This window comes from Pinus tabuliformis, chromosome 3_1 (assembly GCF_031772625.1).
Source record: "Pinus tabuliformis cultivar Carrire ecotype Pingquan chromosome 3_1, CPIR1, whole genome shotgun sequence".
Lineage (NCBI taxonomy): Eukaryota > Viridiplantae > Streptophyta > Pinopsida > Pinales > Pinaceae > Pinus > Pinus tabuliformis.
The window spans coordinates 594,744,440-594,888,618 of record NC_142301.1 but is presented as its reverse complement, the minus strand read 5'-3'; positions in this window follow the sequence as shown (position 1 = coordinate 594,888,618).

Here is a 144,179-nt window from a genome sequence, read left to right as displayed (position 1 = left end):
TATGTGGTCACTAGTCTTAGGGTTCCCAAACTCTACTCACAAGAAAATGGTCCATCATTTCAAAACATGCTCTGAAAAGATATTCATTGTATTGATATGGGTCAAGTTGAAAGGATTGCCACTTATCTTTTCTTATTTGTATGTTTTCATGGAAGTAGGAAATATGTTGGGTAATTTTAATGGAACTAACCTCGCATTTCTGCACACTAGCTATATGGGGATGACTTGAATATTGATGGATTTAAATTTTAAATTTGGACTTTCAAACTCAATCTCTATCAACTCAAGAGACCTGATCCATCGATAAAGCCTAGACTATGAAGGGATCCCCTTCCAATGTGGTCATACAACCACTTAAGCTAGGATTTCCCTATGGGAAAATCACAACAAAAAAAATGGGTTTTGAATGAAGATCTCTTCTCATTTTTCCGCCCCACTACTCCCAATAGATTTAGGATTCATGCCACCCCTCTTTAAACACTTATACGGAAAACCCAAAAATCACTATGGTTAGCAACCCTAAAGTTCCCCCTTCGAAGGTTCTTGCATCTTCTCTATCTGCTCCTCGGGAGAATGTACCTACTCTACAGTGATCCACTTTTAGTTATGTGAAACCCTCTGCTTTTCCCTTTTTTGTGTCCTTTTTTTAATGTATTCATCTCTCTACTTCTATTGTTTCATCCCCTCATCTCCCCTCTCATTTTTCTCCCTCCCCTTCAAATTTTCTCTCGTCTCTTACAACCCTTTCTTTTCCTAATGCCCCCCCCCCCTTTTCTATTAGGTCTCCTGCTCACCCACTTCTCTCCTCCTTCCCGATTGTGGATGTTTCCTTACACTCCAAGACACTTATCAAACATGCTTCTTAGTTGCTCCACCCTGCCATACAATATTTGTTCCCTCTCTAAAACGTCGGCTCTTTCAAACTCTAGTTCTCTTGAAGATTTCATTTTGGATATGTGTTCTCTTTTTGGTTTTTTGGACATGGGGAAACATAATCCTTCCTCCTAATGTCAAAAATATCACATTTCTCACGTTCAGTTGTAGGCTAGTTCATAAATTAGATCAAGGAAACAATGTACTATTATTGGGCCCCTTAGAGAGACAACCCCCCATCTCATCTTCAAATCATAGTTCTCTCTCTAAACTGTAGGGGGTTGGACAATCCCTCTAAGAAGTTGGCTTTCAAAATTATATTTCATGTACACCATCCCTAAGTAATATTTCTATAGGAATCAATGATGGATGGAGAAAAAGTGGAATCCCTCCTTAAGAATCTCCTCCCTCTTTGGGATTTCATCATTAAAGATGTTTTTTGTCAATCAAGGGGCCTCATCATAGGATGGAACTCTTTGCGTCTGGTTCCTCTCAGTCTAGTCATTTCAATCAGGGATTGTTCTAGAATTATACTACATTAACCTAACAAATATTTCCTAATTTATAACATCTATGGCCCCTATCTTGATAGGAAGCCTTTTGTGAGAACTTCTTTAATATGCTCTAGGTCACCCAACCTAACATTATATAGGGAGGCAATTTGAATTTCACATTGGGAGAATTAGAAGTTTTGGGACCCTCGACTGCTTTGGACCCCCTCTCATTGTTTCTTGTAGAACATCTAGATTGTGTGGGACTAATTGAACTAATTCTTCCTAAATTTCACCCTACATGGACCAACAACCGAGTATCTTGGATTGATTCATGTTTGCAAAAAAACTTGAAATCTAAATATGTGCAAATTTGTATCAGTTGGAGTTGATTCATACCACAACTTAATCCTTATGGAGTTACCTCCCTCTTCCCCAAAACCTCCTAGCCATTTCAAGCTTAATTCCCACTCATTAGAGGATCCCTCCCTGCATGACTCTTTAAAATGAGTCTAAAGACCTTTTGCCCCTAACTTTGAACCTTAAATCATCCAAAATTGTTATCCTAAAGTGGGATAAAAAAAATGGCCATAAACTCCTAAGCATCAAATGACATAGAAAAATCATTTTCCTTTGCCTCTGATAACACCCCTACTGAGCTGTGGACACAAGAAAAATAGGTCCATTCAAAAGCCTTGGAAGCTCAAAGGAAACATATCCTCCTCAATAGAGAAAAAGAGTGGTGTATGAAGACAAGAGCACTTTGGCTCCAAAAAAGGGATGAGAACCAAATTTATTTCATAATATTTCATACCATAGGAATTCTATAAATACCATATGGGAAATTAGGAGAACATATGGATCAAAAATCACCTCATTCCACGACTTACCTCAAGAGGAATATAGACACTTCAACGAAATTTTCCATCCAGAATAAAGGGCCGCTATATATTGAAAGTTGCGAGCCTTTTCCCTCAATTCATAAACCAGGAGTAAAATGATAATATGATGGTAGAAATAACTAAACTATAGTTGGAACAAGTTCTAGATAGCTTCCAAAAAGGGAAGATCCCATATCTAGATGGTCTCCCCATTGAATTATATTTGGAGTTTTATGATATATTATGAGATGATCTATGGAGAAACGTGGAATAATATCTCACAACAAGGCAAATTATATCCCCTTTCAACACTACTTTTATAGCTCTAGTTACTAAATCATACCATTCATATGCTTTTGATCAATTTCAGCCTATATCGTTATGCAATTCCATCTATAAAACCACCTCAAAGCTCATAGAAAACAGGCTAAAAGATATCTTATCAAATTTCATCTCCCAATAGCAATTTGGGTTTCTAGCTAGAAGAAAGATACATGAAGCTATTGATCTTTCCTAGGAACAACTCCACTCAATACATACAAGAATATGAAAATTTGTCTTGTTTAAAGTAGACTTGTCCAAAGCATTTGACTGGGTAAGTTGGCTTTATATCAAACTCCTCCTCATACACCTAGGGTTTTTCCACTCTTTTTTCAACTAGATTTTAAATTGTGCCATCAGCTCCTCATTTTCTCTTTTGATCAATGGAGCAACCTCCCCTTTCTTCAATATTGAGTAAGGCTTCCTAGGGATGTCCCTTATCCTGCTTGCTCTTCCTTTTAGTGGCATAAGGCCTAAGAAAACTAACTATAGAAACTAAAAACAAATATATTTTCAAAAAAAGAGATATATCCAAACATTATTCTTTGACCTATGTTTTGTTTATGGATGATGTCCCTATTTTTTCTGATGGAAAACTAGAGCATCTTTAGAATTTAAAGAATCTACTAGACACTGTTGCACTAGAAACAAGCATGTTGATAAGCATGTAAAGTCCACTTTATACTATTGGGGTGTGAGAATGAACATTAAACAACATATTGGAACTGTATTTGCTACCCAAGTGTAGGAAATCTCATATGGTTTAAAACATATGGGCTTCAAGCTCAAGCCTAACAATTGTCAAGAATCAGACTACAATTGGCTCCTACAAAAGATTGAGAAGAGAACTAGAATCTAGTTCAACAAGTGGATCTCTAGGTTAGGAATACTCAATTTATGAAAATTTGTCTTAGAGGCAATCCCACTATACTAGGCATCTGTGACATACATTCCAACTGGAATCTTGAATAAAATCAAATAGAAAACTTATTGTTTCCTATGGGTAGGTCAAAAGGGGAAAAAGGTATTTGTGCTCATAGCTTGGAAGAACATTTTCATTCTCAAATATTGGGGGATTGGGGTCTAAAAAACCTCCTTTTGTTCTCCAAAGAACTTACAACAAAATGGGTTTGGAAGCTCATCCAAGGTGTAGGTCTATAGACACTAGTTGTTGAGTTTTATAGTGTCTTCTAAATGGGTAATTACATCAAATGATTTATAACATGTTTCACATTATTATCCATTATTCCATCATTAATAAATTACACAGAAGACATCAACAACATAATATTTATGATGGTAGGATCATGAAGAAACAACCACACAAAGAACACAAGAGTTTACCCTGGGAAAACCCACATGGGAGAAAAACCCAGCAACCTTTTCCTTAGAGAAATCATCAAATTCAATAGAGATACATCAATCTAATACATGGTAAAAAAAACAAACAATATAGCTAGGTCAAAGTTGGTCCATCATCCTCCTAGTCAAGTCAACTGGATGCCCAATAACTTTGATATGATCTACTCCTGCTAAGGTATAATTTTGGCCTCATACTTTACCCTACAAAGGTTCGGTCCTGCTACCTTTCACATGGATTGCTTCTTTAGAAATTCGCTTGTTTCAGATAAAACCTTTTGCTAGCCTTAGAAAAATATCCTCGCTAACCATAGATATAACTTATTTGTTGCCTTTAGATAGACGTCCATGTTGGCTTTAGATTTGTCCTCTTTACTAGACTCGACTTCTTCTTTTCTTGCCTCGAACTCCTTTTTTACCTTGGATAGATCGATTTCTTGCCTCAGATAGATCCAAATTTCCTGGCTTAGACAAGGATGAAAGTATGTCTATATATAGTGTTTTCAGAGACCGAATAGGTACCTCTAATAGTTGGGCCAACTTGACTAGGAGGAGGCCAACGTGACTTATTTTGGAGCCAAAAAATATTTTTCAAAAATTCAATTTTTTTGTCTTGTTCACAAAGGACATGAAGAATGTGTCTTTAATAATTTTATTTTGACCATATCATGAATAACATGTTTTACAAACTACATCAATGACCAAAAATCATAAATATGAAGATCGGCCATAGCTACAGAAATTCAACACTCCCTATTAGCTAGGGAGGTATTCATAATGATTATCCAGATGTTCTCATGTTGACAGATTTCTCTAAGAAAAGGTTATAACAAATCCAAGTACCATAATTGGGTCAACAATTATGACATGTGGCAAAACAAGTTACCATAATCTGATTAACAACTGTGACACATGGTACATCGATAACATCAACCATTTACCATAATTCAAGTCAGTACTTTAGACCTATTGTATATCTTCACCATAATTTGGGTCAGTGCCTCAAACACATGCTAAATCAATTGCATCAATTGATCCCATCATTTGAGCAAGTACTTCAGACCTATGGTTTATGCTCACTATAATTTGGGTCAATACTTCAGATACATGGGATATCATTTAGCATGCAATTAGTCACTATAATTTCAATCGATACCTGACACATGGCATCCCGACTAGTCTTGATTCACCATCATTCGAGTCAATGACACATGGTGAATTGAAAAAGGCCAAAGTCTAGCTACATAATCCATGGCATGTTGTTAAATTTGTTCATCTAGATTGTCATTAATGTCAATATGGCAATATTCTAGGATACTAAGTGATGATATGAAGCCAAGGAGAAGCATAGCAGATCCGTGAAGAAACAGGAGCAAGAAGCCAAGGAGCAAAGCCACCAGAGAATCCATTGGAAAGACATTGGGAGCCATTGGAATTCAAGAACAGGAGCAGTCAAAGAAGATCTATCAGAAGAGTTCATTAGAAGCAGTTTATCGGAAGCCATCATGAAGCCAAAGCGTAAGAGGAAGAGATCATTGGAAGCCACGAGAAGCAAAGAGGAACACATCGGCGGAGGTGCATAACAGTGTTAACAGAGGAGTTAATAGTAATATCAAAGAAATAAGCGGAGGGAGTATTAAACAATGGAGTCAAGAAATGAACGGCGGAGATCAAACCCAAGTTCTTGCAAAAGAAGAATGGCGAAGGAATAGATATGGATCATCAGATCGACAAATCTGTTAGATCGATGGTGATTAGCAACTACAGGGGTAGGAAAGTATGGATTTCCCTGATCGTGGCTGAAGTCCCGCACTCAATCCTAACTGTTGATCTCATATTCAACTCTTAGATCACAATCAATTGCAAGGGTTAAGGTCGCTTTAATCTGTGTGCCAGTCGAAGTCCCGCAAACCATATATTGTGATATGTATTGCAGACCCGAAAACAGGTTATGGTAACCGCCCTATTATAATATCGCATCCGTCGTATCAGAACTTTCATATCGCAAGACTTAAAGGGATGTTACGTTAAAACCCCCGATTGCGATATGTAACACGGACCCGATAGCCCATTACAATACGTCTTAATATGACATCGCATCCGCTACATCGCAAGCCTCTTTAAAGTCTTGCCACATTGAAAATCTGCCGATTACAATATGTATTGCAGACCCAACCATTTTATGGTAACAACTCTATTGAAATATCACATTCAGTGCATTGCAAGCTTTAAAGCCTTATCACGTCGAAACCTCGATTGTGATAGTATGTGGACCCGCTGCACCATTATAATATGTCCTAAAGAAATATCGCATCCGTCGCATTTTGCAAGTCTTAAAGAGATGTAACGATGGTAAAACCTTTGATTGCGATATCATATTGCGACCCACTGCACCACTATAACATGACTCTATACAATTTCACATCCGCAGTATCACTAGTTTCTAAGGGATGTCAAACCGCCGATTGCAATAAGGTTGTGGACCTGATGGGTTTATTAACAACTGCTTAAGATCATATTGCATCTGCTCCGTCAGCCGTAGGGGATCGACTATGTTATGAGAAGACCTCCGGAAGTTGCGATTGCAATTAAAGGTGATGACGTGGCATGTGGGACCTCCATATGGGTAACGTATCTCGGGCGCCTATCACAGAGAAGAGGTAACAGTTCACAACTCGTGAACTTGAAGGAACAGAGGAAGCCGAAGGTCAAGCGAACGAAAGAAGAAGTCGAAAGGTCGAGAAGCCAAAGGTCTAGCAGACGATGAAGGTACAAAAGAAGCCGAAGATCGAGGGAGAAAAAAGAAAGCAGTAGGATAGAAGCAAGTCGTAGGTCTAGCAGGACAAAAGGAAGCCAAAGGTCTAGTAGGACAGAAGGTAGCCGAAGGTCTAGCAGGACAGAAGGAAGCTGAAGGTCCAGCAGGACAGGAGGAGGCCGAAGGATGAAGAAATTCTATTGATTGGGTTAATCTTTGAAAGGCTTAGACCTATGATAAATTAATCTATGGAAGAAGTACAAAACACAATTTGAAGAACAGTTCTATGAAAGGAAATAAAGTTTCATCTGTCATCATTTTGAAGGGAGCAGTAGACAGCACCAACATTGAAGTGTTTGTGAGTTTGTTTCTTGGAAGTAATATATCGCAACAGTAAGAGGTAACTTCGCAGACTTTGTGTGGGCAATATGAAGAGTTGTGAAGACTCCTTCATATGAAGACAGGTTGTCATTAATGATGTAGCATGGAGACTACAGTGAAGCTGTAGATTGACAGAACTCAGTGAAGAAGATTATGGGAGCAGAGAATTACTACCAAACATATCTTGACAAGATAGGGTCAGATCCCTTGGGGTTGGTGCCTCAAAATTGGAAGGATTGGTGTCCTCAGAGTTGGTGTTCCTAAATCCAAGGTTGGTGCCTTGACAAGATAGGGTCAGAGCCCTTAGGGTTGGTGCCTCTGAATTGGAAGGATTGGTGTCCTTGGAGTTGGTGCTCCTAAACACAAGGTTGGTGCCTTGAGAAGATAGGGCTGGTGCCCTAGAGGTTGGAGCCTCACAAAAGACAAAGTTGGTGCTTGGAAACAGGTTGGAGCCCTATATATATTATACCTGATTTATTATAAAGATTATATTAATAAAAGCATTTATTCCTATTGTTAATTTTGTGTTCTAAATATAAATAATTTAACTGGTAAAAATAACAATTGAAAAGGAATACTGATTCCCCCCCCCCCCCAGTATTTCCAACAATTGGTATCAGGGCTAGTACCTTCACTCAAAGCCTAATAGCTTGAAGGTTGATCATTAGAACACAAATGGCAAAGCCAAGGAAGAAAGTCTCCAATCCTCCTAAAGATGTGTCTCCCTCTACCACTAAAATAGAAGTCAATCAATTTTTGAAGGCTCCATGGTTCAATGGAAACTTTGATATATGGGAAGCAAGAATGAGGAATTTCTTAAAGACTCAAGGCATTGAAATTTGGAAATCAATGACTGTTGATAGCATGATGGATGGAGAATCCAAGGAGTACAATGCAAAAGCAATGAAGGCAATCTTGAATGGGCTACCAGATTCTATAAAGAACAATTTAGGAAAATGTTTGCCAGCGAAGGTTATATCGGACAAACTTCATGACCTTCACTCAAAAGGGGCATTGACCATTACCACTAGTCAAGAAGATGATGGAAACCAAGAAGGAAATCCAGAACCCATCATAGAAGCTGAAAAAGAGAATGAAAAAGATTTTGAAGAATATCTCCTCACTAAACTTATGGCTACCATGGAAGAGATTATCAATTTGAAAAAGGAAAACGAGGAACTTAATAAGAGAGCACTAGCTGGTGACCAAGACCAAACAAGGAAGAAATTTGACCTTGTCAAGCTTCAAGTACAAGAAAGGGATGAAGAGCTTGTCAAGCTTCAAGTACAAGAAAGGGATGAAGAGCTTGCCAAGCTTAAGAAGAAATTTCATCAAAGCAAAAGAAAGCATCATGAAGAAGTCATATCCATGACAAATCAATTGGATAAAGCAAAGAAACGGGAAGATAACTTGTCAATCCACCTTGAACAAAGGCACCAGAGCTTGAACAAACTTGAAGCAGAGATTGGTCAATACAAGGAAGAGGTCTCCTCCCTTAGATCACAACTAGAAGAAGCAAGGAAACAAGCACAAGGAGCTAAGAAGACAATGGAAGCATTGGCAATCATAGAAGGACAGGTTGATGAAGCAGAAAAGGAGAGAAACACCATGATATGTCAACCAAAAGCAAAGGATAAAGAAATATTCAAACTAAAATCCGACCTCAACCTTCTCAAGGCCAAAACATGTAAAGCTACAAGGATCATGAAAGAAATGGAGAGAAGTCTAGCTAAGGAAAATGAAGAAATCTTCAGAATGAAATCAGAAATCACCTCCCTTAAAATAGAATCAAATGAAGCAATACGGACCAAGGAAGAGTTTGAGAAAAAACTTGCTAAGAAGAATAATGATTGTGAAATATTGGAAGAAGATATTGTCTCCCTCAGAAAAAAGGTTGAAGGGATGGACAAATTCTTGAAAAGCTCTCAAGCCTTGGATGACACGCTCAGCGATCAAAGATCCTCATTTGATAAATCAGGTCTTGGCTATGAAGGAGAATCCTCAAGCAAGAATGATAATGCTTCAAACAAAAATGATGTGAGGAAGCCAGAAAGAAATGTTGATGCTCCCAGTTCCAGCAAAGGTAAGGATAAGAGCCAAGGCAACAATGAAGGAAATCCTATTCCAAGAAAAAATGCATATGATGTCAAGGATGCAAGAAGCAATGGTTATCATCAAAGGATCTCAAGGCAGAAAGACTTCAGAAGCACATCAAGGAAATCTCCATCTCCCAGGTACGAAAGTTAATTTCTTGGTTATTGTTATGCTAGTACAAACTTTGGACACATGGCAAAAGATTGTAGGGCATATCATAAAGATAGATATTATGGTCCCCAACAATCTCCGAGGAACAATTTTGCAAGAAGAAGTCATGAATTATTATTCATGAACAACATAGAATGCTTCAAGTGTCATAACATTGGTCATATGGCACGTAATTGTAACTTGATTTGGGCACCTACTCAAGCTAGAACTATGCCAGATAAGAAAGCTACACAAGTATGGAGAAGGAAGAAAATACAATTCGAAAGTCCCTTGAACTCTCCAGCCAACAACACATGTTGTTGACCTAATCTTCGACAATCTAATAATTTGATGGGGAGACTCTGCCAAAAGGAAGATCATGCATACAGTTAGGGGGAGCTTATGATGATTGAGAATTCTTGCAGAAGCCATCTATGAATGGGCCTTATATAATCCTTGATCAGCTATATTGACAATAATTCTTTGATGTATCATTTTCTCAGGAACACTCCTTTGAAAGAACATGATCTCTTAACTATCCAATGGACTGTTGTTGAAGATGTTTTTTCACTTGATCACTAAGCAAAAATTGGAGCAGCAGAGAAGGCCATCTAATGTTAATAAGGAAATGAACTATGTTGCTATTATTACAGAAGTTGAATGTCTCGACTCAGGGATATGATGTAAGAACAGGTAAATTATGGACACAAATAGAAGCAACCTTCAAACAAACAGATACGTCTGGGAATGGAGCTTGAAGCAAGAGCAGTTGTCAATCAGTAGAAAGAATTTAAAAGACAATCACAGATTGGATATCAAAATTTGCTAGTGGAGATAACTTGCAAGAACACCAAAAAAGGGCTCATCAAAAGGACTGTAGCAAGGAGAATGTTGTGCAGTCAAATATAACTCAAGTTGATACTGGTCACTTAGAAAAATAGCAACAATGAGGCACAACCTCTCACCATTTCATCCAAATGCAATGATGTTGAAATGTTGGATGGCAGTGACTTAAAGAGAAGCACAGAGACACAAAGGAACTCGGATCTGAAGAGAGATAGCAAGAAAGACAATTTCAGTGGCATTTTCTCTTGATTCGGGCTATGAAGGCCTCTCAATTCTGAATGTGGAGACAACAGAATATGGATTGAAGCATAAAAACTTGGACTTGAACATTTGGTGTGTGGCTATTTGCAATCTGTTTAGAAGCATTGAAGTGGAGCATCTTTAAGCATTATTGAAGCCATGATAAAGTAGTTTTTTGAGACATGAAGAAGGGATAATGTGCTAGTTGATGCTAAGGCATCAATCCTTTTATCTTGAGTAAAAAGAAGAGCACTATGACAGGGAGAGTAACATACCCATGAAGATCTACTATTCATAAAGAATAGAAGTAGTTCGACAGGGGGAGTCCCTGAGCACTCCTTTGCCATTGATGTCAAAGGGGGAGAGAAGAAGAATATTGCCATCAATGACAAAGGGGGAGATTGTTGATCTAGATTGTCATTGATGTCAATATGGCAATATTCTAAGATACTAAATGATGATATGAAGCCAAGGAGAAGCAGAGCAGATCCATGAAGAAACAGGAGCAAGAAGCCAAGGATCAAAGCCATCAGGGAAGCCATTGGAAAGATATTGGAAGCCATTGGAAGTCAAGAATAGGAGCAGTCAAAGAAGAGCTGTCGGAAGAGTTCATCAGAAGAATTTTATCGGAAGCCATCATGAAGCCAAAGCATAAGAGGAAGAGGTCATTGGAAGCCACGAGAAGCAAAGAGGAACACATCGGCGGAGGTGCATAAACAATGTTAATGGAGGAGTTAACAGTAATATCGAAGAAATAAGCGGAGGGAGTATTAAACAATGGAGTCAAGAAATGAACAACAGAGATCAAACCCAAGTGCTTGTGGAAGAAGAATGGCGGAGGAATAGATCTGGATCGTCAAATCGACAGATCTGTTAGATCGACGGTGATTAGCAACTACGGGGGTAGGAAAGTACAGATTTCCCTAATCGTGGCTGAAGTCCCACACTCAATCCTAGCCGTCGATCTCATATTCAACTCTTAGATCACAGTCAACTGCAGGGGTTAAGGCCATTTTAATCTGTGTGCTAGTCAAAGTCCTGCAAACCATAGATTGCGATATGTATTGCGGACCCGAAAACAGGTTATGTTAACCGCCCTATTGTAATATCGCATCCGTCATATCGAAACTTTCATATCGCAAAACTTAAAGGGATGTTACGTTAAAACCCCCAATTGCGATATGTAACACGGACCCGATAGCCCCATTACAATACGTCTTAATATGACATTGCATCCGCTACATCGCAAGCCTCTTTAAATTCTTGCCACATTGAAAATCCGTCGATTGCAATATGCACTGTAGACCCGATCATTTTATGGTAACAACTCTATTGAAATATCACATCCAGTGCATTGAAAGATTTAAAGCCTTATCACGTCGAAACCCCGATTGTGATAGTATGCGGACCCACTGCACCATTATAATATGTCCTAAAGAAATATCGCATCCGTTGCATATCGCAAGTCTTGAAGAGATGTAACGATGGTAAAACCTCCGATTGTGATATCATATTGTGAACCCGCTGCACCACTATAACATGACTTTATACAATTTTGCATCCACATTATCGCTAGTTTCTAAGGGATGTCAAACCGTCAATTGTGATAAGGTTGTAGACTCGACGGGTTTATTAACAACTGCTTAAGATCATATTGCATCCGCTTTGTCGGTCGTAGGGGATTGACTATGTTATGAGAAGACCTCTAGAAGTTGCGATTGCGATTAAAGGTGATGACGTGGCATGTGGGACCTCCATATGGGTAACTTATCTCAGGAATCTTTCACAGAGAAGAGGTAATAGTTCACAACTCGTGAACTTGAAGGAACAGAGGAAGCCAAAGGTCAAGCAAACGAAAGAAGAAGTTGAAAGGTTTAAAAGCCAAAGGTCTAGCAGACGATGAAGGTACAAAAGAAGCCGAAGATCGAGTGAGAAAAAAGAAAGCAGTAGGACAAAAGTAAGTCGTAGGTCCAGTAGGACAGAAGGAAGCCAAAAGTCCGGCAGGACAGAAGGAAGTTGAAGGTCCAATAGGATAGAAGGAAGTCGAAGGTCCAACAGGACAGAAGGAAGCCGAAGGTCCATCAGGACAAGAGGAGGCCGAAGGACAAAGCAATTTTGTTGATTGGGTTAATCTTTGAAAGGCTTGGACCCGTGATAAATTAATCTATGGAAGTACAGAACGCAATTTGAAGAACAGTTCTATGAAAGGAAATAAAGTTTCATCTGTCGTCATTTTGAAGGGAGCAGTAGACAACACTAGCATTGAAGTGTTTGTGAGTTTGTTTCTTGGAAGTAAGATATCGCGGCAGTAAGAGGTAACTTTGCAGAATTTGTGTGGGCAATATGAAGAGTTGTGAAGACTCCTTCATATGAAGACAGATTTTCATTAATGATGTAGCATGGAGACTACAGTGAAGTTGTAGATTGACAGAACTCAATGAAGAATATTCTAGGAGCAGAGAATTACTACCAAACATATCTTGACAAGATAGGGTCAAAGCCCTTTGGTTTGGTGCCTCAAAACTGAAAGGATTGGTGTCCTTGGAGTTGGTGCTCCTAAATCCAAGGTTGGTGCCTTGACAAGATAGGTTCGGAGCCCTTGGGGTTGGTGCCTCAGAATTGGAAGGATTGGTGTCCTTGGAGTTGGTACTCCTAAACACAAGGTTGGTGCCTTGAGAAGATAGGGTTGGTGCCCTAGAGGTTGGAGCCCCACAAAAGACCAAGTTGGTGCTTGGCAACAGGTTGGAGCCTTATATATATTGTACCTAATTTATTGTAAAGACTATATTAATAAAATCATTTATTCCTATTATTCATTTTGTGTTCTAAATATAAATGATTTAACTGGTAAAAATAACAATTGAAAAGGAATACTGATTCACCCCGCCCCAGTATTTCCAACAAAATTAACATGATTTCATTGGATCATTCTTCCTAATTTGAGCCATACATGACATAGAAATAATGTCAGTCCTTTGCTGGACCATTCTCCCTAATTCGAGTCAAAGTACTTGACACTGGGAGAATTTCCCTAATTTGAGTCAATGTACTTGACACAGGGAGAATGTCAGTCCATGATGCCATATCATTAGCACTCCCTCTGAATGAGAGAGGCATTCTTAATAAGTCCAAGTGTGTTCCTAAAGTATACAAACTCCACAGGCTTTGTCAGGAATCTGCTTGAATGTAGAATAATATTGGAGCCATACTGCTTCCTTCTAGTATAATGCCTTGGTACTAGCCAATCCTGCAAGTAGCCTCTGAAGCCATATTGCTTCTAAACTTACCAATCCAACTGTAATATACACTACTTATGCAATATTGAGTGCAACAAATGTTTGCTTCATGTTCATCAAATAAATTATAACAGATCCCAAGCCGAAGCGATATCCTTACAAACTCTTTCTGTCTTCAGCAGTCTTTGCCAAATTTGAAGTTGCAACTATACTTTACCAGTTGAGATATATCTAAAATCATAACTAATTTTTCCATGACCAAATGTGCCATGCTAGTATACCAACCCTTTTACTGGGTCTATTAACACACCTACTTCCTTTCCATCTTGACTAGGTGCTCCATCTCACACTGAGACATATCATGTAATAGTCATTATGTTTGCTCCCTTTTCCATTGTTTCCTTTCAGTTATCTAGCATGAAAAAGTCAATCCATCATCTCAAACTTAGAGTTATACTCCCTCTAAATCTAAATCAAAGGCTCTCTGACTGCTTCCTCTTCCTCTACTGCTCCTTTTGTCACATGAGTCTTTCGCTTTTGTCAGAGGAAGCTCATATAATATCAAAGACTCATCAATCCAAGAATATCAAACCTAACATGACTACTTGTTATTGTACAATGCATTCTTAAATCATGAGACTTCTTCTCATGCACCTCAAAACCGTGAGGTAGCTCTACGTACACTTCTTCCTCTTCAATTACTTTATTGAAGGAAGCAGTCTCTGCATCCACTTGGAGCAATTTCAAAGCCATGGAAATAGTTCCAATAGAACTGTACCTCTTAATCTTGGAGCAAAATGTATTATCACGATCCTCTCCCTCTTTCTGGGAGAACCTTCTATTCAAATCTCACTTTGTATTTGTTTATGCTTCCAATTGTTACACGCATACTTCAAACTTGTTGATTTTACTAGCTCCCTCTGAGCTCGGATCTCATCTTGTACAATTGATTCTCTCAATGCAAATCATGGTTCTAAGAAAATCCTCGTCATACACTTTGCTTCGTTCATCCACTTCTTCCATCTGCTGCCAAAACTTTGGCACCTTCACTATGTACCTGCAATCCTCAATAGGAGGCCATAGAAGAATAATTATAACCAAGCAAATGATATATAGACAAGACACTAACTAATAGTGAAAACAATGATAGTAATAATCAAAGAGAGAGAGAGAGAGAGAGAGATAAAATATCTTATTAATTATTATAGGAGAATGTCAATGCCCTCTTAACCTTTAGAATTCTTTCATCCATGTTGCAAATCAACGTCATATTCATCATCAGTATGATGTGATTCCTTTCTTTCATGTGATAGGGTTTTCTTATTTTAGAGAAAACATCTAATCCTAGGGTTTTGTTCATGAACCCTACGTTTTTCTTATCCAGCCCATTTTTAATTGCTAGGGATTATAAATGGCTAGATAGGGTTTTAACTTCAAACCCTAGGTATTTATAATCTTTGAAAAATAATATAGGGTTTACAAACCCTAGTTTTACAATACTCATTCTTGCACTCTTTGCAAGTCCAATTAAACTTTTCAATACCTAAATGTCCAAAAAATAGAGTGTCCTCATATTTGTTACTCCTTCAGTATTACTTGCAGTAATATTTTTCACGTATATGTATCTTCATCTAAACATCAAGGATATACTAAGTCATGTCAGTGACTCATCTTCCTTGAGAGGACTTCTCTTTCAATCTTGAAGAGGAACTCAGCCTCCTTTCACATATTCTTTATTCTATAAAATCATTTTTCCTTATTCAAAAATGTTCAATACCATAGGATCTTCATGTCGTCTTAATCAAATCAATTAGCTCAATCTCCATCAAATTTTGATCATCAAGTATCAAGGATTTCAAGAGATTTACTTCAGAATATATAATCAGGCTTCTTGTGAAGGATCGTTTTAACTTCCAGAATCTTTGAGATCATATTACCATACCTATTCATAATGCAACCCATCTATTGCGCACTTAGAATGTTTCCACAAGGTGATAAAAGAACCTTTATAAGATGACACTTAGAGATTTCACATATTCAAGACAACTTATGTTTTGAAGTCACATCAATCTTCAAGCATTCAACATATTTTCAGTCTATTTGTTTCATTTTTTATCCAGGTGGATATTGGTGGCCACCCACCTATTCCACCTACACCTCCATTCGGTTTCATTTGTTTCCTTGTGTATTTCAGCATTTACTATTTTTAGCAATTTTTCGGGTCGTGAACTTTCAGAGCAGTTTTGACCCCCTAAACAACTTTTTTTTTAGGCCCGAGCAGGCCCATAGCACTATGGTCCTGTCGCGCTATGAGTTATCCATAAATATTGTAGTACTTGGATAGAAATTTCCAACAAGGTATCGTACAGGCCAAACGGAGATAATATGACCAAGTTACGACCCCAAGAAGTTGGCTACCCAACTAACCTCAACGGGGTCCACAAACTCTTGGTGTTCCATCTCCTGGAGTTAGGATTTTGGTTGTTTTAGCTTTTCCCTTGTTGTTCAATAATAAATAGGCCCTTGAGCCTCATTGTAACACAGTTCAAAGGCATGTAGCTGCCACATCTCTTCTCAGAGATGTGGCTACCATCGCCCGAGCTAGTTTTTTTCCGTTATGTTTGTAAACATATTTCAGTTTTGTGATATTAATGAAATGAAGTGGTATATCTTTTGCATCTTTGTATTTATGGTTATATCTATAATTTGTTATGTTCTTGTTTAAGTTCGGATTAGTGGTATCATAACGGTCTGTTTTTTCTCTGTTTTTATTTGCATGTCCCCAACGAGGTCATGGTATAAGGAGTTAGGGCTCGAACTGGTTGAACCTTTGATCCAAAATTATGCAGGAATGCAATGAAATACAAAAATACCCATATAAACAGAGATGCAACAGAAATAAAACTTTATTTCATTAATATCAAAGAACTGAAATATGCTTACATACATAAATAAAAATAAACTAGCTCGGGCGATGGTAGCTTATCTTTGAGAAGAGATGTGGCCACTACATGACTCTGAAATCTATTACAATGAAGCTCAAAGGCCTATTTATTATTGAGAAACAATGGAAAACCCTAAACATCCAAAAATCTAAACCTAGGAGATGAAGCGCCAAAATTGTTGGCCCCGTTTGGGTAAATTAGTACATCAACTTACAAAAGTTGTAACTTGAGTTTAAGTCGTTTAATCTATACAATTCAAGTGCCCATTTATGCATTCAAAAATCTATTTTAAACAACAAAAAATCACAATCTTGCTTGAAATTGTATCACCACATTCTGGTGAAAAAGGTCATTTCATCTATAAGTTAGACTATGTCATTATAATGTAGTTTCATTTAATAGCAATAATGAGTTAGTATATGTTAACTAATAACAACTAGTAGGACAGGTGGATGACTAAGGTCAGAAGGTTTTCAACTAGAAGGCCATGAGCCCTGCCAACATAGGGAAATCTGGTACTACCTTTGGCAAAAAACAAACCTCCTTCCTCTTGATCTCCTCACACCTACAAAAAATGGAGGTTGACATTGTGGATTACACCCTAGATCCTTTGGAAGGATCCCATATCTAGTTGTCTGGACCACAGGCTCACTCCTCGTAGTCCACCTCCCATCTGTAGGTCTTTCGTGCTCTCACATCTTGTCAACCAGCCTAGAGTTTTTCGACAATGCTTAAATCATGCTTTGCCACTTCACTAGATCTTGCAAGGCTCTGGCACTCCCTAGATAGACAACACACATTCCAATTATATTATTTATGCCCCCCATGATATTTTCCTACATTCACTAGGTTGCACATCCCTAACCAATTATGATCCTTTCTCATGACTTTCACTGTTGGAAGGCCCTGATTTACTAGCACTTACCTTATTCTCTTCACCGACATACCTTCTTGTCACTTTCAAGACAACTACACCTTTGGGTTTCTAACTAGTATTTGACTCCCAAAATGCATAGTGGCTACAGAAATGACCCTCGACACCCCCATCCCCCCAAATGGTTCCAGCTAATGGTGAAACCCTAAAACCTAACAAAAAATGCATCAAACACAAGGTTGAAGAGCTAGTTTAACTCTATGAAAAGATATTCAACTTAGTGACATCACAAAATGCAATCCTATGTTGTTGAAGGTAGATTCACCAACAAGATAATGTTGATGACTTTTCTTCGCAAGTGGACAGAGACCAAATTTGTCCCCTTTCTAGGTTATTCACCCTTTTGTTTGATCTTATAAAAAGGCTAAATGTGGTGGATTGCTAAACCAGTAGAGGATGCAAAAATGATTTTTCATGGTCACTAGCCCTAGGGCTCCCAAGCTCTGCTCACAAGAAAATGGTCCATCACTTCAAAACATGCTCTGAAAATATATCCATTATGTTGATTTTGGTTAGGTTTCCAAGATTCCCACTTATCTTTTGTTCTTTGTATGTTTTGATGGAAATAGGAAATATGTTGCGTTATTTTTATGGAACTAACCTCTCATTTCAACACACTAGCTATATGGGGATGGCTTCAATATTGATGGATTTAAATTTTAAAATTAGACTTTCGAACTCAATCTCTATCAACTCAAGAGACTTGGTGCGTCAAAAAATCCTAGACTATTAAGGGATCACCTTCAAATGTGGCCATTGTCACAAATACAACCACCTAAGCAAGGATTTCCCTATGGGAAAATCATAGAAAAATGGGTTTTTGAATGAAGATCTCTTCTCATTTTTTCGCCCCACTACTCCCCATAGATTTAGGATTCAGACTACCCCTCTTTAAACACTTATGTGACAAACCCAAAAATCACTATGAGTGGTGGCTCTGAAGTTCCCCCTCTGAAGGTTCTTGCACCTTCTCTATCTGCCCCTCAAGAGGATGTCCCTACTCTATGCTCATCCACTTTTAGGGAATTTTCCCCCTAAAGGTATGTAAAACCCCCCGCTCTTCCCTCTTTCATGTCCTTTTTTTAATATATTCATCTCTCTACTTCTATTATTTCATCCCCTCATCTCCCCTTCCAATTTTCTCTCATTTCTTACAACCCTTTATTTTCCTAATGCCCCCCCACTTCATGTTGGGGCTCTTGCTCACTGACTTCTCTCCTCCTTCCCGATTGTAGATATTTTCTTACACTCAAAACCACCTATCAAGCCTACTTCTTAGTTGCTCCACCCCGCCATATAATCTTTATTCCCTCTCTAAAACCTCAGCACTTTCAAACTCTGAGTCTCTTGAATATTTCATTTTCGATATGTGTTCTTTTGGGGGTTTTGGACATGGGGAAACATAATCCTTCCTCTTGAGGTTGAAAATGTCACCTTTCTCATGCTCATTTGTAGGCTAGTTCAGAAATTAGATCAAGGAAAAAATGTACTATTCTCAAGCCCCTTAGAGAGACAAGCCCCCACCTCATCCCCAAATGTCATGCTCTCTCTAAACTGTAGGGGGTTGGCCAATCCCTCTAAGAATTTGTCTCTCAAAATTATATTTGATGTATGCCCATTGTACACCATCCCCAAGTAATATTTCTATAGGAATCAATGATGGATGGAGAAAAAGTTGAATCCCTCCTCCCTCTTTGGGATTTCATCATTGAAGATGTTTTTCTTCCAATCAAGGGGCCTCATCATAGGATGGAACTCACTCTACATCTACTTCCTCTTGGCCTGGTCATTTCAATCATGGATTTCTCTAGAATTCTACTCTACTAACCTAACAAATATTTCCTAATTTATAACATCTATGGCCCCTATCTTGATAGGAAGCCTTTTTGTGAAAACTTTTTTAATCTCCTCTAGGTCACTCGGCCTAACATTATACTGGGAGGTGATTTTAATTTCACATTGGAAGTTTTGGGACCCTCAACTTCTCTAGACCCCCTCTCATAGTTTCTTGTAGAACGTCTAGATTGTGTGGGACTAATTGATCTAATTCCTCCTAAATTTCACCCTACATGGACCAACAACTGAGTGGGATACGCCAAGGTGTATAAATGTTTGGATCACTTCATGTTTGCAAAAAAATTGATTGATCAAAATCTAAATATTTGTCGATGGGTATCAGTTGGAGTTGATTCATACCATAACTCAATCCTTATGGAGTTAGCTCCCTCTTCCCCAAAACCTCCTAGCCATTTAAAGCTTAATCACCACTCGTTGGAGGATCCCTCCCTACATGACTCTTTAAAATGAGTCTGAAGACCTTTTTCCCCTAAATTTGAACCTTAAATCATTTATAAAATTTATCCTAAAAGTGGGATAAACAAAAAAGGGTCATAAACTCCCAACCGCCAGTTGACATAGAAAATTAATTTTCCTCTACCTCTGATAACACCCCTACTGAGTTGTGGACACAAGAAAAATAGTTCCATTCAAAAGCCTTGGAAGCTCAAAGGAAACATATCCTCCGCAATAGAGAAAAAGAGTGGCATATGAAGACAAAAGCACTTTGGCTCCAAAAAGGGGATGAGAACAAATTTCTTTCACTGGATTGCATACCACAAGAAGTCTATAAATACCATATGGGATATTAGGAGAACATATGGATCAAAAATCACCTCATTCCACAACTTATCTAAAGAGGGATTGATCCGAATTGGATCGTTATATTTTTTTCATCCATCTCGATGCATTTGGAGTGGGAAAAGTGGAGGAATCAACTCATGGGACTGTTTTTACTGACGAGACCCAGTTTGGCGAAACAGGGTCTGAGACCTTTTGGGAGCGTTTTGAGGCATCAAATGACGTTTTTTGGGGTAAAACTTTATCGCTTTAGCACAAAACTATTTCATGCTATTCTACACACAGATATCTTTCCAACGGCATAAGAATCGTGTCAATTGGAGTCTGTAAGCAAAAGTTATGCCACTCAAAAGTTGACCTTCCTGTTTTCACACCTATAGTTCAGAAGGTTGTCGCGGCAGCCCCCATTATTATTGAAAAAAGGGCTAGCCACGTGTTTGTGATGTAAAAGACTCTATAAGCATCTATTTTGTAACTCTAATTAAGATTTGATGTAGTCAAAATTAACCACTAGTAGGCTATCGGGCTGTGTTATAATCGAGCAACTAGGAGGTAGAGGCATTCCATTCTTTAGAGAGCATTTTGTTCCATAGTTGAGAAAAGATAGTGAGGAGAGATAGGAGGTAGAGCACACAGAGAGGATCTGTGCATTATAGCAACCCACGGGCCACAGACATTACTTCTTTGTATCTACAACCATTTTTCCAGACAGAGAAAGAGAGCGAAGCAACCTCACCTTCTAGCTGGGTTTTCTCTCGAAAGGTTTTCTCAGAGAGCATATCTTGTGTATTATGTGTGTGTGGGGTTATTTTGTCATTCTCTACTTTTCTGCTTGATTTACTTTTACATGCATAAACTAATTACAATTAATTTTACAGATCTAGAAATTAAATAAAACTATAATAGTGTAGAATCTCACATTTTTTTAATATAATATTATCAGATCTGTTTTGATGAACTGTCCAGTGGAATATCCACGGTGCTTTACAGATCAGGGATGTAGACACTTCAAGGAAATTTTCCATCAAGAACAAAGGACCACTATAGACTATATATTGGAAGTTTCAAGCCTTTTCCCTTGGTTCATAAACTAGGAGTAAAATGATAATATGATGGTAGAAATAACTAAACTATAGTTGGAATAATTTCTAGATAGCTTCCAAAAAGGGAGGATCCCAGATGTAGATGGTCTCCACATCGAAGATCCCCTGCTCCCTCGCCTTCTAACTCTCCTCCCATGCCCTCATCCTCCCCCCTAATTCTCATGGCTCTAACTCGGGGTCCCTCTCCCATTCACAGTGATGACGAACATGCTCCTCCTCCTTCCTCTTTGTGTGCCCGGGTTCCTTCTTCCTCTCTTCCTTGTCCTAGTCCCTATAGTCGCTACATCTTTGAGGGAATTCCAAGTGTAGTGAGCAATTCTCTAGTACAATGTGGCTCTAGTGTGGCTCCAGTTCAAATTTTGAAGGTGGACTCTTCCACAGGTTCGCGTTAACTTCTTAGGTTATGGCTCGGTCTAGGTTGGTTTATCCTAGACTCTCGGCTCACCTGTTTTGGCTTGTCGACAAATGGCCTAGTGCCACTCAAACACAATTTGGAATTTTTTTATTTAGATTACTTACTACAATTTTGTAATCTTAATTTCCACCTTTGGTTTCCCCTTCCAAGGGCAAAGGAAAATTTATGGCTCAATATTTTCTTTCCCTATTTTAGGGTAGAGTTATCCAACGGGTGAAAGGCTCAATAATATATTTATTTAATATATTAATAATATCATTATTTAAATATTATTTTTCAAATACTAGTAATATTTGGTTTTAATAAATTAAATTAAATATTATTAATATAGTCGTTACCTATTAATGTTTTTAATAAATTAATAAACTAATATCATTATTTAAATATTATTTTTCAAAAACTAGCTGTTTAATATAGTCGTTACTTAATAATATTTGTTCTTAATATATTAATAAATTAATATCATAATTTAAATATTATTGTTCAAATATAGTTGTTACTTGCAATTATGTCTCTACATTGCTCTCTATTTAAGCCTTTGGCATGGTCTACCTCTTCATCTGGTCCTGATGATGAACCACACTTGTTGGTTCGAAACACATCGTCCAGAAACACGTCGGCCAAAAATTTCTCTTTTGCGATTTCAATAAATTAAATTAAATATTGTTTTTCAAAAACTAGCCGTTTAATATAGTCGATACCTATTAATATTTTTAATAAAGTAATAAACTAATATCATTATTTAAATATTATCTTTCAAAAACTACCCGTTACTTAATAATATTTGTTTTTAATATATTAATAAATTAATATCATAATTTAAATATTATTGTTCAAATATAGCCGTTACTTGAAATTATGTCTCTATATTGCTCTATGTTTAAGCCTTTGCCATGGTTTGCCTCTTCATCTCATCCTAATCATGATCATGAACCACACTTGTTGGTTCGCGTCCCAAAAATTTCTCTTATGTGATTTGTAGCGAAAGGCTTTGCTTAATTCGTTATGGATCACAGAAACTTGAATAAAACTTATATCAGCAAAGATCCATCTTAGCTTGGGATCTACCAAGCGTCAAGAGGGATCAAATATATTTTCACTTTAAACGAGGTTTGTATTTCAAGAGATTTGATCCCTCTTGGCCCTTAGTAGATCCGGAGTTAGGATGGATTTAGGCTAGTTTTAAAAATAATATAATTTTAGTTTTTATTTCATGTCTCAAATATACTTAACTATTAGTGTTTTATTTGCTAAATATTATTTTTATAAATTATAATATATTAATAGTAATTTATGTTGAAATTTTTGAAAAAAAAAATATAATAAATATTCATTTATTATTTTTATAATTTTTAATTGTTGGTATTTAAACTTGTAAATTAATATAAATTTATTATTTTAAATTTAATTTAGCATAGTCTAACTAAGAGGAAATTTCATTTTAGCAGATAAATGGATATATATTACTTTCATATATATTAGTTACTATAATTATTGTCAAAGTCTCTTTTATATATATATATATATATATATATATATATATAGATAAGGCACATATTTTGTATAATAAATTTATTACTAAGTAAATTTTGATGGCCAAATTTAACTACCATATATTAATATTAGTTTATTTTTATTAATCTTAATTGATTTTGAAAATATTATGAAATTATGATTTTTTAAAATTTCTATTAAATTAAATATCATATATAAATATCACTTGAGTGTATAATTTACAAAACCTATGGTTTAATTGTGTTAAAGAAGCTTTTGAGAAAAGTGTTATAGACCATGGTTTGGTTATAGCCGATGGTTTTGTATTTTATATTTATTTAATCTATTAGATTTTGCCCATGGTTTTGTTAGAGTCCACGGTTTTGTGCTTTATATTTTTCAAATTATTAATTTTAATTTGTTAAATTTTCTTTTATAAATTAACATTAGGTAAAATGGGGATGAATATCAACGATTAAGAATATTTTATTTATATTTAAATTTTAAAATATTATAAAATTAAATTAACATAAAATATCTATAAAATATTTAAATATTTGTATGATTTTTAAGAGATTTGATCCCTCTCGTGCCTGGTAGATCCGAATTAAGATGGATCTAGGTGTTTTAAAAGTAATATAATTTTAGTTTTTATTTTATGTCTCAAATATACTTAAGTATTAGTGTTTTGTTTGTTAAATATTATTTTTATAAATTAATATAAATTATAATATATTAATAGTAACTTATGTTGAAAATTTTGAAAAAAATTATATAATAAATATTTATTTATTATTGTTATAATTATTAATTCTTTATTATTGTAATTTAAACTTGTAAATTAATATAAATTTATTATTCAATTCACATAATCTAATTAATTGAGGAAATAACCTTTTGGCCAGAATATACGGATATAATTTCTAGGAAGATTGTGATTTCTTGTAGTTTAAAATACACTTTTAATGACATAAATAGATATATATTACTTTCAGTTACTATAATTATTGTTAAAGTCACACATATATATAATTTAATGGACAAAGTACATATTTTGTATAATAAATTTATTACTATGTAAATTTTGATGGTCAAATTTAATGACCCTACATTAATATTAGTTATTTTTATTAATAATAATTTATTTTAAAAATATTATGAAAAAAAAAAAAAAATCTATTAAATTAAATATCACTAGAGTGTATAATTGTTTTAATGTAGGATATTCAATAAAATTAACACACATAAAAAATACTAGAAACATAGAAAAAACAGAGATGGCAGAAAAGGCCTCAGCTTAACTGTATTCCTCTCATAATGTAATGCCATCTACAAATAATGATAATAGTACAAATAAATACATGAGGAAGTTTGTCTCAAGATAGTACGTCTATCTTGGACACTATGGTTGAGCAAATTTCTCAATCAACCACTAATCTAGGGGCCTAACTAGTTGGAGAGAATCTCTCAACCAGCTAAGCCTAAACTGACTCCTAACCATGATGAACAAACTCAATCTAGAAAGATAGGATTAAATCCAACTTTCTTTATTTTAATTAATTTAATTGTTTTGGACTTATATTTGTTTTCATCACATGACAGTGAGGCTAACATTCCCCCCCTCAATGATAAGTCCAAAATAAGAACCAGGAACCATCTTCCAAGTTCTCATGCTGAAACTGTTGATCCTCAAAAATGTTGTCTGAAAAACTGCCAAAGTTGGATGCTGAAAAAACTCCAATCAGAAGAGAACATGAATCAGCTGCAAGTCTAATTCATCTCTGAATTTTGCTTAACGACTCCATCACATGCTAAGCTGCAAAAGGATCCATTTGTCCTTTGCTTGCAATCAACATCCTTTTTCCACTGACAAAATATTGAGAACGCCCACTGGCTACTTTGATGTTGATCGCCCACTAGCTGCTTTGATGTTGATGAACGCCCACTGGTTGATTTGACAATGCCCACTAGCCGATTTGTTGATGATTCCTACTGGTTGATTTGTAGATGCCCACTGGTTGATATGAAGATGCCCACTGGCTGCTTTTGATGATGTTGTCGAGACTTTCAGTCTGACAACCACCCTTAATTCCTCCCTTTGTCAGTTGAAAGGAGAGAAAATCATCTGCATTTGATTTCTGAATTCTGAACTCCCCCCCTTAAGGTGTAGGAGAGTTTCACTATTGTACTCCCACTTTCAGGTGCAGATTGAATTCTATTGTAAAACGTATACAATCATTTTACTGTTGACGACCATTCCCAAGGACCAATCCATGCATAATCGATCTTTAATTTGGCAGGTTGGTCTTGTTTGCAGCATTTCTCTGATGAGTGATTCTGCTTGCCACAATGGTAACAAGGATGAAGATCAAAACAGTGATGTTCCATGTGACCTTTTCTTTGACAATGTTTGCATGTGGGTTTGTCTTCAACTTTCTCATTTCTTGTTGATGTTATTTGATCAAGAAATCTTGCACTGATGAACTTGATCAGCTTAGAATAATCAGGGATATGCAAGTTATTTGCATCTTTGTCATATCCTAATCCTCATCGATTTTTGTTACTTTGGAGTTCTTCCCACGGCTTAATGATTGGTTTGGAAGAAGCAAGTTCAAGTTGATCATGGACAACTTTTACACTTGAATTTGTTTGGATCAATGCTTTATCTTCATCTATGTGGTTGAAAGACTTGGAAGCATCACTCTTCTGTTGCAACTCATCTCTTTGTAGTTGCGACTCCAGTTGAAGGAACTCAATTGTTTCATGCGCCTGTTGTAGATTAATTGAAATATTAGCAAGAGTTGCTTTGTTGATTTGCACCATGTCTTCAGCAGTTGAGAGGATCAAATTGTTAAGAATCTTTAATAACTGAATGATTTTCACCATGTGAACTTATTGGCTTGTTTTCTTTTAATACTTGCTGGATTTTTAGAACTCACTCGCTTGATGCTTGCTTCAACCAGTTGCAGGGTTGCTTGATGTTGTGAACTTTGCACTTTCTTGAACTCACACTCTTGATTGATCAAAATAAGGGTGTCGAATACTATCGAAAATGCACCTAAGGGAAATGCTTACAATGATTTGAATGACTCAGTTAAAAAAACAATGGATTCACTTGATTTAATTGATTCCCTATCAATGCAAAGCTTTGGTGTCGAGTTCAACCAAGAATGCACCCTTACAACTTAACTCAATTTGACTTTGATTACAAGTTGAGTTACAAAAAATTTATTTGCAAGTTATACAATGAATAATTGTCATTGAATGTTGATGTAGACTTTTCCTTGGAATGCTTGAGTTTTCAGCTTTATTAACTTGATTTTCCTTAAGTGAATTTGCTTGTTGATGTAGAATGCTGATGTTGCCAACTTTGATTATGTGTTGTAGTTGCACAAATGCATGTGTTTGTTTGTGCTTGATTGAATGCTTGTTGCATCTTATTAATTTCAGGTGCTTTGATTAATGTGCTTGTTTAATTCACTTTCTTTAGATTCCTTTTGTGTGTTAAATAAGATAATTGTAGTGTCAAAACTAGACACAAAACATGCACAATCAATCACTACACAATGTGTACCTAAGATCCCCTTATTCGATTTCGGGCAAATCTAGGACACTTCAACACCACAAAAATATGTCTTTATTAAGTATTGAGTACATCAACCTTTCATCTTTACAACATCTACATTGAAACTTCTCAAGCACAAAGTTTGAGAACTCCTTGGAGGCAAATTTTCTTCAAAAAACTGGATGTTCACTGACTCAATCTTTCTCAAAGTAAAAAATTACTTTGAATTACAACAATGACTTTTTCTTTTTAAAAAATATTCCCTTATCACTCCAAATTTACAAAATATGCACCTTATGACTCCACAAAATCACTTATTACTCCATTACATAAAGAATTACAAATAGTCCTTATCTCTCCAAAATGTACAAAGTCACTTCTTACTTCTCACTCCAAAAACTAACTTATCACTCCAAAAAATTACAAAAATCACAACATTCAACTTATCACTCCAAATACAAAACACTTATAACTCCAAAATTACAAAAAATAATGTCACCTTATCACTCCACAACATCACACCTTATCTCTCCTAAATAAAATTTCACATTCCAATAATGAGCTTTATCTTTCAATATTTTTAAACTCCCATTTAAAATAATTTCATGAAGTCCCTTTTAAAGAAGTGAATTAAAAAGTGAACTTTATGGATTCACTTTAAAAATGAAAGATCTCCTTTAACAAAGTCAAATCACACTTTTAAAAAAATTCATTTGGAGAAGTTACATAGAGCAACATAAAAAATTTCAACGCAGATCATTTTGTTCATTTTTCCTTTGGCGCAGAGAAAAATTACCAATTCGCAATTGCAGGTGAAGATTGCCCTTTAAGCTGGCTCAACGCACTGAAAACCTCCAAGTTGGCTCAACATTTGGATTGAATCCAAGCCCAAAACCAACCATCACAAAAGTTTCAGGTTTCCTGCAGTCTTTTATCAGTCAAATCCACATCCTCTGCACTTGTTCCAAATTTCTCTAGACCTCAGTTGGCTTCTTCCTTACACTGGAATCATTGCATGCTGCATAGGTCACTATCTTGACTTTCGTCGGCTCCTTGCTTTAGCACAAGCAGGTTGGTCCTTTATTTTATGCATAGGTCAGTCTCTTTTTCACACAGACGGGTCACTCAATGCAAGTTTCTCCAAGCACTAGTTGCTCCGTGCCAATGAAGATCTTTCCCTCACAGTTCACACCGACTAAAAGCAGAGCTTCAACAACTGAATAATTTCATAAAAGCGTGCACACCATACTCATCATAAGATGAATTTTTTGTCTCACTTCTAGCAATATGAAACAACTTATAACCAAAATCCACGCTTTTGTTGCGCCAACAAGTCAACAAAAATTCAATTACTTCATTCAAATCAACTGTTGAATGTGAATTAATTCAAAACACATCCAAAATTCAATTACTCCATCCAGTAATCAAACACAACTTCAATGAATTGTTGTTCATGCTAGAGTGCCTCCTTATTATAACCAATAATGCCATGTATAGAACACAACAAAAATAACGAACACTCCCTTAAACAATCTAATTTTAGACCTCACGGATTTGAGAAAGATTGTCCTCAAAATGAGATTTGGCTTCTGCATGATAAATCAAAAAAAGGAACTGGTGCACGATGGGAAATAGAGACTAATAATTACCCAGTAAAATCTAGATCCACGTTGCTCAAAAATTGGATCCACCTAAAGTTAAAAAATAACCATAAGAAAAAACATACCAAATGTTATCCTCTTTACCAAATCTCCACCAAGAAATGTTTTCCGCTTATTCTGCACCTTTAATACATAGGTTTCAACACCCACAGGTTGCGGACTTGTTGCAACTCTTTACTCAGACATGGTGGCCCTTAGCTTTGTGCAGCTCCACACTTCTTCACGTAAGTGTTGGCTCCTTCTCAGGCTTGCAACACAGTCTCAACACCACACGCAGTCTCTACGTAGCTCTTTGTTGCACGCTCTTCGCTGCAAGGTATACACAGCTCTTCCATAATGCTAAACGCAATATTTTTATTACAAAGTCGCTCAACTTGGCTTGGCTCCTTACAAATTTCATGGCAGTGATAACAGAAAAAGGATCGATATTATCTTCTTATCCTCGACAGATATGTGCATTTCTTTTTCCATGCAGCAACTGCAATTCATGACCACAAAATTGGGCACAATTTGCTACCAGCCAGCGAATCATACTCTTTAAATTATACTAGTTGATTTCACAATCTCTCTCTTTAATGTCCAGTGCAGGTCGCCACTTAGCTACAACGCTCAAACGTCACGACAAGCACAGATTTCACAATATCACATTCCCTCTCGCCCAGGGCTATTTGGCTCTGATACCATATGTAGGATATTCAATAAAATTAACACACATAAAAAATACTAGAAACATAGAAAAAACAGAGATGGTGGAAAAGGCCTCAGCCTTAGTGTATTCCTCTCATAATGCAATGCCCTCTACAAATAAATACATGAGGAAATTTGTCTCAAGATAGTACGTCTATCTTGGACACTATGGTTGAGCAAATATCTCAACCAAACACTAATTTAGGAGCCTAACTAGTTGGAGAGAATCTCTCAACCAATTAAGCCTAAACTGACTCCTAACCATGAGGAACAAACTCAATCTACAAAGGTGGAATTAAATCCAACTTTCTTGATTTTAATTAATTTAATTGTTTTGGACTTATAATTGTTTTCATCACATGAGAGTGAGGCTAACAGTTAAAGTAGCTTTTGAGAAAAGTGTTATAGTCCATGGTTTGGTTATAGCATGTGGTTTTGTACTTTATATTTATTTAATCTATTAGATTTTGCCCATGGTTTTGTTAGAGCGCATGGTTTGTACTTTATATTTTTTCAATTTATTAATTTTTGTTTCTTAAATTTTTTGTTATAAATTAAGATCACATAAAATGGGGATGAATATCAATGGTTAAAAATCTTATTATATTGTAAGTTTATCATAAGTATTAAGTTTTTAGAATCTTATTATATTGTAAGTTTATCATAAGTATTAAGTTTTTAGAATCTTATTATATTGTAAGTTTATCGAAGGCCAAGTCGACTTCTTTTGGGGACTACAGACCCATTGCATTGTGCAACTCCCTCTACAAGATTACCTCCAAGATCGTAGCAGAGCGCATGAAGAAAGTACTAAATTCTTTCATCACCAAAGATCAACATGCCTTTCTTAAAGGCAGGCTCATCCTAGATGCTGTGGCCATGGCACAAGAATGTCTTTATTCCATCTTCTCCAAAAATACAGATGCTGCTGCTCTTAAGATTGACTTACAAAAGGCCTTCGACTGTGTGGACTGGGGCTTTCTCAGAGTCCTTCTAGCAAGAATCGGTTTACAATCACAGGGCATCAGTTGGATTATGGCATGCGTCGAGAGCGTCAATTTCTCTGTCATCATCAATGGAGAGCCCACACCTTTTTTCAAAGCTGAGAGGGGGCTCCGCCAGGGATGCCCCCTCTCCCCCCTTCTTTTCATATTGGTTATGAACTGTCTCAGCATCCGCATAAACTCAGCGGTCTCCGACGGAAGATGCAAGCCTGTTAAGATGTGCAAGGAAATCACTCTCTCACATAATTTATTCGTCGATGACATCCTGATCTTCGCCATTCTCTGCAAATCCACGTGGGCATGCCTCTTCGAAATTCTACAGAAGTTCCACTTGGCCACGGGCTTGGCCATCAATAAAACCAAGACCGTCCTATATCACAATGGTACCAATCTTCATATTGCTCAATGGATAGCTGACTGTTTCGGCATCAACCTAGCGCTGCTCAAGGAAGGTTTCACTTATCTAGGCTTCCGGTTAAAACCCAAAGGGTACCGTGTCTGTGACTGGAACTGGATCATCGACCGCTTCTACAACAAAATTTCAAGATGGGAACAACGCTTTCTCTCCCTAGCAGGCAGATTTATATTGGTACAATCTGTGCTCTCACAACTTGCTGTTTTTTGGAGTCATCTCTTCCTTCTGCCTGCAACAGTCACAAACAAAATGAAGTCTCTTGCTGCAAATTATATGTGGGGCGGTCGCTCATTTCATTCTAAGCTCCACCTGGTCAAAATGGACTCCATCACCAGGCCAAGGAAATCTGGCGGTTGGGGCCTCTTACACATAAGGTCCTTTGGAAAGGCGCTTCTCTGCAAATCCCTTCACCGAGGCATATATGGCAGCAATCCTTGGAGCTCCTTCATCAGACAGAAATACCTCAAGGGGCGGAATATCTCTTACTGGCACAGGCGCTCCTCTATTGGTATCAAAAATGGCTCCACAATCTGGTTGAACTTCAGGAAGATACAATCCTTTTTTTTGCAGAATTTAAGATGGTCCATTGTTACAGGTGAGAATGTCCTCATATGTTTTGACCCCACTCAACACAGCCTTGAATCTTTTATTCCCCCAGCTCTCCTTGCCTTCTTTCACACTAATGGCCTTTTCACCTGGAGCAAGCTTATAGATTCATGGCTCTCCAACCAGCCTATCTGGAAAAATCATCATCAACTCGCCTTACCCCCTCCCCTCCATCCCCTCTGGCAATCTGCTATTAACAGCTTCTCACACATAGGGATCACTCAATCGGGTACCAAAGATGAGCTGGTCTGGTCCTTTCTGAAACCTTCCCTTCCTCTCACTGTCAAAAATATCTACTCTCTCATTTCTTCTACCCTCCCGCCTTCTCTCCCTATTTTCCCCACCAAGCTTTGGAAAGCTCCCTGCCCCCTAAAAGCGATCCTCTTCTCTTGGCTCCTTTTCTCCAACAAGAACCTCACCTGGGAGGTTCTCCAAAGAAAAGGTTGGCATGGTCCGAGCAGGTGTTTTCTATGCACAGCACATCATGAATCAAACTTCCACATGTTCTTTGAGTGTGCAGTCTCTTCTTCAATCTGGTATGAGCTCTCACTCTCTCATGGTTTTTCGCATCGGTCCTTTCCTTCTGTACTGGATGCCTTCCTTTGGTGGAGCTCTCAGCGGCCCTCCTGGCGCGCACTCTTCATCTTAACATGCTGGCACATCTGGAATTGGAGAAATCATCGCCTATTCCAGAACTCCAACATGCCTCTGCATTCCATCTTGGTGTCCATTTCGGGATTTATGCCCTCTTCGGCGTAGCTCTTTCTTCTTATCAGGCTGGCACCTTCTACATTTTGCTATACTTACGGCTCATATGTGTTTTCCAAATATGGTTTTCAATTCGGCATATATATCTCTCCTCATTAGATTGATGTTGCTAACTGCAGGCCAAATATATGTTTTTCTCTGTCCAGGATCTTCTCTGTTATGAGGAAAATAGCATACAATCAGTAACATGTCTCCACGGAGACAACTGTAATGACGATCAATTATATCATCTTAATATAATTACATTCTGATTTTTTCTTTTGAAAAAAAAAAAAAGTATTAAGTTTTTAGATTTAAATTTAAAAAATGTTATAAAATAAAATATTTATAAAATATTTAAATTTGTTGACATGCAATCTTTCTTACATTACATCTAACACCTACACATCTCTTCCATATTAGGTTGTAGAGGGCCTCTAGACCCAATTAAGATTAATTTGACTATAGATTACTTTCAAAGTAATTAATTATATGTATCCTATTAAGATTAATTTGCCTATCTATTAATTTCAAAGTAATTAATTTTATCTATCCATATCATAGAGCGACTATTTTCTTGAAAATTGTGTTCTATAGATTAAATTTTTTTAATAATAATAAGAAATAAAATTTTGTATTTACTACATTGGTTAATATTTATATTATTTTCTTTTTTCTTTTTTTTACTAGAGGAATCAACAGTTTGGCCATTTTGTTATAGGAGGGACACTTCAACAAGAGGGATTTGAATCTCAAACCTCCTGGTATATAACACTTCATTTTCATGTCGTCAATTGAACTACCACAAGGGCTTATATATCACCCTATTAATTAAATTATTTTTACACATTTTCTTACTCTTTCTCCCTAAATTTTTATCATTCTATATCTTTATTCTTTATTTATTTTTATCTTCATATTTTTTTACTTTTCACTTCACTATTTTTACTTTCATCTTTATATCATTTATTATTCTATATTTTATTATTATTCCTCTCTCTTTTTATATAATTTTATATTAAGCTTGCATTTTATCTTTATAGTCATTTTTTCTATTTTACCTTTTTATTTTATTCTTCCTATTTTATTATTTTTCTAGTTTACCTTCACTATTTACATCATTATATACCTTATTTACATCATTATATACCTTGTTGATATTTTAGAGGTCAGATTTCATTAACCTATCATTTTTATGAAAAAATTCTTTTGAGATTAAAATCATTATGTGGCTTGTTGATATTTTAAAGGTTAGATTTCATTAACATATCATTTTTTATTTAGTTGTAAAGGAAAAATTCTTTTGACATTAAAAATGATAGACAATAAGTTTATATTAGCATTAATTTTGTTGGTCTAGCCATCAAATAAGTTTATATTAACATTAATTTTGTTGGTCTAGCCATCAAATAAGTTTATATTAACATTAATTTTGTTGGTCTAGCCATCAATTTCTGTCTCATTAGCTTTTTGCGTCAATATGTTTTCTATTAAATATCAGATAGCACATTTACGATATATCCACAGCTCCAAGATTTTCAACTTCCTCCCCCGAAATTAGACCATAGTCAAATTGAATTTCAAATACACATTATTTAGTAATAAAAACTATCATAGTATTAACGAGAGTGCTGTACGTAACAATTTCAAATACACATTATTTAGTAATAAAAACTATCATAGTATTAACGAGAGTGCTGTACGTAACGTAGCTCCCAACAAATAAGTTTGAACTTTCATTTCTTTTGAATATAAATATATGCTATATTGAGAGGGACTAATAAAATAATAATTTACAAATTAAAAAATAAAATAAAAATTTGTAAAAGATAAAGTAAAATAATATTAATTTTTTAATTCAATTAAATCTTTCTTGATTATATATTTTTATTATTTATTTATTTTTATAGATTTTAATATTTTTAATTATTCATTTTTTATAAATTTTAATGTGTCTAGTTTGATTAATAAATTAAATGACTTTTTTTTTTTTTTTTTTTGTAGTTAATTTTAATCTAAAGTTGACAGAGATTTTTAAAAACTTGAGTGTAAGTTGTTTAATCTATACAATTCAAGTGCCTCAACGGCGGTGTTGAATCTATTTATGCATTCAAAAATATATTTTAAACAACAAAAAATCACAATCTTGCTTGAAATTGTATCACCAGATTCTGGTGAAAAAATGTCGTTTCATCTATAAGTTAGACTGTGCCATTTTAATGTAGTTTAATTCAATAGCAATAATGAGTTAGTATATGTTAACTAATAACAACTAATAGGATAGGTGGATGACTAAGGTCAGAAGTTTTTCCACTGCAAGGCCATGACCCCCTACCAATACAGGTAAATCTGGTACTACCTCTGGCAATAAACAAACTTCCTTCCTCCCGATATCCCCACACCTAGAAAAAATGGAGGTTGACATTGTGGATTACACCCTACATCCTTTGGAAGGATCTCATATCTAGGTGTCTAGACCACAGGCTCACTCCTCGTAGTTCATCTCCCATGTGTAGGTCTTTTGGGCTGTCACATCTTGTCAACCAACCTCGAGTTTTTTGACAATGCTTAACTCATCCTTTGCCACTTCACTAGATCTTGCAAGGCTCTAGCACTCCCTAGATAGACAACACACATTCCAATTATATTATCTATGCCCCCATGATATTTCCCTACATTCACTAGGTTGCACATCCCTAACCAATTATGATCCTTTCTCATCACTTTCACTTTTGGAAGGCCATGATTTACTAGCACTTACCTTATTCTCTTCACCAACATACCTTCTTGTCACTTTCAAGCCCACTACACCTTTGGGTTTCTAACTAGTATTTGACTCCCAAAATGCATAGTGGCTACAGAAATGACCCCCGACACCCCCCCTCCCCCCAAGTGGTTCCAGCTAATGGTGAGACCCTAAAACCTAACAAAGAATGCATCAAACACAAGTTTGAAGAGCTAGTTTAACTCTACGAAAAGATATTCAACTTAGTGACATCATTAAATGCAATCCTTTGTTGTTGAAGGTAGATTCACCAACAAGATAATGTTGATGACTTTTCTTCGCATGTGGATAGAGGGATATTATGGGGTACAGAGGGAGGTATCCAAAGGAATAATGTAATAATATGATGGGTCATATTTAATGAATAAAGTGGTTAACCCACATTATGTAAGGGACCACAAGTAGTTAGGGAATAATGTGATAAGCCCATTATAATAGATGTATGGTATTGAGAGACCCATGGTATTGTATGTATGAAGCCTATATAGAGGCTAGAGACTCTCCATTGAGAGATGTCAGGGATTATTGTATTAACAAGCATATGGTTTGTGGAGTGATCTCCTTCCTTAAGGAGTAGTTGTATGGTGTGTGCATCTAGCTCTGATACCACTTGTAATAAATCTGACATGCAAATAAATTCTTTGATAAAATAAACTCAAGAATCAATTCAACAGATTTCTATAATGAAAATGCTTCTTTATTGATATCTTCATAAAAGCCCTTAAGGTAGGGAAACACCATACAACTACTCCTTATGGAAAGAGATCACTCCACAAGCTATTGCTTGTCAATACACAATACTTGACATTGTTCAATGGAAAGTCTCTAGCCTCTATATAGGATTCACACATAAATACCATGGGTCTCTAAATACCATGCATCCAATACCATGGGATTATCACATTATTTCCTAACTACTTGTGGTCCCCTGCATAATGCGGGTTAACCACTTTATTTATAAACTATAACCCATTTATTTATCATCCTTAATCATTACATCATATTATTCCCTTGGGTACCTCCCTCTGTATCCCATATTATCCCCCTAGGTATACTACATAACTTCGACCTAAGGTCTGAGCTTAAGCGGTTCCTCTGTGTTGATGTGTTGTGGGTGGATCGTCGTACCGCTCTATCTATCATCTTGGGGTTGTTGTCCTTCTTTCTAATTCGTTGCCACCTTGCTAGTTTTTGCCTTGTTGGGTGATGTAGGTGGTGATATGTTGAAGCTTTAACTGATGGAATATCTTTCGTTAATTCCTCTACTATTGGTGCCTTGGTGGTGTCTGGTGCTCTTTTGGGTACCTCCACTATTGGTGCCTTGGTGGTGTCTGGTGCTCTTTTGGGTACCTCCACTATTGCTGCGTGTGGTTGTTGCTTGTCTTCCATTATTACTTCCACCACAGACTCCTCATCTGATGTGTCAGTACCTGCAATGTTTTCTGTTTGGACCTCCTTAGGCTTTACCTGTTTATGGATGGAAATATTATGTAATGTATTTTCTCTTCTTTTTATACCAGAGCTTTAGGAATTTCTTTTGCACATTAATATTGATAGTAACAACAGATTCCATCCAAGGGTATTCCAAACTCAACATCCACATCAGCCATGTCTAAAGCATAAAAATCAGAATGCAACACATACTTATCCATAGAAATCTTCAAATCTTTATAAATTCGAACATCTTCATTATCAAATATGTGTTTTCAATATGTTTTTTTGGAACTTGCAATATTTTCGCCAAATTAACATTAATAAAATTATGCTTGCAACTAGGATTGATAGACACAATGATGTTCTCTTTCTAAATACTTCCATGAACCTGTACTATGGAGATATCAGTAGAAAATAACTCTTTATGTTTCTTATTATCTTTCTTTCTAGTATGAGACCATTTTTCTAAAAGGATTTTTTCAAGTTCATTACTACAAAGATGCCTCACTAAATTGTCAAGTGAGAACCACCATTTAGCGGCCCCATCTTTCATATCAAGCCCTAGGGTGGATGTCCAAAAATATTGGAATTGAGACTTGTTATATTGTATAAATTCTTCAATATTAGGTCCATCAACTTTCCCTATAAAAAATCGTTGAGTAGAACTCATGAAGTAGAATGAGGGTTTTGAAAAAATTTACCTTCTTTGTGCAAAAAGTTTTAAAATGGCCACAATTCGGTCAATATGGCTAAGAATCTTTATCATAGCCTATTTTCATAAATGGAATGATCATTCTACATCTTCCCACGTAATTGAAATCTCGATCTGGGCAATCTGGAAATTCAGATTTACATTGCAATTGTCTCGTTGTCACAATAAATGTTGAAAAAATAGTTGATTTTAAATTAGCGATGTCTCCCTCAATCTGGACTCCAATTCGACCGATTTTTATTTTGAAAATGGTTGATTTTTGAAGAGGATCTCAGATCTACATTATTTTTCCAAAAAAAGTCACATAAACTGCAAAAATTTACTAGAGAGTCGTCGTCCACAAATTGTCATTAGAAAAAAATTTTGCAAAACAGTTGATTTTAAATCAACGATATCTCCCTCATTCGGACTTCGATTCGACTGATTTTTTTAAATTGGGTTTTGTTTTGCAAGGAATTCATATTTTCAAATTTTGCACCAAAATTTTCAAATCTGATCTACAAACTCACAGCCAAAAAAAAAAAAGAATCTCCCTTCTTTGCCCAAGAAAGAGTTTTGATACCACTTGTAGTAGATAGATGATAGAACTTCAGATCTTTATTCATATCAAAACCCTTGAGGTAGGGTAACACCATATAACTACTCCTTAAGGAAGGAGATCACTCCACAAGCTAATTCTTGTCAATAAACAATACTTGACATTCTTCAATGGAAAGCCTTTAGCCTCTATATAGGCTTTACACATACAATACCTTGGGTCATTACCATGGGTCTTTAAATACCATACATCCAATACCATGGGATTATCACATTATTTCCTAACTACTTGTGGTCCCTTGCATAATGCGGTTTAACCACTTTATTTATAAACTATGACCCATTTATTTATCATCCTTAATCATTATGTCATATTATTTCCTTGGTTACCTCCCTTTGCACCCCATATTATCCCCCCTAGGTGTACTACACTTTCAATCTATTATCTATTGTTGAGTGTAGGTGGTAAGAGAAGAGGAGGATCAAAAGAAGGAGGAGGTTGTGATGGTTGAGAGAAAGTGAAGCCATGGGAGCGAATAAGAAAAAACCTGGAAGAGGGAGGAGAACCTTTTCATGTAAATGAAATTTTTTGGGATATCCTTGTCATGTTATTCTACACACAGATACCTTTCCAACGGCGCAAGAAGTGCATCAATCAGAATCTATATGCAAAAGTCATGCCACTCAGAAGTTGACCTTCCTGTTTTCACACCTATAGTTTGGGAGGATGTCGCGTCAACCCTCATTATCATGGAAAGAGGGGTTAGCCACATGTTTGTGATGTAAAAGACTCTAGAAGAGTCTATTTTGTAACTCTAGTTAAGAGTTCATATAGTCAAACTTAACCACTAGTGGGCTATCGGGTTGTGTTCTAACTAGGCCACTAGGAGGAAGAGGCATTACATTCTTTATAAAGAAAACTAATAAACAAATAATACACACTCACACTCATAAAATAAATATCAGACATATATAAAAACCAGACATGGAGGAAAAGGCCTCAGCCTTACAGCATTCCTCGCATTCTCATTATTAATCAATCCAATCCAATGTACAAAGAATGATAATAGTACAAATAAATACATGAGGAAGTTGGTCTCGAGATAGTACGTCTATCTTGGACACTATGGTTGAGAAAATATTTCAACAACACACTAATCTAGGAGCCTAACTAGTTGGAGAGAATCTCTCAACCAACTAAGCCTAAATTGACTCCTAACCATGAGGAACAAACTCAATCTAGAAAGGTAGGATTAAATCCTAACTTTCATGATTTTAATTAATTTAATAATTTGGACTTAGAATTGTTTTTAATGTGAGAGTGAGGCTAACATTCCCCCCTCAATGATAAGTCCAAAATAAGAACAAGGAACCCTCTTCCAAGTTCTCAAGTTGATCCTCAAAAAACATTTGCCTGAAAAACCACCAAAGTTGGATGCTGAAGAAACTGCGATATGAAGAGACCATGAGTCAGCTACATATCTGATTCATCTCTGAATGTCACTTGAAATCACGTGCCAAGCTGCAAAAGGATCCATTTGTCCTTTGCTTTCAATCAACATCCTTTGTCCACTAACAAAATATGATGAATTCCCACTGGCGTATTTGTTGATGATAACCACTAGTTGATTTTTTTCTCGATTGCCCATTGGCAAATTTGTTGATGCTCACTCGCTGATGAAAAATTCCCACTGGATGCTTTGTTGATGTTGTCGAGACTTTCAGTCTAACAACCACTATCAATTTCATTGACATTTCCCCCCTTTGTCAGCTGAAAGGAGAGACAATTTTCTTCAAATTATTTCTGAACTCCCCCCTTCAAGTGTAGGAGTGTTTCACTTGTGTACTCCCTCGTTCAACTATATGAGAGTACCATCTTCATTTTTACTGTTGGTTGCATTATGTGTGAGTGGATTCGATTGTAAAACTTATACAATCTTCTGACCGTGGATGACCATTCCCAGGGATCAATCCATGAATAATTGATCTTCAATCTACTTGATTGTTGTTGTTTGTTGCATTGTGTTGATGAATGATTTGACTTGCCACAATGGTGACAAGGATGGAGATCAAAACACTGATCTTCCAGATGACCGGTTTTTTGACAATGAAGGCATTTTGGTTTGACTACAACTTTAGTTTGTGTGTATTTATGTTTGTCTTCAACTTTCTCAGAACTAGCCGATGTGATTTGTGCAAGAAACCCTGCACTGACAAACTTAATGGGCCTTGAATAATCTAGGATATGCAATTTGGCGTCATCTTTGACATATCCTAAGCCTCGTCGATTTCTGTTACTTTGGATTTCTTCCCATGGCTTGATGATTGGTTTGGAAGAAAGTTGAACTGGATCAGGGACCACTTCGACACTTGAAGTTGGTTGGATCAGTGACTTGGAATCAACATCTTTATCTTCATCTGTACGGATGAAAGACTTGGAAACATCACTCTTCTGTTGCAACTCATCTCTTTGAAGTTGCAACTCTAGTTGAAGAAACTCAATCATTTCATGTGCATGTTGAAGATGCACTTGAATATCAGCAAGAGTTGTTTTGCTGATGTTCACCATGTCGCCAGCTGATGATAAAATCAAATTGTTAAGAATTTGGGACAGTTGAATGTGTGTCGCCATGTTAGCTTGCTCACTTTGAATTCAAGCTCGCTTGTACTGTTGCTTATTGCTGATGCTTTAAACACTTGCTAGAGTTTTATAACTTGGTTGCTTGAACTCTTGATTTCACGCTCACTTGATGACAATCACTTTGCTTGAATGCTTCACTGACACTTTGTGAATGCTTCAATCAACTTCACACTGGCTCGTTTGTTGTAGATTTTATTTTGACACGCTCGCTTGCTTGGTTGTTTGAATGACACGCTCGCTTGCTTTGTTGTTTGAATGACACGCTCACTTGCTTTGTTGTTTGAATGACACGCTCGCTTGATGTGATTGTTTGAATGACACTTTGTGCTTTCTTGAATGTACTCACTGAATGTACTGATTTTTTAAAAATGAAGGGTGTCGAACACTGTCAAAAATGCACCCAAGAGACAAATGACAAGTTCGATCTCGATGACTCAGTTGAAGACTTACTATACTTAATGTATTCACCTTAACAATTCAAATTAGGGTGTCGATTACAACCGGGAATGCACCCGTACAATTCAGTTAAAAAACGTTTATCTGCAAGTGATACAAAAAGTGTTGATGATGTTGATGTTGTCTTGGCTTGAAATGCTTGATTTTGTAGCATCCTTAACTTGATTGCTTTGATTACATGTGAAATTTTCTTGCTTGGAAAATCATCTTATCAAGTTGATGATGTGACCTTTTGTGCTTGTGTACTTAAGCTTGATTACAGGAGCTTGATTAGGCGTTCTTATACTTAAGCTTTCTTGTGTGCATGTAGTTGTTTAAGAATAATACAAAGAGAGCATTTTGATAATATGAACACAAGTCATGCACACACATTTATTACACACTATGTACCTAAGATCCCCTTATTCAATTTTGGGCGGATCTAGGACACAAGCACCACAAAAAATTATGATTTTATTAATTACTAGAGTACATCATTCTTCAATGTCACAACTTGTCATGGAAAGTTCTCAATGAGAATGTCACACTTGCAAACTTTGGAAGCAAATTGTCTTCAAAAACTGCCTTTAGTGACTCAATCGCTCTCAAAGTAAAACATTAATTTGAAATACAATAATGACTTTCACTTATCACTCCAAATGCAAAAAAAATGCACCTTATTTCTCCACAAATATTACAAATCCTTTATCACTCCAAAAAAAATTACATTAAAAAAACATCTTATTACTCCACTCACTTATCATTCCCAAAAAAAACTTTATTTAAAAAACACATCTCCACACAAAGAAGGTTCTTGCATTAATGAACGTAGGGCACTCTGCATTAATAAACATAGTGTTTCATAATGGGCAATGTGATGCAACTCTCAACGAGGTACTTGCACGTTGTTATACCAAGGTTGCTTCTGATAATTCACTCTTGTTATCGTTGCCACTCATCATGTGCAAGAGCTCATCTAGATCAAACATTTCATCAAGATCCTGCAATTGGATATCTTGGAAAGAGTCAAGAGGCTCCGCAGTCTCATTGGGTTCAGCTTTTATGGAAATTGGTTGCACCTCAGAGTTCGATAATGCTCCTGCGACGGCTACAGAAGGCAACTTTGCCTGTGGCTCATCTCTAAATCTAAACAATGTAGCCTGGGACAAATCAAAAGCATTTTTCCTATCCACATCTTGTGGTTCATCTTTAGGTACTAGTATATGGAGCAATGTACATCCATTTGTCTCTGACTTTACAGGAAGATCTAATGCAGAATCTAGTACAGCATCACTTATCTCAACTTTGGAAGGAAGATCTGATTGAGCAACCTCAACACCTAAGCATATTTCTGGCCCATATCTTTGATCAGTCTCTGAAATTCTATCATCATTCCTCTCTAAAATTCCAACTTCATAAACAGCATCAACTCCGGGAGATTGAGATGAGAGAACTTGGCCTACGGTATATGTATCAAGAGGGGAGTGAATTTTAGAATCTTTCCACTCGCTAGAGACTTCATATTGCTGAGATGTTGAACATTCTTGAGATTGGCATGTTACCCGGGTTGTTGAAGTAGATGTCACCGAGGACTCCTTCGAGGCACTTGATATCAGGAAGAGTCAAACATGCACAAGATCCATACCCTCGTAGCCTGATCATAAGCACGTGCTGCCTCCTCTACTCCGCTACCATGTATGGTCAAATATTGGGCATCTATAGCTTTTTTTCTTCGGCAACTCGTACAGAGAGAGGTGGATATTTTCCTCACATGGCAGAGATTTTACTGGCTATATTCTGAAATAACCAGTGCCAGAGTATTTCGGTAAACTGTTTATGGTTACCCATTTATCTCTCAATAATCTCAAATATATGATATATGTGCAGCCGAAGGTAGGCATCCATATAACCTGAAACAAATTATTTTATTGGGAATAAAAACCAAACCGAGAAGAAAACTAATAAACACTCACCAAGAAGCCATTAATGTTGCAGAACTGAAGTATTCTCAAGATTTGATCAATGCCACACACAGTAGGTCGGCATCAAACGCCACCACTCTATGACCTCATGTCGTGGATCTTGCACCTTCTCCTCTGATACCATAGAGAAACATGAATCTCCTGTGGCCGTATTTAATTTTTGCAGAAATATGCTAATTACGTTGTTTTTGAAGATGGGTAGTGGCTAGGGCCACACTTTAAATACGCCAGCAGCTCTCGCGGATTGCTCGAGGGCTGGTGTAATGTCAGGAGAGAAAGGAATGAGTGGAGAAGGTGGGTTGTCATTGGTGGGCATACCCCTCTATGCCAAGGAGCTCATCGTTGAAGGCACATCATCAAATCTAAATCTAAGATCTCCATTAGCTCTAACGCCACATGAAGAAAACTAATAACCAAATAATACACACTCACACTCATAAAATAAATATCAGACATGGCGGAAAAGGCCTCAGCCTTACAGCGTTCCTCACATTCTCATTACCAATCAATCCAATCCAATGTACAAAGAATGATAATAGTACAAATAAATACATGAGGAAGTTGGTCTCAATATAGTACGTCTATCTTGGACACTATGGTTGAGAAAATTTCTCAACAACACACTAATCTAGGATCCTAACTAGTTGGAGAGAATCTTTCAACCAACTAAGCCTAAACTGACTCCTAACCATGAGGAACAAACTCAATCTAGAAAGGTAGGATTAAATCCTAACTTTCATGATTTTAATTAATTTAATAATTTGGACTTAGAATTTTTTTAAATGTGAGAGTGAGGCTAACACTTTCGAGAGCATTTTGTTCCATGGCTGAGAAAAGATAGACAAGAGAGATAGGAGGTAGAGCATACAGATAGTATATGTGCACTGTAGCAGCCCATGGGCCACAGGCATTACTTCTTTGTACCTGCAACCATATTTCCAAACAGAGAAAGAGAGTGACGCGGCCTCACCTTCCAATTGGGTTTTCTCCCGAAAGGGTTTCCCATAGAGCATATCTTATGTCTTATGTGTGCGTGAGCTTACTTTTTTGTTCTCTAATTTTCTTCTTAATTTCCTTTTACATGCATGCACTAATTACAGTAAAATATATATATCTAGAAATTAAATAACATTGTAATAGTGTAGAATCTCATATTTTTAATATAATATTATCAGATTTCTTGTGATGAACTATCCAGTGGAATATCCATGGCAGTTCACTGATCATTTGGTATCAGAGAAGGTTTCTTTGGGTATTTTTGGACATTTGTAAGGGATCTAGGTTGGCGGGGTCAAAAATCATAAAACCGTAATCATGGTCAATGAATATGTAAACGAACGTCGTGATCCTGCAGAGGTGAGGTTTTTGTGTCTTGAACAACAAATTGTGGATATAAACCGCAATGTAAACCTCCTCATGGAAGCCCTAAGTAATAATTTGTGGATATTTGGAGAATATGGGGGTTTGAATGCAAAGGAAAAATCAAAAGGGGGGTCGAGAGATCGAGACGACAAGGAGAACCAGTCGAAAAAAGAACCCAGAAAATATCAACCTAGTTTGAGTGTCGTGAATGAATACATGTTCAAAATGGAAGCAAAATTCGATATCAAGTCGTACCATGTAATATCGACACTATGATGTTGAACCATTGGTTGCAACAACTGGAAGTTTATTTCAGCGTTCATCATATCGAGGAAGGGAAAAAGATCTCATTCGCGCAGTTGAAACTAGAGGGCCATGCACTTACTTGGTTGGAAATCCACATGGAAACCCTGAGGTTGGAGGGAGAACCTCTAGTGGCTAAGTGGGAGGATTTTAAAACTCTCATTAAGTCACATTTTTATCCCATTGGGTATGTGGAGGACCAGTGGATCCGGTGGCATTACTTCAGGAAAAAACCAGGCCAAAATGTGCAGGAGTACACCACAGAATTCAGAAATATGGCTATAATGTTGGGTATCTCTCCAAAGAACCCAGATGTACTGCTCAAGTATTTGGGGGTTTGCACCGCCATTTGCGTGAGCAAGTGATATTGTTCAAGCCCAAATTAGTGGACGAGGCTTGTGTACAGGCACAGTACCTGGAGAACATAGGCCTGAAAAGAGAAATCAAGTGGATGAAGAAGAAGGAGCAATAGGAAGCTTCTAAGGACGGGAATAAGGAGCAAAAAGGTGGAAAAGATAAAAAGACAGCATCCACAACACACCATCGCAAAGATCCTAGCAATCAATGCAACATTGATGTCCATACGGAGGAGAAGCGTTGGAAGTTACATCCAGAGCTAAACTCGAAGAACAAGAAGAAAGATAACAAGAAGAAGAATCTCATGGTCACTGATTTGAGCAAACAAGTTGAAAGCAGCTCGGATGTGGATGAGAAGATCGTTTGTGTAGCAGTGCAGAAGGAGGTGAATCTGAGTAGCCTTCAGCAATAGGAAGAGAAATAAAAGACCAAACTATTCCATATTACAGGTCAAGAAGACAAATATTTATGCTCTGTTTGACTCGGGATCACAGGCGAATTTCATTGCAGCAGAATTGGTAAAGAAGTTGGGGCTATAATTTCGTGATCATCCAAACCCATATCCAATGGGATGGGTAAATAAGGATGCAGACCTAAAGGTAACAAAACAGTGCAAAATTATATTTGCTATCAGTTTTGATTTTATTGATGAAGTAGATCTGGATGTGGTTCCCCTTGACGTATGTGGAGTCGTGTTTGGGAGTCCACACATGTACATGCGTGATGAAATATTCATGAGGAGAGCTAACCAGTACTGGCTCATTTAGGATGGAAAATCATTCATAATTAACGCGAACAAAGGCAAGTAAAAAATTTCCCTGGTAAGTGTCAACCAAGCCAAGAAATTGATCAGTTCCAGCAAGAAGTATGTTTTATTGTTTTTAAGAGAAAGTTGGTCTGAAGAGGAGTCAATAAGAGGTAAGGCATCCCTAGAGGGGTGTACTCAGAAACAGAAACAACAATTGGAGGAGTTGTTACAGGCATATAAGGATGTGTTCTGAGAACCTAAAGGGTTACTACCTAAGAGAGAAGTGGAGCACTAGATACAACTATTGCCAGACTCCCCATTTCAAAATATTCAGTGGTACAAGAAATCGTTATAGAAGCAAGTGAGGTGAAGAAACCTGAGTTGTAGCATCTTCTAGAACATGGCATCATTCGACCGAGTACATCACTATGTGGGTCACCCATCATCATTGTGTCAAAGAAGGATGGGACTTGGAAAATGTGTATATATTATAGGACGTTGAATAAAATCACGCTCAATAATAGATACCCCCTTCCCAGCATAAATGATCTGCTAGATCATTTGCAAGTCGCAAAGTATTTCACCAAGCTGGACATGAAATTTGGATATCACCAGGTTGAAGTCAAAGAATAAGATACTTGGAAGACCGCCTTCAAATCCATGCAAGGTTTTTATGAGTGGTTAGTTATGCCATTTGGCCTATGTAATGCACCAGCTACATTTATGAGATTGATGAATGATATATTGCGCCCCTTTATAGATTCATTTTTTATTGTCTATCTAGATGATATACTAGCATATAGTGCTACCTGGGAGGAGCATATTTCACATTTGACATAGGTGCTCGAAACATTGAAGAAGCACCAACTACTAGCAAATCTCAAGAAATGTGAGTTTGTGCAGCAGCCTTTGGTGTATCTGGGGTATGTGATTGGTGGGGGAGAGTTGAAGATAGATCCTTGCAACATGGAGGCCATCATGAAATGGTCGGTGCCTACTAATGTTTCTAAGATTAGGAGTTTCATTGGGGCATCACAGTACCCGAGGAAATCCATAGCCTCATTTCCAATGGTAGTAGCACCACTCCAAGCCATAACATCAAGTGGCAAGAGTTTCCAGTGGGGAAAAGGTCAGCAAAAGGATTTCGAGGAGCTGAAGAAGAAGATTATTCAAGCACCAGTTCTAGCGTTACTAAACTTGTAGTGGCCCTTGGAAGTGGAGACACATGTGAGTGGGTATGTTATGGGACCTATATTGATGCAAGGAGAAATGCCCATTTGCTACCATTCTAAAGTATTTAATGGGGAAGTTCTTAACTACCCTATCTACAATAAGGAGCTCTATGCCATGGGTGTAAGTTGTGAATAAGTGGAAGCACTATCTAATGGGAAAGGATATAATAATCCACACATATCACCAGTATAGTACTTGCATGCCTAGAGTAAGCTACAACAAACTAGGCATTACAAGTGGATGGGGTTTTTACAGCTGTTTCAATTGGTGATCAAGTATAAGAAGGGAAGCACAAACAAGTTGACCGATATGCTTTCAAGGCCACCTACATCAAATATTATAGCTTTGGGGACTCTTATGCATATGGAGTCATTCACCCATGATGCATATAAAGAGGCATATTCAGAAGATGAGGACTTCAAGGAGGTGTATTAGCAGTTGCAGAGTCAAATTCATGTGCACGATGGTGACAACACTGTTGACTACCATCTCCAGGATGGGTTACTCTACAGGTTGAATAAGCTATGTGTTCCTAAAGGTGATTGTTTGCAGTTGATTAGAGAGGCTCAAACCTACAAGGTTGCATGGCACTTTGGTGTAGGGAAGATCGTGGCTAAGGTGATTGTTTGCAGTTGATTAGAGAGGCTCAAACCTACAAGGTTGCATGGAAATTTGTTGTAGGGAAGATCATGGCTAACTTGCAGAGGTATGTGTATTGGCCCAAGATGCATGATCAAGTAGCTAGGTTCATAAGAGGATGCATGATTTGTTGTACCAGCAAGCCTAATAACAGGAAACAGGGTCTGTATCATCCCTTACCTATACCTACTCATCCTTGGGAAAGCATTTGCATAGAATTTGTGGGAGGTTTACTAACAACCAAGAAGGGACATGACTACTTGTTCGTGGTAGTTGACAGGTTAGCAAGATGTGTGTTCTGATGCCCTGTAAAAATACCATCAGCGGACAAGAAGTAGAAAACTTGTTCTTTAGACAGGTCTGGGTGCACTTTGGGATACCAAGGAGCATAATCTCAGACAGGGACACAAGATTTCTCAGTGCATTCTGGACTACAATGTGGGAGAATATGGACACAAAGTTGAAGAGATCTACAGCATTCCATCCACAGATAGATGGGCAGATAAAAGTAGTCATTGAGACTTTGGTGCAACTTCTGAGGGAATACAACTAGAAGCATCTGAAGACCTCGGATGAAAATCTGGTATATACACAACAATCTTTTAATAGAACAATCCACACTTCTACAGGAAAGTCCACATTTAAGACTTGTTTTGGATATTTTCCACCTTCACCTTTGGATATTGCATATGGGCAACAAGGAGGAGTGAGGGAAGAACTTACAGGAGATGCTTTGAGGGCTGAAAAATTTATAGATAAGATCAGGGAGATCCATCTACAGATACAGGAAACACTGCGGAAGTCATAGGAGAAGTATAAGGCATGCATGATTAGCAAAAAATAGAGAAATCATTCAAGGTGGGAGATAGAGTATGGCTACAGTTGAACAAGGAGAGGTTGTAGGGTCTTGGTAAGAAAACCAAGGCTCTAAGGTATGGTCCCTTTGAGATACTAGAAAAGGTGGGCGATAATGCCTATCGACTCAGTTTACCACCATATATGTGCATTTACTAAGCTGTGAATCTACAGAATTTGAAACTCTATGAGCCTTCCATGCTAGATCAGGAAGAGGAATAGGTCCTACCTTCTGTGGAGGATTTGGCACCAGATGCTCAGGCAGAGTTGACAGAAGATACAGTTTTTCAAAAGAGGTCCAGAACTACAAGACAGGGGTAGCATGACCTTTGGCAAATTGGGTTGAAGGGACAACTTCCAAGCAAAGCTAAATGGTACACCAAAGAGAAGGTGGAAAAAAAATTTCCCCACCTCATTCAGTAAAATATTTTGGGGACCAAAAGCCTCCCAAAATGGGGAGGTGTGATCTGAATTGGATCATTATATTGGTTTTCATCCATCTCGATGCACTTGGAGTGGAAAAAGTGGAGGAATCAGCTCACAAGACCATTTTTACCGGCGGGACCCAGTTTGGTGAAACGAGGTCTAAAACCTTTTGGGAGTCTTTTGAGGCATCGAACAACATTTTTGGGGGGTAAAACTTTTTCGCTTTAGTGCAGCAACTTTTCATGCTATTATACACATAGAGACCATTTCGATGGTGCAAGAATCACGTCAATCAGAGTCCGTATGTAAAATTTATGCCACTCAGAAGTTGACCTTCCTATTTTCACACCTATAGTTCGGGAGGATGTCACATCAACCCCCATTATCATAGGAAAATGAGCTAGCCACGGGTTTTTGATGTAAAAGACTCTAGAAGATTCTATTTTGTAACTCTAGTTAAGAGTTGATACAGTAAAACTTAACCACCAGTAGGTTATCGGGTTGTGTTATAACCGAGACACTAGGAGGAAGAGGCATTCCATTCTTTCAAGAGAATTTTGTTCCATAGCTAAGAAAATATAGCCAAGAGAGGAGGTAGAGCACATATAGAGGATATGTGCACTATAGCATCCCACGGGCCACAGACATTACTTCTTTGTACCTACAGCCATATTTCCAGACAAAGAAAGAGAGTGATGTGGCCTCACCTTTTAGTTGGGTTTTCTCCTGAAAGGGTTTCCCAGAGAGCTTATCTTGCGTCTTACGTATGTGTGACCCTATTTTGTCGTTCTCTACTTTTCTGCTTAATTTCCTTTTACGTGCTTGCACTAATTACAGTAAATCTACAAATCTAGAAATTAAATAAAATTGTAATAGTGTAGAACCTCATATTTTTAATATAATATTATCAAATCTGTTGTGACGAACTGTCCAGTAGAATATCCACGGCAGTTTACGGATCATTGTGAGTACTTTATTATACTTTTGACTCCCATTGACCTATGTTTTGGCCATTCATGGGTTTAAATAAATGTATATTATCTTATCTCTGGTTTACGGGTTGAAAATAATAGCTCCATCAAAGAATGCACCACACCCTCCACTTCCACCTCATAGTGTATCATCCACTTCCACATGGTAGTGTGCATGAAAGTTGCAAGAGTCCATTTAAATTGTTTATTATATCATTTCCCTTTCATTAAGACATTGTAGTTCCCAACCTTTAATAGTTATGGATTATTGGTTGGAACATGCAAGATTTACAATGTCCCCACAATATAAGTAAGACTATAATACTTTAGCTATGTATTTTGTAATTGAGGTTATATTATGTATAGTAATAATAAAATTAATTATCGCAAATAATCTTGCAGGTATTGAAGTCCATGTCATAGTTATATGCACAATTAGCAGAGAAATCATATGCATATCCATAGCATTTTATGTACCATTTAAGCCATTCTAATATCAGTGGAGACATATCATCCTCATAAATACAAATTAACAACATTATAAGCAAGTACTATTGTTATTTATTGTATTTACTATGCATTGAATCTTAAGACAAAATAAATTATATGCAAAAATGTTATTATATTTGGAATTATTTGTATATATGTATGAAGAATGCATTGAAGCTGTACTAAATGGTAGGATAGAGTCGAAGTCTATTTTTATATTATTGGAAATATTTTTTTCATCATGGATTTATTCCTTAGAAAAAAAACTAATTCAATTATATATTGTTGTGATAATGAAGTTTAAATCTAGATAACATGTAGTTTAAAAAATTAGAAAAATATGGGTTCAAATCCCACTCTCAAGGTTTTCATTATGTTTGATGAGTGGCCTGATGGGCAAGTGGTTTAAGGCCACAAACTTAATTCCTAAACCTTTATTAACATTTTGCCGTACAAATCCTACCCCTGACATTTTTCTCATATTAGGATGGTCGAGTGGTCATATGCTGGAAAATTTTAACAATTTTCTTACACTTATATTTGTTTTTATGGAGATAATACTTTATAAAAAGATTGATTATTTTTTATATGAAATGGATCATTATATTATTTATCATCCATCTTGATGTTTTCAGAGTGGAAAAAGTGGACGAATCAAGTCCATGACCATTTTTACTTATGGGTCCCAATTTAGTAAATTGGGGTTTAAAACCTTTTGGAAGTACTTTGAGGCATCAAACATTATTTTCTATGGGTATAACTTTAATACTTAAATGCACACCACATAATTATATTCTACGCATAGATGCCTTTCTAACTGAATGAAAATCGCCTCAATCATAGTTTATAAGCAAAAGTAATTCCACCCAAAAGTTGACCTTCTTGTTTTGACCACCATGATTTGAGAGGATGCTATGTCATCCCCCATTATTCATGGAAAAGGGGTTAGCCACATGATCGTGATGAAAAGGACTCTAGAAGAGGCAATATTTTAAATATGGTTAAGGTTTGAAGTAAAAACTAACCACTAGTAGGCTATCAAGTTGTGTTATCACTGAGCAACAAGGAGGGAAATGGGTGTCATTCTATATGAGTGCATTTTGTTCAATATATGAGCAGAGTAGTCAAGAGTGGTTAGGTAGAGAGAAAAAATATGGGTTTTTGCACTATAGTAGTCCATGGGCTACAAGCCTCACTTCTTTATACTTGCAGCCATTTCCATTCAGAGAAAGAGAGAGAATAGTAACTTCACCTTCTAGTTGGGATTTCTCACGAAAGGGATTCTCGGGTCATATCTTGTGTTATTGTGGTCTGTCACTGATTTTATAATTTTTTCTCCATTTTTTGAATAGTTATAATTTGCATGTATATACAATAAAAAATCATTAACATATCCATAAATATAAGGAGAAATTAACCCTCATAATGTAGATTTTGGATTTTCTAATACATTTTAGTAGATTTGTTGTGACAAACTATTTAGTGGAATATCCATGGTATTTTATGGATCATATTGGTATTACAACATATTTCTTTTGGTATGTTTTGGGTATTTGCAAGAGATCCCTATCAGCGAAGCCAAAAGTCACAAAGCCCAAAAAATGGTTAACAAATTGGTTAATAACCCTCATGATCCCCCAAATGAGAGGTTTGCACAGCTGGAAGAAAAAGTCATAGATATAAGACGTAAAGTGAGCCTCTACATGGAATCCATAAATAATAATCTTGGGCTATTCAAAGAAGATTGAGGTTCACATATTGAATGGTGTAACACCCTCCTCCCACATCTACCCAATCAATCGGCCAACTGGGGTAAACATGCAACGAGAAGCCACTATGATATCATTTGATCTCCTAAGTTATGTTAAGGAAGTGGAACTAACAGAAACACGCCATACAAACATTCAACATCACCTACAGGACCCTCGGGAACCAATCCAATACTTTAGACAACTTTCCCTTAGGTCCCACTAAACTTTTGGACAACTTAAGCCTCATTCGCTCTCATGCTATAGGCATGATAGCGTCTAGAAACCCAAAGTCGCTCTCATGGGCTTATTTGTTAGTGACCAGAGGCTAAATTTGTCAATGTTATGCCAGCAACCACAGGATTTGAGCCACTTTTTCAAGTCCATAGCCCAGGTCATTGCCCATAATTGAACCATCTCTTCAGAATAGTAAAATAACATGGAAATGGCAGTATTAAAGAAAATACTTGTTTAAGACATTGACTAGACCCCTACTATCCATGAGAGGAATTTCATTAAGCATATCATGAATATGTAGTTTAAAGGTGTAAATAACATTTCTGAGCATAGGGGTCTCATACTTAGCTAAGAATCGCTAAGAACCATTGATGCCTCAATAAATCAACTGCCATTCCTTCCATTAGGTCATAGATACATTGATCATTCAATTACAAGTCAAAACATGATGAAATACATACATGGTTGTTGTCATAAAACACATACATAACCAACATAATAGCAACAGAAAGGAGAGTGTGAGACACTCTCTTATGTACAATTTTTCCTTTGCATTAATAAAATAGTCTCAAGTAGCTAGGATGGGACGGGGTTAGGGTTTCTCTGCAGAGACCGTCTGCAGCCCTCTGTTTCTGCGGTATGACATCACCTGCCCCCGTAACAGCTCTGATGTCGTTCCCCCCGCCCCCCCACGTTTCTCCACTACCTTTAACTAGAAACGGGCTCTCCACCGACTCATTAGCTTCAGGTGATTTGTTTTTTCTTCAACCCTCCCTCACTTAACCGACTACCTCCGTTCCTGTTAGCATCAACTTGAAGGCAGCTGTCAGTGGGCGGTCTTGGCAGTTATGGATGAGATGGTTCATTATTCCACGGATCCTTCGGAGAATGTGCCTATATGGACACACCCCAGGACCATAGCAGCGGGTTACTTTACCTTCGAAAGCGAGCTCTCCAATGAAGTTGATGCTCTTCCGCCTATCTTCTGCTCCTGCATACCTTCTGTGACGCTGCCTGAGGACGCCCCATCGCATCCGGACTTCATCTCCTAGCCACTCTCTCCACGTACTTTGGCTTTTGTAGATCCTTTGACAAACCCTAGCAAAAAAACCCTTGAAGCGGTTCCGGTATCAAACCCTCCTTCATCCGCCTCCTGTATACCCTTGGTCGACCACCTTTTGGTCTCTGCTGCACAGGAACCTATCTCATCTGCTCCCATGACCACCGAGGCTCCCCCTCTGGGAAATTTCACAGGAATTGGTCCCATCTCGGGTATTTTTTCTTCCATTCCATCGACGGCTGCTGCGGGACCTAGGGCATCCCCTTCATCATCGACTGCACATCCTGCCTCGACACCAGAGACTTCTGCTGCTAAATTTTTCAGGGTTTCTAAGAAGAAGTGGTGCTTGAAGCTCCAGAACTATGAGGTATTCCTAAAACTCATCGAGGACACTCAATTACTGGACTCCATGGATACCGCAGAGAAAGTGCTTGTTGGTCGGGTTCATGGCGAACATTTTAGTGTGGAAAATCTTCAACAATGGACCTTGGAGGTCTGGGGTCATCGCCTAAAAGATCCCCCAAAGGTTCAAACATTCGTTAAAGGTTGTTTTTCTCTCTAGTTCAACTGTCTTGCACACACCAACTGGGTACTTTCTACAGTCTGGCACATTGATCAAGCACCAATTTCGCTCAGAAGATGGACGCCTATGTTTGACCCGGAACAGGAGAGGGTCAATGCTAGACCCATATGGGTATGCCTTCCAGGGCTACCTCTATATTTCTGGACGAAGGATGTTTTCAAGCGGATTGGAAATGCCATTGGCACCTACCTCACATATGATGACTCTTTTCATAGTACGGGGCGCATGGCTTTCGAGGATTCTGGTTCACCTGGATCTCTCTGATGGCCTTCTGGAGCACATTAACATTCAGTGGAGGAATGCAACAAGGAGGCGGATACTAGATTATGAGGGTGTCCATTTTAGATGCAGACGATGTCACAAGGTGGGTCACTTGTATAAAGATTTTCCACTTAACAGAAAGGGCTTCAAAAAGACCCGATTCAGGAACCAGTGGCACAGGAGTCCCCAATTCAGGAGGAGCAACCTCAGAATAAGGAGCATACAGAAAGGATGGTCGAGATGCAGATGACCTCGACAGACAAGGTTACGGACCCACCATTGACCACTCTGAAGAAGCATGGCATACCTCCCCATCGACCTCCTACCCCACCTCCAGCACGAACTCGGGTGACCTCAGGTGACTCGCATTCTCCAGGTAAGAGCTTACCCTTCACCTCATCCTCTCCTTGTTGCACATCTTTTCTTGATATCATCACATCTAGTTTATTTTCCAGTATATCATCTGGTGTAACATTTGGTTTGGATCTGGCCTCTATTTCTACTGCCTCTTCCCCGCTATTTTTGCCATGTGGCATCCAGACCCATTTTTACCCCCACTCTTTCCTCCCCTTTGATTTCCCCTCTTCCTCCATCTTCAACATTCTTACAGGAACCCCCTGTAACTAGTTATCTGACACGCTCAAAAGCCAAGAGACAGGCTTTGGACCATGTCAAGCTTGATATCATTCCCTCCCCCCTCCACATAAGCTCCATAGGGGAAGGCCCTCCATGCTCACTATTGCTCAATCTGTGGTAGGAGATGAGATTTATTTGGGAAAATAATCCACTATACCTGGGGTTCTTAGAACTAGAGAAACCCCCTCTGAGCCCCCTCCATGAAGATCATCTCCTTCAATTACCGGGGCTTGCTAGGCCTGACAAAAAACTAGCACTCCATCGGTTAATTACAACTGACTCGCATGATATAATATTTCTACAGGAGACTCTTGGTCCTGCTTTTGTCATTTCCCATACCCTTCAAATATGTTCCCTTGGTGGTTATTTATTGGATTGGATGCACATGGAATATTTGGGGGTATTGCCTTGGGATACAACTCTCGTTCTATTAAGCTGCTCAATTTTTGGGGAGGGGCTGGCCATATTGGTGCTAACATTCATTCAGCAGACCTGGGAATGAATTTCCAGATTTTCAATATATATGGACCTTGTCAAAACAGACCTGATTTCTGGGAAAACCTCCTGGATTCAGACCTGTTTTTGGCAGACCATCTGATTCTTGGAGGAGATCTCAATTTCTCCATCGGTCATGCTGAGTCTTGGGGACATAGAGCACAAAGGGACTCGCTATCTGATTATTTCTCATCCATCCTAGATTCACATCAGTTGATTGATATCCCTTCAGCTAAGTTACAAGTGACCTAGAGGAATAACAGGACAGAAGAACATGGTCTGGCTCGCAGACTTGATCACTTCTTGGTCAAAGAGAAGGTACTTGATATGGGTTTTCGCATCAGACAATGGGTTGGATCTGGGGGGGGTCTCTAATCATCTTCCCATCTATATGGATATTGAAGGGGGTAGAACAAATCCCAAGGGACCTTTTAAATTTTGCTCTACCTGGCTCAGGGAAGACTTTTATATCAGCATGGTCTCGGAATACTAGAAAGCAAACCCTCCTGAGGCTGGGGGTAATATCACAAATGGTTTTATTCAAAATATTACAAAGTTGAAGAAAATGTCCAAACAATGGGCTCACAACAAAAGGACCCTGGATGAACACTCCCTGCGAAAGATAGAATCTGATTTATCTGTCTTTGAAAATGAACAGGGAGGATTATTCACTTCTATTGAACACAAGGAGAAGATCACATCCCTATACTCTGCTAGAGGGAAAATATTTAAGGATTGTGAAGAAGTCTGGTGATTAAGAAGTAGGGCAATATGGATGAAGGATGGGGATGCAAATACCCAATTCTATCATAAGTTCGCTAATGAAAGGAAGACGATTAATACTATTTCGCAGCTTTAGAATGAATAGGGATAGGTTGTCAACACATTTCAACAAATGGCTAAGCTGGCAACCTCTCATTTCAAATGAATTTATGGTGCCCCGCGGGAAGCAAATCTGGTAGACATCATTAGAGTGGCACAACTTTTATGAGTTTCGTAGATCAAGAGGAGGAAGGGGACCTGACCAAAGCAGTTACTCTGGAAGAGTTAGAGGCCACCCTAAAGTGATTTAAAAAAGACAAAAGCCCAGGACCTGATGGATGGTCAAGTGAGTTCTACTTGGCTTTTTTTGACATCATAGGTGAAGATCTGCTAAAAGTTGTTGAGGATACCAGAATCAGCGGAAATATAGCAGCATCCATCACTTCTACCTTCATAGCGCTCATCCCGAAAATTGATAACCCGGTCTCCTATGAAGAATATCGCCCTATCTCACTCTGCAACTGCATTTACAATATTATTGCAAAGATCATTGCCAACCAGATGTGGCCCATTCTATCCAACTACATCTCATCGGAACAATTCGCCTTCCTACAAGATCGACAGATTCATGAGGCAGTGGGCACTGCACAGGAAGTATCACATATTCCACATATCAGGAGATGCAAAGGTATGATTCTAAAAGTTGATTTATCCAAGGCTTTTGACAAAGTTAATTGGTTATACATTAGAATTCTTTTAACCCATCTGGGTTTTCCATTCATATTCATCAAATGGATTATGAGTTGTATAACTAACATTCCCTTCAGCATTCTAGTTAATGGAAGTGCATCCCCCTTTTTCTTCTCTGAAAGAGGTTTGCGGCAGGGATGTCCGCTGTCACCATTACTCTTCCTTCTTGTCATGGAGGGCCTCAGCAGACTCATAAAGGATGAATATAGAATAGGTAGATTACAGGGCATAAAGATATCATACGGTTGTATGCTAACACATCTACTTTTTGTGGATGATTTCCTGATATTTCTTAATGGCAACATTGGTGATCTTACCATCATTAAATCCTCTTTCTCCCTATTTCAAATGGCTACTGGTATGTTGATAAATGATACAAAATCTACGTTGATAGCGGCAGAATGCACACCACACGAGATCCTTTTTGCACTTCAACGCTTCCCATTTACTCAACTAAGCCTGGCAGAAGGTCTGAAATATCTGGGGTATAAGTTAAAGCCCTTGGGATACAAGATTACTGACTGGACTTGGCTCATCTCAAAGATGGAAAAAAGACTCAATATCTGGTACCTCGAATATCTATCTCGTGTTGGTCGACACACCCTCATCAATAGTGTCTTAGAAGCCACACCTATTTATTAGATGTCTCTGGCATGGATTCCTAGGGGTATCCTCACCAGGTACAATCCCTCTGCTGCAGATTTCTCTGGAAGGGTTGCTCGCAAGGCAAGACTTTTGGCTTGGGTCAATTGGGATGCCCTTAATTTACCAAAGAAGTGGGGGGATGGGGCTTAAAAAAACTCGATGACTTCTCATCTTCTCTAGGTGCTAAGCTTGGTTGGCACCTTATATTAGCTGACAGCCTCTGGTCGAAGGTTACTGTTGCAAAATACATCGCCCCGATGCACATTATGGATTGGATTAGGCGACCACACAGATGTACATCTGGGATTTCTATTATCTGGAAGGCGGTTATTAAGGCATTGAATCCTATCAGAGCAGGTATTACTTGGAGAATCCACTCAGGAAATAAAGTGCGCATTGGTATTGATCCATGGATTGGTTGCGGGAACATGCATAGACTACCTAATGAGATTATTCATCACCTCCAAAATCACAATTATACTCATATAGCTCATATTGCAGATGATGATAATACCACTTTCCTGCAACAGGCCTGGAAAACTGCACTTCATCTACATATCCCTCCTCAATGGGTACAGCTATGGGAGGATTATACTCAGGCACTTACGGATGCTCACATTCGCATCACTGAAGGTGATGATGAGGTAATTTGGGCCCTATCTAAATCTGGGAGATACTCCCCCAAATATGGTTACTTGGCCCTGATAGAAGCTAGAAGACCTCAGATCATTGCAGATTGGTGGAGGCATCTCTGGAAGCTTAAGGCCCCCCCAAGTCTCGGATGCTAATGTGGACAATCTTGTGGAACAAAATACCTATAGCCGATAATCTCCTCAAGCGAGCACATTATGGCCCTAATTGGTGTTACCTTTGCAGAAGTGATAATGAATCCGTTCAACACCTGTTCCTTGACTGCACAGAAGCTCGAAAATTGTGGGATATTATTATTCCTGTTGTTGCTCCATCAAGTATATGGGTTGGCATAACTATTATTGAGGCCTGGCAGACCTGGTATACCTCCACTTCTGCTCCTAAGCAACGCAATCTGCCCCTTCTGATATGTTGGGCTATTTGGATCGCCCGAAATCACTTAATTTTCCAGAACTCACCACCTCGCTGGTCTATTACTGCTGCCAAGGTTTTGGCCGATTACACCCTCATCCCGGATGACCCACCCCCACAGAGGCCCAGGAATATTATACCTGAACATATTGATCATAGCAAGCCATGGGCTTATTTCGACGGGGCCGCACAGGAGACTGGGTGCGGTGGGGGAGCTATTCTACATATCAACCATCATCATTCTTACAACATGCTCATGGGTTTCGGAAGGGGCACTAATAATTTTATTGAACTACTAGCTACAAAACATCTCATACAGTTTGCTTTGGAGAAAAATTACAGAGACATACAATTATTTGGGGACTCCAAAATCATTTGTGACTGGTTGAATAGAACATCTAGATGCTCTAATTTTTCTTGGAGTCATATTTTGGATGAAACTCTGAGATTGATTTCATCATTTGACTCCTTTACATGTAAACACATTTTCAGGGAGTGGAACGGGGTTGCTAACAACCTATCCAATGAAGCTGCGATCGGGGAGCCAGGCATCTAGATGATCTGGGAACTGTGCAATGGAGATCACTATCAATACTACCACCAGTCGTTTATGGATATAATTGCATAATTTTCTGTTGGCATATGAACATTATTATTTTGTGTATATATTTATAGCATGAAGGGCTTCTCAGTTTTTATATATTGTAGTTTTTACAGTTTTATATATATTGCTGCCTCCCTGCATGGATCAAGGAAACAATTTTTTGATCATTGTTGATGATGACAGTCATGTCTTGGATTTTATCTAAATATGCATTTATGCATCTACAAAATGTAATTTCCTTTTATAATGAAATTACGATTTTTCCCAGGGGAAAAAATAGCAACAGAAATACTCATGAAAGTACAGCCATATAGACCACATATAATCCATCAAAATGCTCATAAAGATACAAGGAGAAATAACATTTCATTAATGATGCAAAATCCAAACCCGGGATGAGACTCCCACATTCCACTCGATCGTAGAATGGTTGAGCCAAATCTCTCTTCAGCCATTCACCCACGTGCCATATTCCAAGCATGAATGTGGGATCTCATAGAACACATCAATCAAAACTCATCCATGGCTTCTAGAGGCCATCCACCTCAACCCATCAAACAATGATTCCACCTCAAGGTCGGACATCACAAAACCATCATCATATTGGTCTCCATCCAAGCCTTCTAGGGCTTCTAGAGTGTTTGGTCCAATCAAGGCTTCCAAGACAAATAAATCAATCCACAACTGTCATTGGGCTTCCAGAGCATTTGTCCAACCAAGGCTTCCAAGACTAGTAACTCAACCCACCTAGGGCTTCTAGATCATTTTCCTAACCAAGGCTTCCAAGACTAGTAACACAACCCAAGATGTTACAGGGCTTCCATAGCATTTTCCAAACCAAGGCTTCCAGGAACTAATAACTCAACCCAAGCTAAGGAAAAATGAGAACCAACCAAAAAGAAATAATGAAAGTAAACCCACAATCACCATGGCTATCCAGGAAATGGGAAGGCTAGGCAACCTAGGCAATCCTCCATGCCAATGAAAGATCATGACCAAGAATCCACATGCATATGCCATGCATGCCAAAACTAGAGAAGAAACATACATTCAACTCGATACCTGCAAGAAAATTTGATGTAGTTGTTGATCCTAATGCCCCCTTGTGCTTTCCTACTCTTCCTTTCCCTTCTTGCTCAAAGAATCCAAGTATGTCACACCCACCAAGAGTGATCCAAGAAACTCTAAGTCTCCAAGAGTATGAGAGAGAGAGACAATAGTGAGAGAGATCCAAAACTGCACTGACAAAAGGTTACCAACTTATCCTCATAAGCCTTTTTATGAATGAGGCCTCTATTTTCTTCATTTTCCATTATTTTCCTTCAATTTCCTCCTCACATGAAACCTATGACCTTTCACCTCCCTTTTCTCCTAATTTCTATTATTTTCATAAATAATTGTGACAAAAATGCGATTTTGTCTTTCCAAATCCTTAGTCATTGCCTTTGCCAATTTCCTTAGCCATAAACAATCACAAGTGATCCCCGTCACTAGGATTTTGCCTAACATTCAGCTTGGAATAAGTGTCACATCAACTGTGGTTATTATTTTGCCTTTATTTATTTTTATTACATGGAATTTTCACCAAGTTTGTTACAGAACCTCCCCCTTGGGGGAACAGTGTCCTCGGTGTTCAACAACACCTATAACCACAAAACTGTTGTAAGCAAAACATACTACCAATAGAGCTTTATAACTTAGCTTGTTGCAGTATTTATAATGATCAACCTGCTTAGAAGCAAACCAACATGAAACATAACAACATAACATCATCATGATATGACACCCATACTGCTTATTGGAGCTTTATAACACATCTCATGGCAGTATTTATATCGATATACATATGTACATAAACCATCATCATCAAAACATATACCACAAACCACACCAAAACACCAAGCCATAAATGCTTTGCCTCAACTGGCAAATAAGGAAGGATAAATAGCTTGCATTTGATCGCCATCTCCTATGTAGATTCATCGGGCCCAAAGTGCTTCCAATGCACCTTAACTTGCTCGATTGCTTGGTTCCGGAGCATGAGCATATTTTTTTGCAATATACATTGAGGCTTCAGCTGGAATTCTCCATCTGGTTCCACTTGCAATATAGTCGAGTCAATCACATGATCAACATCTTTAAGATTACTTCTTAAGCAATGACACATGGAAAACATCATGGAATTTCACTGTCAGAGGCAGTGCAAGTCGACAGGTTACTGGCCCAGTCCTCTCAATGATACTGAAAGGTCCACAAAATTGTGGTGCCAGCTTGGCACATGATCCACTTTGCAAGGAGCTCTTCTTCAGTTTGATGTGTAAATACACATGTTCGCCAACTTGGAAATCCTTAAAAAACCTGTTTCGATAAGCATATATTTTCTTCCCATCCTGTGTTTCCTTTAGATTTTTCTTTATAATCTACATTTCATGTTCCATGTCTACCAATATATTTCGTCCAATCAATACCCTTTTAACCAGATCACTCCAATCGATGGGAGTGTTAAAACTTGATTCATACAATGCCTCAAAAGGACTCATTCTCAAATATTCCTGATACCCATTATTGTATGTGAACTCTACCAATGGAAGGCACACTTCCCACTTTCAATGTTGATGCATCACATACATCCTCAACATGTCCTCCAATATCTTGTTGACCCTCTCTATTTTTCCATCTGTCTGCGCATGATAAGTCGTACTGAAGGCCAACTATGTGCCCAAACCTGCAAATGATTCCTTCCAAAACTTGGAAGTGAACTTCGCATCCCTATCTGACACAATATTCTTCTTAACACCATGCAATTTGATCACATCTCGGATGAATACCTGTGCTACATCGTGTTGAGTCCCAAACCTGCACTTCCCTATATACCCTTTCAGCCTTCTTTTTCCATTTACTTCATCCACCAAGCTATCAAATCATTGCATATTAGTCTAAAAAGAGCTTATGAAATGGTTTCCTAACTATGTTTATGATTGTTGTTTGATTTAGATTTTTGTTCAAACAGCTGCGAAACTTGTCACTTTCCGCAGCCAACTCAAGTTTCCGCAGCCATTTTGTTAAAGGCTATGTTACAGGTGTCCAATGGAGAAACCAGCCACATGGGCAAGCTGCAAGTGACATGTACATGGAGTGTGTCCCCTCAGTTCAGCCAAATCACTCATAAACGGTCATGGTCAATGACGGTCAAAGGAAGGGCCAAACAAGGAGTTTTGCGGTGGCACGACTCTGTTTTGCCCACGTGAAGGTTTGCGTGGCACGATCCTCAGTTTCCGGAGGTATTGGCACACCTATAGATCAGCCCGTGAACTGAATCGAGCAGCCACCACTCCATGGATTCAACTGTCATGATGACCATAACGCTAGATCTCAGGCCGTGGAGATTTATGTGTCTCTTGGCAGCATAAAATCTAGGAATTAGTTGCAGCATTTTCACTTATAAATAACGCGTTGGTATATGCTGGATAGTTAGCTTTTGAGATGTAATTTTGACTGTTGTTATCAGCCCACTGTATTGTGCTTTACTTTGTCTTATTACTTCACTTTAATATATGAGAAGACAACATTCCTGAATTCGATTTGTGACTAAGTAATTGACTGGCTGAGGTTGGAGAGGGCCCCTGTACACCAAAGCTCTGTATAGTTTCTTACTTGCTTTCATTTACTGTTTTTATAATCATTGCTTGTATATATATTGCGATGTTCTGATGTTCATTGTTGTCCATATTTCCTTTATGTTTTTTCATAACTGTTAGCTGATCAGTGCTTCTCTTACAGGTTTTTGTAGGCAGCCCGGGCAAATTTACATATTTTTGATAACTACTGACATGAGATCATCTTGTCCTTTCTGCTGATTTTCATTTACTGAGTTTAATTCCAGCATTGTCATTTCTTTCAGTTTTGTTTTGCTTATTTACTTTTCTGCCACTTAGACATCATATTACTCATTTGTTTATGATTTCCTTTCTATAGCCAAGCGACTCAATTAATAAGGAATCAGAATATTACTTGTTGTAGTATGATTTAGTTTTCTTTCCTGCAAGTTAGAGATTGAATTACTTATGTCATTTTCAAGAGTTGAAATATGAATGAGTAGTTAAATCTTAGTTTCCTTTTATGCAATTTAATTTCCTGCAATTTAGATATCATATTACTCAGCTTGTTTATGATTAATTCCTATAGCCGGAGCGAGTCGAAAGGTGAAGGGTCAGAATGTGGGTTGAAGTAGTGTGATTTAATTTGCTTTGCTTTCAGTCTTTGAGTTGCTTTAAGTTCAGTTTTTATTTTCTTTTTCATACAGCAGTAAGGATACTAGGCCATTGTCACTAGTTCACTGTTTTGGTACATTTATTTCCTTTTGAGAATTGATTTCATTACAGTCAGTTTGAAACCTTCTTTTTGAGAACTTTTAAGTTTGGAAAATCATTGTAGAAATCATCATTACCATCCATTCAATTTCACCATCTCATACTAGGGAATCCACAGAAGATAAACCCAAAAACAAACTAAAAAAACTCAAAAACGACAAAAGACTAAGAAAACGGTTATCTTGCACATACAGTGCACTTCACTTCATCAGTTTACGACTCCCGGATTGACATTTTAAATAGCAATTTAGGACACACTAAATTGACCAAAAATTTTGGCGCCGTTGCCGGGGAAGTGAAACTAGGTAGCCAATTTCTTAAAAAAAATAATAATAATAAAATTTCAAGGAAGGAAATTGATAACTTCTCAGAGTATGCTCTCCTCTTGCACTTAGTGTGACTTGGAGGATCAGAAAAGAGAAAGTTATTGGTTTAATAATTTCTTAAGTATGCTCTCTTCTTGCACCTAGAGTGACCTGGAAGATCAGAAAGAGAATTATTAGCCCGACTTGAAGAAAAATAAAAAAAAATAAAAATGACATGCATAGAGCAAGAGATTCTAGGGGAAGGTTTTTAGCTAGAGCCAAGAGTTCGATTTTCACAACTCCATCTGCTTCAAGGAATAGACAAGAGACACCTCCATCATCTCCAACTCACACTCCTAGCCTTAGGATTCCTGGAATTCAAGAGGCAGTAGTTGAATTAGGAGACTCTCCCACACCATCCATCGAATCTGAATCAAGAAAAGATCCTTTCTTTCCTTCTACAGGGAGACACATTGTAATTGAAGAAGTAGAATTACCTGAGGAAGAAGAGGGAGAAAATCCTCCTCGTTCGCCACTAGTAAAGGAACCAGAAGACTCTGAAGTCCCTGAGGAAGCTATCATGACAGAGGAGGTAGTTAACGGATTTGGTAGAGGTAGAGGTAGAGGAGGGGGAGGAGGAAACAATGGAGGAGGTAGAGGTAACAATGGGGGAAATAGGGATGGAGATAACTCATTCGGATTTCCTATAGTCGATGAGGATTCTTGAGCAACAATGAAAAATATCTCACCATTTTTCCTCCCAAACTTTCATGGGTTAAGAAATGAAGATCCTAAAACATTTCTATTTGAGTTTGAGGTCATGTGTCGAACTTATGATTATCTGGAAGACTCTAAAAAACTCAAACTGTTTCCTTCAACATTGAAAGGAGCTGCTTTGAAATGGTTCATGGGATTACTCACCCAATCCATTAGGACTTGGAATGATATGAAACAAACATTTTTGGATAGATACCTGGACTATTGTATGCCCACCAATCACAAGGATGAAGTATTCAAAATGGTGCAAAGAGAGGATGAAAACTTGGAGGATTTACTTGAAAGATTCCAATACTACCTGAAAAGAGCAAAAATGAGTAACTTAGATGAGGAAACCTTGAAAGCCCCTCTATTAAAAGCCATTAGAGATGAATGGATAGATATTTTGAACATGATGGGAAAAGGAGATATATCTCAACTTCCACTTCATGATATAGCAGAGCTATGTGTCCATCTCTCAAGGGGAAAATCTAAAACTGGAAAAGGGCCTAGAGATCCTTCTCTCATCAGAGCAAACAAATCTGCAACTGGATCAGTAAGTAGGGCTGAGATTGGCAATATGCTTGATGAATTCAAAACTGATATCTTAGGGAGTCTTAGTGAGCAACTAGACACCCTTAAGATACACAATAAGCAGAAAGCAGAAGCTGAAGCTTTGGCCATCTTTTGCCCAAAATGTAGAAAGAAACATGCTCTAAGGGAATGTCCCTTATATGCAAAAGTTGTAGAAACATGTGTGATTTTTTCAGAGAATCATGAGACCAAGGATTGTCCTTCAATTCCTGGGCTCAAAGTTGTCTTTCAAGAAGATCCAAATACAATTGAGTCTCTCTGTTTTGTTGCAAGGAGACCTTGGCAGGGGTAACAAAACCAAGGGTTTAACAACTCTATGAACTTTCAAACCCCACCAAATTGGAATCCTTGGCAACAACCTTGGTCCCAACCTCAAAATCCTTTTCAATCATGGGTACAAGGCATGCAAAATCCTTATGGGAGATTTGCTCAATTTTATCAATATCCTCCATCTTTTCAAAACCAACAAGCTCCACAACTTCCAAATCAAAATCCACAACTATCATTGCCATTTCCACAACAACAACAACCTTCTCAACAGAATCCAAATTCTCAACTCTTGCTTCCATTCCAACAGAAGCCAAATCAACTTCCTTCCCAGCCATTTCCAAACCCCAACAATAAAAACCCTCAAAATGCTTACATGGTAGAAGGTCAACAATTTCCTACCTATATGATTGTTCCTCTCAATGATGTACAACTCAGATCTGGTAGAGTTTTAGATAAACCTTCTATAGATGCCCAAAAGCAAAGCATTTCTGAGGAAGATTCTCTTGAAGCCAATAAAGGTTCTGAAGCATCTCTTCAAAACCCAAGCACTCAAAAAGAAAAAGAAAAAGAGTTAACCCCCACAACTCCTATAGTTGAGCAACCTGCATCTTCATCCACACCTCCTTTTCCTGAAAGATTACAAATTGACAAAGGGGTGGAAAAACAAATCTTGTTGCCTGACTATGATTTTCTAGATGAATTGAAGAATGTTTGTATCAAGATTCCCTTGTTACAAGCCATTAGAGAGATTCCTATTCTAGCAAACACAATAAAGGAGTTGAGTCTTAAAAGACCAGGAAGGAAACCAAGAGATACAAGAAGAATCCACCTGGTAGGAAAAATTGTAGATATCATGATGGGAAAAATTACTATGCAGAAGTATGTAGATCCCGGTAGTCCAATTGTCAAAACACATATCAATGGGGTAGAAATTCCAAATACTTTGATTGATTTAGGGGCTGCTATCAACATTATGAGTAGACAGACTATGGAACAGCTGAAACTTCCTAATCTTCTTTTTACAACTACTTTACTACAACTTGCATATCGATCAATTATCAAACCAGATGGTGTATTAGAAGACATTTCAGTCTCCTTAGACTCTTGGGAATATCCAGTAGATTTCATGATTTTAACTCCCAAGAGTGATTTAGGAGGACACCCTCTCATCTTAGGAAGACCTTGGCTAGCCACAGTTGATGCTTTTATCAGTTGTAGGTCTGGGGATATGTATATTTATGATGGTAATTCGACAAATAAATTCAATCTGTATCCTCCAACAAAAGCAATTACAGAAATAGGAGATAATGAGTGGGTTGATGATGAGGATACTATACAACCTGTCTTTACCATTTCTGAAGTCAGTGAAGATAGTCAAATTCTGAACACATTAGAAAACTTTGAAACATCTTCAAAATATGACCACACACAATTTCAGTTAGATTCTGACATTGAGTATCTATCATCTAAACAAATGTCTCTTTTCTCTATGGAAGAGTTTGGTAGTTCCGCCATTGAGATCTTTCCAGGTAAAACATTGAATATCAACAAAAACTTGGAAAGATCACAACAGGGAGAGCTAACCAAAATCTTGCAAAAACATTCTACTGCGTTTGCATGGGAGTATACTGATATGAAAGGTATTGATCCTAAGACTTGCATTCATCACATCTACATCGAGGAAAACAGTAGACCAATCAGACAACCTCAGAGAAGGATGAATCCAAACCTTAGGGAGATAGTGAAAGAAGAGCTCCAAAAACTACTCAATGTAAACTTCATTTATCCAATTTCAGAAAGCTGATGGGTTTCTCCTTTGGTTATAGTACCTAAAAAGAATGGTAAATGGAGAGTATGCATTGATTACAGGGAATTGAACAAAGAAACTTTGAAGGATCACTTTTCTTTACCCTTTATCGATCAGGTATTAGATACTTTAGCAGGCAAAAAGTATTTTTCATTTTTGGATGGTTTTAGTGGCTATAATCAGATTCAGGTAGCACTTGAAGATCAGGATAAGACCACATTTACCTGTCCATGGGGAACTTTTGCTTACCGAGTACTTCCTTTTGGATTATGTAATGCACCCGCAACATTTCAAAGGGCAGTACTAGGAATCTTTTCTAATCTAATCCATGATTGTGTAGAGGTTTATATGGATGATTTTACAGTTTATGGTAATTCGTTTGAAGAGGCATTAGAGAATTTGGAAAAAGTCCTTATAAGGTGTAAAGAAACAAACCTATCGTTGAGTCATGAAAAATGCTTTATGATGTTTACTGAAGGGATTGTTTTAGGACATCATATTTCAGGGGATGGGATTAAAGTTGATAGATCAAAAGTTGAAGTCATCTCCAAGTTGCCTATTCCAAATTGTCAAAAAGATGTTAGAAGTTTTCTTGGATTTACTCGATACTATAGAAGATTTATTGAAAACTTCACCAAAATAGCATCTCCACTCTTCAAATTACTTACAAAAGACTGTGAATTCAAATAGGATCCTAATTGTCAATCTGCATTTGAAACTTTGAAAACAAGAATATCTGAAGCACCTATTTTGAGAGGGTCAAATTGGAAACTTCCTTTCCATATTTCTACAGATGCTACAGATACAGCTCTAGGAGCTGTGTTGGGTCAAAAGGATTTAGTTCCTTATGCCATTTACTACACCAGTAAAAATTTGACTCCCACCGAGTTAAACTATACTGTGACTGAAAAAAAGTTCTTAGTTGTTGTTCATGCAATCAATAAGTTTAGACATTATATAACAGGCTATGAAACTTTTGTCCATACTGATCATTCTGCAATTGGATATCTAATGAACAAACCTATTACTAATGGCAGAGTTACAAGATGGCTCTTACTTTTACAAGAATTCAATATTACTGTGTTGGATAGACCAGGGAAACAAAATACAGTAGTTGATTTCTTGTCTAGAATCCAAAATACTAATGAAGATTCTCCTGTAGAGGATAAGTTTCCAGATGAGTATTGATTTTCAGTAACTACTAAGACTCCTTGGTATGCAGATATTGCTAACTATTTGGTTACAGGAAAGCTACCTCCACATTTATTTCCTAGTGAAAAATGAAGAATTAGTCAGGAGAGTTCGAATTATTCATGGATTTCTAATGAATTGTTTAAAACAGGGCTAGATTGTGTGATCAGAAGATGTGTTCGGGAATATGAAATGCCTGACATCCTTAAGGCGTGTCATGATGAACCATGCGGTGGACACTTTGCTGACAAAAGGACGGCCTATAAAATCCTTTCTTTAGGATATTATTGGCCTTCCCTTTTCAAAGATGCAAAACAATATGTCAGAAGGTGTGACAGCTGCCAAAGAGTTGGGAGACCGACTCTTTCAAATGAAATGCCATTACAACCACAGGTACTCATCGAACCCTTTGAAAAACAGGCTTTAGATTTCATTGGACCCATTAATCTACCATCTAAACAGAAAAAGTATATATTGGTATGCATTGATTATGTCACTAAATGGGTAGAAGCCAAAGCATTGCCTTCTACCACTGAAAATTTAGTTGTTCAATTTCTTTTTGAGGATATTTTTACTCGTTTTGGTGTCCCAAGAGAAATTGTGACAAATCAGGGAAGTCAATTTACATCTAACTTGATGGAGAAGCTGATGGAAGAATACAAAATCAAGCACAGAAAATCTACTCCTTACCATCCGCAAGCAAATGGCCAAGTGGAGTCTACAAACAAAGTTCTTGAGAGCATCATCACCAAAACTGTCCATCTACACATAAGAGATTGGGCAGAAAGGCTTCCTGAAGCCTTATGGGCCTACAGAACTACATGGAAGAATACAACAGGACATTCTCCCTATGAACTTGTTTATGGGAAAGAAGTCCTGCTCCCCATTGAGTTTCAAGTCAAGACTTTCAAGATGGCAGTCCAGTTGGGGATGAATCTATCAAAAGCCCAAAAGCACAGAATGGAGCAGCTGAATGAGCTAGATGAGATCAGACAAGAAGCAATTTTAAGGACTGATCTAGTTCAACATCAAAGAGCTAAGTGGCATGACAGATACATCAAAGAGAAAAAGTTTCAAGAGGGAGATTGGGCGCTACTGTTTGATTCCAAGTTTAAAGACTTCAAAGGTAAATTTCAGACCCATTGGCTTGGGCCATATGAAATTGACAAAGTGTTTAACAATGGAGCGGTAAGAATCAAGACCATTGATGAATTTCAGACTCCTCTTATTGTGAATGGCCACCGATTGAAAATTTATCATAAGCCACTCTCAAAAGAGGAATTTGTCAAGATGTTCCAAGAGAATTCTGCAATAAGGCTGGTGGAGAAGAATCCTTCTTCCCCACCAGCCTAGCCTTTGTTTCTTTCAGTTAAAAAAATAAATAAAAATAAAAAATTTGTATAAGCCTGAAAACCAATCATAGATTGGCGGTCTTATACAGAAAATATAGAGTAAAAATCAGGGACACCTAACACTCTATATTTTCCAAAAAAAATCTCTCCTCTCCGTCTTTTTCCATCTTCACTTCACCTCATTTGCCATTTCACTCCATCTCCATCTCATTCACATTTTCGCTTCACTTCACTCCGCTTCACTTTCACTCCATTCCACTCATTTCATTTTCATTTCATCAATAAAAGTTCCTTTCATGACTATTTTCACTCAGTTAGTTCTTTTCTAACTATCTTTGTTCAGCTAAGTGGGTGCTATCCCAGTTTCCGCAGCTGGAAGCAGTTTCCGCAGCCAGAAACAGTTTCCGCAGCCAGAAACGATTTCCGCAGCTACCACCACTCTATTTTTCAAATTCACAGTCAAAATGTTAGTGCAATCATCATGAAAATGCAGGTGTAATTGAGCAAATGCCATGAAGACATGGAGCATCTCCAAGACATCAAGAAAGAATAGTTGGTTAAAAGCTATGAGCAAGAAATGACAAAGTTTCCAAAGGTATGAGCAAAAATTTTTATCAAATAATAATTAAAGTCATGACTATGCATAGTTATCAAACCATAAAAAGTTCTACTATGTGCAATGATTCGATATGATAGCTCCATTACCCACTCCTATTCCACGATATTACTCCACACACCATGCATTCATTTCTTAACGGTCTCATGATTGATTTTCGGGTTTAAACTCAAGTTGACTACACTTTCATTTGCCACCTGCGCTCATGAGATGTGACCAATCCCTTTACGGCTCCTCTCCACCGCATTTCCCGTAGCCATCCATCAAAACGTGTGATATCCCGTACACAGCCGTTAATTCAAAAAAAATATCTCAACTCCACTCCATTCACTTACCATTTCATTAAATATCATCCTCTTCATATACACGCATTTCAATTTGTGAACTTATTTGCGGCTGCTTATCCTCTGTTCCGCCTATAATCTGAAGCATTCCCGTTACCTGCTACCGATTGCAGCCACTGCATTTTACCATAAACCCTGCAACCGAGCTACCTTCCCTCTGCTAAATCCTCATACGCAATTGCATCCTCAGTTGAAATTCAAAACAGAGGAAGGAATGGGAAAACTACTAAGGGCAGAGCCAGAAGGACCGAAATATCTAGAAGGTTACCCTCAAGCAAAAGATTTGCTGAAGAAAGTCAAATGGTTACGCTTCATCCAAAAGTTTAAAGGCTATAACAAAGAGGTAACCAAGGCTTTTGCACGGTCTTTCGATGGTCAAATGGTGGAGATTGGAGATTTGAAGCTCATGGTGACTGAAACAACAGTAGCAGCTGCCACAGGCTTACCCCAAGAAGGTGAGTGATGGTTCAAAAACAAAAGCGTGGATGAACAGGCATGGAGAATTATGCTAAGAAACCCAGGTATGGACACCACTGTGTTTACTAAAGGAATTCATGTTCATGCATTGAAGGAAGAATAGGCCAGTCTGCTATTAGTTATCCAAAAATTTGTCACTTGTGAAGGACACTTTGGTTCAATGTACATGTACCATGCTAGGCTGTTGATGAATTTCTTAGAGAATCAGACTCTTAATTTGCCTTATTTCTTAGTGTTGAGTTTGAAGAAGATGAGTATTACAGTCCAAAAACACATAGGCAATATAGAACCTTATCTATATCATCATGGACTTATAAAAATTCTCATTGGGGACCAACTGAAGAAAAACAAAAATACCTGGGAACAATTTTTCATAAGAAACTACTTCCAAGAGCCATCTGAGGCCTCCGAAAGTAGTACACCAAAGACACCAAGAAAAAGTAGGAGAAGAGAAAATAGTACCATAGTCCAAGACTTCCCTACTACAGAAACTCAAGAAGTTGGTCAAAAAGAAGAAAAAAACAGACCTAAAGACAAGAAACAGAGAAAAGAAAAAGGCAAAAGGACCATCCAAGAAGTCTACCAATCACCTGAGCCATCCATAGAGGAGGATTATCAACCATTGTCAGAAATATTAGTACATCTTCAGGCTGCTATAGCAAAGAAAAAGGGAAAAGGGAAACAGAGTATACAAGAAAAGAGTACTAGTCCACCATACTTAAGGAGAAGCACCAGGCTAAGAGGAAAGGGGAGTAAAACACAAATAAAACGGCCCCACTTCATCGACTTGGGTGGAGAGACACCTGAGAAACCTCCAGCTGGTCGTAGTCCACCTCGTCCTCAGCCAAGCATTGAAACTAGTCTTCCACCTGATGGAAGCCCTTCTCGGCCAGAGCTAGAGAGCAGTCCTCCTCCTCCACAAGATTTTGAACTCAGTCCAAGAAAGACACCTGAAGTAGATCCCAATCAACAGGAGGTATATGACTACTTGGAATCATTAGAAAAATCAGCTGCAGGTCCGAGTACCACTCTGCCACTAGATGCACAAGTTCAGTCCTTAAAGCAAGAGGTATTTGAATTAGAGGTCCTAAACAGGCATATCAAGCAAGAAAATGAAGAACTCAAGGAGCAGAGCAAAGTAGATAAAATTATTCATGATAACACTATGCTTCATTTGGGACTATGGCAAAAGAAAAACAAGAAACTGAAGAAAAAGTGCAAAAAGTTGAGTAGAGCATTAATCAATCTCAAATTCAGATGTCTAATAAGGAAACCAAGGATGGTGGTAGCACCAAAGAAGAAGAAAAGAGGGCTAGATGTCCTAGCAGAAGCATCAGAACATATGGATTAGAGGGGAATGACTAAATTTTGGTTGCATGAGGACATGCAACACCTTCACAGTGGGGGTATGTTGAGTCCCAAACCTGCACTTCCCTATATACCCTTTCAGCCTTCTTTTTCCATTTACTTCATCCACCAAGCTATCAAATCATTGCATATTAGTCTAAAAAGAGCTTATGAAATGGTTTCCTAACTATGTTTATGATTGTTGTTTGATTTAGATTTTTGTTCAAACAGCTGCGGAAACTTGTCACTTTCTGCAGCCAGCTCAAGTTTCCGCAGCCATTTTGTTAAAGGCTATGTTACAGGTGTCCAATGGAGAAACCAGCCACATGGGCAAGCTGCAAGTGACGTGTACATGGAGTGTGTCCCCTCAGTTCAGCCAAATCACTCATAAACGGTCATGGTCAACGACAATCAAAGGAAGGGCCAAACAAGGAGTTTTGCGGTGGCACGGCTCTGTTTTGCCCAGGTGAAGGTTTGCGTGGCACGATCCTCAGTTTCCGGAGGTATTGGCACACCTGTAGATCAGCCCGTGAACTGAATCGAGCAGCCACCACTCCATGGATTCAACTATCATGATGACCATAACGCTAGATCTCAGGCCGTGGAGATTTACGTGTCTCTTGGCAACATAAAATCTAGGAATTAGTTGCAGCATTTTCACTTATAAATAACGCATTGGTATACGCTGGATAGTTAGCTTTTGAGATGTAATTTTGACTGTTGTTATCAGCCCACTGTACTGTGCTTTACTTTGTCTTATTACTGCACTTTAATATATGAGAAGACAGCATTCCTGAATTCAATTTGTGACTAAGTAATTGACTGGCTGAGGTTGTAGAGGGCCCCTGTACACCAAAGCTCTGTATAGTTTCTTACTTGCTTTCATTTACTGTTTTTATAATCATTGCTTGTATATATATTTCATTGTTCTGATGTTCATTGCTGTCCATATTTCCTTTATGTTTTTTCATAACTGTTAGCTGATCAGTGCTTCTCTTACAGGTTTTTGTAGGCAGCCCGGGCAAATTTACATATTTTTGATAACTACTGACATGAGATCATCTTGTCCTTTCTGCTGATTTTCATTTACTGAGTTTAATTCCAGCATTGTCATTTCTTTCAGTTTTGTTTTGCTTATTTACTTTTCAGCCACTTAGACATCATATTACTCATCTGTTTATGATTTCCTTTCTATAGCCGAGTGACTCAATTAGTAAGGAATCAGAATATTACTTGTTGTAGTATGATTTAGTTTGCTTTCCTGCAAGTTAGAGATTGAATTACTTATGTCATTTTCAAGAGTTGAAATATGAATGAGTAGTTAAATCTTAGTTTCCTTTTATGCAATTTAATTTCTTGCAATTTAGATATCATATTACTCAGCTTGTTTATGATTACTTCCTATAGCCGGAGCGAGTCGAAAGGTGAAGGGTCAGAATGTGGGTTGAAGTAGTGTGATTTAGTTTGCTTTGCTTTCAGTCTTTGAGTTGCTTTAAGTTCAGTTTTTATTTTCTTTTTCATACAGCAATAAGGATATTGGGCCATTGTCACTAGTTCACTGTTTTGGTACATTTATTTCCTTTTGAGAATTGATTTCATTACAGTCAGTTTGAAACCTTCTTTTTGAGAACTTTTAAGTTTGGAAAATCATTGTAGAAATCACCATTACCATCCATTCAATTTTGCCATCTCATACTAGGGAATCCACAAAAGATAAACCCAAAAACAAATTAAAAAAACTCAAAAACGACAAAAGACTAAGAAAACGGTTATCTTGCACATACAGTGCACTTCACTTCATCAGTTTACGACTCACGGATTGACATTTTAAATAGCAATTTAGGACACACTAAATTGACCAAATACATCACTAGCTAAAAATCTAGACTTCATTGGAATGAAATTTGAAACATTCGTCAACCTGTCCACAATAACCATGATCGAATCATGTTGTCTAACTGCCTTCAACAAGCCTATAATCAAGTCCATGGAAATGGCTTCCCATTTCCACTCTAGGATCGTGATTGACTATAGCCATGGACCTGGATGCTTGCATTTTGCCTTCACATGCTGACAATCAAAAAACCTAGCCACGAACTCTACTACATCCCTCTTCAAATTCGGCCAATAGTAAAATCTCTTCAATGTTGTTAGTGTCTTCTGATAACCTGGTTGACCTGAATAAGGTTTCACATGAAACTCTCTCAAGATCATCTTCTTAAGCTCATTGTTGTCTGAAACATATATCTTATCTATGAACCTAACCAATCCATCTGTTGTAAGTCAATAATCCACATCCTATGCACCTGCACGTGTACCACTACCTATACCATCACCTATACCTATACCACTACATGTACCTGTACCAGTACTCTGTTGTAACCTGTGCACAATATCCATATATCTAACATCCTGTTGACCTGCCCACAAGATCCTATCATGTAGATCTATCCCATAGGAGCTCAAAGCTCTAAGTGATTTACCTGTATCCATCTATTAAGAGAATCTGCCACTCTGTTCTCTTTACCTTTGATATACTTGATCTCAAAATCAAACTAACTTATCGTAGCCAACCACTGACCCTACCTACCATTCAGATTCAGTTGGTCAAATAGATATCGAAAACCACTGCAATCACTCATCAAAGTGAACCTCCTACCCAGAAGATAGTGTCTTTTTTCATCTTCAATGCATGTATAATTGTTGCCAACTAAAGATCATGTGTGGGATAATTCTGCTTGTGCTCGTTTAGTTTTCGCAACTCATAGCATACCACCTGTCCATCCTGCACAAGGACTCCACCAAGTCCTCTCTTGTAAGCATCTGTGCATTCTACAAAATCTTCATCTAGATCTACAATCTTTAGCACTGGTGCATGTGTCAACAACTACTTGAGTTGCTCAAAACTAGCCTCACACTCCTCTGTCCATTCGAACTTCTTACCTTTCCTCTGCAATGATGTGATAGGATAAGCAATCTATGAAAAGTTCCTGATAACCTCCTATAGTGTCTTGCCAAACCCATGAAGGATCTCACCTCATCCACATTATTAGGAGCTACCCACTCCATGATGGCTCTAGATCTACTGCAATTCCTTCCTTGGAGACAACATGCCCCAAGTAGTGTACCTTAGTCTGAAAGAAAATACACTTGCTGAGCTTAGCATACAATTGATGCTCTCTCAACAACCTCAACATTGTTGCTAGATGTTCAACATGCTCTTCCTCATTTTTAGAATATACCAGTATATCATCAATGAACACAATAACAAACTTGCCCAAATATGGACGCAACACACTATTCATTAAGCACATAAATGTAGTTGGAGCATAAGTTAAGCCAAATGGAACTACAAAAAAATCATAATTCCCATACCTGGTTCGAAAAGTTGTCTTGTAAATTTCCTCCTCTTTGATGCGTACCTGATGATATCTAGATCTCAAGTCGATCTTACATAACATTGTTGCTCCCTTCAGCTGATTGAACAAGTCATCAATACTCAGCAACGGATACATGTTCTTGATGGTCACTTTGTTCAACTGCCTATAGTTAACGCATAATCTGAGAGTACCATCTTTCTTCTTTACAAACAATACCAGTGCACCCAAAGGTGATAAACTTGACCTAATGTACCCCTTGTCCAACATTTCCTTCAACTGCAACTGTAACTCAACCAACTCATGTGTGCTCATCCTATAAGGTGATTTTGATGCTGGAGATGCCCCTAGCACTAACTTAATAGAAAATTCTACCTCCTTGTGAGGTGGAAACTCTGTAATTTCCTCGAGAAATTCTTCCTTGAACCGATGTAAAACTAGGTACCTAGCTATCTGCATCTTCATCTTCCTTAAACAATGTAAACTTTGAAACGGGAACTGATACTGTTACCCGTTTTGTAGAGATAGCTAAAAAGTGACCTGATTTTGAAAATGGGTGATGCAGAACGCACATGTTTTTTCTAGAGCATAGTTTTTGGCACTTTAGTTTTTTTTATGTACATCACATTTTAGAATGGTAGTGATTTTCATGCTGATTTTAAAAAGTGAGCATTCTGCATCACACTCCTTTTTTAAAAGCCCTATTTTTTGGCTTTAAATTTTTTAATGTATAAAATGTAAATAATTATTTAGTAAATTTGATAATTTTTGAAGTGGTCGTTTTCTTCACATTTTCTTGTTTTTTATTATAATTTTAAATATTTTTTTTCGTGAGGTTTTTACTGTTTTGCATTTTTAAATTAGAAGGTCGATATTTAGACTTTTCGATATTCTACATATTTATACATCCTTAATTAATTTTTCAATCGACATGAAATAATTGTTTCTAAAAAACAATATTTTTTAACAATGGACATAAAAATAACCATTTTTAACATAAATATAACTAAAAAACTACATGTTTTGATCATTTTTTGTTAGAATTGACATGTCAAAATCACAATTTTTATACAATAATTTTAACTAAAAATGGTTAAATAATAGCTTTTTCTATGAATTTCATGTCAAAAAAATAATAAAAATCACTTTTTTTTTCAAAAAATAATGATTAACTTAAAAATCAATGCAAAAATCACATATTACCAATATTGAACGTATAACAACCATAATTGAGTGTTTATTCTTCTCATAAAATGTCAAAGTCAAAACATTGCAAAGCTTGATTTACAAGCATAACTTAAATTTAATCAACAATGTCACGTAATCCAAACTCTTCGTCCTCTAGAGTTTCATCATTGTCCTCTTCCACAATATTTTCTATTTCAATTTGCTCATTTTCCTCTTCTAATGGGTCTTTGATGTCTGCGAAACTCCCAATGTATGTCTTTCCAAACATTCCATGTAATGGTGGTTGGGGTTCCTTTGCCTTTTTTGCCACACATGATTCACTAAAGTCCCCTTTCTTCAACCCAATTTCTTTCATTGCATCTGGAAGAAATTGAAGAGCATTAATTCTTTGCTGAATGAAATTGCACTGTACTGGATCTTTTTCAATTGCAATGCAATTTCTTCCTTTTTGAAGGCAACATTCTAGTGTTGTACCTAATTTTCAAGCACAAAAGAAATAATGAACTAAATTAGTACAATGACATATTAATTAAAAAAATAACATATTGAAATTCAATTCCATATAATAAAACTTACCTGAGCCAGAAAATAAATCCAAAACCCAATCTCCTTCATTTGAACAAATGTCTATAAGATAGTTAATCAATAACTGTGGTTTTTGATAAATGTTAACTATCTCTCCTTTTGCTTCTTTGTCTTCATATGTTAGTTTTCTCACAACAGCATCATAACTCAGTATTTGGCTATGACTCTTTCTGTCTACCCGATTAAAAATCATAGACATATGGCTATCATCTTTTGCCCAACTATCAATATGAATGAACTCACAATCATTTATAAATTGTTGATCTTCATTGTGAAGAAGATTTGGCTTTTCCCTGTAACATGAAATAGTAAAAGTTAAATTAACTTGTACATAAATAAATTTTTCAACATTAATCAAATATACATTTTAAACGTCTTACCATGTAAGCTGCATCCTTGAATTTGTTTTCCCCTTGAAGCTTGACAATATCATTGCCAATTGTGTGTCTGAATGAAATGTCACAAATCTCCATAATGGTGATGACGTGACTTCTACAAATCCCGCAACCACTTTACTAAAAGCTTGATAAGTATAAGGGTCACTATCATGAATTGAAACCATGGGGAATATTTGCAATGACTAGGGCATAATCCCTTTTAGGTATGAGTTTAGCAATGTCTTCACAGTCGCCTTGTATTACTTGATATTGAATAGTGTCTAGCCCATTCCAAATGAAATGATTAAGAGTTGGATCAAGTTGAATATTCTTAATACGTTGCTTCCTCAGTCTTTCGATCTTTATCTTTTCGATAAAGGTTTTGAAACTATCTGGCACTCCATTATCATCCTTCCTCATCTTTTATAAAATAAACAAATATATGTGTAAGTTATAAATTAAAAATAGTACACAGGTGAATAAAAATGAATGTATAAATCAAGATACCTTTTTAAATGCAAGATAAAAAGATTTTAATGTTGATGTAGAACTTGAATCTGGATAGTTGCGTACGACATCATCCCAACTATCTTCATTCAACAATCTAACCATTTGTTCTTGAATTTTCATGTAAACTTTGTGACTGCATAGATAAAGTAACAAAAAGTTAATATAATGATATGTATAACAAATACTACCAAGAACAGCATGTTTTATTTAAAATATAATTATAATCTAGAAATAAATAAGAATATTTCAAGAAACTTACTTTTGAAATTCTTCAGACATTTCCTCCAATGATAATTCCCCTGACCTCACACGAGATAATATTGTTTTGACAATTTTCTCATCTTTCACTCCTTGCATCGCCCTCCAAGGTGTGATAGTCATATCGTCTGGAAGATGCTTCATTTCAGGAGCTAATTTACTGTTGCCACATATGAATGGCTTAGACTTTTTGACCTTCTGGTTTTTAATGGCAATGTCTTCCCACATGCCAAAAATCTCATCATTCAACCTCCAAACATCTCCAGTTCTAAATGCCAATTGGAAAATGTTATCAACACCTCTGAATAAATCACTATGTTTGTTGCCCTTTCCACCTTTTGAATTGGTTTTCTCTTCAATTTGATATCCTATTTCCATACAACATTCCTTTCGGAACTCTGCAGTAACTTTTGTCCTATCCCCACCACATTTTTCTTCAAATTCACTATGAATAAATCTAACTCTTTGGATGAAAGTCATAGACATCCTATATTCATTATCTGAATTATGATCCCATGCCACTAACTTTGCTTCTGTATCAGATAAACCAGCGTAAATGATACATTTCATTGTTTCAAAACGTGGGTTATTAGGATATTCCTCCATCAATTGTCTTTGAGCTTCTACAGAATGGTTCCCCCCAAGCACATAATAATTGTATTCAAAACATTTTGACTTATCAAATGCTTCTTTGTTGGGAACTTGAAGTGGATCAACAAGAAGCACATAACTGACCACATGAGCATATGGATTGTACCTCATCAATGTCTTCAAGTTGTGAACATGCAGATGATGTGGCTTTCTAACTTGATATTGACATTGTCCTTCACTTGCTTTATAGGTTTGCCTGACATTAAGCTGAAATGTGCGACCACCATCAATTAAGTTTCTCTTTGTCAAATTCTCTCGAATGACATTTTGTTTTGTTTTGATAATGCCATCTTCTAAATCAGCTCCTGGTGTAATGATTTCTCTGCTTTCTTTTGAAGTTTCACTAGGTTCTTGACTGTTGGTAATGACTGCTTCAAAATCATCAACTCTACTTTTCTTGGTCATAACATTCCCACCAGAGTTATTCTTGGGCATTGTTACTTTTGGATTTTTATGGCTCTTCTCAGTTCCAATGTCATCTTCAGTAATGACAACATATGTTTCATCGTCAATTTCAACTTCATCGTTCTCAAAAGTAACTTGTTTACCCTTGCTAGATTTATCCACCAGAGACCTTTTTTTCTGATTCTTTGGATGTAGTTTTGTAGCATTATCAATTACTTCATTTTGCCTTTTTTCCATATTTTCTTCTGACACTGAGTAAAAACTGCTGACAACTTTCATGATATCATTCTCAATGAAATGAATGCCTCCCAACCTAATTGAACAACTTTCAACGAAATTTTGCCAAACAAAATATCATATGTCAATAAAAAACAAAGTTAAAAAATATAGTGAGACACTTTAAAAAACGCAAAATATAAATATAAATAATAATACTTACGATGTTTTCTGTCATCTCATTTGCGATTTGACTACACAACTTTGTAGATACCTCGCTCGTGTCATACAATGAATATGATAGTTGGTATTTAACCCTTTCATGTGACTTGGGAGCTTTTGTAAGTACGTAAACAACTTCAGTGTTCGGTACCGAACACATATCTACGACTCTTCCCATCACCTCAAAAATTCCACTATCATTCGGTATATCGATATATAGATATATATTCACATTTGCGCTTTCTCTTTCTTTCACATACCACATTCTTGATGGAAATTTCACCTCTTTCGAATTCTTCCAGTCTGAAATCATCTTCTTATCACTTGACGCACTTGATAGATTTGTAGCCATGAGCTCAGGTGGAGTTCGTTCACCAATGTTTCTTTTAGATGCACCTTTATGAGTCTTTGGTCCAGAAATATTCATTGAAATTCTCTTTGATGCCATTTTCCTGAAAAATAGAAACACATAAATCAGTAAATAATAAAAACATATTGACTTAAAGTAACAACAAAACATATCATAAATTTTAATCAACAATCGTCCCCCGCCCGACAACCTCACCCACCCGCCCGCCTCACCCGAACCCCCCTCCGCCCGGGCTCCCTACCTCTTCCCACACCCGCCCACCCCGCACCACCTCACCCGCCCGCTCCAACCCTCCCGGTGCCCTCACCCCTTCGGGCGCCCTCGCCCGCCTGTCCACCCAGCGCCGTCACCCACCCACCCGCCTCAACCGAACCCCCCTCCGCCCGGGCTCCCTACCTCTCCCCCAACCCGCCCACCCCGCACCCCATCATGCACCCCTCACCCACCCGCTCAACCCCTCCCGGCGCCCTCGCCCACCCCCCCGCCCGGCGCCCTCAACCACCCGCCTGCCTCACCCGAACCCCCCTCCGCCCGGGCTCCCTACCACACCCCCTCACCCCGCACCCCTTCACCCGCACACCCCGCACCCCCTCACCCACCTGCTCCAACCGCCCGCCCCGCCCCTTTAGGCGCCCTCGCCCGCCCGCCCGCCCCACACCTCCGGGCGCCTTCACCCGTCGCCCTCACCCGCCCCCCCCGCCCGGCGCCCTCACCCACCCGGCCGCTTCACCCGAACCGCCCTCCGCCCGGGCGCCCTCGTGCAGGGGCCACCCGGGCCGCCCGCGCCCTCGCCCGGCAGGCAGGATCGCCCTGCCTGCCGGGCGAGGGCGCGGGCGGCCCGGGTGGCGCCTGCACGAGGTTGGGCACCCTCGTGCAGGCGCCACCCGGGCCGCCCGCGCCCTCGCCCGGCAGGCAGGGTCGCCCTGCCTGTCGGGCGAGGGCGTGGGCGGCCCGGGTGGCGCCTGCACGAGGGTGCCCTCCCTCGTGCAGGCGCCACCCGGGCCGCCTGCGCCCTCGCCCGGCAAGCAGTGTAACGCCCTCGAGTCTCGGGCAGGCGTGCACGATGGGCGGACGCCCCGTGCACGACGACAAACGCTTCTTGGCACGACGACGGGCAGTGCAACAAGCGGGCGAGCTACCTCCGACCCGTGGGCGACCCGTGCACGACCGGCAGGCGACCCGTGCACAATGAGCGCGCGCCTTGCTACACGATGGGTGGCGGCATACGACGGACGGGCGGATGCGACGAACAGCAAAAGGTAGCGGGCAGCGTGCGACGAAACGACGAGCTGCGGTTGCGGTGCGACGGGAGGTTGACACAATGCGACGAAAGCTTGTGACGAAGTGCGACATACTTGAGCACGCACGACACTTAGCAAAATAATGGATGATGCGAAGTGTTTATACCTTGGTTGGGAAGGTTTTACACATAATGGAGGCCGACATAACTTTATGTATGTTATGGGCGTATGTATGATGTTATGAAGGCTTATACGCATTAAAATATAATATAATATATACATGTATGGGCTTATATGTAAAATGGCGTGGTCGGCCATGAAACATATGGAGAGAGCATGTATATCGATGGTGAATGGATAAAGTGAAGCCGACGTGTTAAGTATGCATTCGTGGGCATGTATGGTGAGATAAAGGGGTCGGCCTTAAGGCTAGACACCCTTCCATAATCCTACGTTGGAAGCATATAAATACAACATGGAGAGGCATCATTTGGATCATCGAACTTCGCTTGTCTTCCTTCGCATAAGGACAAGAAAGAAGTGCGGAATTCTTGAGATATGCGCATATCTCATGCGCATAAGGTTTAGGGAGAACTCGCATGAGATAAGGTTGGGTTATGCGAAGTGTTGGCTCGGTTGAATGAGTTTTGTACACGGTCTTGGTGCAGGATTGTATGAGCGTCTTGGTGACCCGTGTGGGTACCCGCTCTTAGGCAAAGGTGCATAATTGTGTATGTAAAAGGCTGTCTTATGCCTTATTGTAAAATATTCTAAGTGTTGGCCGTGGACTTTGCCCGGCACACTTGTATGATGTATTATTGAAAGAGTTCATAATATATTGATTATCGGGCAGACTTTACCGGGAGTTGCCCCTCCCATTCTACACGGTTGTTTGCAATTGTTATTCGGTTTAATTGCACATGAAAATGTTAAGAATGGTTTATGATGAATTATGAAGATTAATGCTTTCATATGGTTATAAGATAACAGTTAAAGCATGTTTATATCGGTTAAGGCGTAGTCCATGTGTACGAGTATTGGAAAAAAGAAAGTGCACGGTGGTGCCGCACCTCGCCAGACACGGTTGAAAGACTACCATAGGCTTGGGGGCGTGACAGGTGGTATCAGAGCTCAGTCAGAGCTGGTGAGCAGGGTTGCTCGTGGCAGTTGACAGGTGAAGATAAGGTTATGGAAAACAACTGAGGTCTTGTAAACTTGAAGATTTGTGGCAAAGATGTTCAAGCGTTGGCAGACACGGGTGGAAAATATAACCTTATATCAGTACGGTTAGTAGAAGAAGTGGGGCTGATATCTACTATGGAGAACTGGGAAATAACCTCATGGAATTTGGCAGTAGGCTCGATACAAGGTGTACCCGTACAGTTGGAAGGATGTAGAGGTCAGCTGGACTTCGTAGTGATAAATACAGATGGCATTGATGTGATGCTTGGACGAGAAGGACTTCTTCAAATCAGTCAGGCAATGGAACAAGATGAAGTTGCAGACCAGGAAGAGGAAGTCGTGATGGCCGAAGATGTTGAAGACTTAACTATGATGGAGGTTAGACTTGAAGATAATCAAGCTAAGCCAGAATCATGTAGCTCATGGACATGGACCGACGAAGATACTCATATGGAAGGACCATGTGATGATGAGGATATGATGAAGGCCGAACTTGAGGTTAATCAAGTTGAACCAGGATCATACAGTTTGGCAGCATGGATGGACACTCACATGGAAGAACCACATGATGATGAGGACTCGATGGAGGCAGAACTTGAAAGTGATCAAGTTGAACCAGGATCGTGCAGCTTATCGACATGGATGGGTGAGGTCACTCATATGGAGGAGCCTCATATTGATAAAGTAAGTATGGATACTTGTGTTTCATTTGGACATTTGGTAGATGGATCATGTGTAGGAGAGGGCAAGATCAGCTTGCCTAAGCAAGGAGACATCTTACCATGGATAACTATGATGAAACCTTGTATGGAGAAGCAAGGGTTGTTACCTGCTGAAGGACTTGTTGAGGTTGCTTGCTACCTTGAGATGGAAGGTGCAAGACCCCGAGACAAGGGAGGAACTTGATGAACATTATGGGTGATTTGGGTCATGCTTTAGCCACATGGCTAAGTGCCCGGCATGACTCATGGACAAGTTGAAGGGCACACTGTTGGGTGGACTTCTCATGGCCGAGACCAAGAGATAGTCTTGGTGGACCTTTGGTGGAGGAGCTCATGGTGACATGGGATCGTTGTGACTTTTGGGAGACTTCATACATGGTGGACTTAGAGGATTCGATGCATTGAGGAGCCGAGGTCGGGAGACTTTGATGCAGTATGGGATGCATACTTCCAAAGTACATGTATGGGCATGGCTTGGAAGGGTGACTTGATGTGGAGGATCGATATGAGACACTTTGGAGCGATGGAGTTACAATGATAATGCCTTGGTGGCTACACTTGGGCATGGGTTGAGCCGAGACTCAACTAGTTTACGCACATGATGATGTTGGGATAAATGTGGCTGATCACTTGTAGCACATTGACACCAACACACCGTGGACAGCATGTTGCAGATGTGAAGAATGGAGTTTTCATGGACCTGAGCATGGACTATGGGATGTTGTCGAGGACGACAACGATTTCGGGTGGAGGAGAATGTAATGCCCTCGAGTCTCGGGTAGGCGTGCACGATGGGTGGACGCCCCGTGCACGACGACGGACGCTTCTTGGCACGACGACGGGCAGTGCAACAAGCGGGCGAGCTACCTCCGACCCGTGGGCGACCCGTGCACGACCGGCGGGCGACCCATGCACGATGAGCGCGCGCCTTGCTACACGATGGGCGGCGGCATACGACGAACAGGCGGATGCAACGAACAGCAAACGGTGGCGGGCAGCGTGTGACGAAACAACGAGCTGCGGTTGCGGTGCGACGTGAGGTTGACACAATGCGACGAAAGCTTGTGACGAAGTGCCACATACTTGAGCACGCACGACAATGGATGATGCGAAGTGTTTATACCTTGATTGGGAAGGTTTTACACATAATGGAGGCCGACATAACTTTATGTATGTTATGGGCGTATGTATGATGTTATGAAGGCTTATACGCATTAAAATATAATATAATATATACATGTATGAGCTTATATGTAAAATGGCGTGGTCGGCCATGAAACATATGGAGAGAGCATGTATATCGATGGTGAATGGATAAAGTGAAGCCGACGTATTAAGTATGCATTCGTGGGCATGTATGGTGAGATAAAGGGGTCGGCCTTGAGGCTAGACACCCTTCCATAATCCTACGTTGGAAGCATATAAATACAACATGGAGAGGCCTCATTTGGATCATCGAACTTCGCTTGTCTTCCTTCGCATAAGGACAAGAAAGAAGTGTGCAATTCTTGAGATATGCGCATATCTCATGCGCATAAGGTTTAGGGAGAACTCGCATGAGATAAGGTTGGGTTATGCGAAGTGTTGGCTCGGTTGAAGGAGTTTTGTACACGGTCTTGGTGCAGGATTGTATGAGCGTCTTGGTGACCCGTGTGGGTACCCGCTCTTAGGCAAAGGTGCATAATTGTGTATGTAAAAGGTTGTCTTATGCCTTATTGTAAAATATTCTAAGTGTTGGCCGTGGACTTTGCCTGGCACACTTGTATGATGTATTATTGAAAGAGTTCATAAAATATTGATTATCAGGCAGACTTTACCGGGAGTTGCCCCTCCCATTCTACACGGTTGTTTGCAATTGTTATTTGGTTTAATTGCACATGAGAATGTTAAGAATGGTTTATGATGAATTATGAAGATTAATGCTTTCATATGGTTATAAGATAACAGTTAAAGCATGTTTATATCGGTTAAGGCGTAGTCCATGTCTACGAGTATTGGAAAAAAGAAAGTGCACGGTGGTGCCGCACCTCGCCAGACACGGTTGAAAGACTACCGTAGGCTTGGGGGCGTGACAGGCAGGGTCGCCCTGCCTGCCGGGCGAGGGCGCGGGCGGCCCGGGTGGTGCCTGCACGAGGGCGCCCAACCTCGTGCAAGCGCCACCTGGGCCGCCCGCGCCCTCGCCCGGCAGGCAGGGCGACCCTGCCTGCCGGGCGAGGGCGCGGGCGGCCCCGGTGGCGCCTGCACGAGGGCGCCCCCCCTCGTGCAGGCGCCACCCCGGCTACCCGCGCCCTCGCCCGACAGGCAGGGCGATTCCGGGAATCGCCCTGCCTGTCGGGCGAGGGCACGGGCGGCCCGGGTGGTGCCTGCACGAGGGCGCCCCCACTCGTGCAGGCGCCACCCGGGCCGCCCGCGCCCTCGCCCGGCAGGCAGGGCGATTCCGGGAATTGCCCTGCCTGCCGGGCGAGGGCGCGGGCGGCCCGGGTGGCGCCTGCACGAGGGCGCCCAACCTCATGCAGGCGCCACCCGGGCCGCCCGCGCCCTCGCCCGGCAGGCAGGGCGATTCCCGGAATCGCCCTGCCTGCCGAGCGAGGGCGCGGGTGGCCCGGGTGGCGCCTGCACGAGGGCGCCCAACCTCATGCAGGCGCCACCCGGGCCGCCCGCGCCCTCGCCCGGCAGGCAGGGCGATTCCGGGAATCACCCTGCCTGTCGGGCGAGGGCGCGGGCGGCCCGGGTGGCGCCTGCACAAGGGCGCCCAACATCGTGCAGGCGCCACCCGGGCCGCCCGCGCCCTCGCCCGGCAGGCAGGGCGATTCCTGGAATCGCCCTGCCTGCCGGGCGAGGGCGCGGGTGGCCCGGGTGGCGCCTGCGCGAGGACGCCCTCCCTCGTGCAAGCGCCACCCGGGTCGCCCGCGCCCTCGCCTGGCAGGCAGGGTCGCCCTGCCTGCCGGGCAAGGGCGTGGGCGGCCTAGGCGGCGCCTGCACGAGGGCGCCCAACCTCGTGCAGGCGCCACCCGGGCCGCCCGCGCCCTCGCCCGGCAGGCAGGGCGATTCCGGGAATCGCCCTGCCTGCCGGGCGAGGGCGCGGGCGGCCCGGGTGGCGCCTGCACGAGGGCGGCTGTAACGCCCTAGCGACTTTGGCAAGTGCGCGATGGTGAAACACCTTCACTTGGCGGGCAACCCGGGTGGGCGACCCGTGGGCGACCCGTGCACGACGGGTGGGTGACCCGGGCAGGTGACCCGTGGGCGACCCGTAGGCGACCCGTGCACGACGGGCGGATGACCCGGGCGGGCGACCCGTGCACGGTGACCCGATAAACAGTTTTGCGAGCTGCGGTTGGGCAGTCACCCGGCGACTGAGGACGAGCTGCGGTGGCCTGGTACGCGGGTGCGACCACCCGACCGGGAGAACAGACTTGGCAGTTGAGGCTTGGGCACGGTGGACCGGCGAGCCGAAACGCTGGGCGAAAGGGCGACCCGAGGGCGACCCGCGCCCGATGGGCGGGCGACCCGTGGGCGGCCCGCGCCCGATGGGCGGACAACCGGACGACAGACATAACGACAGAGTTGTGTGGACGCGGGTTGGTTCGATGAGGGCGCGACACGGTTGAGCAGCGAAGGCGTGTGCGAAGGGAGGGCGACCCGGGCGGGCGCCCCTCCATACGGCGGACGGACGAGTGCGATAACAACCGGGCGATGTGCGACAAGGAACGGCAGTGCAACGACTACCGGGGGGCATACGACGAAAGGCGAACAGCATGCGACGTTAGTACGAGTTGGCTGCGACGTTTTGGAGCGCATACTCTACACTTAACGAAATATGCGATGGAGTGTTGCGAGCTTTATATTGGGCGTAGGGAGGCCTTGCCCTTGGGCAAGGGCCGACCTACCAAATAATAAAGTAGGGGCTCCAATGCATGGATTATGGGGATCGGCCCAAGAGCTGACACCCCTTCACCAAATGATGAGAAGCCTATATATGCAAGGCGCAGAAGGCTCATTTGGCAACCAAGCACTTCGCTCTCCTCTTGCATTCGATCTAGAGGTAAAGAGGACGCAGTAGAAGTGCGCATCTCTCATGCGCATAAGGAGAAGTGCGCAGTTTTACTAGGGGACTGTTTGAGGACGACGGTACACGATAAAACGGTGGTTCAGTGTGGAATTGACTCTAAGGAGTTCTGGTGGCTCGGGTGAGCACGCTCCTACCAAGGGAGGTTGGCATTGAATTGTAAAAGGCGATCTTGCCTTGTTGTAATATTTCTAAGTGTTGGCCGTGGACTTTGCCCGGCACACTTGTATGGTTGTATTATTGAAGAGTTTCATAATATATTGATATTGGGCGAACTCGTTCGGGAGTTGCCCCTCCCTATATAATTGTGTGCAATTGTTATGTTCATGGTTTAATTGCATATTGGTTATAAACGTGAATGAAGATTAATGCATTTTACTTAATTGAGAAGATGAATTGAGTATGTTTATGTGAAAGGCGTAGTCCATATGTACAAGTATTAACGAAAAGAAAGTACACGGTGGTGCCGCACCCCGCCGGGCATGGTTGAAAAAATTACCGTAGACTTGGGGGCGTGACAGGTGGTATCAGAGCTCGGTCTAGAGCTGATGAGCAAGGTCGCTCACTCACTTGAAGTTGGCAGTTGACAAAGGTTCTTGCAGGTGACTTGGGAAAGCTGATGAATGGTCGAGACTAGGTCGCAAAAGAAGATGGCCGCTAACTCTCAAGCTGGGTCTAGTCATACAATGAAAGACACCGGGAAGGATGCTACTCTTGAGTTCATGGGGAAAGTGATTGAAAGAATGGAGACTTTGGAAACTTCTTGGAACCAGGATGTGGACTTGCTTACTAAAGAACGGGAAGCCATCTCAAAGGTTAGAGAAGAACTTGAAGAACTCCGTGCGCAGCATGATGAGCTCAAGACACAATATGAGTACACTGATCTTATGTGTACACAAATGGAAGGAAGGGTCAAGGAAGTTGAAGAATCAAGAGATCAGGGTCTTGCAGAGATCGTGAACTTGAGAGGAACTCTTGACAAGGTAAATAAAAGTCTTGATCAAGCCAAAGATGAGATTGCGGTATTAAAGAGGGCCATGAGGTATAACTCAGGTGGAGGAGTGCCTCATGTGAAGGTCAAGGAACCGGAATCCTATGACGGTACGAGGAGTGCGAAGACTCTTGGAAACTTCTTGTGGGACATGGAGCAGTACTTGGAACGGTTAAGTCTACCTGATGGGGAGGCACAAGTCAAGGTGGCTGCTCAATTCCTAACAAATGATGCCAAGATGTGGTGGCGAAGGAGGGTGGATCAGATTATCAATGGTAATGCTGATGACATCACTTCGTGGAGTGACATGAAGAAAGCTTTGCAGACCCATTTCAGTCCTCAAGATGAAACGTGGGAAGCAAGGACAAAGATCAAGTTCATCAAACAAACCGGAAGCCTACAAGCATATCAGCGAGAGTTTTCAAGTGCAGCTCTGGAACTTCCCGACATGGCGGAAAGGGACAAGGTGTTCAACTTTATTATTGGGTTGAAGCCTTGGGCACGCAATGAGGTGAAGAGGCAGAAGATTAGAACACTTGAAGAGGCTTTTGCTGCGGTTGACAGGTTGGTGGACCACTACGATGAGACTTCTAATGAGAAAAAGAAGTTTGACAAGCCAAAAGAAAAGAAGAAGGAGGATGCTCTGAAATCAGATGATAACCCGAAAGAAAAGAAGCCTTTGAAATGTTGGATTTGCGCAGGGCCACATGTGGTGAAGAATTGTCCCTCTAAACCAAAGCTGGCCGCTGTTACACAACCCGAGGAGGATGACAATGCTTCTGTAGGGATGATGCAGATACTTGGTGCAGCTGCTACTACGGAAGTGGCTTCTAGAAGAGATCCGGAAAGAAACAGGTTGGAGTATGTTCAAATGAAGATTGGTGGTGCCGATGTACTCACTATGGTCGATAGTGGGGCCTCACATAACTTCATGAGTGAAGATACTGCAAGGAGACTTGGGCTGAAATTTGTACCAGTGAAGGCACAAATGAAGACGGTGAATTCTCCTCCTATGGCGATCCTTGGTATGGCCGAAAAGGTGGACACTACACTTGGTGGATGGACCGGAAAGGTGGATTTCACCATAGTGCGGATTGATGACTATGAGGCAGTATTGGGGATGGAGTTCATGAAACAGTTTGAAGCTATGGTTGTGCCACATTTGAGGAAGTTCTTCATTTATGATGGAAGGGAAGATGTGCCCATTGGTGTTCCAACCATTGGTGTGACAAAACCTGATCATAAGTTAGGAGGAATGCAAATGGAGGACAAGGTAAAGGTGGACAAGCGGTTGTCTACGATGGAGACAAAGATTGCAGAACAATCATTGGTCATCTGATCACTTTCAGATAGCATCTTGGACTTGTCAAGAAGGCTAGAGTTGGTGGAGGACGATGATGATGATGATGAGTTATATGTGAAGCCAAATATCCAGAGGGAAGATCGGGAAGCATATCTACAAAGAATGGAAGTTGAAAATCCTGATAGATGGATTGAGCTGATTAGTGAGGGAGAGCCTCCAGGCTCTTCTCACTCCACATCTTCTTAGATGACATAGAAGATGGGGCTCATTGTTAAGCTGCTCATGGTAGTGAGCCCTCAAACATGGTTGAGCAGGTATGATGGTCACAACATGCTGCAGAAAGATGGGGTTCCCATGGACCTGAGCATGGGATCGTGGAGACGAGTGTTGACACATGGCTAGGATGTGCGGCACTTGTTGATAGGCATGGGCAGTTTGCACATGGAGATGACTTGATGGAGACGGGCCTTATATATGTGGCAGTGATGGTTGTCTTATATGGAGGAGTCTACATCATGGTCGATATTAGTCTTGGTGGAGAGCCACTAAGATGATATGTTGTCGGGACGACAACGTCTTCGGGTGGAGGAGAGTGTAACGCCCTAGCGACTTGGGCAAGTGCGCGACGGTGAAACGCCTTCACTTGGCGGGCAACCTGGGTGGGCGACCCGTGGGCGACCCGTGCACGACAGGCGGGTGACCCGAGCAGGCGACCCGTGGGCGACCCGTGCACGACGGGCGGACGACCCGGGCGGGCGACCCGTGCACGGTGACCCGATAAACAGTTTGGCGAGCTGCGGTTGGGCAGTCACCCGGCGACTGAGGACGAGCTGCGGACGAGCTGCGGTGGCCTGGTACGCGGGTGCGACCACCCGACCGGGAGAACAGACTTGGCGGTTGAGGCTTGGGCACGGTGGACCGGCGAGCCGAAACGCTGGGCGAAAGGGCGACCCGAGGGTGACCCGCGCCCGATGGGCGGGCGACCCGTGGGCGGCCCGCGCCCGATGGGCGGACAACCGGATGACAGACATAACGACAGAGTTGTGTGGACGCGGGTTGGTTCGATGAGGGCGCGACACGGTTGAGCAGTGAAGGCGTGTGCAAAGGGAGGGCGACCCGGGCGGGCGCCCCTCCATACAGCGGACGGACGAGTGCGATAACAACCGGGCGATGTGCGACAAGGAACGGCAGTGCAACGACTACCGGGCGGCATACGACGAAAGGCGAACAGCATGCGACGTTAGTACGAGTTGGCTGCGACGTTTTGGAGCGCATACTCTACACTTAACGAAATATGCGATGGAGTGTTGCGAGCTTTATATTGGGCGTAGGGAGGCCTTGCCCTTGGGCAAGGGCCGACCTACCAAATAATAAAGTAGGGGCTCCAACGCATGGATTATGGGGGTCGGCCCAAGAGCTGACACCCCTTCACCAAATGATGAGAAGCCTATATATGCAAGGCGCAGAAGGCTCATTTGGCAACCAAGCACTTCGCTCTCCTCTTGCATTCGATCTAGAGGTAAAGAGGACGCAGTAGAAGTGTGCATCTCTCATGCGCATAAGGAGAAGTGCGCAGTTTTACTAGGGGACTGTTTGAGGACGACGGTACACGGTAAAACGGTGGTTCAGTGCGGAATTGACTTGAAGGAGTTCTGGTGGCTCGGGTGAGCACGCTCCTACCAAGGGAGGTTGGCATTGAATTGTAAAAGGCGATCTTGCCTTGTTGTAATATTTCTAAGTGTTGGCCGTGGACTTTGCCTGGCACACTTGTATGGTTGTATTATTGAAGAGTTTCATAATATATTGATATTGGGCGAACTCGTTCGGGAGTTGCCCCTCCCTATATAATTGTGTGCAATTGTTATGTTCATGGTTTAATTGCATATTGGTTATAAACGTGAATGAAGATTAATGCATTTTACTTAATTGAGAAGATGAATTGAGTATGTTTATGTGAAAGGCGTAGTCCATATGTACAAGTATTAATGAAAAGAAAGTACACGGTGGTGCCGCACCCCGTCGGGCACGCTTGAAAAAATTACCGTAGACTTGGGGGCATGACAGCGGCCCCCCTCGTGCAGGCGCCACCCGGGCCACCCGTGCACTCACCCGGCAGGCAGGGCGATTCCGGGAATTTCCCTCCCTGCCGGGCGAGGGCGCGGGCGGCCCGGGTGGTGCCTTCACGAGGGCGCCCAACCTTGTGCAGGCGCCAGCCCCCTCGTGCAGGCGCCACCCGGGCCGCCCGCGCCCTCGCCCGGCAGGTAGGGCGATTCTGGGAATCGCCCTGCCTGCCGGGCGAGGGCGCGGGCGGCCCGGGTGGCGCCTGCACGAGGGCACCCCCCCCGTGCAGGCGCCACCCGGGCCGCCCGCGCCCTCGCCCGGCAGGCAGGGCAATTCCGGGAATCGCCCTGCCTGCCGGGCGAGGGCGCGGGCGGCCCGGGTGGCACCTGCAGGAGGGCACCTGTCACGCCCCCAAGCCTACGGCAATTTTTTTTCCCGTGCCCGGCGGGGTGCGGCACCACCGTGTACTTTCTTTTCGTTAATACTTGTACATATGGACTACGCCTTTCACATAAACATACTTAATTTCGTCTTCTCAATTAAGTAAAGTGCATTAATCTTCATTCACATATAAAATCAATATGCAAATAAACCATGAACATAACAATTGCACACAATCATATAGGGAGGGGAAACTCCCGAACGAGTCCGCCCAAAATAATATATTATGAAACCTTTTCAATAATACATACAAGTGTGCCGGGCAAGTCCACGGCCAACACTTAGAATCTTTTACAATATTTACAACAAGGCATGAGAAGCCTTTATATACACAATTATGCACCTTTGCCTATGAGCGGGTACCCGCACAGGTCACCAAGACGCTCGTCCAATTCTGCACCCAACCGTGTATAAAACTCCCTCAACCGAGCCAATACTTCACATAACCCAACCAAGATATGCGAACTCCTTCTTATTCCTTATGCGCATGAGGAATGCGCATCTTTTAAGATTCTCGCACTTCTCTCTTGTCCTTATGCGAAGGAAGACTTGAGCGAAGTTTGATGGTTCAAATGGCATTCCAACATGCCATATATATATGCTCCATCGTATGTTTTTAAGAGGGGGTGTACAGCCCTTGGCCGACCCCCATATTTACCACATACGCCCACAAACATATGTTTTAACATGTCGGCCTTCTGCCATTTGTTCCATTTATTAATACATACGCTCTCCATATGTTTTAAGGGGGTGTATTACTCACGGCCAACCCCCATTATTCTCATATAAGTCCACGTATATGTTATATTATATTTTAATTATTCGCTTATATTTATGTGTTCCTTAACACAAGCGTATAAGCTTCCACAACATATGCTTATGTGTTTTAATATGCTCGTCCAACACTTAGCCACATTCCGGCCCAAGTGTATTTCGTCATATTCTTCATCGCACCACAGCTTGTTGTTTTGTCGCATAGTTTCGTCGCACCGCACCTGCAGCTCGTCGCACCATCGGGTGGTCGCACCCGCTCGTCGGGTGACCGTGCCTGCGTCCGTCTGTAGAACCGCAAAACCGCGTCCGCCTATGCTGTAACGCACCCGTCCATCGAACCATGCCCGCGTCCACACAACCGTGCTGCCCACCGCGTTGTTCATCACTCGGCTCGTCCGCCCATCGGGTGCAGGTCGCCCATCCGCCTCTCGCACCGGTCCTTCGGTTCGTCGCGCCCGAACCTCAACCGCCATGCCTGCTCGCCGGGTCGGGTGTCCGCACCCGCATACCAAGTCGCCGCAACTCGTCCGCAGCTCGTCCGGTGTCTGCGCCCAACCCCAGCTCGTCACTCGTCCATCGGGTCACCGTGCACGGGTCGCCCACCCGGGTCGCCTTCCCGTCGTGCACGGGTCGCCCACGGGTTGCCCGCCCGAGTCGCCCGCCCGTCGTGCACGGGTCGCCCATGGGTCGTCCCGCTATCTAACCGCCATGTGAAGGGTGTTTGCCCGGTCGCGCTCCTGCCCGAGTCACGAGGGCGTCACACTCTCCTCCACCCGAAAACGTTGTCGTCCCGACAACACACCATCCTAGTAGCTCCTCCACCAAGACTGGCATCGACCATGATGTAGACCCCTTCATATAAGGCAACCATCACTGCAACATATATAAGGCCCGTCTCCATCAAGTCATCTCCATGTGCAAACTGCCCATGCATATCAACAAGCGCCACACATCCCAGTCATGTGTCAACACTCATCTCCACGATCCCATGCTCAGGTCCATGGAACCCCCATCTTTCTGCAGCATGTCCTGATCATCATCACGAGTCCCTTCCATCACAGCTCCACCAAAGTGTTCATCAAGACTATCTCTGGGTCTTGGCCATGAGAAGTCCACCCAAGGGTGTGCCCTTCAATCTGTCCATGAGTCATGCCGGGCACTTAGCCATGTGGCTAATGCATGACCTAAATCATCCATACTGTTCATGAAGTTCCTCCCTTGTCTCGGGGTCTTGCACCTCCCATCTCAAGGTAGCAAGCAACCTCAACAAATCCCTCAGCAGGTAACAACCCTTGCTTCTCCATACAAGGTTCCATCATAGTCATCCATGGTAAGATGTCTCCTTGCTTAGGCAAGCTGATCTTGCCCTCTCCTACACATGATCCATCTACCAAATGTCCAAATGAAACACAAGTATCCATACTTACTTTATCAATATGAGGCTCCTCCATATGAGTGACCTCACCCATCCATGTCGATAAGCTGCACGATCCTGGTTCGACTTGATCACCTTCAAGTTCTGCCTCCATCGAGTCCTCATCATCATGTGGTTCTTCCATGTGAGTGTCTGTCCATGCTACCAAACTGTATGATCCTGGTTCAGCTTGATTAAACTCAAGTTCGGCCTCCATCATACCCTCATCATCACATGGTCCTCCCATATGAGTATCTTCATTTGTCCATGTCCATGAGCTGCATGATTCTGGCTTAGCTTGATTATCTTCAAGTCTAACCTCCATCATAGTTAAGTCTTCAACATTTTCGGCCATCATGACTTCCTCTTCCTGGTCTGCAACTTCATCTTGTTCCATTGCCTGACTGATTTGAAGAAGTCCTTCTCGTCCAAGCATCACATCAATGCCATCTGTATTTATTACTACGAAGTCCAGCTGACCTCTACATCCTTCCATCTGTATCGGTACCTCTTGTATCGAGCCTACTGCCAAATTCCACGAGGTTATTTCCCAGTTCTCCATAGTAGATATCAGCCCCACTTCTTCTACTAACCGTGCCGATATAAGGTTATATGAGCCACCCGTGTTTGCCAACGCTTGAACATCTTTGCCACAAATCTTCAAGGTTACAAGACCTCGGTTGTTCTCCATGACCTTATCTTCACGAGCAACCCTGCTCAAACTTGAGTCTTGAAATCTTCACGAGCAACCCTGCTCACCAGCTCTGACCGAGCTCTGATACCACCTGTCACGCCCCCAAGCCTACGGCAATTTTTTTTCCCGTGCCCGGCGGGGTGCGGCACCACCGTGTACTTTCTTTTCATTAATACTTGTACATATGGACTACGCCTTTCACATAAACATACTTAATTTCGTCTTCTCAATTAAGTAAAGTGCATTAATCTTCATTCACATATAAAATCAATATGTAATTAAACCATGAACATAACAATTGCACACAATCATATAGGGAGGGGAAACTCCTGAACGAGTCCGCCCAAAATAATATATTATGAACCTTTTCAATAATACATACAAGTGGTGAGCTCCAGTATTGTAGCAATAATGCTACAACTCCTGGGGCTTCCTGTCTCTTAATTTTATCAACCCGGTAGTTCGTACAAACTTGGAAGCGACGGTGTTGTATGCACAAGTACTAGCTCTTGTCGCAGCTGTCACTTGGTTAGTTGGCACAAGTCCGCTAGGGCTCAAGCCAACTTCTATAGGCTCTCAGAAGAAGCTTGCTAAATGATGGACGAAAGCTATCTCAAAGAAAACTAATCTACTTGGCAAAAACGAACTGAAAGCAAATCAAAGCATAGAAACCCTAGGAAACCCTAATTTGACTAGTCTAACCTCTATGATGCAAAGAATGTGAATGAAACTTCTACCAATGCTGCCATTACTTCTAGTAAGTGAAATTGCATGAATCTAAGCTACTTGCATCTGAAAAGACATGTTTTTGTATTTCTTTCTTAAGTGAATGAAGTGGTTGTGATTTTGTTCTTATTAGGGTTTGGTTGTGCAGAGGAGGTGCAAGGAGGAAGGAAAGCTTGGGAAAGGTTGGGGAGGCTAGGAGAGGTCCCCAAGGATCCTCAGCATCCGTCCATAGAGGTTCCTCACGTTCAGAGGCTCAGCAACCGAGTGAGTGGCCTCCTACAGGATGTCTGCAGGGGATTCTACAGGAAACTCAGGGATTTCTACAGGATGTGCTGTAAGTGGAAGTTTTGGGTGATGGTGAAGGGATGGAATGGTTTGGGTGGATAGGTAAGGTGGAGATGAGACTTGTGATGACTCAGGGGCAGAGAAATAGGACAGAGAATGAGTGCACGAAGTGGTTGGTGGATAGAAGGATGGGATCAACAAAAGGACAAAAGGATGAAGCTACGTGGTAATGAAAGAGTTGGAAGGTGAACCAATGAACAGCAGTATAAAGCGTGTAGAGGAATGTGCATGAAGCTGTGATGAAGGTGTATGGTGCAAGAGTGAAGTGCATGGAAAGATCTATCATAAACGAGACTATGTTGCAGCATGTATAAAGTGAAGAACTACGTATTTTTGTGGTTGGTATAGGCTGCACTCCAATCTCCAAACAGAGATGGCAGTGGAGACTTCCTCAACCTTTTTCCTTGGAGCTCCAATGTATTATCAACCTGCTAATCTAACTAAACAACCGAAAGCAATTCAACCATAAGCTAAACTCATTCAATCTCATAAAAACTAACTCAGCAAACCTGTAATTTTGAATTGCATGGTAAAGCAATGAACTAAAGTGCTGAAACAAAAAGAAATTAACATTACAAAACAGAGGAGGTCTATTGCTCTCTTAAAAACTCAGAATTGGATCAAAAGCTGCCTGTCTTTATTGAATAATCATGAATCTAATGACATGCCAAAACTGGCTTACAAGGAGCAAAAACCGAGCTACAACATGACTAACCAAATTGACTAACTAGCTATCCCCAAATTGACTAACTAGCTACACAAAATGACTACCCACTAGCTAACCAAAATGAGGCCCCAAGCCTTCTTATTTATACAATTTGAGGACCCAACAGTCCTCCTAAAAGTTAGGGACTTGGCTGCCCAAGACTTGTAGTTAACAGCAGTCCAACTTGACTTGCTTGGCTGCCCTTGAGCTGATTGATTCGGTGGCCCTTGAACTCCGAGCTGATGGTGGAGAATTCGAGGTAAGGGCCCATAAATGAGGGGGACACCTTCCTACAAATCCTCTAGCTTGTTCTCCCACGAATTTGGCTGCCAAGTGCTCATTAAGACCTTCCATTTTGTCTCCAAGTTGACCAAAAAGGCTACACAAAGCACCCATTAGACTTGTTGGCATAATGACTAACCAAATTCACTCTATTAACATAAAATTAATCAAAAACATGCAATAAACAAATGAGAATGGTGGATTAAGTCAAATTAGGAGGTTGGATGAGCCCAAATATTTGTCCATTTTTGGGGCTCATCATCACCCCCCTACTGAAAGTGTTGCTCATCCTCTGAGCAACCAAATCTCTCCCCTTATCTTTGATGGCCCTGGTGGCTTCCTTGGCTAACATCTCAGCCGATTTCTCCTTTGGCTTCCCTCTTTTCAATCTTCCTGTAGAACAGTTCACTGGCTTCCTGTAGAAACGGTCTCTGTCTTCCTGTAGAAACAGTCTGCTAACTTCCTGTAGAAACAGACAGCACCACTGTTTCGGCCTGCTTGGCTGTGGGCGATTTTCCTTTCAGCTGGGCTGTGGCAGCCTTCATCTCCTCCTCCTTCCTGCTCTTCTTCCTCACTGCCTGCTGCTTGTAACTCTGAACATGTAACCTGCTCATTGTTCACTGCCTGCTGCTTGTAACTCTGAGCTAGTGTGATTTGATGATTTGCCCCCATTAATTAGGATCATAGCACAACATAAAATTGGAGCAATATGCCTGGTTGACCTCCATGGCCAAGCTAGGAATGTTTCCAAAGCAGAAGATCAACAAAATGCTATATGAATCACCTGCCATAATGTGGCAGCTTTCATGGATGCCCAAAGTACCCATGGGAGTATGGAGCTAGGGAAACATGCAGCAGAATGCATTTTTATTTGGACTCGTTGTATCAGCAACTTATGTGCTGCTATAAAACATTTATGCTGCAGCTGGCAAGTAGACTTATGTAACAAAGGTAAGAAATATGAGGAATTACAATGGGTGAACCTAATTGCAGTGAGGATTTGATGAAGCCAAAACTTGTAACCATTTTGCTTTTGCTGCAGAGGATGACATAAATTGCACAAGTTAACAACCACTTTACGAAATCAAGCCTTCACACCCATGTATAGGTTCACCATGCGTTGCTGACTTCTAAGTTTTCTGCATGCATTGCTAACTTCTAAGTTTTCAGCGAGCATCTCCTGAAGCAGCATAGAGGCTATTTGCTGTGTCCTCATAGCCATTCCAATCTTCTTCTACCAGAATCCTATGAATATATTGATCCACATGCAAAACTTCAAGAGCTTCATTTTCAATTTGAAATCAATGGCTTACAGTCTTAGCTAAACGTGACACACCATACTTCTGAACTCGTACAACGGGCATCTCCATGCTTTCTGGACTAGTTGGCCATTTTAGAAGAGCTTTGAAAGCACCTGATTGGTCTTCTGACAGTGGTATTGCAAGAGGAATTATACCCCGTCTAGCATAAGGAGGGGCAAGTTTTTCACCCTTGGCCATATGATAATTGTCCATCTTTCTTCAAGCTCCAAACTTGATGAAGAACCTTAGGCTTCTCTGCTCAGGAAGACTCTGCTGCACTTTCCTGTAGACGACATCCTGTAGAAACGCCTGTAGAGCGTGATTCGGCCTTTGAATGATCTTTGCATGCGGGAGAATTGTTAACAAGCCCAAAAACTTGATGAAGGACGTGAGTTTAACATTTGCAAGTGTAAATGAACAACAGTTAGCAAGTGTACCTAAACAACAATTAACGTGAGTCTTCAGCCGAGCGTTCCTTTATTCACTGCGTGATTTGTGGTGAGGTGGCAGAGACCTGCGCTTATCCCATGAAAATTGTTCGTCCTCTGCAGTTCCATCTGCCTGTGATCCCTTACCATTTGTTTCACTGGAGTTTAAACTATCCATGACTGGCTGTGTTTTTTTCAGTTTCACGTGAATGACCATGCTGTGTGACTGCCGGCTAAGTTCTTAGGGACGACAATCAGCTGAACCTCGCTAATTCGTGGCTTAATCCCACCATTCCCTTAATTCATGCAGTTTTCGAATTAAATTTATGCAATAGAGGAATGAGTTTGTCACATACCTCGAAGTTGAATGGCTGCCGTGAGCTTTTTGCTGCTGCCTGCTCTGATTTTGCTGTTGCATGCTTAGTTTTTATGATTGCATGTGGCTTGGCTGTTAATCCTTGATTGTTTTTTTTCATGTGCATGTGTCCTCTGGCCGGATCTGAGTGCATGCAATCATTTCCACGTTCAACTCTGCCCGTTCAAGCTGCTGCTGCTGTATGGTCACAAAACCAGAACTTCTTTTTGCCATTTCTCCCAAACGGTAGATCGAATTGATCTGAAACTTGGGGAGCATGTTCCTACCATCATTATGCATCTCCCATAGCAAATTCGTGATCAATGGATGCACGGATTTCGAGAAAAATGGAAAATGGCTGAAGATTTCAGAGCTTGATTTCTCGGAAACCGTGCATCGGAATTGGATGAAACTGCTTGGGTAAGCTACTATCACCCATATGCATCTCCCCATGAAACAAGTTTTGAAACGGATGGACGGATATGGAGAAAATGCAAAAATGGCTGATGGTGATGGAGGTTGATTCCTTGGAAACCGTGCACCGGAATTGCATGAAACTGCTCAGGCATGTTGTCATCGACCTTGTACAATCCCCCATAAAACGGTTTGTCAAATGGATGCATGGTTCTCAAGTTATGGCAAAAACAAATTCTGCTCTATGGATTTTTGCTTCAAGGCACTTTGCATGTGTTTGCATGGTATGACAAAATGAATTTTGGCTGTGATGCAGGTATGGAGATGATGGAGGAGGAGTTGAAAGAGTGCAAGATGCTTCTGAACAACTGAGGAAGCTACCATGCTTGCCAAACCACTTTTTTTGAAATCCATGGCTAGTTTCCCTCAATTTCTACAGGAAGTTCCTGTAGAAGCACAATGAGGTGGACGAATGATGGAGAAAGGCAAGGGATGGACACACAAGTGCTTGTAGGCCTAATCAACAGATTCCCACCATTAGATTCACTTTTGAAATTGTATTTGGCTCGTCCAAAGGTTCTACAGGATGTTTCCTGTAGAAATACAGAGCTTCCTGTAGAAGACACAGTTTTGAGGAAAGAAGCGTAATGACATGAAAAAAAATGATGGAAAAGGGTGAGGAATGGAAACATGGATGTGGGTAGGCCTCATGGACATATTCCAAGCCTTCAGGTCCTCCTCGGAGATCAATTTGGCTTTTTTGTAAGCTTCCTGTAGAAGATACGAAACTTCCTGTAGAAGGCACAAAAAAGTTCCTTTGACCTTGATTTGAGTGCTCCTCCTGTCATGAAACGTCCTTCTTGCAACCTGAAATGTCATTGCTGCAACATGAAATTATTCAATGGAGATTAGCTTTATTTTTCTTTTTCTTTTTTCTTTTTTTTTTTTTTTTTTGAAAAACAACTAGGGCGCCTCATGGAGGTTTTCACCCTAATTGCCTGCCTTGGGCGCCTCCAAGGGAGGTTTTCACCCAAAGATCTTATTCCATTTTTATTTCCTTTTTTCCAACCCATTGACCGCCTCATGGAGGTTTTCAATCAATGAGCCAATCTAAGGCGCCTCCGAGGAGGTTTTCACCTTAGATTTTTATTTTTCTCTTATTTTCATTTTTTTTTTCTTTTTTCTTTTTTTTTTCTACCTTACCCTACTTTGAAAAACAAAATCATTTTCAAGTATAAGAATACTTCCAATGGAGCCATGTGCACATCAAGATTAGAGAAAAAATGATGTGAGGGCTCGAAATGCATGCTTGGGCAAGTATCCAACTTTCAGAGACAAAATGATCTGACTTTGAGAGTACAAAACATAGCTGAGGAGGAGAGTGCTGCTGCAACTTAGTGAGCTTCTGAAACCATATCTCAATATAGCTTTGATATCCTTGGTCATCTTGCTGATTTGGATCATTCTTCATGTCACCTTCTATCATGACCTTCTGATCTTCCTCTTTTTGCTGATCTTTCTCTTGAATACATGGAAGATTTGATGGTAACCATGAGGGAACTTTCTCCATCTCTGATTCTGATCTCTTCTCTTCATTACGTGCAGCCCATGGTGCTTTGATCTCCTCTTTTGAATCTTCTTTAGCCTTTGGTCCTTCAATGCTTTCAAGATGATCTCTTTTTTGCAATGCTTTTCCGGAGCTATGGTGAAGATCACTGAGCTCAAGAGGAGTCATTTGCACATGTTGTGCCTCAGCTTTGCAATTGGGTTGAGCTGCTCCAATGTGTGGGTTTGGAGATGGTGGTACGGGTAGTTGAGTGGAGGTGTGAAATTGAGATGGAGATGGATGGCATTGTGGTTGGGTAGGCATTTGGGGTTGCCTTGGTGGAGGAGGAGGCGATGGTTGTGGATGAGCAGGTGGTGGAGGAAAATGAGCGGGATGAGAGTTGTACTGGGGCCTCCACTCCTGATAAGGTGTATTCCACTGAGGCTGTGGCTGAGCATAAGAGTGAAACGAATGAGCAGCTGGTTGGGCATAATATGGATCTGTGAAGGAATAAGGAGGAGGTGTGAACCAGGAAGGATGAGCAGGGGGACCCCAAGAAGGCATGAAGGTGGCTTGGTAAGGGTCATAATAGGTCTCGGGTGTCCCTTGTAGTTCCTGTTGGTAGGGTATGGGTCCATGTGGCCTCCTTTGGTTCATATAACAGAGTGATTCAGTGGCTCCCTTGGCTCTTTGATATGTAGCTTTGATTCTGGGCAAGGAAGGGCACTGATCTGTAGGATGGTATTCTTCACAGATGAAACACACTTCTAGAGAGTGCATTGGACATTCGTTCCTAGGATGCTTTCTAGTGCACCTAGGACAAAAAATGGCCAAAGCCCTCTTGGCTTCTTCTTGCTTCTTTTGGATCCGCAAGGTATCCAGTTGCATGGCAAGAAACTGCCTCATATCACTCTTGAAATCTTTGATTTGATTTTCAAATTCATCTTTGGACAAGATGTTGCTCCCAACATCTCTGCTTGTAGCCATTTGCTCCAGAGGAATGTTTTCTTCTTCTTCTCCCCTAGAGGTTCTTTAAATATGCCTTGATGTCCACCCAGGGGTTCTTTCATCACAGCCATCGAAGAAGAACGTTGGCTGTGTGAAGCAGTGGGGGTGTTGTGCAATCATTTTTCTAACTTATCTCTACTCATACAAAGCATGAAATGAAATCTTTTTGGTTGATTTTTTTCTTTTTTCTACTTCTACATGCAAAACTGAAATAGATTGAACTGCAACTAACTATCTTGCTAAAATGAAAATGTGGAATTGAAATGAAAGCAGGAAAGGACTAATCTATTTTGCTCAAATGAAATTGCAGGAATGAAATGCTAGTCTATGCTTGCAGAATTGAAATGCTAATCTACGCTTGCAAAATTGAAATTGCGGAATTGAAAGGCTAATCTAGGAAAGCAGGAAATGCTAATCTATGAAAGCAGGAAATACTAATCTATGAAAGCAGGAAATGTCTATGCTACTTTTGCTGAATGAAAATGAAATAAACTACTGAGCAGAAAGTTGTAGTAGAAAATAGAAGAATAGCAACAATCACCAATACTCTGCCGCTTCCCCGGCAACGGCGCCAAAAAGATGGTGAGCTCCAGTATTGTAGCAATAATGCTACAACTCCTGGGGCTTCCTGTCTCTTAATTTTATCAACCCGGTAGTTCGTACAAACTTGGAAGCGACGGTGCTGTATGCACAAGTACTAGCTCTTGTCGCAGTTGTCACTTGGTTAGCTGGCACAAGTCCGCTAGGGCTCAAGCCAACTTCTATAGGCTCTCAGAAGAAGCTTGCTAAATGATGGACGAAAGCTATCTCAAAGAAAACTAATCTACTTGGCAAAAACGAACTGAAAGCAAATCAAAGCATAGAAACCCTAGGAAACCCTAATTTGACTAGTCTAACCTCTATGATGCAAAGAATGTGAATGAAACTTCTACCAATGCTGCCATTACTTCTAGTAAGTTAAATTGCATGAATCTAAGCTACTTGCATCTGAAAAGACATGTTTTTGTATTTCTTTCTTAAGTGAATGAAGTGGTTGTGATTTTGTTCTTATTAGGGTTTGGTTGTGCAGAGGAGGTGCAAGGAGGAAGGAAAGCTTGGGAAAGGTTGGGGAGGCTAGGAGAGGTCCCCAAGGATCCTCAGCATCCGTCCATAGAGGTTCCTCACGTTCAGAGGCTCAGCAACCGAGTGAGTGGCCTCCTACAGGATGTCTGCAGGGGATTCTACAGGAAACTCAAGGATTTCTACATGATGTGCTGTAAGTGGAAGTTTTGGGTGATGGTGAAGGGATGGAATGGTTTGGGTGGATAGGTAAGGTGGAGATGAGACTTGTGATGACTCAGGGGCAGAGAAATAGGACAGAGAATGAGTGCACGAAGTGGTTGGTGGATAGAAGGATGGGATCAACAAAAGGACAAAAGGATGAAGCTACGTGGTAATGAAAGAGTTGGAAGGTGAACCAATGAACAGCAGTATAAAGCGTGTAGAGGAATGTGCATGAAGCTGTGATGAAGGTGTATGGTGCAAGAGTGAAGTGCATGGAAAGATCTATCATAAACGAGACTATGTTGCAGCATGTATAAAGTGAAGAACTACGTATTTTTGTGGTTGGTATAGGCTGCACTCCAATCTCCAAACAGAGATGGCAGTGGAGACTTCCTCAACCTTTTTCCTTGGAGCTCCAATGTATTATCAACCTGCTAATCTAACTAAACAACCGAAAGCAATTCAACCATAAGCTAAACTCATTCAATCTCATAAAAACTAACTCAGCAAACCTGTAATTTTGAATTGCATGGTAAAGCAATGAACTAAAGTGCTGAAACAAAAAGAAATTAACATTACAAAACAGAGGAGGTCTATTGCTCTCTTAAAAACTCAGAATTGGATCAAAAGCTGCCTGTCTTTATTGAATAATCATGAATCTAATGACATGCCAAAACTGGCTTACAAGGAGCAAAAACCGAGCTACAACATGACTAACCAAATTGACTAACTAGCTATCCCCAAATTGACTAACTAGCTACACAAAATGACTACCCACTAGCTAACCAAAATGAGGCCCCAAGCCTTCTTATTTATACAATTTGAGGACCCAACAGTCCTCCTAAAAGTTAGGGACTTGGCTGCCCAAGACTTGTAGTTAACAGCAGTCCAACTTGACTTGCTTGGCTGCCCTTGAGCTGATTGATTCGGTGGCCCTTGAACTCCGAGCTGATGGTGGAGAATTCGAGGTAAGGGCCCATAAATGAGGGGGACACCTTCCTACAAATCCTCTAGCTTGTTCTCCCACGAATTTGGCTGCCAAGTGCTCATTAAGACCTTCCATTTTGTCTCCAAGTTGACCAAAAAGGCTACACAAAGCACCCATTAGACTTGTTGGCATAATGACTAACCAAATTCACTCTATTAACATAAAATTAATCAAAAACATGCAATAAACAAATGAGAATGGTGGATTAAGTCAAATTAGGAGGTTGGATGAGCCCAAATATTTGTCCATTTTTGGGGCTCATCAGCAAGTCCACGGCCAACACTTAGAATCTTTTACAATATTTACAACAAGGCATGAGAAGCCTTTATATACACAATTATGCACCTTTTCCTATGAGCGGGTACCCGCACGGGTCACCAAGACGCTCGTCCAATTCTGCACCCAACCATGTATAAAACTCCCTCAACCGAGCCAATACTTCACATAACCCAACCAAGATATGCGAACTCCTTCTTATTCCTTATGCGCATGAGGAATGCGCATCTTTTAAGATTCTCACACTTCTCTCTTGTCCTTATGCGAAGGAAGACTTGAGCGAAGTTTGATGGTTCAAATGGCATTCCAACATGCCATATATATATGCTCCATCGTATGTTTTTAAGAGGGGGTGTACAGCCCTTGGCCGACCCCCATATTTACCACATACGCCCACAAACATATGTTTTAACATGTCGGCCTTCTGCCATTTGTTCCATTTATTAATACATATGCTCTCCATATGTTTTAAGGGGGTGTATTACTCACGGCCAACCCCCATTATTCTCATATAAGTCCACGTATATGTTATATTATATTTTAATTATTCGCTTATATTTATGTGTTCCTTAACACAAGCGTATAAGCTTCCACAACATATGCTTATGTGCTTTAATATGCTCGTCCAACACTTAGCCACATTCCGGCCCAAGTGTATTTCGTCATATTCTTCGTCGCACCACAGCTTGTTGTTTTGTCGCATAGTTTCGTCGCACCGCACTTGCAGCTCGTCGCACCATCGGGTGGTCGCACCCGCTTGTCGGGTGACCGCGCCCGCGTCCATCTGTAGAACCGCAGAACCGTGTCCGCCTATGCTGTAACGCACCCGTCCATCGAACCATGCCCGCGTCCACACAACCGTGCTGCCCACCGCGTTGTTCATCGCTCGGCTCATCCGCCTATCGGGTGTGGGTCGCCCATGGGTCGCCCGCTACGCGGGTTGCCCATGGGTCGCCCATCCGCCTCTCGCACCGGTCCTTCGGTTCGTCGCGCCCGAACCTCAACCGCCATGCCTGCTCGCCGGGTCGGGTGTCCGCACCCGCATACCAAGTCGCCGCAGCTCGTTCGATGTCTGCGCCCAACCCCAGCTCGTCACTCGTCCATCGGGTCACCGTGCACGGGTCGCCCGCCCGGGTCGCCTTCCCGTCGTGCACGGGTCGCCCACGAGTTGCCCTCCCGGGTCGCCCGCCCGTCGTGCACGGGTCGCCCACGGGTTGTCCCGCTGTCTAACCGCCGTGTGAAGGGTGTTTGCCTGGTCGCGCTCCTGCTCGAGTCACGAGGGCGTCACAGCGCCCCTCGTGCAGGCGCCACCCGGGCCGCCCGCGCCCTGCCTGCCGGGCGAGGGCGCGGGCGGCCCGGGTGGCGCCTGCACGAGGGCGCCCCCCCTCGTGCAGGCGCCACCCGGGCCGCCCGCGCCCTCGCCTGGCAGGCAGGGCGATTCCCGGAATCGCCCTGCCTGCCAGGCGAGGGCGCGGGCGGCCCGGGTGGCGCCTGCACGAGGGCACCCCCCCTCGTGTAGGCGCCACCCGAGCCGCCCACGCCCTCGCCCGGCAGGCAGGGCGATTCCGGGAATCGCCCTGCCTGCCGGGCGAGGGCGCGGGCAGCCCGGGTGCGCCTGCACGAGCCCCGCTCATGGGGCTAAGGGAGTGTGGGTGAGGCCAAGGGCGGAGGGTGGGTGAGGCGGGTGGGCGGAGGGTGGGTGAGGCGGGCGGGCGGAGGGCGAGTGAGGCCGAGGACGGAGGGTGGGTGAGGCGGGCGGGCGGAGGGCGGGTGAGGCCGAGGGCGGATGGGTGGGTGAGGGCGCCCGGGCGTGGGTTGGGCGGGCAAGCTGAGGGCGGGTGAGGCCGAGGGCAGAGGGTGGGTGAGGCGGGCGGGCAGAGGGCGGGTGAGGCCGAGGGCGGAGGGTGGGTGAGGCGGGCGGGCGGAGGGTGGGTGAGGTGGGCGGGCCGAGGGCGGGTGAGGCCGAGGGCGGAGGGTGGGTGAGGCGGGCGGGCGTCGGGCGGGTGAGGCGGGCGGGTGGGCGGGTGAGGCGGGCGGGTGGGCGGGTGAGGGCGCCCGGGGGTGGGTCGGGCGGGCGGTTGAGGGCGCCCGGGGGTGGGTCGGGCGGGCGGGTGAGGGCGCCCGTGGGTGGGTGGGGCGGGCGAGCGGGCGGGTGAGGGCACCCGCGGGTGGGGCGGGCGGGGGGGCGGGTGAGGGCGCCCGCGGGCGGGTGTGGCGGGCGGGTGAGGGCGCCCGCGGGCGGGCGGGCGGGCGGGTGAGGGCGCCCGTGGGCGGGTGGGGCGAACGGGCGGGCGAGTCGGGGCGGGCGCGGGTGGGTGGGGCTGGCGGGGGCGGGTGGGGCAGGCGGGTCAGGGCGCCCGCGGGTGGGTGGGGCGGGCGGGTCAGGGCGCCCGCGGGCGGGTGGGGCGGGCGGGTCAGGGCGCCCGTGCCGTGCGGGCGGGCTGGTCAAGGCACCCGGGGGTGGGTGGGGCGTGCGGGTGAGGGCGCCCGGGGGTGGGTGGCCCACCCGAAGGGGTGAGGTGCCCGGGTGAGGGCGCCGGGAGGGGTTGGGCGGGCGGGTGAGGGCGCTCGGGCCGGGCGAGCGGGTGAGGGGGGCTTGGGTGGTTCGACCGGAGGGGTGGGGCGGGCGGGTTAGGGCGCCCGGGCCGAGCCGGGCAGGCGGGTGGGGGGGGACGATGTGTGTGGGCCGGGCGGGTGAGGGGGCCCGGGCCGGGCAGGTGGGTGAGGGGGGGCTGTCAGGGCACCCGGAGGGGCTGGGCAGGCGGGTGAGGGGGTGCGCTGTTAAGGCGCCTGGAGGGGCCGGGCGGGCGGGCGGGCGAGGGGGGGTGTGGAGCACCCACTGGTGTTAAGAAAATGAGGTTGATCGGGCCCACCATGCTCATGATTTTTCATGAAACTAATTTAATATGAAAGTTTTGAAGAAAAAAATTTAACTTACCTTTTAATTGCGAGAATTCTTCGTTGATTATGTTGTTGATAGCGATTTAGCTGCTCCACAAATTCACGACCTCTTTCAACGATTTTCAGAAAACCTGGATGTGATGTTAGTAATAGTGATAATGAAATTTTAATATGTAAGTGAAGTTACAAGGATGTTTTACTGTACAGTTAATATGGGATAATTTGTTTTACAATATTATAAAGTGAATATTATTGATTTGTTTTACAACAGGTTGAATGTGGGATAATTTGTTTTAAAATATTTTAAAGTGAATATTGTAGTATTGGAAAGTGAATATTATATGGTTTAACTATTATAATAATTGTAGAAGTTGTAGTGTACAATTTTAATTATGATTTCATAAAAAAATTTAGTTTACATTTTCCAATAAATTGTAGAACAAAGTAATAAAGGTAAATAAATTTAACAGATTTTTTGGAGGGAAATATTTTCGCGAAACTTTTTGGAGGGAAATATTTCCGCGAAATTTTTTGGAGGGAAAATTTTTGGATGGAAAATTCCATTCTTTAAGCTATATAATATCTTTAGGAGACTCTCCATTTGTATCATTCAACATCTTCTATTTGAAAGGGATGGATTGTTCTGATAGTGAAGTTTCGATTTATACACCATCAACTTCTGCATCGCGTAACAACTCTATTCATATTGATGAACATAGCGGGAATTCTTCCACTATGAATAGAAAGTCACTTAGTCCTGATTCTAAGGACTATGAGAGTAGCACTGATGAAAGAGGGGATGGAGAATTTCAAATAAATAAAGAGTCACAGATTCCACTTAGTCCTACTTCTAAGGACTATGAAAGCCGAAGTGATGAAGAGCATGATGGTGAAGTTCAAAAGAACAGAGTGTCACGATGTCCACTTAGTCCTAATTCTGAGGACTATGAGAGCAGCAGTTTTGAAGAGCATGATGGTGAAGTTCAAAAGAATGGAGGGTCACGGTGTCCACTTAGTCCTAATTTTGAGGACTATGAGAGCAGCAGTTTTGACGAGCATGATGGTGAAGTTCAAAAGAATGGAGTGTCACGGTGTCCACTTAGTCCTAATTCCGAGGACTATGAGAGCAGCAGTTTTGAAGAGCATAATGGTGAAGTTCAAAAGAAGGGAGTGTCACGGTGTCCACTTAGTCCTAATTCCAAGGACTATGAGAGCAGCAGTTTTGAAGAGCATAATGGTAAAGTTCAAAAGAAGGGAGTGTCACGGTGTCCACTTAGTCCTAATTCCAAGGACTATGAGAGCAGCAGTTTTGAAGAGCATAATGGTGAAGTTCAAAAGAAGGGAGTGTCACGGTGTCCACTTAGTCCTAATTCTGAGGACTATGAGAGCAGTAGTTTTGAAAAGCATAATGGTGAAGTTCAAAAGAAGGGAGTGTCACGGTGTCCACTTAGTCCTAATTCTGAGGACTATGAGAGCAGCAATTTTGAAGCGCATGATGGCAAATTTCAAAAGAATGGAGTGTCACGGTGTCCACTTATTCCTAATTCTGAAGACTATGAGAGCAGCAGTGATGAAAAGCATGATGTTGATTTTCAAAAGTATGGAGTGTCAAAGTGTCCACTTAGTCCTAATTCTAAGGACTATGAGAGCAGTAGTGATGAAAAGCATTATGTTGATTTTCAAAAGTATGGAGTGTCACGGTGTCCAGTTAGTCCAAATTCTAAGGACTATGAGAGCAGCAGTGATGAAGAGTGGGATGATGAAATTCAAAAGATTGGAGTACCACAGTGTCCACTTAGTCCTAATTCTGCGGACTATGAGAGCAATAGTTATGAAGAGCGTGATGATGAATTTCAAAATAATAGAGTGTCACTGTGTCCTCTTAGTCCTAATTCTGCAGACTATGAGAGCAACAGTGATGAAGGACAGGATTATGCACTTAGTCCTAATTCTAATGAGTATAAAGGTAGCAGTGACAAAGGAAGGGATGTAGCATCTTCAATAAGTAAGTCACATTTTCAACGTAGTCCTAATTCTATGGACTATGAGAGTAGCACTGGCAATGCATATGAGGAAGAATATCCATTAAACATCGAGTCAGATTTTCCATTCAGTCCGAATTCTAAGGACTACGACAGTAGCACTGAAGAAGCAGAAGATGAAGAATATCCTCCAAGTCAATATTTGAAAAGCAAGGATGATCATAGTGTGGATAACATTCCTCTTAATGATGATGAAATGCCTTATACAAATGATGATCAAATGATGGAGATGTTGCCAAGAAACATTGTATCAAGGAGTAGGAGCAGACCTTTTCGTATCAATGCAAGTTGTTCTAGTTATACAAGGGGTAGAGCAGAATATCTGACGAGAAGAAGTTCTATCAGTGTTCTCATTTCAAGTGAATGTTGCCAAAAAGATTGCTTGAAACATATGGATTTCAAATTTGCATTAGAAAGCAGGAAGAGATATTTGTCAATGAATAAAAGCATGCAAAATTCATATTTAGTTGGGTGCATGCAATCTACATTGTCAGGTTATGATTATCATATTGGGACTTTTTTTATCTGTAGAAAAGGTTTCAAAATGTTTCATTCGATTGGGAATTTTCGTCTCTCGAGAATTCAAGAAAATTTGGAAAAGGATCCCACATTTTATTCAGAAGTACGTCATAAAAGATAGTTTGGTCCATTATCAAATACTGCAATGTCATGGATGAAAGATTTCTTTTCAAAGCATGGAGAGTGTATGCCAAATGGAGAGACAATACATATTCCAGATAATTTTTCAAGACGAGAAATCTACAATTTATACAAAGAATATGCAGAAGGTGCTGAGGGACATGGCCAGTTTATTACATATCAATATTTTGTGAAGGTATGGAAGAAAGAATTCAACAATGTCCGTATTCCTAAGAAGACAAGGATGGGGATTTGCAGTACATGTGCTTCTCTTAAATCAAAAAGGGACAAAAGTGAAGGCTCAGAAAGAGGTAAGCGTTTATAACTTTAACTTTTAAAATTGTATAGTCATCAACTATGAAAACATATTTATTAATGAATCTCTTTTATGTTGTGTAGATTTAATTGTCAAACAACTTCAGGAGCATCGCGAACAACAAACAAACGAAAGGAAGAAGTTGTACAAGCATCGAAAAAAGTGCTATGATAATCCGAATAAATATTTGGGTTTGATAATTGATGGTATGGACCAGAAGAAAACACTTTTACCACATTTTGTTTGCACACCCAAAAATTTACAGGAGGAAAACTTTATTCAATTTCACTGGGTCGGTTGTATGGTCTTCAATGGGAAAATGTTGCCAAGGGTGTACTTCACAGCTCTAAATATTCACAATGATGCAAATCTGACCATAACTATAATTCATGATGTGATTTCTCATTGGTCTGGTAATCTTCCTGAAGTTTTGTATCTACAATTGGACAACACTTGCCGTGAAAACAAAAATCAGGTTGTTTTTGGATATCTAAACATGCTTGTTGAATTGGGAATTTTTCAGAAGGTAAAGGTTGGTTTCCTTCTTGTTGGGCACACTCATGACCATATTGATCAGATGTTCAGCCGTTTTTCAGTGACATTGAGGAGGAAGGAAGTTGGTAGCTTGCCATCACTAATTGAATGTATTAAGAAATCATACATGCCAGAGCCTACTTTTGATGTGTTGGAAGAAACTATTGACATGCGAAGGTTTATTCTGGGATCATATGGTGAGGGGAGATGCATTGAACAACTTAATGACATTAGCTTCCAACATCAATTTCGTATCAAAAAAATTGATGGGAAAACACTAATATGGGGCAAGAAGTATTCAACTACTACAGAATGGGCACCGTCATCAGGATTGCAATTTTTGAAGTTCATTCCAGATCATCCAATATTTGCATCAAAAATATTGTTATTACAATCAGTTGGTGAAGTTCAGAATGCACGTAGACAGAACAGGGCTATAAATTATTCTGATTGCCTGGAAGAAATTAAAAAATGTATTAGATATACATATGAGTACTTTGACATTGCTGATTCAGTTTGGTGGGAGTCGTTTTTCAATAATCAAAGTGATATCATTTCAACAACAATAAATGAAGATATACCTTTGAAAAATCTATTTATTTGGCCACATAATGTGTCGAATGAACATGAGGAAGTAAACTTTGTTGAACAGCAACAATCTCAAGGTATTATTAATTCTTCACAGGCAGAGGAAAGAGAGATGTATATTGGTTCCAGAAGATCTCATGCACAACGTGAAGCCATGGAAGACCTTTATAGGGGTTCAGTACAGGATATTAAGGAGGGTTGCATGATTGCAGTGCTAGCAGATGGAGATCCCAATGGCTATCCATTTTGGGTTGCTAAAGTTATAAAGGTCTTTACAGAAAATGAGGATGTTACAAGTGTTGAAGTACATTGGTATGCCACAAATACACACCCATTCAATGGTGTGTATAAGCCAGAGATGGTAGTTGACAAAAAAAATGGCGGAAAAAGAAAAAGAAAGGGTACAAATGTAAATTGCCGCCGCACAGACATATTAAAATTGGAGGATGTAGACATACTTGTTTATGACTTCAATTTAACAAAGAGAGGAACTCTTCGCTTCAAGACGATAGAGATTCTGAAAAGGTTGTTACCAGAAGGAACAGTGTTGACATGGGAGTCACCTGAAACCAGTCGTAGATCTAGAAGAATTTTGAAACCTGAAATGTTGGGCATGCATGTGGACTCAGATGGGGCACTAGTTGATGAAAGAGAAGAATATGGAACATCTTCGTCAGCATCCAGTCACTCATCTGAAGATGTGAATTCTGATGGTGTGCCAGAAAACATGAGTGATTTTGAATAGTTGTTTAAGACAGTTTATATAACTGATGTATGCATCGTATCTTCAAATAAAATTAATGTTTTCCATATGGTGTTAAATGAGAAGTTATGAGGCATTTTTATGTTGTTGGATTATGTCTTAGTTATGATAAAATTTATTGTTTAAAATATCTACAATGCAATATTAAATTAGAGATATAAAATATGTTTTATTCAATATACAAATAATGACTTTTGAATGCATTTAGTGATGTAATTTGTTCATAATGTCATGGTTTTTTTTATTTTATAGTTGAAAAAATTTCAATTTTTTTTGTATCTAGCATGTTATGGTTGAAAACATGTTAAATTTATACTTAGGAAAGAAAAATGATATTCTACCAAAAACATTAGTGTGTTTTTTCCCGCATAAACAACTTTGTTTGACACATAGAAATTTGGTTTTATTAGCATTTTTTTTAAATACTGAAAATTGACCGTAAAAAAAAAATCATTGTTCCAGTGTCATCAGTTTCATTTTGAAGCTATATTTTGCACGAAAATTTCATAGTAAATTTTGTAGTCACTGCCAATTTTAAAACATGTTCAAAATTGACGCCTAAAAAATAAAAACATCGTTCCAGTATACACACTTTTCGTTTTGAGCACTGTTTTTGATGTTTTTTTGGGGTTTTTTGGCCAGAGTTCCCGTTTTGAGTTTATAGTTCCCGTTTCAAAGTTTACATTGTTCTTACCCTTATCACTAGAAATGTTCACTGCAAATACCTTACACCCTTTCATGTGACTATGTTTTGCTTGCATAGTTGTCACCATCCTAACTTATGTAGCTTTCTTCTTACGCTGTAAGACTCTTGGTTATCCATTGTCATCAACACACTCAATGACTTTGTCATAACAGTCTACCTTGGTTCTATGAAGATACAACCAATCCATGCCCAACAACATACTATATGATCCTAATGGTAATACATTCAAATGTGTTGCGATAGGCATACCATTCAAATCAAATGCACAAGATCTTACCCAATGATGAAATCGCTTCTTCGTACCTATAGCCAACTGCACTAACCAATACTCTACATGCAATTCCTTACTCAAACCACACTTATCCACCAATTCAAGACTAACATAGCTATAATTAGATCCAGGGTCAATCAAAATAGAAATAACTTGATCACAAAGCTTACCGTCCATCTCAATGATAGATGCCTGATGATCTGCCTGTTTGTTATCCAATGTTTCATAGATACATGGAATACTCTGACCAACATCCCCAACAGTTTGTGCCTCCTGCGCACTGTATATCTGAGGTCTACCACCTTGATTTTGTGGACAATCTCTCCTGTGATGATCCTTTCCACAAATCCAACACTCTATAGGCTTCCAGCCTATCTCCTTGTTCTGTTCTCCTGATCGGAATCCATGTCCTCTATTTGATGCATTGAACTTCTTAGGTGGTGCAACATTCTCCTTGTTACCTGTATCCTGAGGCCTTGCTCGCTTTTTGTCCCATTTTCCTTTGTTCTTTGGATTACCTCTCCGGTCTAGCTTAGTCTCAGTTCTCTACTTCGATTTTTCATAGAAATTCCTTAGCTTTTGAATGGCCTCCTCCAATGATCTAGGCTCATCTAACTCAATCTTGTCTTTAAACGCAACCGATAACCCACTAATTAACCTTTGAATCTTTGCCTTTTCATCTGTGAGATAAGGCACATACCTCAGCAACTCCAAGAATCTGCTAGTGCACTCACCATCTATCATGGAACCCATCTTTAGATCATAAAATTCTTTTTCCTTGTCATCAAAGTATCTCTTTGACAAATACTTCTTCTTGAATAGCCACTCAAACTCACTCCAAGTCAAATCCTCCTCATGAATGCATCTGACATTGTTCACATATGCCCACCAAATGTCTGCTTTACCTTTGAGACTGGATGTAGCCACTCTAGCTTTCATGTTCATTGAATAGTCATGCAATCTGAAGAATTTCCTCATGCCAAGCTACTATTCCTTTGCATCCTATGGTTTCTTCATATCTCCATCAAATTTTGGTGGCTTTGCTTTCTTAAACTCATCCGGAAAATATCCACTATCACTCCTCCTGTAAGGATGATAATGATGACAATCATGATGCCTATCTGAATCAGAACTAGAATAATACTTGTGTCTATCCCCTATCCTATCCGGAGTGTCCAACAAGTTGTCATCTTTAATAGTGTCATCTCTATCTGACATGTGACCACCATGCGACCGACTACCATATGCCCCATTAGTTCTATCCTCCTACTCATAGCTGATCCAACATGGTCCCTATCACTACAAATCTGACAAACTCTGGAGTATCACTACATTTACCTTTGCTCTTTTCTCCTGTGCCTGCATGATTTTGTCATTATCTGCCTTACAACTCCTTATTTCTTCCCTTAGGCTTCTCAGTGTAACTGCTAAATCAAAAGAGTTGCCAACACCATACTGCTCTTCGGATTCGTAGGGAGAGTCTTTGTAGTCAACCATCTTACTAGCCATTTGATATTTCTTCTTGCAAGGTATATCATGTTGGCTAAACCAAATCACAATAAACCAACGTACCTTAGCATAGCTCGAGGAGGATACCTTGTCTGCAAGATCAACAAATCAACTTGATACATGTATAACATAATCATGACAGTATATAGAAACCTTATACATAAGCATATGACCATGCAACTGTCATTCTAGCTAGGGTCCAGTCATCAATGCATGACCTTAACAACAACAGACACCACAACCTCATGAATGACAACAACCACTACATCATTGTACTCTTGACCACATGCATAAGAAATGCGTAACCAACTACACATATGCATAGACACATATGATCAAGCATCAGTGAACAATACTTGAAATCAAACCTATAATAATGATACACACAACCAAGCATACCAGAATGCAACCAAACATGCAAGAATGTAACCAAGGATACTGAAGCGATACATGTAAGCGACATAAGTAGACATGTAACCAGTGATACACTCACAATGACGCATTCCACAATAACAACCTCAAATTTCACATGACGACATCACAACAACCATGAACAACATCATGCAAATGCAACAAGCACATGGAATGCAAGGGTGAGAGACACACATGCAGCTGACATACATGAATGACCAACACATAGCCCATCCAGTTCAAGGGGTGAACCATGCTCTAATACCACTCTGTAAGACCCTCCTCCCACATCTACCCAAGCAACTAGCCAACCGGGGTAAACATGTGACAAGAGGCCACTATGATATGATTTGACCTCCTAAGTCACGTTAAGGAACTGGAACTGACGGAAACACACCATACAGACATTCAACATAAGCTACAGGACCCTCATACACCAGTCCAATACTTTAGACAGCTTGCCCTTGGTTCCACTGAACTTTTGGATAACTTAGGCCTCAGTTGCTCTCATGTTATAGGCATGACAACTCCAAAAACCCAAAGTTGCTCTCATAGGCTTTTGTGCCAGTGACCAGACACTAAATTTGGCAATGCTATGCCAGCGACCCCAGTATTTGAGCCACTTTTTCAAGCCTAGAGCTTTGGTCACTGCGCAGAATTGAACCATCTCTTCATAACAGTAAAATAACATGGAAATAACAGTATTAAAGGAAACACTTGTTTAATACCTTAATTGGACCCCTACTAGCCATGACAGTCATTTCATCAAACATATCACGAATATGTAATATATAGGTGTAAATACCAGTTCTAAGCATAGGGGTGTCATACTTAGCTGAGAATCGCTAAGAACCATTAATGCCTCAACACATCAACTTCCATTCCTTCCATTAGCTCATAGATACATTGATAATTCAATTACAAGTAAAAACATGATGAAATCCATACATGGTTGTTGTCATAAAACACATACATAACCAGCATAATAGCAGCAGAAATACTCATGAAATTACAACCATATAGACCACATATAATCCATAAAAATGCTCATAGAGATACAAGGTGAAATAACGTTTCATTAATGATGCAAAATCCAAACTCGAGATGGGACTTTCATGTTCCACCCGGCCATAGAATGTCTGAGCCAAATCTCTCTTCAGCCATTCACCCCCCTGCCATATTCCAAGCATGAGTGTGGGATCTCATAGAACACATCAATCAAAATTCATCCAGGGCTTCCATAGGCCATCCACCTCAACCCATCAAACATTGATTCCACCTCACGGTCATACATCACAAAACCATCATTAGATTGGTCTCCATTCAAGCCTTCCAGGGCTTCCAGAGGGTTTGTTCCAACCAAGGCTTCTAGGACTAGTAACTCAACCCATAGTTGTCGTCAGGCTTCTAGCGAATTTGTTCAACCAAGGCTCCAGGACTAGTAACTCAACCCACCAAGGGTTTCCAGATCGTTTTTTCAACCAAAGCTTCCAGAGCATTTTTCCAGCCAGGGCTTCCAGGAAATAATTACTCAACCCAAGCTAAGGAAACATGAGAACCAACCAAAAAAAAAATAATGAAAGTAAACCCATAATCACCATGGCTATCCAGGAAATGGAAAGGCTAGGCAATCCACTGTCAATCCAGGAAATCCTCCATGCCAATGATAGATCATGACTAAGAATCCATATGCATATGTCATGCATGCCAAAACTAGTGAAGAAAACATACATTCAACTCGCTACCTACAAGAAAATCTGATGTAGCTGCTGATCCCGATGCGCCCTTGTGCTTTCCTACTCTTCCTTCACCTTCTTTCTCCAAGAATCCACGTATGTCACACCCACCGAGAGTGCTCCAAGAAAACTCTATGTCTCCAAGAGTATGAGAGAGAGAGAGAGTAATGAGAGAGCTCCAAAACTAAACTGACAAAAGGTTACTAACTAATCCTCAGAAACCTTTTTATGAGTGAGGCCTCTATTTTCTTCGTTTTCCATTATTTTCCTTCAATTTACTCCTCACGTGCAACATGTGACCTTTCACCTCCCTTTTCTCCTAATTTCCATTATTTTCATAAATAAATGTACCAAAAATTCCATTTTGCCTTTCCAAATCCTTAGCCATTGCCTTTCCCAATTTCCTTAGCCATAAACAATCATAAGTGATCCCCATCACTAGGATTTTTCCAACATTCAGCTTGGAATAAGTGTCCCATCAACCATGGTTATTATTTTTCCTTTATTTACTTTTATTACATGCAATTTTCGCCAAGGCTACTACAAATGGGAAATCAATAGATCAAGAATAATTAGAAAGGGAGTCTAAGAAAGAACCCAAAAAGAATTCAACCAATTTGAATTTCGTGAACCATTTACGGTCCCTATTCAAAATGGAAGTGAAGGTTGACACCAAGACATATCAAGGTGGTATTCATGCTTTGAAGTTAACTTATTGTTTACAAAAATTATAAGTTTATTTTAGTGTTCATCATATAGTGGAAGAACAAAATATTTCATTTTCTTAGCTGAAATTAGAGGGTCATGCCCTAACCTGGAGGGAAATCCACATGGAGACCTTGAGGTTGGAGGAAGATCATTTAATCAATAAGTGGGAGAATATTAAAACCCTCATAAAGTCATAATTTTAACCTATCAATTATGCAAAGGACCAATGGATCCAATGGCATTACTTCAAGTAGAGATAGGGGCAGAGTGTATAGGAGTACATCATAAAATTTTGAAAGATAGCCACAATGCTAGGTATCTCCTCAAAGAACCTAGACATATTCCTCATTTATCTAATGGGTTCTACATAGCCATCTGCAAAATTAAGTGATGTTTTTCAATCCCAAATCAATGGACAAGGCTTGTGTACAAGCACAATACCTGGAGAACATAGGACAAAAGAAAAGGAAATCAAGTGGGTCAAAGCAAAAATAGCACTATGAAGCTTCAAAAGAGGGGAAGAAGAAGAAGTGGAATGGGGGAAAGGAAAAAAATATAGCAACCACAACACACCAATGCAAAGATCCAAGCAGCCATTGCAACCATTGTAACATTGACCATCATATAAAGGAGAAGTGTTGGATGTTGCATCTAAAGATCAACCCAGAGAACAAAAAGAAAGATTATATGAATAGAAATCTCATGGCCATTAGTTTGAGTATTTGGGTGGAAAGCACCTTATACATGGATGAGAAGATTGTCTATACATCAATGTAGAAGGGGGCAAATTTAAGTAGTTTTTAGCAACATGAATGGCACAAAAAGACGAAACTCTTCAATATGAAGATACATGTCAAGAAGACAAAAATTAATTCTCTATTCAACTCAATATCATAGGAAAATATCAATATAGAAAAGCTCGTCAACAATTAGGGATTGGAATTTTGTGATCATCCAAGCCCATATCCATTAGGATAGATAAATAAGGATGTATAACTAAAGGTAACCAAATAGTACAAAATCAATTTTGATACCAATGTTGATTTTAATGATGAAGTAGAACTAGATGTAGTTCCCTTTGATTTATTTGAAGTGGTGTTTGGAAGTGCGGCCTATATGTATATGCACAATGCCATCTTCGTGCAGAGATCCAACCAGTACTACCTCATAAGGGATGGAAAATCCTTCACTATCGACGTGTACAAGGGAAAGTCCAAAATTTCTTTGGTAAGTGTCAACCAAGCCAATAAACTAATAAGTTCTACGAAGAAGTATGTTTTACTATTTTTAGGATAAAATTAGTTTGTAGAAGATTTAGTGAGAGTAAATTGATCCCTAAGCCCATGGGGGGGACTCAATTGGTGATTGCCATGTTATGAAGTATTATATAAGCCATGAAATTCAAGGTTCAAATCTGACATGGGTCAAACTAACAACAACAAAAAAGAGTAAAGTTGTCCCTAGAGGGGTGTACTAAGGAAGATAAACAACAACTATAAGAGTTGCTATAGGAATACAGGGGAGTGTTCCATGAGCCTAAAGGGAAACTTCCCAAGAGGGGAATGGAGCACGAGATCCAGCTGTTACCAAACTCTCCATTACCAAACATTGGGTTGTACAAGCAATTTGATACAAGAAAGTGAAGTGAAGAAAAAGTTGTAGTAGCTATTGGAACAAGTTGTCATTCGGATAAGTACATCACCACGTGGGTCACCCATCATCATATTTCCACATAAGGAAGATATTTGGTGGATGTGTTGTTGAAAAAATGCAGCAAGAAAGTCTCAATTTGATTTTGCCTTGGTCAAATTGAGAAAATTTGAATTTCCACATCAACAGACAACTTGGATGTTGTTAACTTATGTGACATGCCTCTTGTCACTAACTTAACTCAGTAAATTCAAGTTAGAGGAGTTAGAGTTCAGTTAAGCATGTGTGATTGCTAATTTGTAGCAATCAAGGTCAAATATTTCAAGTTGTTTTCAGTTAAACTAGTTCTAATTGTTGGAGGAACTAGTGGAAGGTCAGTTGTGCAGTGAGACTTTAGTCTAACTCAGTGATCAACTCGAATATGGTGGAGATTCCAAGGTGGTGTAACATCAGTTGTAGACTAGTCTTGACTGTACAGGTGTTTCATGCAGTCACATGATTAACCTTGGGAATTGTCTAAGAATTTTGGAGGAAATTCCTAAATAATAGGGGCCTAATTTCCTCAAGAATTGTGCAAGGAAATAAGGGCTCAAGGAGAGGAATAAATTGACTAAGCATAGGTCATAGTTTCTCAATGAACAAAGAAATAGATTAATCACTTGCAGGTTGAGCTCAGATTGAGCAAGCAATTGTAATACATCTCTATTCATCAAATTAATGCAAGTAGGCAAACGGGTTTTTAGCAAATTGCTTTCCCCTGGAAAAATATTGTGTGAATGTGTGTTATTTCTCATTCCATGTTTGTGATTGATGTTCTAAATTGTGAATTGAATTCTATAGAGAAATAGAGAAGGATTGTGTCCTGTGATTTAGATTAAAATTTCATGAGCAGTTACAATTCTACACCATATTTTCTACATGGTATCAGAGTAGGATTCACATTAGAAAAATGATTTCAAAGTTGTTTCTGAGGAGGATCAAATTTGCAGTTCAGTGTAGTAGGATCTTTACAAAGTTGGGAAGATGACCTTCAATGGGCTGAGACTAGAGTATGCCTTGGAAGGCAACTCTAATTTCATTACATGGAAGGATCGCATGGAGGCAATGTTGGATGACAATGGATTGCTAGAATATGTCAAGATAGACATTGCAAAACCACAGGCATCTGATGCACAGAACCTATCCCAATGGAAGAAAGATGTATCCAAGGCGAGGAGAATAATATTGGAGGGAGTACGAGACCACATTGTCTCAAATATCCATGGGAAAGAAACTCATTTCGCAATGTGGAAAGCATTGATATAATTGTTCGAGAATAGTAGTGACCACAGGAAATTGGCGCTCAAGGATAAACTTCGAAATATCAAGATGCAGAAGAATGACACTATCCCGCAGTATCTGAGAAGAATTACATAAGTTCATGATGAACTTGGTGGAGTCGGTGTTAATGTTTCAGAAGATGACTTGGTAATCCTAGCTCTTCTAGGCCTTCCCAAGAGCTAGCATAGTTAACAATACTCAGTGAACAGGAGGGAGAAATTACCGAATTGGGAACGCTTATGGTATGATTTGGTATAAAAGGAGAGAAGGAGGAATACCAAAGATAGGACTTCATCCAAGGGCGAGGATGAAGAAAAATTTGCATTGGTTGGAAAGGGAAAGAAGGGAAAAGGGAAGAAATCTCAAACCAAACCAAAATCCTGTCAAGGGGGAAAGAAGAAAGATTTTTCCAAAATTAAATGCTTCAATTGTCATGAATTCGGAAACTATGCCACAAAGTTTCCATACAAAAATTTGAGCAAGAAGATCTTAGGAATAACAGCAGGTGAAGCTTTGGCTTCACAATTCAAGCTTGACTTCACCCTTATTGCATGCATGGCCAGCACAATGATGGGGAGTGTGTGGTACCTTGACTCAGATGCATCATTCCACATGATAGGGTGTAGAGAGTTTTTCAGTTACCTGGAGGAGAAAGATCTCCATATGCACATAAAGTTGGGGGACAATGGAAGGTACAACACGACAAAAATAGGTATAGTCACCTTTTAGACGGAGTCGAGATCCCCTATCAGACTCAAGGATATCATGTTCGTTCCAGGCCTAAAGAATCTCTGTTGCAATTTTGAAAGATTGTGGTTATGACGTGATCTTTAGCAAAGGGAAAGCATTCCTGAGACACATAGCCACAAGACAGGTGAAGCAGATCGGGGTTCGTGTGAAGAACCTGTATAAGCTATATGTGGAAGATTGTGTTGCATTAAGCAGCAAAGTGAAGAAAGCGCAGAGCCGCGATGTTGGTGAACTTTGGCACAGAATACTTTGCCATTTACATCATGGCGCCTTGAAAAATATGCGATAAATAACCATTGGCCTGCCTAAAGGAGCACTTGAACAGCAGGATGTATGCAAGGGTTGTACCTTAGGGAAGTATGCAAAATCCACATTCCATGATCGAGACAAAAAGCGCATGAAGTCTTGGAAAGGATCCACTATGATGTTTGTGGACCTTTCTCGATAGCCTCCACTGCTAGACACAAATATTTTTTCATTTTTATTGTTGACTTCTCAAGGAAGTGTTGGATCTTCCTCATGGGGAGGAAATATGAGACATTCTCCAAGTTCGTAGAATTCAAGGCAATATTTGAGAAAGAAACTGGTAAGAAGGTGAAGGCTCTCAGGAGCGATAATGGAGGTGAGTATGTTTCGAATGAATTCAAAAATTTATGTGTGAAAGAAGGCATTCGAAGAGAGTTGACAGCACCCCACAACCCACAGTAGAATGGGGTAGCTAAGAGAAATAATTAGAGAATTGTGGGAGCAAGGAGATCTATGTTACATGACCAAGGCCTACCTATGCATTTGTGGGTTGAGGCATGCAACATATCAGTCTATTTGCAGAAGCAGAGTCCTCATCAGATTCTTGGTATGATTACAGCAGAGGAGGCCTTCTCGGGGAGAAATTCGAATGCGTCACACTTCAGGATTTTGGATTCTATGTTTACTGCCATGTCTCCAAAGAATTAAGGAAGAAGCTTGAGTTGACAGCAGATTTGGGGGTATTTGTGGGTTACACAAAAAATCCTCACAACTAACGTGTGTACTTGCCTTCCTTCATAATGACAGTTGAGCGAAGGGATGTAAAGTTTGATGAGGAGAAAGCAATGCAATTCTCTCTTGAGAGGGAGCTTCAGAAGTTGTGGAGCAACCACAAATTGAGGAGCATAGAGTGGAGACATCCACTCAATCAGAACCATCTAGACAATGTAGAAAAAGAACCATGGAAGTTGATAGGCTTGTGCAAGATGCGAGGGAGAATGTGGGAGCTTCTTCAAATTTGCACAGGCAAAGGAGGTCATCTAAGAGGTACACTAGCTACATGGCTCTAATGATTGAGCTGGTAGAGACTAAGCCATCCTCTTTAGAGGAAGCAGTAGAGAAACCTGTATGGGTTGATGCAATGGTGGAAAAGTACGAATCCATTGTAAAGAACAGTATTTGGGAAGTGGTCCCAAGACTAGCAGATAAATCATTTGTGGGTTCGAGATGGATCTTCAAGGTTAAGCATGCAGTAGACGGAAGCATAGATAAATATAAGGTTAAATTTGAGGTAGATTTGAGGCCAAAGGATGCTCTCAAGTTTAGGGAATTGACTATGAGGAAGCCTTTTCCCCTGTAGGAAGGTATTCATCCACTAGATCTATTCTTACTCTGGTTGCGCAGGTGGGGTGGAAGATCCACCAGATGGATGTAAAAATAACTTTTCTCAATGGGGTTATTGAGGAGGAGGTGTACATCAAACAACCAGAAGGTTTTGAGACATTTGATTGAGATTCTCATGTGTGTAGACTCAAGCGAGCATTGTACGGTCTCAAACAAGCACCCTGTGCTTGTTACACAAGGATCGACAATTATCTCACTAGTTTGGGCTTCACCAAAAGTGAAGCACATGAAAACCTCAATCACATCCTAGTAGAAGGTAAATTTGCTATTATTATCTTATATGTTTATGGTTTTATTTTAACTGGTGATGAGAAGATGATCAGATCTTGCAAGGAGGGCTTTGCAAGGGAATTTGAAATGAAGGACATGGGTCTCAAGCACTACTTGCTTGGGTTGGAATTTTGGCAAGGCAATGGGGAACTATTTGTGTCTCAAGAAAAGTATTCAAATGAGATACTACAAATATTCCACATGGAGAGTTGCAAACCCATGGAGACACCTCTAGTGCCCAACTAGAGGAAGGAGGATACTACTTCAGGTGAAGAAGTGGATGCTCCCATTTATCGACAACTAGTGGGTTCACTGATGCATCTTGTGAACATGTGACCAAATATGTGCTATGCAGTCAACCGACTAAGTCAAGTTATGGTTATGCCAACCAAATTGTATTGGAAGGTAGCTCAGCATGTTTTACGATACCTCAGAGGCATTACCCAGTTTGGACAGAGGGAGTGAAGTTGTGTGGCTTCACAGATGCAGATTGGGCGGGGAGTCCATCAAACCGAAAGAGTACATTAGGTGGAATTTTTAGTGTTGTGTCCATAGTTGTTTCCTGGTACAGCAGGAAGCAAAGACTTGTGGCACTCAGCTTAGAAAAAGCAGAATACATGGCTACAATTCAAGCATCATGTGAGGTAATCTAGATGAGAAAGATACTTGTGGGACTACTTGGTCAGATGATGGATCCAACTGTGATCTATTCCGATAATCAAAGTTGCATAAAGCTCTCTAAGAATCATGTATTTCACGATCAATCCAAGCATCATATAGATATATTATATCACTATTTATGGGACTTTGTGCAGAAGTGCATAATGTTGCTACAATACATTCTGACAGAGGAACAAGATGCTGACATTTTGACGAAGGCTTTGTTAAGAGGGAAATTCGATTTTCACAGGTGCATGATAGGGGTGGTTGATAATTATGTTCTTGTTGAGAAGGTGTTGAAAAAATGCAGCAAGAAAGTCTCAATTTGATTTTTCCTTGGTCAAATTGAGAAATTTTGAATTTCCACATCAGTGGACAAGTTGGATGCAGTTAACTTGTGTGGAATGGCTCTTATCACTCAGTTAAATCAGTAAATTTGAGTTAGAGGAGTTAGAGTTTAGTTGAGCATGTGTGATTACTAAATTATAGCAATCAAGGTCAGTTATTTCAAGTTGTTTTTAGTTACACTAGTTCTAATTGTTGGAGGAACTAGTGGAAGGTCAGTTGTGGAGTGAGACTTCAGTATAACTCAGTGATCATCTAGTTAACTAATCAATCATACCAAAATAGCTAGTGTATGCAGAGAATTCGAGTTCCCCAGTTGTGGTGGATATTCCAAGGAAGTGTAACATCATTTGTAAACTAGTCTTCAGTGTATAGGTGTTGCATGCAGTCAGATGATCAACCTTGGGAATTGTGCAAGAATTTTGGAGGAAATTCCTAAATAAAATAGGCCTAATTTCCTCAGGAATTGCGCAAGGAAATAGGGGCTCAAGAAAAGGCAGAAATTGACTAGTCTAGGTCAGATCTTCTCAGTGAGCAGAGATATAGGTTATTCACTTGCAGGTTGATCTCAGATTAAGCAAGAAATTTTAATACATCTCTATTCATCAGATTAAAGCAAACAGGCAAAGGGGTTTTTAGTAGAATGATTTCCCCTGGAAAAATACTATGTGCATTTGTGTTATTTCTCATTGCATGACTGTGATTGATGTTCTAAATTATGAATTGAATTCCACATAGTGGTAGAGTAGGATTGTGTCTTGTGATTTAGATTAAAATTTCATGAGAATATACAATTCTACACTGTAATTTCTACATGTGTATATATTATAGGGTGATAAACAAAATTATGCTCAAGAATAAGTAACCACTTCCTAGGATAGATAATCTGCTAGATCAATTCCAACAAGCTAAATACTCCACCAAGCTAGACTTAAAGTCAAGATATCACCATGTTCAATTCAGAGAAGAAGATACCTAGAATACCACCTTCAAAACCAGGTAAGGTTTGTATAAGTGGTTAGTCATGAAATTCAGCCTATGCAATGAACCAGTGATTTTTATGATGTTAATGAATGATATATTGTGGCCTTTTATATATTCATTTGTTATTGTCTAATTGGATGGTATGATGTTATATAGTGCTACCTGGGAGGAGAAAATAGTATATTCAATGCAGGTGCTAGATACATTAACAAAGCACCAAATGTTGGCAAAATCTCAAGAAATGTGGGTTTGCACAATAGTCTTTGTTGTGTCTAAGATATGTGATAGGTGAAGGAGAGATGAAGTTAGATCCTGCCAAGATGGAGGCCACCATGAAGTGATCGGTGCCTACTAATTCTTTTTGTTAGCCCCCTAATTTGCTTTCTTTTTTCCATTTCCCCTTCCTAAATCATAACCATTTACCGTTGTTTTACCTCTCTTATACACCCTCATCTTGCACCAGTCCAAGAACGATGACATATTTCGTATAAACTTTATTTTTCATATTTTTAATTCAACTTAGCATTAATTAATCATTTATTACATGATTTCTTGCTTATAATCACTCTTTGTAACTTATCGATATCTCCAATGTTTATTTGGTAGTCAAAATAATTACCGTGACCGCAAATCCTAGTGTAGGATCGGATCATGCACCGTTGCCAGCACAGCAAATCCTTGCAACAAATCCAAACCTCCTTGATCACCGCCTCGTTTTGAGCAGCTTTAGCTATGACAGCAAGTGGTGGGCTCCAGTATTGTAGCAATAATGCTACAACTCCTGGAACTCCCTTCTTTAATTTTATCAACCCGGTAGTTCGTAACAAACTTGGAAGCGACGGTGCTGTATGCACAAGTACTAGCTCTTGCCGCAGCTGTCACTTGGTCAGCTGGCACAAGTCCACTAGGAGCTTAAGCCAACTTCTATGAGCTCTTAGAAGAAGCTTTTTAATTGATGGATGAAAGCTAACTCAAAGGAAGTTTATCTACTTGCGGAAAGAAACTGAAAGCCAAAAAGAAACGCAAACCCTAATTCTACCAGCTAGTCCTACTGACGCAGAGGAGAGCATGCAAACTACTAAAAGAGATGCCATTACTTCTATGAAGGTAAAATACATGTGTCTAGACTACCTCTATCTGAAGAAAACATCTTTTTGTATTTTTGTTTAAGTTGTTGGAATTATCATGCATGTGCTTCTAACTATTTTTTACTGTGCAGAGGTGGATCAAGGAGGAGAAATGCTTGGGAAAGGTTGGGAAGGTTCAGAGAGGGTCTAGGGGGTCCCTAACACCCTTCCAGAGAGTCTCATAAAGTTTGGCTGCCAAGAAACCGTGTTTATGAGCTTCTACAGGAAGTCTGCAGGGGTTCTACAGGATGTTCAGGATTTCTACAGGATGTTCTGTGATTCTTCTACAGGATGTTCCGAAATGGGATTTTGGAGCATGGGTGAGTGAGGGAAGATGCATGAGTGGATATGGAGGTAGGATAGGGGTATGAAGTGGCCTAGGAACTGATGGATGGAGCTAAGGAATGGCGAGGATGGTTCGATTTGTTCAAGGGAGAGTGAAGCAATGTTGCACAAAAATTAGGGTTTTGGGAGCGAATGGCAAACGTGAAGCAAGGGTTCTAAGTAGAGGGTGGAGTGGATGGTGCTGATGGAGAATAAGTAGATGAAGGAGTGGTACAGGTGCTCTGCAAGTCGTTTTTCCAATCTGAACCAACAAAGACTTATGAATTCAAAGACCTAGTTACGTTGACCTAATTTGCTAGCTGTTAGTAAAGAGAATGAACAGAAGTGTGACCTGCAATGAAACCATGTATTTTAACTCATGCAAATAAGAAAATGAAAGTTTGAACTTGTAACCAACTTCTACACATGAAAATCAAACACTAGTGATTGCATGGCAAAGCAAAATCAGTGTTTTTGTGGGCAGCAAAGTCATCCTAGTCACAGCTCTTGATCCCACTGAGGGAGAGGTGAAACCACAGATGTTTGTTGGCCCTTTTCTTGAAGCTTTTTCTGTTAACGACCTATCAACTAAATCTGAGCATGAAAAGCTATTTTACTCATCAAAAAACAAACTAAATAACAAAACAAGATTTAGATCTGAATAACATATTTTACTCTTGAGAATGCAGCGAAAACACATAAAGATAATCAAAGGAGGTATTGGGCGCTTGAGATGGGCCCAAACCCAAGAGCTATAGCCTCCTAAGAGAGATTTAGAGCTGGTGCAAAGCTGGATTCATCTTTATTGATCAAGAAATGAAGAGTTACATCAAAACTGTCCACAAGGAGAGCTTGAGAATGAGCTGAAAGCAAAGCTAATCTATTGCCTAAAAATCGAACTACAAAATGACTACAACAAGACTATGAAATGACTAACTACCAGCTACAAAATGACTAACCACTAGCTAACCAAAATGAGGCCCTAAGCCTTCTTATTTATACAAATTGAGGACCCCAACAGTCCTCCTAAACTTTAGGGACTCGGCTGCCCAAGACTTGTAGTTAACAGCAGTCCTACTTGACTTGCTTGGCTGCCCTTGTGCTAATTGATTTGGTGGCCCTTGAACTCCGAGCTGATGGTGGAGAATTCGAGGTAAGGGCCCATAAATGAAGGGGACACCTTCCTACAAATCCTCTCCCTTGTTCTCCCACGAATTTGGCTGCCAAGTGCTCATTAAAACCTTCAATTTTGTCTCCAAATTGACCAAAAAGGCTACACAAAGCACACATTAGACTTGTTGGCATAATGACTAACCCAATTCACTCTATTAGCATAAATATAATCAAAAACATGCAATAAACTAATCAGAATGGTGGATTAAGTCGAATTAGGAGGTTGAATGAGCCCAAATAATTATCCATTTTTGGGGCTCATCATCACCCCCCTACTGAAAGTGTTGCTCATCCTCTGAGCAAACAATCTATCTCCTCATCTTTGATGGCCCTGGTGGCCTCCTTGTCATGCCAAGCTTCTGAAGTGATGTCCTCTTCTCTGTCATGAAACCATGCTTTTCTCTTTGCTTCTTCCCACTACTTGCCCCTTTTCCTAAAGAATTCTCAGCTTTGGTATGATTGTGCAAGTATATTCAATCTGATGGCGGCAATGGTGGTGAAAGGATATGAAACCAATGGAGGATGGAAGAAAAGAGTGGTTGCATGCCTCCTCAACAGACTTCAAGCTTCCAATCCCTCTCCATAATTGATTCTGGCCTGCCCAAAGGCTTCTACAGGATGTTTCTGTTAAAAATACAGAACTTCCTGTAGAAAGTCCTGTAGCTTCCTGTAGAACTGTCTCAGCTTCCTGTAGAACTGTCTTTGAGTCCATCATCTTGATTTGCTCTCTCTAGGTGAAGGTTTTTAGCTTCCTCATTCATAGATGATGGATCTCTTTGAAGGAGACTCTTCCTTTCGTTTAGCTGTGGTGTCCTCAACTGTAATTGGCTCCTTTGACTGTGGCTAGGGTCTGCCAGCTTTTATCCACATGCTCCTTCTTGCCTTAAAGTACATGGAAGGCTCCCTTTTTTGCTTCCCTTTTTTCTTTGGAGATGTGCTTAGGGCATCTAGCACTGCTACCGCCTCCCTGGCCAAAATCTCAGGCAATTTCTCCCTTTGCTGCTCCGTTTCCAGACTTCCTGTAGAAAGTCATGTGTCAACTGTTTTCTGGCTTCCTGTAGAAAGTGTCTTCACTGTTTTGGTCTGCGTGGCTGGGGGTGTCTTCCCTTTTAATTTTGGTGTGGTTGCCTTGGTTTTGTCTTCACTTGTTTGGACTTTTTCAGTCCTCTCTGCCCTGATTTGCAATTGTTTCTTCCGGGGTGTTTGTGTCTTTATCTCACCTGCAGCTTTGGCCTCAACAGCTTGTCCTGTTTCTTGCTTTTCCTGTGGCTTCTCCTGTGATTTTTCCTATGATGGTCTTCCCTGGGTTTTCTTACCCTTAGCTTTCTTCCCCTCTATTTTCCTCTCTTCCTCGATGTGCTCCGGATCCTTGCTGCTGGATGAGGTGAACTCTTCAGCCAGAGTCTGGATGTCATCACCCTTGGACATATTGTGGAAAACCTCCCAAGAAATAGGGACAGTATAAGTATGGAGAGCATCTTCTACAAGGAGCTTGATAAGCCCATGATGGGCCAGCTGGTCTGGTGTTTCCTCCTTCAGTTTCGTGCTACACTTAACCAATGACTATATGAGGAAGTATGTAATGCTCAATTTTTGTTTTGAGGGCAAATCCATCGTGTGCCTGAGCTCTGTTAACAAGCGGAAGTGATAACCATACACAATGCTTAATCGCCCTTCACAGGTAATATATTTCACAATTTGAAGGCCGAATTCACCCCAAAATGGTTGTAGGCTAGCTCTCTGGACCCCATTTTTATCCTCTGAATACTGCTCTTCTGGTAGGAAGAATTCCTTTTTGGCTTTTTTTTTGGCCCAACTTCCTTTCCTCCTTATCCCAGGGCATCTCCAATGGCAATCCAGTGATCCGGCTAATGAGTTCACAGGTAAATAGTCCTACCACCTCAGGAGTTTCTCTCAACTTCTTGGAGTCTGAGGGTTCCTTTCTGATAAACCCTCCAGGCATGGTGAAAACACCCTATTTTTGGCTTGATCTCTGGTTAAGGTGGAAATTCGGATGTGATTTTTCTTCTTGGTTCTTATGACAGAGTTTCATCACTGTGTATATCTCTCCTCTCACCACTTCTCGGGTTATAATACTGCTGTTGCCCCAAAACTCGACTGATCAACAAGAATTAAGCTCTCACAGACATAGTGCAGAGCTAATTTTTACACCAACCATGTAACAGTTGCAAAACAGAGATTGGATATGTGCACAGGTGAGTGTTACAATGGTTTATCGCTTCCAACAGAGGAATTTCTTAATAGGAACTGTGGAAGAGAATTTGACGCTGAACCAATTGAAACATTCCGTGTAACACACAGGAAAACTGCTATTCTGGATTCACAGGAAGACTTGTTCCATATTTTCTTATTCAAAAACAGCTTTAATTCGCCACCTTTCAGATGTATCATGCATGGAAGAGTGTTTTTTCCAATCCTACCTCTCTCAGAACTCCAAATTCGATGAAGAAAAGTCCGGGCTTCTCTGGTCCAGAATGTTGTGCCATACTTCCTGTAGAAGACCCCACCCGTTTCCTGTAGAATGTTATTCTGCCTTTGAGTGAGCCCGATACACTAGAGAAATTCGAACCAGGCTGCAAAGCTCAGTGGAGGGCGATAGGTTAACCGATTGTGGGAGCAGAGGACACATACTTCGGCTAAGAATGTTGCAAGTGCAAATTAATCAGCGGATGGTGAGAGCCAGCCGAGCCTGTTTTTCAATTACAGCGTGATTCGTGGTGAGGAAGTGAAGTGGCCAGGCATACGTGGCCACATGCAGACTGCAGTGCTATCATGAACTGCATGTTCTCTTCTGGATCAGTTGCACTAGAGTTCAAACGGCCAACACTTCCTGTTTTTTTTAATTTTCACGTGAGTCACCTGTCCACATGTACTGCGTGACTGCCGGCTGAGTGCTAGAGAAGACAATCGGCTTAACCTTGCTAATTCGTGGCTTAATCCCACCATTCCATTAATTCATGTCGTTTTTAAATTAAATTTGTGCAATAGAAGAACGAGTTTCAGTCACATACCTCGAAGTCGAATGGCTGCCGTGAGCTGTTGTGGGCTGTCATTGCTGCATGCATTTGATTTTATGGTTGCATGATGGCTTGGTTGCTGATTCATGGCTGGTTTCCTTGTGCAGGTGTCCTTTGGCCAGATGCATGCAACAAGAGTTCATTTCCACGTTCAGATCTGCACCCTCAAGCCGCTACTGCTGCATTGTCACAGAACCAAAACTTGTTTTCGCCATTGCTCCCAAACAGTAAACCGGATTGATCTGAAACTCGTTGAGCATGTTCCTATCATCATTATACATCTCCCATAGCAAAATCGTGATCAATGGATGCACGGATTTCGAGAAAAATGGAAAATGGCTGAAGATTTCAGAGATCAATTTCTCGGAAACCGTGCATCGGAATCGGCTGAAACTGCTTGGGTTGGTTACCATCACTCATATGCATATCCCCATGAAACAGGTTTTGAAACGGATGCACGGATATGGAGAAAATGCAAAAATGGTTGATGGTGATGGAGGCTGATTTCTTCGAAACCGTGCACCGGAATTGGCTGAAACTGCTCAAGCATGTTGCCATCACACTTGTACAATTCCCCATAAAACGGTTTGTCAAATGGATGCATGGTTTTCAAGTTATGGCAAAAACAAATTTTGTTCCATGTGTTTTTTCTTCAAGGCATTTTGCAAGTGTTTGCATGGAAGGGAAAACTGAGCTTGGGCTGTGATGCAGGTATGGAGATGATGCAAGAGGAGTTGGAAGATTGCATGAGGACTTCTGAACCCTTGAGGAAGCTACCATGTTTGCCAAACCACTTTTTGAAATCCATGTCTAGTTTCCCACAATTTCTACAGGAAGTTCCTGTAGAAGCACAATGAGAAGCACAATGAGGTGGAAAAAATGATGGAGAAAGGCAAGGGATGGACACACAAGTGCTTGTAGGCCTAATCAAAAAATTCCCACCATCAGATTCCATTTTAAACTTGAATTTGGTTCGTCCAAAGGTTCTACAGGATGTTTCCTGTAGAAATACAGAGCTTCCTGTAGAAGGCACAAGAAAAATTCCTTTAACCTTGATTTGAGTGCTCCTCCTGTCATGAAACGTCCTTCTTGCAACCTGCAATTAGCCAATGGAAATTAGTTTTCTTTTTATTTTTCTTTTTCTCTTTTTTTTTTGAAAAACAACTAGGGCGCCTCATGGAGGTTTTCACCCTAATTGCCTGCCCTGGGCGCCTCCAAGGAAGGTTTTCACCCAGGGATCTTATTCCTTTTTATTTTCTCTTCTTTCCAACCCATTGACCGCCTCATGGAGGTTTTCAATCAATGAGCCAATCTAAGGCGCCTCCGAGGAGGTTTTCACCTTAGATTTTTCCTCTTATTTCCATTTTTTTTCATTTCTTTACTTTTTTCCTTTTTTTTCTTTTTTTTTCTACCCTACCCTACTTGAAAAACAAAATCATTTTCAAGTATAAGAATACTTCCAATGGAGCCATGTGCACATCGAGATTAGAGAAAAAATGATGTGAAGGCTCGAAATGCATGCTTGGACAACTATCCGGACTTTAGAGACCAAATGATCTGACTTTGAAGGGATCAAACATAGCTGAGGAAGAGAGTACCGCTGCAACTTAGTCACCTTCTGAAACCATATCTCAATATAGCTTTGATATCCTTGGTCCTTTTGCTGATCTGGATCATTCTTCATGTCACCTTCTATCATGACCTTCTCATCTTCCTCTTTTTGCTGATCTTTCTCTTGAGCACATGGAGGATTTGATGGTAACCATGAAGGAACTCTCTAGATCTCTGATTCTGATCTCTTCTCTTCATCAAGTGCAGCCCATGGTTCTTTGATCTTCTCTTTGGAATCTTCTTTTTCCTTTGGTCCTTCAATGTTGTCAATATAATCTCTGTTTTGCAACACTCTTCCTGAGCTTTGGTGAACATTATTGAGCTCAAAAGGAGTCATTTGCACATGTTGTGCCTCAGCTTTGCAATTGGGTTGAGCTACTCCAATGTATGGTTTTGGAAATGGTGGTACGGGTAGCTGAGTGGGGGTGTATATTTGAGATGGATGTGGATGGGGTTGTGGTTGAGTAGGCATTTGGGGTTGCCTTGGTGGAGCAGGAGGCGATGGTTGCGGATGAGCAGGTGGTGGAGGAAAAGAAGCGAGAGGAGTGTTGTATTGGGGCCTCCACCCCTGATGAGGTGCATTCCATTGAGGTTGTGGCTGAGCATAAGAGTGAAATGAATGAGCAGCTGGTTGGGCATAATATGGATCTATGAAGGAACAAGGAGGAGGTGTGAACCAAGAAGGATGAGTAGGGGGACCCCAAGAAGGCATGAAAGTGGCATGATAGGGGTCATAATAGGTCTCGGATGTCCCTTGTAGTTCCTGGTGGTAAGATCTAGGTCCATGTGGCCTCCTTTGGTTCATATAATAAAGTGATTCAGTGGCTCCTTTGGCTCTTTGATATGCAGCTTTGATTCTGGGTAAGGAAGGGCACTAATCTGTAGGATGGTATTCTTCACATACAAAACACACTTCTATGGAGTACAATGGACATTCGTTCCTAGGATGCCTTCTAGTGCGCCTAGGACAAAAAAAGGCCAAAGCCCTCTTGGCTTCTTCTTGCTTCTTTTGGATCCGCAAGGTATCCAGTTGCATGGCAAGAAATTGCCTCATATCACTCTTGAAATCTTCCAGCTGATTTGCAAACTCGTCTTTGGACAAGGTACTGCTCCCAACATTTCTGCTTGTAGCCATTTGCTCCAGAGGAATGGTTTCTTCTTCTTCTTCCCTTGAGGTTCTTCAAATATGTCTTGCTGTCCACCTAAGGGTTCTTTGATCACAGCCATCGAAGAAGAGAGAATGTTGGCTGTGTGAAGCAGTAGGGGTGTTGTGCAATCATTTTTCTAACTTATCTCTACTCCTACAAGGCATGAAATAAAATCTTTTTGGTTGATTTTTGTTTTTTTTTTCTACTTCTACCTGCAAAAATGAAATAGATTGAACTGCAACTAACTATCTTGCTAAAATGAAAATGCGAAATTGAAATGAAAGCAGGAAAGGACTAATCTATTTTTCTCAAATGAAATTGCCGGAATGAAATGCTAGGCTACGCTTGCGAAATTGAAATGCTAATCTACGCTTGCAGAAATGAAATTACGGAATTGAAATGCTAATCTATGAAAGCAGGAAAGGCTAATCTACTTTTGCATAAATGAAATTGCATAATGGAAATGTAATAAACTACTTAGCAGAAGATTGTAGTGGAAAATAGAAGAAAAGCAACAATCACCAATACTCTGACGCTTCCCCGGCAACGGCGCCAAAAAGATGGTGGGCTCCAGTATTGTAGCAATAATGCTACAACTCCTGGAACTCCCTTCTTTAATTTTATCAACCCGGTAGTTCGTAACAAACTTGGAAGCGACGGTGCTATATGCACAAGTACTAGCTCTTGCCGCAGCTGTCACTTGGTCAGCTGGCACAAGTCCACTAGGAGCTTAAGCCAACTTCTATGAGCTCTTAGAAGAAGCTTTTTAATTGATGGATGAAAGCTAACTCAAAGGAAGTTTATCTACTTGCGGAAAGAAACTGAAAGCCAAAAAGAAACGCAAACCCTAATTCTACCAGCTAGTCCTACTGACGCAGAGGAGAGCATGCAAACTACTAAAAGAGATGCCATTACTTCTATGAAGGTAAAATACATGTGTCTAGACTACCTCTATCTGAAGAAAACATCTTTTTGTATTTTTGTTTAAGTTGTTGGAATTATCATGCATGTGCTTCTAACTATTTTTTACTGTGCAGAGGTGGATCAAGGAGGAGAAATGCTTGGGAAAGGTTGGGAAGGTTCAGAGAGGGTCTAGGGGGTCCCTAACACCCTTCCAGAGAGTCTCATAAAGTTTGGCTGCCAAGAAACCGTGTTTATGAGCTTCTACAGGAAGTCTGCAGGGGTTCTACAGGATGTTCAGGATTTCTACAGGATGTTCTGTGATTCTTCTACAGGATGTTCCGAAATGGGATTTTGGAGCATGGGTGAGTGAGGGAAGATGCATGAGTGGATATGGAGGTAGAATAGGGGTCTGAAGTGGCCTAGGAACTGATGGATGGAGCTAAGGAATGGCAAGGATGGTTCGATTTGTTCAAGGGAGAGTGAAGCAATGTTGCACAAAAATTAGGGTTTTGGGAGCGAATGGCAAACGTGAAGCAAGGGTTCTAAGTAGAGGGTGGAGTGGATGGTGCTGATGGAGAATAAGCAGATGAAGGAGTGGTACAGGTGCTCTGCAAGTCGTTTTTCCAATCTGAACCAACAAAGACTTATGAATTCAAAGACCTAGTTACGTTGACCTAATTTGCTAGCTGTTAGTAAAGAGAATGAACAGAAGTGTGACCTGCAATGAAACCATGTATTTTAACTCATGCAAATAAGCAAATGAAAGTTTGAACTTGTAACCAACTTCTACACATGAAAATCAAACACTAGTGATTGCATGGCAAAGCAAAATCAGTGTTTTTGTGGGCAGCAAAGTCATCCTAGTCACAGCTCCTGATCCCACTGAGGGAGAGGTGAAACCACAGATGTTTGTTGGCCCTTTTCTTGAAGCTTTTTCTGTTAACGACCTATCAACTAAATCTGAGCATGAAAAGCTATTTTACTCATCAAAAAACAAACTAAATAACAAAACAAGATTTAGATCTGAATAACATATTTTACTCTTAAGAATGCAGCGAAAACACATAAAGATAATCAAAGGAGGTATTGGGCGCTTGAGATGGGCCCAACCCCAAGAGCTATAGCCTCCTAAGAGAGATTTAGAGCTGGTGCAAAGCTGGATTCATCTTTATTGATCAAGAAATGAAGAGTTACATCAAAACTGTCCACAAGGAGAGCTTGAGAATGAGCTGAAAGCAAAGCTAATCTATTGCCTAAAAATCGAACTACAAAATGACTACAACAAGACTATGAAATGACTAACTACCAGCTACAAAATGACTAACCACTAGCTAACCAAAATGAGGCCCTAAGCCTTCTTATTTATACAAATTGAGGACCCCAACAGTCCTCCTAAACTTTAGGGACTCGGCTGCCCAAGACTTGTAGTTAACAGCAGTCCTACTTGACTTGCTTGGCTGCCCTTGTGCTAATTGATTTGGTGGCCCTTGAACTCCGAGCTGATGGTGGAGAATTCGAGGTAAGGGCCCATAAATGAAGGGGACACCTTCCTACAAATCCTCTCCCTTGTTCTCCCACGAATTTGGCTGCCAAGTGCTCATTAAAACCTTCAATTTTGTCTCCAAATTGACCAAAAAGGCTACACAAAGCACACATTAGACTTGTTGGCATAATGACTAACCCAATTCACTCTATTAGCATAAATATAATCAAAAACATGCAATAAACTAATCAGAATGGTGGATTAAGTCGAATTAGGAGGTTGAATGAGCCCAAATAATTATCCATTTTTGGGGCTTATCAGCAAGATCGATCCAAAGGCAGCCAAGATAAAATTTATGAAGAATGAACAGTTGGAGATTAGCTACGGCAAGTTTTTTTAAACTGTCTAATTTTGAAGGCCTAAAAGCTAAATTCTGTGTTTGGTTATGTAATCGGTTGAATGATCTATTTTGGCCTTTGGCCAAAGATCTATATAATGAAGAATGTAAATAGGACGAGGATAGTTTTGATAGGAGTTTTTGTATAGAACAAAGACACAGCCAGAGAGGCGGTAACAGGTTGTTGTATTTTGTTATCGCCCGAATCTGGGCTGGACGATGTATTAACGCATGTATCTGCCTTAGTGAATTAATAAAAAGGGAGCTCTGCCTCATGTTTTATAAATCGCATTTTTGTATTTGAAGCTAAGGAATTGATTAAAGTACTGAGCAGCGTTTTTGTTTGAAATGGAAATGCACTGGTTGGCTAGGGCCCAACCAACCTAGCATGTTTACCCTATTTATTGTTTCTTGTAATTTGTGTTTATATTGTCAAGTGTGATTTAATTTCAAGCACATGCATTCTCGTTTGAGTGAAAGCGGATCCATTGTGTGAAGTAACTAAATTTCCTTTTCCTGCACCTGATTTCAGATTGTTTTTCCCACCTGGTCCAAGCGGGAGAAATAAACCTGCACTAATGCACGTTGTGTGATATTTCCATTTCTGTAGTTCTGATTGGTTGGTTTTCCCCGCCTGGTCCAAGCAGGAGAAATGAACCTACACCAGTGCATGTTGGTGTGATGCAGCAAGCCTTTCTAGTCTACTTCCCGCAATTTTCTTTCTTTCATTAAACACTTTATGATAGGATAAATGTATATGGATTGTTTCTTTATTTCTGCACTCTGTCAAGATCAGAAACATTCATTTTTTATGTGTGCAATTTGATTTAATAGTATAATAGCACTTGCAGTAACTAAGCACTCATTTTAAGAATTAAATGCTAAGTGTAAGAAGCTCTGATCCGGTGCGATAACTAGTTTCTTGCCACAGGATCTGAGTGCTTTGAACCTGGAAAAGTACAAGCCCTTGCAGGAAGTAAAATGCCTTTAGTAAAGACACCATTTATACCTTATGCATAAATCTTTGTTCCTGCACTAGTGCAAGAAGACTGCGATAGTGCAGGACATATTAGTGCAAGAAGGAAATCTCTAAAGGAGCAGGTTTAAAGGGCCCATCTGATGAGACTGCTAAGTATCTCTGCTAAAGAAAAACACACATTCAGTGGTTAAACAATAATTAGCTAGAGTGATTTCCCTTTATCTTTCCCTCTTGCAAATGCATTCTTCCTTGTTCCAGTCTAGATTATTTTGATGGTTCAAGTTGCCTTTTTCTCTTCTTAGTTTGATTTTGCAATCTTTCCTTTAAAGAAAGTAGGGATTTATATTAGAAAGATTCATACCATCTCTGGCATTGCCTGTGCTTCATCTCTAAGTTTATGGATCCCCCGGGTTGACAAATTAAGTGTTGAGGAGTTTGCTTAAGTGTAATTCCTGCACCCAACATTTTGGTGTCGTTGCCGGGGAGGCGATTTGATTTGGTAAGAATTTTCTGATTATACAATAGAGGTAATTTTTCCTTTATTTTTGCAGTATTGTTTGGAAAAGCTTCTTTGAAGGAATTTTACTGGTGTTGATTGATTTCTGACAGCATTTTTATTAGAAGTTGTTTGTTATTTTTCTTTCTTTTTTGAAATGAATGCCTAGAAAAGGTAAGGGTTCAAAGCCCACTAAGGGCCGAAAGAATTCTGAAAACAATTCTCATATTGGGTCTCCTTCTGTGAGCAGGAAGCCCAATCCAATTCAAACCCATCACGCAGGAACAGTCCACCTGGATTCTGGTGACAACAGCTCAAGTGTGGTTCAGTCTGTTGGGAGCAAAAGGGAAACAATGGCAGACCATGAAGATCATGTGGAAGGGACTGGTGAAAACCAGGTAAGTAGGGAACAATCCACTTTTGTGTTTCCAATTGTGGACCCTGATACTGTGGCACAAATGAAGAATATTCCACCATCAGCTCTCCCTCATTTCCATGGTAAAGTTCATGAAGATCCTGACTCTTTTTTATTCGAGTTTGATATTCTGTGTAGAAGTTATGATTATTCAACTGACGCTCAGAAGCTAAGATTATTTCCTATTACTCTCAAGGACTCAGCTCTACGCTAGTTTATGGGGTTAGGAGGAAACACTATAGCCTCTTGGGATTAGATGAAGAGAGTGTTTTTGTCTAAATATCAAGAATATTGCAAAACTCAGGACATGCAGGATGAGATTTTTACAATCGTACAGGATGATGATGAAACTCTTGAAGATTACCAAGAAAGATTTATGTATATTTTACAAAAGTCGAAACTTAAGCTTGATTCCAATGCTATTAGAACCTTGTTCTTAAGAGGACTTACTGATAATGCTAGAAATAATTTAAATATGTTAGGACAAGGTAATATTTCTCAGCAAACTTTTGAACAAATTTGTGAATTATGTAGGAAATTTTCAAGAAATCAGTATAGATTCGGTAGAGAACTCGAAACAGAAATAGAAAAACCGAATCTACTGATGCTATGATTATTGGACTAGAAAATAAAATGGAAAACATGAAAATTGATGTAATGAATATTGTTACTAAATAGTTGGACTCTTTAAAATTTCAACAAAAACTCATGAAGGAACAAGAGTCATTATGCATTTTCTGTCCTAAATGTAGAGACAAGCATCCTCCTAAAGAGTGTCCTCTTAAATTGAAAGAAACTAATAAGTGTGCTATTTGTGAAAAAGACTATGTCACAGAAAAATGTCCCTATATACCAAGACTTAAAGCTATATTTATAGGGGGGCGCCTGAAGCTGAATACTTATATGCTATGGGAGCAAAAATAAATTGGCCTCGGGTAGGTGCAGGTATGGCTCCTGAATTTTCTCCACACTATTTTATAATTCACATGCATATTCTTATCCTAACACTAATTAGTAGTGGCAGTATGGGAATCAATATCAGCATGGGCAACCTTCTCAACCATGGCAACAAGGTTGGAAAGGGCCAACTCATTCTCCATATTCCTACCAGCTACCCATGCAGTCATATCCATCTACGCATACACTTTATTCAATGCCTCAACTTCTGAGTCAGTGTACTCCACCATTACCTTTACCTCCACCTTTTCGACCTCCTCAGTTGCCTACTCAATATATGCCCAATCCTAACAATAATAAAGCAATGCAAATCATCTATGTAACAAACCCACCTTTACCATTCAAGTACCAGTCTATCCCAGTTGGGGTTCATGATATTCAATTAAGATCGGGAAGGACTGTAACATCAGAAAATCAGAAGAAACCTAGAGTGATTGTTGAAGAGAAAGAAGAAGAGGAAACTCTTAACCATTCTCCGAAAGCTGTCACTAAGCAGCCCTTACCCTCTGAATCCTTGCCATCTTCTTCTAACCAGCCTCCCTTCCCAAAGAGACTAGTAATGGAAAGAAGTGAGCCTATTTCTGAGACTAGCTTGGCATCAGAACTTCAGAATCTTTTTATTAAGATACCTCTGCTCCAAGCCATCAAAGAGATCCTTATTTGTACCAAGATTATTAAGGAACTCTGTATCAAGAAACCCGGGAGGAAGAGATTGGAACCCCAAACCATTCAATTTGTTGGTAGGGCAGTAGAGTTGACGATGAGATGTGTATCTATGGAAAAATATATTGATCCCGGAAACCCTGTCGTCTCAGTTCATATTGGTAATGTCCTTGTCTCTAATGTTCTTATAGACTTGGGGGCAGCCATTAATGTCATGACTAAGCAAACCATGGATCAACTTCGGTTGTCTCATCTTTGCCCTACTCCCACTGTGCTTGAATTAGTGAATAGATCTAAAATTAAGCCAAAAGGAGTATTGGACGATGTGATCATCTCATTAGATTCTTGGGAATATCCTGTTGATTTCATTGTGCTACAGCCAAAGAACCCAACAAGAGGACATCCCTCGATCTTGGGTCGACCATGGCTTGCTACAGTCGATGCATATATTGGATGTTGCTCCGGTGATATGTATATTTCGCATGGAGATTCTAGGAAGAAAGTTACCTTATACCCCCCCCGCCAGATCCATTCAGGACCTTCGAGATACTTTATGGTTGGATCAAAGCAGTGATGAGGAGATTCAGCCCATTTCCCTTATCCACCATTATACTGGGTCTTCACAAGAAGATGAAATTCAAGATTTCCTGAATAACCTAGACACTATGCCTAATTTTGAGATATTAAGCCAGATTTTTAGCCTGGATTTTCAACATAATCATGGTCTTGAGTACTCTTGAGCCTGATACTATTCTTTTTGAGATTAGCCCTGGTAAATCCTTGCATATTAGTTCAGATTTGGACTCATCTCAGCAAGAGCGGCTTGTGAATTTGTTGCAAGACCATCTTAGTGCCTTTGCATGGGGCTATGAAGATATGAAGGGTATCACTCCTGAAACTTGTACACATCATATCTATATTCAGGAAGGAACCCAACCTGTCCGACAACCCCAAAGGCGAATGAATCCAGCTCTAAGAGATATTGTGAAGGAAGAAGTACAAAAACTCTTGGATGCCAGTTTTATCTATCCTATTTCCAACAGTAAGTGGGTCTCTCCATTAGTGCTAGTACTTAACAAAGATGGAAGATGGCGTATTTGTATTGATTATCAAGAATTAAAAAAAGCCACTCTCAAAGATTATTTCCCTCTCCCTTTCATTGACCAGGTGCTTGATACCCTTGCAGGAAAGAAATATTTTTCCTTTTTGGATGGCTTCAGTGGTTATAACCATATACAGATTGCACCCGAAGATCAAGATAAAACTAATTTCACATGTCCATGAGGTACATTTGCTTATAGAGTGCTTCCCTTTGGTTTATGTAATGCCCCGGCTACCTTTCAAAGGGCAGTCCTAGCCATTTTTGTTAATCTATAATTTGTAGAAATTTATATGGATGAATTTTCTGTGTTTGGTGATTCTTTTCAGGAAGCTCTAAAAAATATGGAAAAATTACTTCTTCGTTGTCAGGAAGCCCATCTCGCCTTGAGTGACAATAAATGTAGATTAATGTGCAAGGCGGGAGTGGTACTTGGCCATTTGATTTCTGGTAAAGGTATCCAAGTTGATCCAGCAAAGATCAAAATCATTCTGCATCTTCCTGCACCCAAAACTCAAAGGGAAGTAAGAGGTTTTTTAGGAAATGCTGGTTACTATAGGAGATTCATTGAAATTTTTTCTAAGGTAGTTGCCCCTCTTTTCTGACTTCTAGCTAAGGATACCACAGCTTGCCAACAGTCTTTTGAAACATTGAAGGAAAAGTTAGTACATGCACCAATTTTGAGAGGTCCTAACTGGTCCCTGCCTTTTCACATTTCCTCTATTGCTTCAGATTTGGCTATTGGCGTAGCTTTAGGACAAGAGGAAAATAAACAATCCTATTGGCGTAGCTTTAGGACAAGAGGAAAATAAACAATCCTATGCTATTTATTATATTAGTAAGAATTTGTCTTCTACTGAATTAAATTATATAGTTACAGAGAAAGAGTTTTTAGCTATACTTTTTGCAATTAATAAGTTTAGACATTATATTACATGATATGAAGTATTTGTACATACTGATCATTCCGCGATCAAATACTTGATCACCAAGCCATTGACTAGCGGTAGAGTGACTAGGTGGTTACTATTGTTGCAGGAATTTAACATTACTATTGTTGATAGAGCAGGAAAATCTAATGTTGTAGCAGATTTTCTTTCTAGATTAGATAGTCCTGGTGAAGCAACTCCTGTTAATGATGATTTTCCGGATGAACATCTTTTTGCTATGTCAACAAATTCCCCATGTTTGTTGACATTGTTAATTACTTGGTTACTGGGAAAACACCACCCCACTTGTCCGCTCGTGAAAAGCGGAGTATTATTCAGAAAAGTGTTGCATATTCCTGGATTCAAGGAGATCTCTTTTACACTTGTCCAAATCTGATTATCTGTAGGTGTGTAAGAGAGGAGGAAGTGTGACATATTGAAATCTTCTCATGATGAACCTTGTGGAGGCCACTTCGCTGATAAGTGGACTACATATAAAGTATTTCGTGTTGGTTACTTTTAGCCTTCCTTGTTTAAGGATGCCAAACAGTATGTCAGGCGTTGTGATAGCTGTCAGTGAATGGGCCAGCCTAATCAAACCAATGAAATTCCTTTATGCCCCTAAGTTATGATTGAGCCATTTGAAAAATGGGCTATTGATTTTATAGGGCCAATAAATCCAACATCATTAAGTAAAAAGCATATCTTGGTTTGTACAGATTTTGTTATGAAATAGGTAGAAGCTAAAGTTGTTTATTTTGCTACAGAAAAAGTTGTTATTGATTTTCTTTTTACTAAAACCTTTACTAGATTTGGTGTGCCTAGAGAAATTGTTTCTGACAATGGTCTGCAGTTTATTTCTAATCTAGTACAGGGTGTGATGGAGCAATATAAGATCTGGCACAGGAAATCCACGCCGTATCACCTGCAAGCAAATGGCCAGGTGGAATCCACAAACAAAGTGATCGAGTCCATTCTTACAAAGACAGTAAATATGCATTGGAAAGATTGGGCTGAAAGATTACCAGAGGCTTTGTGGGCATACAGAACCACTTGGAGAAATAGCATAGGACATACACCATATGAGTTGGTATATGGCAAACAGGTTCTATTACCATTTGAATTCCATATCAAAACTTTCAGAACTACGGGTCAGTTAGGACTAGATCTCTCTGAGGCACAACAATAGCGTCTTCTCCAATTAAATGAGTTAGATGAATTTCGTAGGGATGTTGTTCAACAGAACACACTAATTCAGCAGCAATGCAAAAGGTGGCATGAAAAGTCTATTCAGAAAAATCAATTCCAACCAGGTGATTGGGTGCTCCTTTATGATTCTAGATTTAAAATCTTTAAAGGGAAATTCCATACACGTTGAATGGTACCTTATGAAGTGATCCGAGTATTCGATAATGGAGCAGTAGAAGTTAAAACTATCGATGGACAAAATTCAGTATTCTTGGTAAATGGACACAGATTAAAGAAGTATTTTCAGCCACTTACCAGGAAAGATTTTACACAACAAGTCCAACAACAATTCGAGATGGTAGTGGTGAATGGTAATACCAAACTTTTGAAAACATGAATTCTTCTTCTTCTTAAAAATAAAAAAATAAGAAAGGAAAAAAAGTAAAGAAAAAACATTTTCCTGTAATTATGAAAATCAGTTCGCTGACATGATTGCGGAAGGATCAACCTGAAAACCAGCTTGCTGGCAGGAAGATCAAAAATTTCTAATAAAAAGAAAATGTTTCTTGAACTTTAGATATGCTAGCGACCACCAAGTAAAAGCAGGTTCAACAGAACCAACCTTTATACAATTGGGGTAATTAACATGGATATTTTTATTCAAGTAACGCTTAATTTTCACTGCAATTATTTTTTCTTTTTCTTGCACCAGTGCAGGAAGACCTTCCAGAAAATTTTATGCCTTTCTTCATATTCCAATTCCGTAATATTCCCTCAGTTTTCTTCTTC